At 44.5% G+C, this 139,182-nt stretch overlaps 1 protein-coding gene and 1 pseudogene across 1 annotated transcript; both read right to left on the minus strand.

Annotated features, from left to right (window-relative positions):
• Positions 1-19,365: 19,365 nt before the first annotated feature.
• On the minus strand, positions 19,366-121,515 carry LOC137642793 (glutamate receptor ionotropic, kainate glr-3-like). The gene is made up of 9 exons (XM_068375649.1): positions 121,442-121,515; positions 120,399-120,590; positions 85,531-85,621; positions 73,888-74,194; positions 51,805-52,022; positions 42,620-42,800; positions 30,231-30,330; positions 26,052-26,181; positions 19,366-19,485 (listed from the first exon to the last, which is right to left on the minus strand). Exons 1-9 carry the CDS (start codon positions 121,513-121,515, stop codon positions 19,405-19,407), a joined length of 1,374 nt encoding a protein of 457 aa, XP_068231750.1. The 3' UTR covers positions 19,366-19,404.
• Positions 121,516-128,425: 6,910 nt separating this feature from the next.
• LOC137643330 (integumentary mucin C.1-like) lies at positions 128,426-137,797 on the minus strand (annotated as a pseudogene).
• Positions 137,798-139,182: the final 1,385 nt, after the last annotated feature.

Here is a 139,182-nt window from a genome sequence, read left to right on the forward strand (position 1 = left end):
AGATGGCGCTGTTGTTGTACACCCCCACCTGTATAGCGAACGCTGGCGTATCCCGCCCGTAGGTTTTTTCTGTCGGGCAGCAGAGCTGCAGCTACATGATCACCGGGTAAGTATATTCAAAAATTTATTTTACTAAGGAAAATAACATTTTTGGGTGAGATGGCCATGTCGTCCTGATGGAAGTTCCTAAAGGGTAGCTTCCTTGAGTATATATAACTACGGCGATATTCCCAGAGAATTTACCTTAAGGTACCCAGAATTCTAACTCCTGGAGCAAATACTGTATCCCTAATAAAAGAACCAGGGATATCGCGAAATATCAGAGGACGTATTCTTGACACGTCACATAGCAATCTGCACCCCGAACAGAGTTAACACTTCGAAGGGGTCAATTGGCAAGAAAACGAAAACGAGAAAGAAAGGAGAGCCGCTCGCAAGGTATCTCTCTTCTCCCGTTTCGTAAGCGTGCATTGGGCGCCATCTGTATTCCTTGTAGCGATACACGAGGTGCTACAGATACTGTATGTAGGGAGGGGACCTACAGCCCTTTAGAAGAAAGGGAAGGGTGGGTCCATCAGGACGACAAGGCCATCTCGCCCAAAAATAGATTTTTTGCTTCGCTCAAAATCCGTTTTTTGGGCTCAAGCCATGTCGTCCTGATGGAAGTATACCAGAGCATTACTGTATCTGTGGATTCTCAAAACTTGCCGTACTCCCCGAAGGTATTTCCCGGCCAACTAGACCTAGAGACCTAAGATGTTACCGTCATACATCTTTCAACTAACCATAGACCATGTTAGTGCTTCCTGCCCCCTACAGGGAAGAGTCATACTAGACTCTGGAAAAGTCTCGAAGAGTACATATACCTATGTATGAATAACAGACAAGCCAATATAGTGGTCTCACCCTATATCATGTAAAGCATAGTTTGTAAAGAACCACTGAATCAATATGAAATATCGACCAGTTCCCCGTTCAATACTGGATTGGACAAAGGTTTATATCCGAGTAGGAGGAAAACTTGCATATCCGCCACCGTCCCCTTAGGGCAAGGAGTCCCCCCGCCAAGGGAAAGCATAAACCAATGCAAAGAATGCTTGCATAAAGGAACAATCTATTAGAATTATCCCAGATAAATATACATAGAAACGTAATGCTAAATTATTTCAAATAAATTGACACAGGTGAAGGAGACGCAAGATTCACAAGAACTAGTTTATTGACAAACAATAAATAAAACAGGTTAAACAACCATTATATATATATATAAGAGGAGGATAACCAATAAATAAGCATAAGCATGATAGTAAACAGAAAACTTGTTTATCTGAAAGAAAAACATTAGCGCCACTTTTAACATACCGAGGTATCAAAATCATAAAAGTCTGTATTACTAATCAGTTACATTAGCGTTGGAAACGCTCGGCACACATCTCTGCACTTATGCTAGGTTCACCTTTGAATGTGGAACAGTCAATGTGGGCAACCCAGTGCCCTAACACTTAGTTTGTAGAACAGTTCGTAACTACACACTCACCCCGGAATTAATCATCCCAATTAAATCCACTGTTCCTCGCAGAGTTAAACAGCAGGGTTAACGACACTATCCACTGCTACCACAGACCTCTTTAGTTGCTCCACTTGCTTCGCATAGTGACGAAAGAACACTGGAATACTTCCAGCCAGTGTATGAACGAAGATGTTTGAAATCCATACAATTAAAAAATTTAAGGATGAGGCAACTTTCCTCGGATCGTGACCTGCGGGTGTACTGTCTGGATCCGCTCTGCGAATAAAATAGGTGATTTTCGCCCTAAGTTGTTTCAGTGATAAATTTGAGCCTGATGTTTCTTCCCTGAATAGTTGACCACCCCTGAAGTCTGAAGTTCTACGAAGATAGACCTTTAGGCATTCCACTGGACATAGAGATGCATCTTCTTTCAGAGGGCAGATTCTCCAGGGACCCCACCTGTTGGTGGGTAACTCGTTCTTGGCGAGAAACGTAGGATCCGGTTCAGTTCTCCCCCATCCAGGAACTGAACACGACCCTCCTCTCTTGAGAGGGCTACAATTTCACTAACCCTGGTCCCCGACGCGAGTGCAAACAGGAAAATAACTTTTTGGGTCCAATCCTTTAAAGCACACTCCTCATTGTTTAACAGCGAAGCGAAATGAAGAACTTTATCTAAAGACCATGAAATGGGCTTTGGAGGTGCTGATGGTCTGAGCCTAGCACAGGCTTTCGGAATTTTATTAAAAATATCGTTAGAGAGGTCGACCTGGAAGGCATATAAAATGGTTCTTGTCAAAGCAGATTTACTTGTTGATATTGTGTTGGCTGCTAACCCTTGACCATGGAGGTGGATGAAGAAAGATAAGCAGAAGTCCGTCGAGATCTTTTGCGGATTCTTCGCCTTGACAAAGGCCACCCATTTCCTCCATGATGACTCATATTGCCTTCTAGTAGATTTGCACTTATATTCCTCTAGGAAGTCTATACTGTCTTTCGAAATCCCGAAACGTTTTCTCACCGCTAGGGAGAGAAAATCATGAGCTGCAGGTTCCGGGTTTTCTGTGATGAAGCGCAGACAGTCGACTTCTGAACTCGCTGGGTCAGAACTGGATCTGGTAACGGTAGACACTTCAGCCGTAGTTCCAATGCCAGAGGGAACCACACGCTCTTCGGCCACTTGTGAGCCACTATTTCCGCCACTCCCTTGAAAGATCTCAGTTTGTTGAGGACCCTCAATAGAAGGTTGTGAGGAGGGAACAGGTAAATCTTGGACCATCTGTTCCAGTCGAGGGACATCGCGTCCACTGCTTCCACCAAGGGATCCTCGTACGGGGACACGTAAAGGGGTAATTTCTTGTTGTCTTTCGTCGCAAAGAGGTCTATCTGCAGTTCTGGGACTTGACTCAAGATGAAGGAGAATGATCCTGCGTCTAGGGACCATTCCGACTATCGGTGTGAACCTGGACAGAGCGTCCGCTGTCACATTGCGGACTCCTTGAAGGTGAACTGCCGACAGGTACCACTTCTTCTTTTCCGCCAGTCGAAAGATGGCCAACATCACCTGGTTGAGTGGTGGTGACCTCGATCCTTGTCGATTCAAGCATCTCACAATCACCTCGCTGTCCAGCACCAACCTTATGTGGATCGAGCGACGAGGGGAGACTTTCTTCAAGGTAAGGAGTACTGCCATAGCTTCCAGAAAGTTTATGTGAAATGTCTTGAATAGATTGGACCAAGTCCCTTGGGCCTTCTTCCGATGAGAATGACCTCCCCACCCCTCCTTCGAGGCGTCTGTGTGAATAGTCAACGAGGGGGGAGGTGGCTGAAGAAGTACCGACTTCTTTAGTTGCCTGACTTGGGACCAAGGCCTGAGAAGCGTACGTAGACGAAGCGGAACTGGTCTTATCAGATCTCTTCTCGCGTTTGATGCATAACTTCTCCGAACTCCGGTTGCATCCTTTAGCTGTGCTCTTAGCACCGGGTCTGATACTGAAGCAAACTGGAGAGAACCCAGCACTCTCTCCTGTTCGCGTCTTGATATCCTTTCGGAATCCAGAAGTCTCTTGACAGAACCAGCTACTGTATCTCCTTCCTCTTCTTCGCCGGGATGGAGAGTTGGTGTGACACTAGGTCCCAGTGGATTCCCAACCACTGGAACTTTTGAGATGGAGAAAGTCGAGACTTTTTTCTGTTGATCTTGAAGCCTAGATACTCTAGGAACTGGATCACCTGTAGGGAAGCTTGCAAACATTCTGTCTTGGATGCTGCCCACACCAGCCAGTCGTCCAGGTAGGCTACCACCTGGATTCCCTTTAGGCGTAATTGTTTGAGAGCTATGCTCGCAAGCTTCGTGAAGATCCTTGGGGCTATGTTTAGCCCAAATGGCATGGCTCTGAAGGCGTAGAGTCTTCGATGTAGCTTGAACCCTAGATAGGGGGAGAGTTGACTCTTAGCACCGGGTCTGTTACTGAAGCAAACTGGAGAGAACCCAGCACTCTCTCCTGTTCGCGTCTTGATATCCTTTCGGAATCCAGAAGTCTCTTGACAGAACCAGCTACTGTATCTCCTTCCTCTTCTTCGCCGGGATGGAGAGTTGGTGTGACACTAGGTCCCAGTGGATTCCCAACCACTGGAACTTTTGAGATGGAGAAAGTCGAGACTTTTTTCTGTTGATCTTGAAGCCTAGATACTCTAGGAACTGGATCACCTGTAGGGAAGCTTGCAAACATTCTGTCTTGGATGCTGCCCACACCAGCCAGTCGTCCAGGTAGGCTACCACCTGGATTCCCTTTAGGCGTAATTGTTTGAGAGCTATGCTCGCAAGCTTCGTGAAGATCCTTGGGGCTATGTTTAGCCCAAATGGCATGGCTCTGAAGGCGTAGAGTCTTCGATGTAGCTTGAACCCTAGATAGGGGGAGAGTTGACGATTGATTGGAACGTGCCAATAGGCGTCTGACAAATCTATGGAGACAGTAAATGCCCTCTTGGGCAGTAAGGTCCTTATGTGTTGCAGTGTTAGCATCTTGAACTTGCAGTTCACTATGAACTTGTTGAGTGGCGACAAGTCCAGAATGACTCTGAGTTTTTCTGAGTCCTTCTTGGGAACACAAAACAGCCTCCCTTGGAATTTGATAGACTTTACCCTTCGGATTACTCTTTTCTCCAACAGTTCTTGAATGTACTCCTCCAGAACGGGGGTGGAGTGTTGGAAAAATCGAGGGCACGGGGGTGGAGTGCTGTACCAGCTCCAACCCAGTCCATTCTTGAGTAGGCTGTGGGCCCAGGGATCGAAGGTCCACCGATCCCGAAAATTCTGAAGTGTCCCTCCTACCGGTATCATCTCACTTTGACTGCTGTTGCCCTGAGGCCTTGCCTCCTTGACTGCGACCACCCCTGAATCCCCTTCCCCTTGAGGGGCGTCTAGACGAACATCTAGCTGCTCCTCTAGGCTTCGCTCGAAAGGTAGTTGACTGCCCTTCGAACGCTGGGTTAAATGCCGGAGACTGCGTCGACAGGGCTTGGGGTACCCACTGGTACGTGGTCGGGGTTTGTGCCACCATCTGGGGCACTGTAGGCATAGGAAGTTGCTGTTGCTGCTGCTGTCTGAATGGCTTGGCTGGCCGAGAGGGTAGCATAGTCTTCTTAGTCTTCCTCTTTGGTTGGGGACCCTCATCCGGGGAAGACTTTCTCTTGAGAGATAGGCCCCACTTCTGGAGAAGGTTTCTATTCTCCGTGGCGGCCTTATCTACAACCTCCTTGACCGCTTCACTAGGGAAGAGGTCTTTGCCCCAAATGTTGGAGGAGATTAGCTTCCTTGGCTCGTGCCTCACCGCAGCCAAGGCGAACACGAACTCCCTACAAGCCCTCCTAGCTTTGACGAAGCTATAAAGGTCCTTCGTCACTGTGACTAGGTGTGTCTTAGCCACTACCATGAACATTTCATGGACCTTGGGGTCACTTGCCATTGTCTCTAGAGTCGTTTGATGAGACATTGAGGCAGCAAGTCTTTCTTTTGTCTCAAGCTCCCTTCGCAAAAGAAAGTCAGACAGCTTGGGGAGGTTCTCACCGAACTGACGTCCGGCAATATCAGCCTCCAACTTCCTGACTGAGAAGGTAAGATGGACGTCCTTCCAGTCCTTGTGGTCCATGGGTAGGGCCAAAGACAGAGGTTTACACTCCTCCAAGGAGGGGCATGGCTTACTTGCCTCGACTGCTTTCAGCACAGCCGTAAACCCTTTCTGCATAAAGGGGAAGGCTCTAGAAGGAGAGGACACAAAGGAAGGGTGCTTCTTACTCAAAGCAGGTACCTTTGAGTTTGTGAAGCCCCTCTCTTTCATCGAACTTGACAGTAAAGCTTGAGCCTTAGCGTGGTCCAAAACTATGACCTCCTTCGGCTCCGTTTCTTCCTTTGAGGCTGGTTCCTTCCTTAGACGGACATAACAGTCCGGATACGACTCCTTGCTGGGCCAGAATTCCACCTCCTCAAGGGGGACTGAGCACAACTTCTCCGAAATAACGTTGTCATAGGCATGTGCTCAGCATACTTCCAAGGGTTGGCATCTGAGCACAAGGGAAGGTCTTTCACGCTGAGCTTCTTCTGGGGCCCACGTGATGCTGCAAGTCTCCGCATCTCCAGCTTCATTGCAGCAGCCTTCTCATTATTTTCCCTCTGCATCTGTTGGATCATTCCAACGATGGAGGAAAGGGTCTTTCCCAGCTCATCTGGGAGAGAGGACGATGTTGAGGGAATAGGTTCAGGGGTCTGAACCGAAGTAGCCGACACCTCGTCGACCTCTTCCTCTTCATTGTCTGGAGCCTGCTCTTCATCCTGTCTTCTGCCAGAAGGTCATCTTCCAGACGCTCGGACACCTCCGACATCCTATCGTCCAATTGGATGTCGTGCAGGGCGTCCGCGACTTCAGCATCCACGGGGATCTGAACCACTGGTATCTCCACTTGAGGCTGGGGAATCACTGCCTCAGCTGACGCCCTGGGGAAAAGGTAAGCCCTCATCTTCTCACTTGGAAGATAGGGCCCAGAAGTGTTCTGAAAGCCCCTTACCCAGGTACGAAGCTTCTCCCTTGCTGCGTCCCTTGACTCCGCCGTCTTAGGGGAATCAAAAGCCTCATTAATCAGGTTTGTGCACACGGTACATACCTGCGGGTCCCAATACCGGAGATCACCTTTGGAGACTGCGCATGCTGCGTGCCTCCTACACAAATCATGTCCGCAGAAGTTCTTGCTGCGGACGTTGCAGAAAACGCTTCCACACTTCGGATGGTCCTCCTGTAAAGAGAAGAAAATTCCATGAGTATCAAGTGAACTACGTATCACTGGATATACATAGCTTAGCATAACTAAACGAGAAAGGAAAGACACACACTTGTATTTCCCATACAGTCAATTGCTGCAACCTTCCAGATAATAAAATCGTATGGTTAATCTATTCTTGAGCAACCAATAAATAATTTCCAGAGGAAACAGGTGTAGCTCACACCCAAAAAGTGATTTTAAAATGCTGGATAGTAGACAAGAAAGAACTCACTTTCTTTATCTGTAAGGTTACACCAAAGGGCTGTACAAGACAACACAAAAGTGTTAGAAAAACTTAGTGTTGTAACAAATACTATACTATAGTTTTCTCCCTACAGTATATACTATACTGAAAAATACTGGCTACAGTATAGAAGGTAATGTGCCGGCCGGCACACACCTAACTAGTTCCAAAATATAATACTTATAAACTATAAGGTGGAAGAATGCTGGTTCAAATGCGTGTGCCTGCCGGCCGGCAACTACACAAGATAGCACCCGGTTGCCGGCCACTAATCGTAGCGGCCGGCAGACAATGGTGTGATATATAGCCGGCCGGCAACGGTATACAACCAATGCCGGCCGGCAGCAAAAGAACCAAAGAACTCCGACTGCCCGGCTGCCGGCCACTCAGGCCGGCAGCCGGGCTAGGGTACAACACTAGAAGAAAAACAGAATGGATGCCGGGATAAGAGACTGTACTACCTCATAACCCGGCAACCCGAAAGAGGGCACATAAGGAAGGGGAGAATACAACTTCAGGCTTCCTGACCAATGCCATCTGGCTCTTCAGACAAACATGGATGAGACACCAAGGGAGGTCCAGGCAGCACTCAAAGCAGAAGACCCTTGCCGGCCGGCAAGGGACTGAGTCAACCCCACATCCTAACCTATGCTAGGTACAAACGTAGAATGACGGACAGGAATGCAATGGCTAGGCCATCACAAAGGAAAGAGGGGGAAAGGGAGAAGAGGGTCCTGCCAACCTTGCTCTAATAATGAATCACCCGCAGCCAAGAAAACTCATATTAGCCTAGGGGAGATCCGAGGAGGGAGGCCAGCAATACTTGCCAACTCCCTCGGAACCAAAGCAAGGAAGGCGTTGTTATTCACAGAAAAGAGGATCTCATCCTCCACACCGAGAACAACAACACTGGACTAGTCTGCTAGATCACAAAAAGAAGGAATCATCTCGTACAGAAACCTTCGAAAGTGAACTAAGGAGGCTAAGCCTCCTATGTCTGTTGTCAGTCTAGCAAGGGAATCTCAACCACAAGCTAGACAGAAACAGACTCAGACTAAGAACTCTGATGTCCTGCCCCTCTCCTGAAGCCAGACTTACTGGAAACAGGAAAGAACAGAAACACCCTAATATAGTTGTATCTAAAGTCAAATCAGATAAACCATTAGGGTTAAGCCCAAGGCTTAAACAGAGGGAAAGGGATTGCACACCTTCTCCAAAGAGAAGAGAGCAACCGGGGAGTGTGAGAAAGTATACTATGGCCCCATAGACAACTAGCCTAGGCGCAAAGAGAATCGATTACCTAAATCACCGAAACTCACTCGTATACTATCTTGGAAGAAAATCAACATAATCTTAAATGTATAAAACTGCCTAAAACTTCAATAAAATTTTAAAACACTCTGAAATCTGAATATCATGCAGGAAAGTACTAGGGCCAAACGACTAGGCTACAAGGTCTAGCGTAGGCCAGAATCGGCAAATCCTTCGCCAAAACAGAAATACTAAAAGCATCATATAAAGAAATCCTATGTAATGCTGAACAGCTAAAATTATTAAAGCGAAACAGCCGGGAACGTCGCTCTGGCTAACTAAATAACTCATACCTAGCAAGCGACAGCGTCCAGGACGCCTCCGGTAGGCAACAGCTCTTGTAACAACGATATCACTATCCAAACACTTTTAAAATTACCAAGAGCTTACATTTATACATATAAGAAATAATACTCAACTTATCAGAAGCAGTGGTTTTAGAAGAGGTAGGGGTTGTATGAATCAGATTTTTACAGTTAGGCAGACATGCGAGAAATATTTAGCAAAAGGTAAGGAGGTGTATGTTGCGTTTATGGATCTGGAGAAAGCATATGATAGAGTTGATAGGGAAGCAATGTGGAATGTGATGAGGTTATATGGAGTTGGTGGAAGGTTGTTGCAAGCAGTGAAAAGTTTCTACAAAGGTAGTAAAGCATGTGTTAGAATAGGAAATGAAGTGAGTGATTGGTTTCCGGTGTGAGTGGGGCTGAGACAGGGATGTGTGATGTCGCCGTGGTTGTTTAACTTGTATGTTGATGGAGTGGTGAGAGAGGTGAATGCTCGAGTGCTTGGACGAGGATTAAAACTGGTAGGCGAGAATGACCAAGAATGGGAGGTAAATCAGTTGTTGTTTGCGGATGATACTGTACTGGTAGCAGACACAGAAGAGAAGCTTGACCGACTAGTGACAGAATTTGGAAGGGTGTGTGAGAGAAGGAAGTTGAGAGTTAATGTGGGTAAGAGTAAGGTTATGAGATGTACGAGAAGGGAAGGTGGTGCAAGGTTGAATGTCATGTTGAATGGAGAGTTACTTGAGGAGGTGGATCAGTTTAAGTACTTGGGGTCTGTTGTTGCAGCAAATGGTGGAGTGGAAGCAGATGTACGTCAGAGAGTGAATGAAGGTTGCAAAGTGTTGGGGGCAGTTAAGGGAGTAGTAAAAAATAGAGGGTTGGGCATGAATGTAGAGTTCTATATGAGAAAGTGATTGTACCAACTGTGATGTATGGATCGGAGTTGTGGGGAATGAAAGTGACGGAGAGACAGAAATTGAATGTGTTTGAGATGAAGTGTCTGAGGAGTATGGCTGGTGTATCTCGAGTAGATAGGGTTAGGAACGAAGTGGTGAGGGAGAGAACGGGTGTAAGAAATGAGTTAGCGGCTAGAGTGGATATGAATGTGTTGAGGTGGTTTGGCCATGTTGAGAGAATGGAAAATGGTTGTCTGCTAAAGAAGGTGATGAATGCAAGAGTTGATGGGAGAAGTACAAGAGGAAGGCCAAGGTTTGGGTGGATGGATGGTGTGAAGAAAGCTCTGGGTGATAGGAGGATAGATGTGAGAGAGGCAAGAGAGCGTGCTAGAAATAGGAATGAATGGCGAGCGATTGTGACGCAGTTCCAGTAGGCCCTGCTGCTTCCTCCGGTGCCTTAGATGACTGCGAGGTAGCAGCAGTAGGGGATTCAGCATTATGAAGCTTCATCTGTGGTGGATAATGTGGGAGGTTGGGCTGTGGCACCCTAGCAGTACCAGCTGAACTCGGTTGAGTCCCTGGTTAGACTGAAGGAACGTAGAGAGTAGAGGTCCCCTTTTTGTTTTGTTTCATTGTTGGTGTCGGCTACCCCCCAAAATTGGGGGAAGTGCCTTGGTATATGTATGTATGTATCAGAAGCAGAAGTTGGAGAAAGCATCATAAAGTTGAAATAATCCAAGAATTGCAAGAAACACAGGGAAAAAACACCGAGTTGTTGAGCTACGCAAAAAGGAATACAGATGGCGCCGAGAGCGGCGCAATGCACGCTTACGAAATGGGAGAGGAGAGATACCTTGCGAGCGGCTCTCCTTTCTTTCTCGTTTTCGTTTTCTTGCCAATTGACCCCTTCGAAGTGTTAACTCTGTTCGGGGTGCAGATTGCTATGTGGCGTGTCAAGAGTACGTCCTCTGATATTTCGCGATATCCCTGGTTCTTTTATTAGGGATATTCGCTCCACGAGTTAGAATTCTGGGTACCTTAAGGTAAATTCTCTGGGAATATCGCCGTAGTTATATATACTCAAGGAAGCTACCCTTTAGAAACTTCCATCAGGACGACATGGCTTGAGCCCAAAAATATTTGTTTCCAAATGAATCGATTATGAAATGCTAAATATGACAAATTCGAAGATAATTTGTATTTTTCCTAACCATACAAACCTTAGCTATTTACAATAGGGTTACCTTTTAGCGTAGCTGAAATGGCGAGCCATTAGAATTTAACGAGGGTGTATTACCCCCGCGCTAGTTAGCGGGGGGGGGGGGGGGGGGTAGGGGAGTGGTAGCTAGCTACCCCTCCTCCCCCTCACACACAGGTGAATACTCACTTTCACTTAGAGGTAGGACTTGTCTTGGGGGACAGGGCTGGCAGGCAAATATGTGTAAATAGCTAAGGTTTGTATGGTTAGGAAAAATACAAATTATCTTCGAATTTGTCATTTGTTCCGTAACCGGAATACAAACCACGCTATTTACAATAGGGTGACTTACCCCTTAGGAAGGGTGGAAAGTCCCCAGCCATACTGGCTTTGGCTTTACCCGGGGACTCAGAATCCGAGTGAGTCGCACTCGAGAAAAGGAGTCCCTGCACCTCACAAGTTCCTTGCTCCGCAAGGAACCATGTGGCCTACGTAAGCTTGTGTGTGAAGGAAGAAGTGTGACCCGTCCTAGGCAGTTGACCTGGAGTTCCAGAAGGAACTCTGGGTTAGGACGTTCCCAATACCACCTCGTCAGGGTATGGGGGACGCGACAGTATTGACTCAATACTCGGAACACAAGGAAGCATGGTTTACCTGCAGAGGTTCGAGGTCAGCTATGCAGAGACCAGGATGCTGCTTCCCCGTAGAGGGGATGATGAAGAAAGAAGTAAGGGCCAGACATACTTCTTTCGTTCATGCAGACTAAAACCTGATAACAATGCCCTCAACCTTCTGCTACCTGTCCAAAAAGGAGCCTGAGGTTAGACCAGCTGTTGTGTAGCCACCACAGAGCGATAGAAAACGTATCGAGACTCCTGTGGGTCACGCCCTGCAGGAAGCGGGCTGCGAAGGTCATTAGACGCTTCCAGACTCCAGCTTGTAGCACCTGCGTCACAGAGTAGTATTACTCGAAGGCGAAGGACGTTGCGATGTATCCAACATCGTGCTGTAGGGCGACGTGACGGGGGAGGGTCTGGAGACAGGTCGAGATGAATGTCCTTGAGTCCGGGCTGAAGAGGTATACTGGTGACTCTCCCCCCATGTCCTCCTTGTGCTCCCAAATCGGCTGCAACTGAGGACAAACTGCAGCTGTTCCCAGCGCTAACCTCTCGATTCCTTTACTGGCAAGAAAGAGAAGGTCTTGGGACATCAGACACAGAGTGGAGACTCGAAATCTTGAATGAATCGGACCGAAGGGCCGGGACCCTCAGATTCTGAGTCTAGCCAACAACTCAGGAGCGAGCCTGAATGTTGCCTTCCCCTCTTCCTTAGAAAGGGGGGAGTAGTAAGAGACCAAGAAGATTGCTTACACACTGGCCATGGCCAGAGTGAGCAGAAGACCCAAGGCGGAATACAATCCGAGGCCTGTCGTAAAAGGGTCTTGAGAAGATCTCTTAAAGGACTAAAAGTCCGAGCCATGCTCCAAGTTGGAGGTCTTCCTCCGACTAGGGCAGGGACGATCGTAGCTTCGCATGAGCGAGGATAGATTCAGCGGGCAGGAAAAAGTTATTCCTTTAGGCCTGAAGGTCAGGGAAAGGCTGAGCGACAGGCTTCATTGCCGAGAGCGGAAAGGAGTTTCCTCCCGCCGAAAGACAATAAGACCGTTATTGCTGGAGAAGAGGCCTCAAGGGAAGAGGTATATCTCCCACGGCACCAACCACCTTAGACTCTTCACTTTGCCTGGGAGACCCCTGTGGATGACTATCGCAGATGACGCGACCTCCGTACCGCGACTGTACCGGGTTGTCTCTTCTTGAGGAGGAAGCGTAGTGTCTCCAGGCATGAAGCCGAAGCGACGCCCCGGTTCGGGAGAGATGTCGCAGTGTGGTTGCTTGAGTAGTCTGCGCCGTGGGAGAAGCTCTCCCGCGAGTTCCGTCAGGGGAAGCAGAGGGTCCAGAAACCGTTCTGCGCATAGTCCCAGTGGAGCTCTCCCATTGAAAGGTTGACAGACAACCTGGTCTTGTTGAGACCCATTGTCCACAGACAAAAAGGAGGGAGGACGCAGGCGTCGAAGTTGTCCCACCATCACCGGAATGCATCTTGCCAGAGTCTCGGGGTCTGAGACTGGGGGGAAGAATAGCGGAAGCTTGAGGTTCCAAGCTGTCGCGATCAGGTCCCCCAGACCAGCACTTGCTGGTTACCCAAGGTCAAAGACCCCCAGGTACTCTCTCTCTACGAGGCTCTGCTCGGATAGTCTGAGAGAAACATTCCTCTGCCTGGAATGAGAGAGCCGAAGGTGGTATTGAGAGAATCTCAATCATCCCGGTATCTCTACTGCAAGATGTGAAGGTGTGAAAATGCGTCCCCTGCTGGTTAGAATGAAGTCGACGCGCAACGGGGCGACTCGGCAGGAGCTGTAGGATCTGAAGAGGGCCAGACTAAGGCCCCTAAGCGTGCCTGAATGATGGAGAGGTATCCTTCAGGTCTTGACCATAGGCCTGGACCGGAACATGCCCCCCCCCCCCCCCTTTCCTTTGACGAGTCCGAGAACCGCATCAAGAAAGTGGGGAAAGGACGAGAATATCCACTACCATCAAGAGGCTCCATAGGTCAACACCCATTGCAGGTCTAATAGTTCCGCTGGTTCCATAGGGCCAGGGAGTCCGGTTAAACATTGCCTGAAGCCACCGGAACTTGGATCGCCCCACATGGAACTTATCCTGAGGCGACCGTTCGGACTATAGACGGGTCAAAGAGGAAAGGAGAACTAGGAAACGTTCCAAGGTAGGGCTGAAAGCTCTGCTTGACTGAGAACAGGTACTGCGACTCTCCTCAGTCTTGCCACAGTCAACCGAAAGGAAGGCTCGGAGGATGTGGTAACAGAATCTGGCGTCCCCAGGTAGTCACCCATCCAAGTACCGACGTTGCTTAACCTCGCTGGACGGACGAGGAGCGGGGTTTCCAACGTGGTAAGGCCGTTGACTCAATATCATGGCCAGATACTCCAGATGTTGAGGCAGAGGAAGAGAAGGCTCCAAGCAAAATACCATGAGCCCACACTCATGGTAAGCATCTGGAAGCTTGTCCCGGCGCTGAAGAAGGTCGAAACCCGAGCCTACCGGAGTTGACCAGCCCTCCAAACAGCAGAGGAGGCGGAAGCCTGCACCTGAGCGGCCAAGAGGAAGGCAGGGAGAGTTCTCTGGGGAAACAAACCTGCTATGCCACGGCGGGATAGCCACACTGCATCATAAGCAGGAATACTTGCAGTCTAGGCTGAATCCGACGAACACCCTGGAAGATGGATGGAATGGAAACTGAAAGTACCCGTATTCCGATCCAGGGTTTAAGGAGTCCTGTCGCCTCGTTACCAGTCTGATCGATTCTGCTGGTCTACGCTGGCCGAAGTTTGTTCGACAAACTTGATCAGGGCTGAGAGGTCGACTATGGACATCCCCTCTCAGATCCTTCCTTACAAGAAAGGATCGACTGAGGGGGCCGAGGGTGAAGCCGTCGATGATCCTAAGGAAGACCTTCGCCTAAGGTATGGATCATTCTGCCCAACCGGGCAACTCTGCTGACGCTATGGCATAGAGGTTCAGAGACACTGAATTCGCTGACAGAGACGGCAGGCGCGATATCCTTGGCTAATCACAGAGATTGTGCGGGAATGGGCATCGGGAAGCTGTCATTCGGATGAGTAACCTTAAGCATCCTCCCAGCGAAAAACCTGCAATCCTAGAATTCGTGAACTCCTTTTAGGACTATGCCCCCCCGGGGGAGTCTCCCGTGCCATCTGTTCCTGACAGGAGGAAACTGCAATTGGACACCTTGTCCCAGTTGTCGTAGCCGATAACTTAGGCCGACGTGGTTGCAAGAAAAGCGCGCTGGAGCCCTGCAGAGTCTGGAAGAAAGCGCCTTGGAGGAGTGAAACCGGAAGTCGATTTACTCCGCACAGCAGCTGTCTAAGTCTCTGTCCTTGGGCACAAACAAACTCTTCTCAAGGATGGAAGGGTGTCAGAAGTCGTCGACCTCCACAGATGAGACACCCGAAGGAAGCCCTCAGTCAGCGCGTCCAGATGGTACAACATCGAGCTTGTCCGCAAGTTAGATACTTAACGACGAAAGGCCAAGGTGCCTGAGCTCGAGAGGAGGAAAGTACCCTTGATCTTCCTGTAGCTTCCTTGAACCAAACCTCGGGCCGTAACCGAGGAGGGAAAGAACCTGGTAAGCTCCCAGAGGAAGAGGTAAGCAGTCACCCCTTGTCCGATGGAGAAATCTCGAACGGAAAGCCCCCCGCCAAAAATCCTTCCAGGGAATGACGGGGAGGGGCTAACCCAGGTTCAGGAATAGAGGAGTGTTGCTCAGATCTCCCTTAAGTTTCTCCTATTCTTGCAAGTGCCATGCTCTGTGTTTACGGGGTGAGGCCGTGTTCTGGAAATACGCTCCAGAAGAACTCGCCAGGATGGTCATGCAGCGAAAACCCCATTGGGAATCGTGGTCGCAATTGCCCTGGAGCTCGCGCGACGGAAATTCCTGGTGGTCGGCGAGCGATAACCCATAGACGAGCAATGGATACTGCAAGAAATAAGCCGACATTTGTGCGAAGAAACACTATAGGTTCGCGCGACGGAACACCATCCGTCCGCGCGATGGAAAAACCGTTGGTTCGCGCGTGGGCGAACATTGGAAAGCATGAGCGTAGACGTGCAGGCACGTGGGCGTGTGGGCGCACAGGCGAGTGGTCGCGCGGTTGCACGGGCGAGCGGTCGTGAGGGTGGGCAGGTGGATGAGAGCGAGTCCGAGGCGGCGAACGCAAGCGTTAGCGCGATGGCGAGGAAACGCGCTGCCGCGTGGGCGAGGAGGACCGCTGGCGATATGGATCAACAAGCGATCGGTGGTGAGCTGGTGAGCGCTAACACGCAGGTTGGCGATGGCGCGTTGTGTTATGCCGACGCGATGGTCGAGCAGTATGCGCAGGTGAGCGATCATGCGTTGGCGAGCAGTATGCGAAGGTGAGCGATCGCGAGCAGTGATCAGCATGCGCCGGGTTGCGCGATGGTGATCAGTATGCGCAGGGTCGCGTGATGGTGATCAGCATGCCAGGGTCGCGCGATGGCGATCAGCAGGCGCAGGTAGGCGGTCGCGTGATGGCGAACAGCATCTACAGGTGGGCGATCGCGCGATGGCGAACAGCATACGCAGTTGAGGGTCGCGCGATGGTGATCAGCATGCGCAGGGTCGAGCGATGTTGATCAGCATCCGCAGGTGTGCGGTCGCGCGATGGCGATCAGCATCCGCAGTTGAGGGTCGCGCGATGGCGATCAGCATCCGCAGTTGAGGGTCGCGCGATGGCGATCAGCATCCGCAGTTGAGGGTCGCGCGATGGCGATCAGCATCCGCAGTTGAGGGTCGCGCGATGGCGATCAGCATCCGCAGTTGAGGGTCGCGCGATGGCGATCAGCATCCGCAGTTGAGGGTCGCGCGATGGCGATCAGCATCCGCAGTTGAGGGTCGCGCGATGGCGATCAGCATCCGCAGTTGAGGGTCGCGCGATGGCGATCAGCATCCGAAGTTTGAGGGTCGCGCGATGGCGATCAGCATCCGCAGTTTGAGGGTCGCGCGATGGCGATCAGCATGCGCAGGTGAGCTAGTAGCTGGCGAACCATGTTCCTTCAGAAGTGTTGGAGAACGTTGGCGTGCCGGCTGTAACACACGTGGGCGATCCGGAGATCGCTGGCGAGCTGATGATCGCTGGCGAGTTGATGATCGCTGGCGAGCTGATGATCGCTGGCGAGCTGATGATCGCTGACGAGCAGAAGGCTACGCGTGGAAGCCTGCTCAAAGAAGAAGAGTCCTTGACCCCGACCTGAACCGAAGTTCTAGATCGCGAGGGCGAACGTGGGCGCACAGGGCGCGTAACAGGAACCAACAGGAACCGCAGGGATGATCATCTTGAAAGCGCTGACGAACAGGAGAGCGCTGATGAGCAGAAGAGCGCCTGTGTGCTCACACTGAGCAGGAGCAGGAGAGAACACAGCAGAAGGGCGTGCAGGGAAACCCTGACACGCAAGGGAAGAACCCCCGTGGGGGCAACCCTTTGCCCCGAAGGGATCGTTGTCCGCCGGGAGACTGATGTCCGTCGGAAGACCGCTGTCCGTCGGAAGACCGTTGTCTGTCGGGAAGACCGTTGCCCGTCGGAAGACGAGATCAGACTGCTGTCCATCTGCACCAAGGCGGAAGATCAAGAAAAAGGAGTTGTAGGCTGCAAACGGAGATCCAAAAAGGCGCCTCAAGCACCCTTATAGGGAGATGAGAGGCCCTTACGACGAGGCGGACGGTGGGCCTTACGGCGAGGGAGGCCAACACCAACAGCAACAGAAGAAACCTCCGAAGAGGAGTCTCTATGAGTGTACTCTCTCGCGAACGAAAGAGAAACACTTCATGGAAGAGACTGGTCAGCCAGTGACCTAAAAGGAGCAATCCTCCGAAGAGGAGCTCCTGCAGTTGCCCAGCCCCTTGAGCGAAACTGCAGGTGCGACCGCTCAGCACCAAGAGCATAGTCGCACGAAAAAAAGGCAAGAGAAGAACCCCCCAAAAGGGGAAAAACTCAAGCCTGGACAGGAAAAACTTCCCTCGGAAGGAAAGTTACCCGCCCAAGGAGGCAAGCCTCCTGAGAGTTCTAAAATGAACTGGAGAGCTGTCCGTCGTCACGGGAGTACTACCAGTAGAAGGAGACACGCCCCTGACGAAAAAACAAGAGGGGGAGGCAGCAACAGCCGAATCCCCAGGACTCAACCAGACAGCTCACACCGTTGCTATATTACAGAAACGAACTAGATCGGTAACTGTAAAAAAATAAAACAAATAATATTAGTACACATTCATTCCCTCGGGAAGGCTCCGAAGAGGAATCCCGAGGGAAAGGAACAAGAATTACACAACAGGCACGTGCCCTCACAACCACTTACACTCGCGGAAGGAGAGCTGTAACCAAAACAGAATTATAACAATTATAATTATGTAACTATGTAATTATGTAATTTAAAAATGAATGAACACTAAAGAAAGAACGAAAACCCCGAAAGAAATCGTTCTACAAGCTGAAAAACAAAAAACAACTACAATTAGATTCATAACTAATTGAGACAAACGTACGGCGTAGCAACCCCCCACACGGAAAGGAAGCTAGGCTACAAGGGCGTAGTAACACGTAGTAAAAGGGTGAACGACCTCAAGAGAGAGAGAGAAAGACATAAGTCAAACTCGATCGCCACCCATAAAATACGCCGTGGTGGCCTAACTGCCGAGGCCTCCACGTAGATATCGTACACTACACACACAAATCTGAAAAGGAAACTTACTTATTTCTATACGCAAATATATATACAAACATGAAAACATGTTTACATATATATTGAGTAAATGAAAAGTAAGCGATTAAGTAAAGACAAAACAAACAAACAATGGCTGCCAAGAGAGGACCAAGACAGAGACGTCTGTCACAGTCCGAGCCAAAAGTGAAAGTGAGTATTCACCTGTGTGTGAGGGGGAGGAGGGGTAGCTAGCTACCACTCCCCTACCCCCCCGCTAACTAGCGCGGGGGTAATACACCCTCGTTAAATTCTAATGGCTCGCCATTTCAGCTACGCTAAAAGGTAACCCTATTGTAAATAGCGTGGTTTGTATTCCGGTTACGGAACAAATAAAAATTACAATAAAAATGGAACTTGAAAGGAACTTACACACTGAAAAGAAAAATTAAAATGGAATTTTTTTTTATTTCAGTTGACTTACTATATTCTAAATAAATCCATATAGAAATTCCATCCATAAAATCTTCCATGGAATATTAATGGGTTCAAGAAGCAGAAACATCTACAGGAGATATACTTTTGACTGGGTAGATTATCATCAGTTTGGAATATGCCTACATAACAAAATCTGTTCCCTTGGAATATGCCTACATAACAAAATCTGTTCCCTCAATAGGCAAGTACTTACTCCCTATGCTGTTCCTCAATAGGCAAGTACTTACTCCCTATGCTGTTCCCTTAGTAGGCACATTCTTACTACCTAAGCTGTTCCCTCAATAGGTAAGTACTTACTCCCTATGCTGTTCCCTTAGTAGGCACGTTCTTACTCCCTAAGCTGTTCCCTCAATAGGCAAGTACTTACTCCCTAAGCTGTTCCCTCAATAGGCAAGTACTTACTCCCTAAGCTGTTCCCTCAACAGGCAAGTACTTACTCCCTAAGCTGTTCCCTCAATAGGCAAGTACTTACTCCCTAAGCTGTTCCCTCAATAGGCAAGTACTTTTTACTCCCTAAGCTATTCATTCAATGGGCAAGTACTTTTTACTCCCTAAGCTATTCATTCAATGAGCAAGTACTTAATCCCTACGCTGTTTATTCAGTAGGCAAGTACTTACTCCCTAAGCTGTTCATTCAATGGGCAAGTACTATATCCCTATGCTGTTCATTCAGTAGGCAAGTACTTACTCCCTACGCTGTTCATTCAATAGGTAAATACTGACTCCCTATGTTCATCTTCCATTTCTTTAGATATTTCAATGTAAATGTTCCTTTACAACTTTCACATACACTGACCTGTAAATTGCAGAATTACATGTGGTGCTCCTTACCTAATAATTCCCCAAAAGTCTTTCAAACAAGAAGGCTATAAATGCTGGAATATAAAAGATGCCAATCAAAGCAAAGAGTCCCTGAAAGAAAAGAAACAATTTTCATTTGTGTAAATATGAAAATAGAATTTTATTAATTTTTTTATCTTTATACTCTCCTAGTGTTCATATTGCTGCATTTTCAGAAGCTTAGTTTAATGGACACTTACCCCCAGAAAATACAGACATACATATACCACAGCTTTTCCCCCACTTTTGGGGGTATCCGACATCGAACAAATGAAAAAAAAGGGGACCTTTCCTCTCTACGTTCCAGCCTGACGAGGGACTCAACCGAGTTTGGCTAGTACTGCTAGGGTGCCCCAGCCCACCCTCCCCATTATCCACCACAGATGAAGCTTCATAACACTGAACTGTTACTGCTACTACCTCCGCAGGGCCTACTGGAACTGCGTCACAATCGCTCGCCATTCATTCCTATCTCTAGCATGCTCTCTTGCCTCTCTCACATCTATCCCCTATCACCCAGAGCTTTCTTCACCCAAACCTTGGCCATCCTATTGTACTTCTCCCATCAACTCTTGCATTCATCACCTTCTTTAACAGACAGTCAGATAATGTTAAAATTTAAAGATGCACAGTACTACCATTGCAGATACTCTCTCTAACTCTAAATTATTCTGACCCCCATAATACCATGAGTCAGTTTGTTTATTTCTGTGAACCTCCCCTGGAGTTCATATTGTTGACTACCACACTCACTATGTTGGAGGTGGGGAGTAATTGAAGGAAAGGGGGTGTGATAATTTCAAGTAAAAGTAATGTAAGCATGTTAAAGATGAGGTAACCTTGTCTAGATTACTTGTCCGACAAACTTCAAAATATGGTTTGAACGACAGTATTCCAGATTGTTTATTAAAGATATCTAAAATACAGACCGTAAAGTCTCTACTTTTAATATAGCTGATCCTCTTGATTGATTCTAAACTGAATATAAAATACATTTAATTTTCTCATAGGTAAGAGCCTAGTAAATTAACTGAACAAGAAATTACTTAGTCATTGTCCCTGCCTCCATTATGGGGCCTAGAACCCCATTGGCTTCATAAGCAAACAATGCTTTTTTTACAATAATTTTTGAAAAAAAAAAAAAATTGGCACGCCATAGAGCTGCTGCTAAAACTCTTTCCAAAGAAAGTTTTTTCATAAGTTAGGGGAAGAATCTGTACTCCAAATATCATATATCTTAATTTTCAAGCCTTTTATTATGTATGGATCTAATTCCTTCTGAGATTCTGTGACCAAATTTTCAACTAGGAATGACAGCATTTCTAGTCATAGGGCAATTAGGGACCCTAATCACACAGTATAAATTAGAAATGCTACCTAAAATACCTTTCATTTTGTGCAAATACAAAGAAAACTATTTTATGCTGATCTGCCTTCATCCATTGCTAGTGAAGGGTAGTGAAAGAATTGAAGCTGACTCTTATCCTTAAATAAATTTTTGGCTCTGAAGGGAGGTTACAAAGAGAAAACCATATGTTCCCGAAATCTTATTAAGACAGACGATGCCTGGAGTTCAGTAATGCATTTAGCTAAAGCTAATTAGTAAAACAATTAATAATTATAGTAAACAGTATACTTGTGAACAGTGATTACTGATATGGTACACTCCCTTTAATTATATAAGGGATTTCTGTCTTTTAGCACACATATTGATGAAATATGATTACCCTTACAACTAAAATGTATAAAACAGGATATATAAAATTGTCATCCATTTCTGGTTTGCCTGTACAGTAATTGGATTGAAGTTCTCTAGGTGAAATAGTACTGTACTCTAACAACAGCTCTACCAGGCCTAATGTAAGTCCTAGACCTGTTTGGTTAACCTGTTTGGGACTATCATAACACTAGTATCCTTTTGCTAAACTACATAACCATTGGCATTGACATAATACTGGAGGAACAACGAACTAGTAGATCTGGAACATAAATGTCCCCTGGGAGAAGTTGAAGGCATAAGAGAAAACATAGATTGATGTTAAGACTGAAAAAGCTTGCGCATGCATGTCAAAATGGTAACTCAAAAGCTGCTTGATAATTTGAGTGATCCTATCACCATTCTAGTTAAGAGTCTAGAATAGAAGAAATTGCTAAATGAATTCCTTGGGAAATCTAACAATTATTATTTTTAAAAAGACAACAAACCTGTTCCCTTCTTTTAAGAACAAAATCAGAAAACCATAGAAAACAGAGAGCCCACCTTGACTGGGGAACAACCTGAGAGCCTTTGAGAAAGTGTGAAAAGCTAGCACTGAATCACAAAGTAAAATTAGATTCTTAATCAGATCCTCTAAGAAAGGTTTTACTCAAGTTATGATGGTTCTTTCTTTACAGTATTTTTAATCTGAAATCTTCCTTACTGCTTGGCAATAGACAGAAACCTTCATAAGAATTACTAAGGAAGAGGGTCCTGCACTATAATCATCAGGAATACTTACCAAAAAGGGACATGTGCCACTACTGACAGATAATCCAGACATTCCATCATTTGATGCTAACAACATAGTTGATGCCAACACCAAAACTATTAACGTACAATCCAGCACTATTGGCCTTATGCCAGCACTATTTGTAATTAGGCCAGGCCTATTCACTTCATCATCAGAGCTGTTGACGGGGTTGTCAGGTTTGATAACATCTACAGTATACAATGGGGTGCAACACCATAGAGATTTACTTCACCAAAACTGAACATTCCAAGCATTTCAGGGTCTAAGATAGAAACACATTACCAGAAGCAATAAATACAGTATAAGGCAATAAGTTATACATCGACAAACGTTTGGAGTGTCTGCCTCCACGGTGGCATCTAGGGGTGGATGCTGAAGGAAAAACATCTGTGGGCTTCATCCCAGACTACTTTGGACTCCACAGCAGAATGAGTAAGTAAAGGAGTCACAGTCGCCATTATAAACACTAACAAATGTTAAAGGTAGGAAACAATTGTGTTTAACTACACCATTTTTTTTTCTTATAATCAGAAGTCTCAGGGTGAGAGAGGGGACTTTGGCTCTGGGAGAATGGATAGTAATCTATCTCTGGAAATAGGTTTCTTTAGTTTTTGTGCCAACTTTCTCAATTTATGGGAGGACTGTGTATAACTGACTTCCCCTGTATAATATTCCCATTCAGTAAAAATTGCTGAACCATGAAAAAAATGAACCTGAGCTTGGTGCATCCGCTGAGAAGTAGGGCAGACTGTACATCATGTTTCTAGAGGATGACGTCATCATTTAAAGAACTATATCTTCATTACTTGTAAAAATAATTGGCTGAAACTTCTGGAGAGCATGTACGATATGTTTATGCATACACAGAAGCAATAAAACTATTTTTTATTTCTGAAAAAAGGTATGTCAAAACACCATGGCAGACGGTCCCCTCAAGATGTAATCTATTTTTCTTTGTAATTTGTTTTGAGTTGGGATAATCTTTCATTTTTAAGTAACGTACATTACCGTACAAAGTAGGACGTGCATAATACAGTGTAGACATTAGGAGTTGGCTAAATATGATAGGCCGAATTTTGTCTGTGGTTGATTTAAATCAAGGCCCAACCACACAGTCTGATTTGGATAAGGACTGTGTGCTGTATAAGCGACTATCCAACCCTAAAACAGTGCTTAATATTGCTACGTACAATGTAAAAACCCTCTCTGAAGAAATACACCTGAGTAGGCTGGAAACAGAGATTATGAACATCAGTTGGGATATTATCGGAATCTCCGAGATGAGAAGACCAGGTGAGAAAATCCTAATGCTTAAAAGCAGACACTTGCTTTACAACAGTGGCAAGGAAAGCAAGCAAAACGGTGTTGGATTTCTCATAAACAAAAAATTACACAGCAACATTGAAAAGTTCACAGCCACATCAGACAGAGTTGCTAGTGTCACTCTTAGAATTTCAAAGCGGTACAGACTAACTATCATACAGGTATATGCTCCCACATCATTGTCATCCCAAGAGGAACTGGATAACTTTTATGATGACCTATGTACCACTCTAAATAACAACAAAGCCCATTACAACATCATAATGGGGGATTTCAATGCTAAAATTGGAAAAGGGAATGAGGATTGCGTTGGCAAATTCGGATATGGGGAGAGAAATGAAAGGGGAGATGACTTGATAAATTTTGCTGTAGCACATAACTTCAAGATCATGAACACATTCTTTCAAAAGAGTGAAAACAAGAGATGGACATGGCGAAGCCCAAACCATGAAACACGTAATGAAATAGACTACATACTGGTAGACAAACATAATATAGTTAAAAATGTTGATGTCCTGAACCAAGTCAATGTAGGCAGTGATCACAGGATGATAAGATGCAAAGTCCAAATCAACACCAAACAAAAAAGGTAAAAACTATTCTTCTTAAGACTAGAACATATCAAAGTACCTGAAGCTCTCAAATCTACATTTCAGATAGAGTTAAAAAACCGCTACGAGATTCTTGGAAATTTAGAAGACCAAAACAGTAATGAAACTGATCTTGAAAACTTGAATAATAACATCATTATTCCTCTGAAGGAAGTAGCAAAGAAGTTCCAGGACACAAAACCCTCTGACAACAGCAAATTCTCGGAAGACACAAAGAACCTCATGGAAAAACGGAGAAATCTCAAGCCCCCATCAACAGTGCGGGAGAAAATTGAAGCAGCAGAACTAAACAAAACTACACAGAAAAAGCAACGAGAAGACCTTTGCAATAGAACGACAAAAATAATTGAAGATCTCATCAAACAAGGCAGAGGGTTTAAAACAGCAAAAAGAAAACTCGGCCAAGGGAAGCTGCAATTAACTGGGGTGCTAGAAGAAGACGGATCCCTTACAATCAACCGTGATGGAATAGCTAAGAGAGCAAGAGAGTAATACCAAAAGCTTTACTCCTCAGAAAGACCTCGTTACCATCTTCGTGAAAGAGCAAATCAACACCCATCTCATCACTTTCCAGAGATCACAGCAGGCGAGGTGCGACTAGCTGTCAAGCAAATGAATAAGGGGAAAGCACCGGGACCAGATAACATCACGTTAGACCTAATAGCAGATGCTGATGAGCCAATTCACGTCAGACTGGCGCGACTATTCAATGAATGTCTGAAGAGGAGCAAAGCGCCAGAAGAGTGGAATAAAGCTATCCTCATTCTACTCTACAAAAAAGGCGACCCTAGGGACATAAACAATCAACGGCCAATCAGCCTCCTTAATGTTATTTATAAAATTTTCACCAAAGTTATCACCAACCGAATTGTAGGAAAGCTTGATGAAAATCAGCCAAGGGAACAAGCGGGCTTTAGAAGAGGCTACTCCACAATTGACCATCTACAAACAGTAAACCAAATCACTGAGAAAACAAATGAATATAAGATACCACTAGTAGTAGCACTTGTAGATTACAACAAAGCATTTGACTCGGTTGAAACTGAGGTGGTCATGTCAGCGCTGGAAGAACCGGGAGTTGACTCAGTTTACATTAATGTACTCTGTCACATCTATGACCATGCAACATCATTTATTCGCCTCCACAAGGACTCTGAACCATTCCAACTCATGAGAGGTGTCAGACAAGGTGACACTAGCTCACCCAAACTGTTTACTGCCTGCCTGGAGAGAGCTTTCCGACAACTCAACTGGCAAGAAAAAGGAATAAAAATAGATGGAGAATATCTAAGTCACCTAAGATTTGCTGATGACATCATTATCATTGCTCACACCAAAGAAGAGCTTCAACATATGCTCACCGAGCTAAATGAAGCAAGCAAATCATTTGGCCTCCACATGAACTTCCAAAAGACCAAAGTCATGAGCAATAAATATACTGAAAATGCAGATGACATACTTGAAATTGAAAACCAACAAATTGAGGAAGTGGACCACATCTACCTAGGACAACGAATATCTCTACATGACGCCTGTAAAGAGAGCGAAATAAAAAGAAGAATAACCCTCGGTTGGCAAGCGTTTGGAAGAGCCAGTACAGTGTTAAAAAATAAGAAGATTCCTATCATCTTAAAAAGGAAAGTCTATGATCAGTGCATCCTCCCCACTGTCACCTATGGGGCCGAAACTTGGAATCTAACAAAAAAGCTTTCCCTTAAATTACGAACAATGCAGAGGGCACATGAGAGAATTATGTTAAATCTAACATGGAAGGATAGAAAAACAGCTAAATGGATACGTCAAAAAACTAAAGAAATGGATATCCTTGAAACCATTAGCAAGCTCAAATGGAACTGGGCAGGGCACATTGCCAGGATGACAGACAACTGATGGACATCACGAACAACCTTCTGGACACCCCGAGGATACACAAGAAACCAAGGAAGACAAAAAACCCGCTGGCGAGATGACTTAGACCAACATAAGCAACAGTGGCACAGAATAGCTTGCGATAGAAGTCTGTGGAGAAACCTGGGGAAGGCTTACATCCAACAAAGGACTTTTGAAGGCTGAAATAATGATGATGATGATGATGAAATATGATAGGAGGGATTTAAAATACAGATTGTTTTGTTGGAGTAAAACACCTATTCCGATAATTCTACAGCACAGTACATAAAAAGTCATAACTTACCCAAAGGTTTGAAAGAGCCAATGGTTCTTTAATAGTGATTTTAGAAGGGAATGTCTTGCAGGCATCAGCAAAAGGAATTGTGTTTTTCAGCCAGTAAACGTACAAACCTGATTCAACGACCTGAGAAATCCTGCATTAGAAGAATGAGGTAAATTATTTATATTAAATGAACCCTAATGAATTAGTAGATTAAATTATTTTATCTTAATTTTCTTGTAACAAGTTCAGCTGTACTGTAAATTAAAGTGCATTTTTTCATAAAACTTATGGTACTTATGGCTTGAGGGTGCATGCGGGCACACTATTCTAACATGTTTCTCTTCCTCTTCTTATTTTCAAGTTTTTATAGTAAATATATGAAGGATTTATTTTAATGTTATCATTGTTCTTAAACTTCTCTTGTAATTTATTTCCTTATTTTCTTTCCTCACTGGGCTTTTCCAACTAGGGTTGTAGCTTAGCAAGTAGTAACAATAATAATAATAAAAATAATAATAATAATAATAATAATAATAATAATAACACAGAATGTCCTCATCTTACAAACTTAATAGGTTCCAAGATGTTTGTAAGATGAATTTGGTTAAATTTTGGCAAGGGTAAGCTTCACCTAATTCACATGCCAACGATTTTCAGCTGTAAAAGGCAACAAATAGTCCCATTTCATATTGTAAATGCTGTCTTGCTTGCTGCATTAATTTATATGATATTTAATTACAGTATTTCATTATGAATTTTTGATACAATATCCAAGATTTATGATTTCAGTTGAATTTGTGTTTGTATCTCCAGATGTTTATAAGTTAAGGACCTATACAGCATAAGAAATATAATTTCAATAAATTTCTTATTTCAATACTCTGCTATTGTTGACTTTGCTTCCTTTGTAAAGGAATCTCTTCCGATGTCTATCATTGAAGTTTTAAAATAATTCCTTCTCTCCAACTGCCTTGAGCTTAAAAAAATCACTTGACCTCACTAATCAGTGGAACTGGTATGTGAGGGAAAGAGCCTAAAGAAAATATCCTAAAACTAACACTTTAGGAACAGCCTCACAGGTATCACATTTAAACGTAATCAGCATTCCATGAATATATACTATTAAACCAAGTTCGTCTTTTCATTTTTTAATACAGTGAGACAAAACTAAAACCACAACCATGAGGGTAAAAAAAAAAGGATTAAATCTCCAACTCTTGGGTAGTTAAAATTTCCTTTTTCATCTCCCTTAGAGGCACAGAACAGTATCAAGAAAATAATTGCTTTTCATGAGTGCACATACAAAAAAATATTTGCTTTTTAATCTCACTTAGAGGTAGAGTATCAAGAAAAAATCAGAAATTTCAAAAGTAATTTGAATTTTTCCTAACTTCACAAACCTGAGTCTTTACATGGGCTAATGTTCAGTGGATGGTGGCTGCCACTATTTCGTGGCAAAAAATGAAACGCATGTTTCTAAGGATGCCTGCACATGAGCCAATTTTTACTGGCGAGGTGTTCACAGCTTCGCTCTTCACATTTTTGTGGAACCACGAAACAGCGACAGCCACCATTCACTGAAAAACTGGCCCATGTGTGGGAGCCCTTCCCAAAAAGTCTTGTATGGGGCAAACATAAGAAACTTGAGAAAATGGGTCACATACTACTTCAGGGCCTTGGGCCCCAGCTTGGACGAAAATGCTTGAAGATCCTCATGAGCATAGAAGACTCGCATAAGGAAATGGGGTCTAAGTCTTTCAATAGGAAAATTATATTCAAGGCTGAGCAGTAGCCTTTCACTGGAATAACTGAGAGGTGCTTCTCTTGGCAAAAAGACAAGGAATGACGCATTCTGTGCTAGATATGCTCTGACTGGAGAAGTACCCATTCTATGACATCAATCACAGAAAATGGCGCACACTCCCTGGTAGACAGCTGCAGAGGACCACAGTAGGTACCCAAGCTTTTATTATTATTATTATTATTATTATTATTATTATTATTATTAGTTGCTAAGCTACCACCCTCATTGGATAAGCACGATGCTAGAAGCCCAGGGACTCTAACAGGGAAAATAGCCCAGTGAGGATTGGAAAAAAGGAAAAATAAAATATTTTAAGAAGAGTAACAACATTAAAATAAATATCTCCTATATAAACTATGTAAACTTGAACAAAACAATAGGCAGAGAAATTAGATAGAATAGTGTGGCCGAGTGTACCCTCAAGCAAGAGAACTCTAGCCCAAAACGGTGGAAGACCATGGTACAGAGGCTATGGCACTACCCAAGACTAGAGAACAAAGGTTTGATTTTGAAGCGTCTTTCTCCTTAGCAAGGGAAAAGTGGCCACTGAACAATTACAGTGCAGTAACCCCTTGGGTGAAGAAGAATTGTTTGGTAATCTCAATGTTGTCAGGTGTATGAGGACAGAAGAGAATATGTAAAGAATAGGGCAGATTATTCGGTGTATGTGTAGACAAAGGGAAAATTAAACGTAACAAGAGAGAAGGATCCAATGTAGTAGTCTGGCCAGTCAAAAGACACCATAACTCTCTAGTGGTAGTATCTCAATGGGTGGCTGGTGCCCTGGCCAACCTACTACCCTATTCTTGATGAACGGGACCATAACGGTTTTGTGATTTATTGATCTGTCCCAATACTGGTTGAGATGAGAATGAAAAGGTCTTCTTCTGAGTTGTCCATGTGGAATGAGTTTCATCATAGGTCAGCTTTAGTCCCTAATAGACTCACCTACTTGTGAGCCAACAGAGAACTTTTGTCCTTTGTTTTCTTGAAATCTTTGACCATAAGGAAAAAACGTAATACTTTTCTTCAATGGAGAAGCCTGAAAAGGTACTGAGAATATTATCATTCCCAAATGAACTTCTTGAAATTGATTAAAACTCCCTGACTTGATAGCAACTTCAAAGAGCTTTCTGGTCTTGAAGAAGGGCTTCTTGATTGTTTTTTGAAGACTAACTAATGGTTCAGGTACACAAGTCATGCTAAATCTGAAACACCGGCAATTGAACTGATAGACCTTGCCCTGAAATAGTACAAATCTGAGGTATTTTCATGAATCCTGGTGGACTGGAAAATGAAGTTAAGCATCTACCAGATCAATAAAAAAAAAAAAAAAAACTGCCACTAGAAATGATGAAGAGGTCTTCATGGAGAACTTGGTTAGAACTAGGAAATTTCAATTAGGAAAGTGTAGAACCGGTATCCAACGGCCTGTTGTTTTGGGTAATAGAAACGTGAGATTGTAAAACCCTGGAGAAGAAACAAAACTACTTCTATCGCTTCCCTCACAACCAACACACAAATTTCCTGCTTTCTCTTGATTGCATAAGTAAAAAGGAAAGAATCTTGGTACAATGGATGAAGGGAAATATAATCTGAAAGGCAGTTAGTAGCTTTTTGTTAACAATACTACTACCCTACCAACAGGTAACTAGTGTACTACACTCCTTACACTAAAAAACAACCAAATCCTCAGAAATAAACACACCTTGAATGTGGATATACTTTCACTGATATTAGCCTACTCACTTTGAATTCCTAGTAACTGAATCTTGCTATTATCATAACATGAGAGGACAGAAACAAGAGGCAATCTTGTAGCTGCAGAAAAACCAGGCTCATACAGGACCACGAAGATAAATGAGCAGCCAACATGGCAGTGGCTGGGGGAAGGTATTTTTACACAAACTGCTCCATTCCTCACCACATTTTCCAGGGAATCAAAGGGTAGAACACACATCTTTTAAAAATTTTTAAGGTTGTTTTTATTTTGGTCAAACTTTTTATATGAAGAATGAATAGCATATGAATTGTAGGGAAGTTTTAGTATTATTTTGAAATCACATTTAAGGTCAGCAGAAGTTTACAGGTGAGTGGAAAAACTAGATTATGTACTGAAATTGTGTGGTCTGTCATTTGATTGTTCCTTTAATGCAGAAGAATTCTCATCACAGTTGATGATGCAGCTCTGTGGTTGTTATTTTTCAAGAAGGAAAACACAGTAACGTGGCTAAATTAGAATATTTGGAGATTCATTATACGAGATCATCATTATAAGAAAGAATATGAAAAAATCAAATACCTGTAAAATACTTTACAATATAAAAGTCTTTACAGAAGGTAATATGGCTGAAATACATATTCATAATATTGTTGAATAATAAAAACATACTTACTTTTGGTTTATGAGGGGCACCAAAGGACTACCTTTCTGCCCAATCATGGTATGGACTGTTCCAAGAAATTTTTGTTTGGACTTGTAAAAATCACATCTCCCTGAGGGAAAAGTAACATAAATCATTATACAGTACTACTTGAATTTTATTTAAAAAGTATACTGACATTACACAGTGAAAGAATATTATTAAAGTACTGTAGATGTATAAAGGGATTTTGACGACAGAAAATTCTATTTCGGGGCGAGGGACCTGTGTCGCCCAGTGAAATGCTCCTTATAGCACCATTTCTAAGGTATAAATACTGCTAAATATACCAGAGAAAAAAGTTGCATGGAATGCCAGGAATAAACCCAGCTCGCTCACCCTTATAGGGTGTCGATATAGAAACTGGGGTGCGTTAGAATCACTACCAGAGGTTCCTTACCAATTAGTCTTCTCTTTCCTCAATATCCCCAGATACTACGAGGTGCCGTTCTACATCAGACTACTGCCGGCTACTACAGCCACTGGCCCTCCCCACCCCTACCACTACCCACGCTTCTTCCCTCATTCCTTTTCTAGCACCGTGATGACCTCACACGTTTGTTTTCATAGCTTTTTTGTGTCTGTGTTTTGAAGATCTGACGTTTTGGAGATCCCTACTCCCAAGTTAAGTATTGTAATTATCTGTTTTGATAATTCTAGGTAGCGACACACGCTAAATTAACAATATTGTTAATTTTAGCCTTATCGGCATTGTTATTCTAATATACATAACACTCTCATATCTATAAGATTGAATGAAAACAGAAACAAATAGAATTGGCCTCAAAATACAGCCGATGGTTGCCGATGTGGAAACATCCCTGACAGGTGAACGCCAGACTGGGGTTCGAGTCCTGCTCAAACTCATTAGTTCCTTTGGTTGCTGCAACCTTGCCAACCTTGTGAGCTAAGGATGAGGGGTTTGGGGGAGTCTATAGGTCTATCTGCTGAGTAATCAGCAGCCATTGCCTGACCCTCCTTGGTCCTAGCTAGTGTAGAGAGGGGGCTTGGGTGCTGATCATATGTATCTATGGTCAGTCTCTAGGGCATTGTCCTGTTCGATAGGGTAGTATCACTATCCCTTACCATTGCCATTCATCCATCCATATACCAATGCACTTCCCCTAATTTTGGGGGGTAGCCGACACCAACAATGAAACCAAACAAAAAGGGGACCTCTACTCTCTATGTTCCTTCAGCCTAATCAGGGACTCGACTGAGTTCAGCTGGTACTGCTAAGGTGCCACAGCCCAACCTCCCCCATTTCCACCACAGATGAAGCTTCATAATGCTGACTCCCCTACTGCTGCTACCTCCGCGGTCATCTAAGGCACCGGAGGAAGCAGCAGGGCCTACTGGAACTGCGTCACAATCGCTCGCCATTCATTCCTATTTCTAGCACGCTCTCTTGCCTCTCTCACATCTATCCTCCTATCACCCAGAGCTTTCTTCACACCATCCATCCACCCAAACCTTGGCCTTCCTCTTGTACTTCTCCCATCAACTCTTGCATTCATCACCTTCTTTAGCAGACAACCATTTTCCATTCTCTCAACATGGCCAAACCACCTCAACACATTCATATCCACTCTAGCCGCTAACTCATTTCTTACACCCGTTCTCTCCCTCACCACTTCGTTCCTAACCCTATCTACTCGAGATACACCAGCCATACTCCTTAGACACTTCATCTCAAACACATTCAATTTCTGTCTCTCCATCACTTTCATTCCCCACAACTCCGATCCATACATCACAGTTGGTACAATCACTTTCTCATATAGAACTCTCTTTACATTCATGCCCAACCCTCTATTTTTTACTACTCCCTTAACTGCCCCCAACTCTTTGCAACCTTCATTCACTCTCTGACGTACATCTGCTTCCACTCCACCATTTGCTGCAACAATAGACCCCAAGTACTTAAACTGATCCACCTCCTCAAGTAACTCTCCATTCAACATGACATTCAACCTTGCACCACCTTCCCTTCTCGTACATCTCATAACCTTACTCTTACCCACATTAACTCTCAACTTCCTTCTCTCACACACCTTTCCAAATTCTGTCACTAGTCGGTCAAGCTTCTCTTCTGTGTCTGCTACCAGTACAGTATCATCCGCAAACAACAACTGATTTACCTCCCATTCATGGTCATTCTCATCTACCAGTTTTAATCCTCGCCCAAGCACTCGAGCATTCACCTCTCTCACCACTCCATCAACATACAAGTTAAACAACCACGGCGACATCACACATCCCTGTCTCAGCCCCACTCTCACCGGAAACCAATCACTCACTTCATTTCCTATTCTAACACATGCTTTACTACCTTTGTAGAAACTTTTCACTGCTTGCAACAACCTTCCACCAACTCCATATAACCTCATCACATTCCACATTGCTTCCCTATCAACTCTATCATATTCTTTCTCCAGATCCATAAACGCAACATACACCTCCTTACCTTTTGCTAAATATTTCTCGCATATCTGCCTAACTGTAAAAATCTGATTCATACAACCCCTACCTCTTCTAAAACCACCCTGTACTTCCAAGATTGCATTCTCTGTTTTATCCTTAATCCTATTGATCAATACTCTACCATACACTTTTCCAACTACACTCAACAAACTAATACCTCTTGAATTACAACACTCATGCACATCTCCCTTACCCTTATATAGTGGTACAATACATGCACAAACCCAATCTACTGGTACCATTGACAACACAAAACACATATTAAACAATCTCACCAACCATTCAAGTACAGTCACACCCCCTTCCTTCAACATCTCAGCTTTCACACCATCCATACCAGATGCTTTTCCTACTCTCGTTTCATCTAGTGCTCTCCTCACTTCATCTATTGTAATCTCTCTCTCATTCTCATCTCCCATCACTGGCACCTCAACACCTGGAACAGCAATTATATCTGCCTCCCTATTATCCTCAACATTCAGCAAACTTTCAAAATATTCCGCCCACCTTTTCCTTGCCTCCTCTCCTTTTAACAACCTTCCATTTCCATCTTTCACTGTCTCTTCAATTCTTGCGCCAGCCTTCCTTAATCTCTTCACTTCTTTCCAAAACTTCTTCTTATTCTCTTCATATGACTGACCCAATCCCTGACCCCACCTCAGGTCAGCTGCCCTCTTTGCCTCACGTACCTTGCGCTTTACTTCCACATTTTTCTCTCTATATTTTTCATACTTCTCTATACTATTACTCTGCAGCCATTCTTCAAAAGCCCTCTTTTTCTCTTCCACTTTTACCTTCACTCCTTCATTCCACCATTCACTGCCCTTCCTCATGCTGCCTCCAACAACCTTCTTGCCACACACATCACTTGCAATCCCAACAAAATTTTCTTTTACTAACTTCCACTCCTCCTCTAAATTACCAGTTTCTCTTACTCTCACCTCGTCATATGCCATTTTCAACCTTTCCTGATATTTACTTTTTACCCCCGGGTTTTATTAGCTCTTCAATCCTCACTACCTCCCTTTCACATCCACCTACTCTATTCCCCCACTCTTTTGCTACAACTAATTTTCCTTCCACCAAAAAATGATCAGACATACCGTTAGCCATACCCCTAAACACGTGCACGTCTTTCAATCTTCCAAACATTCTTTTAATTATCAACACATAATCCATTAATGCCCTTTCTACTACTCTTCCATTTGCCACTCTTACCCATGTATACTTATTTTTATCTTTCTTTTTAAAGAAGCTCGCACTTTTTACCATCTCTTGTTCAACACACATGTCTACCAGTCTCTCACCACTCTCATTTTCACCTGGTACGCCATACTTCCCAATGACACCTTCTACCTCTCCAGCGCCCACTCTAGCATTTAAGTCACCCATAACAACTACATAATTCCTTCTACCCAGTCATTCTACACACCTAGTTAATTCATTCCAGAACTCATTCCGCTCTTCTTCACTTTTCTCACTACCTGGCCCATACGCACTGACAAACGCCCAACATTCCCTACCCAACCTAACCCTTACCCACATTAACCTAGATGATATCTCCTTCCATTCCACTACTTTACCTGTCATCCATTCACTCAGCAATAACGCCACACCCTCTCTCGCTCTTCCCCTTTCAATCCCAGACACTCTACCAGACATTTCACCAAACATCGCTTCACCTTTTCCTTTCATCTTTGTCTCACACAAGGCCAATACATCCATCCTTCTACTTCTAAACATACTTCCAATCTCACATCTTTTACTCTCTATCGTACTACATCCACGCACATTCAAACACCCCAAAACTAGAGTGCGGGGAGCAGTCACTCTCCCCCAGCTCCATCTCCTAGTTTATGCTGTAGGTTTATTATAAGATTTAATGTGGTGTTTTGTAGGGTTTGGAACGAATTAGGAAATTTTCATGTGAAATGTGACTCACAACACCATAAAATCCCTTTACGAAACCTACTCCGGAATGAATCAATTTACTGTTGTGCAGCATTACTTACATATACTGTATTACATTCAATAATAACTTGAATGGTTATGAAAATATCTCAAAAGGCAATACAATACAATCAATCCCAATTAGGAAACTTATCTTCAATTACAATAGGTTCTGCAAAGAATGTGCTTTAAGGCAAAGGTAACACCAACTTCAGGTTAATAGCCTCTTTATAGCACATTGGCCCAATCCACTCAATGCAATAGTATTTTATCAGATTTTTATATACGATTTCAACCCTCAGCATTAATACCACTAGTAGTCAAAGAGGATCAATCATCTCCACACACTACCCGGTGAAATTCCAGACAAGAAAAAGTCTAATTTCACTGAAAATACTATTATCATCAACCATGCTGATAATTACTTATCATCATTATTACTTGTTAAGGTACAACCCTGGTTGGAAAAGCAGGATGCTATGAGCCCTGGGGCTCCAACAGGGAAAATAGCCCAGTGAGGAAAGGAAACAAGGTAAAATGAAATATTTTAAGAACAGTAACATTAAAATAAACATTTCTTACATAAACTATAAAAAATTTAACAAAACAAAAGGAAGAGAAATAAGATAGAATAGTGTGCCTGAGTGTACCATCAAGCAAGAGAACTCTAACTCAAAACAGTGGAAGGCCATGGTACAGAGGCTATGGCACTACCCAAGACTAGAGAACAATGGTTTGATTTAGGAGTGTCCTTCTCCTAGAAGAGCTGCTTACCGTAGCTAAAGAGTCTCTTCTACCCTTACCAAGAGGAAAGTGGCCACTGAACAGTTACAGTGCAGTAGTTAACCCCTTGAGAGAAGAACTATTTGATAATCTCAGTGTTGTCAGGTGTATGAGGACAGGTTGAATGAATTGAGTTGAATTGAATATAGGATTTAGGCATTCAGCCAAGCACTGGGGCATCAAAGGCCATTCAGCGCTATATAACAAAAATCATTCAATCATATCTGTATACTCACACCATTTAGTATCATTTTAACCTTTAATACAAATCGCAACACTTTCATACAATAAAATCTAGATATGAAATAAATAGGGATTAAAAGGATAAAATAAATAAATAAATCAATAAAATCAATTATAGCTCGTAATATAACCCAATACTTTGTATAAATTTTCTCAAGTTCAGGGTACTGTATTACAGTTTTCCCCCAGTATATCTCTTAAAGGTTTGTCCTGGAGTAAATGTGTCCTCCTATGAAGATTAAAAACAGGACAATCGACTAAAATATGTTTAACATCCATTGTCACTTGACAGGTATTACAAAGAGGGGCCTGTCTCCCTTCCCCACTCTTCATTAAATAATTGTGCGTTACATGTGTATGGCCAATACGCAGCCTAGTTAAAATAATGGTATCCCTCCTACTTGTAGAATTACAAGATGACCATTTATCCACCAATGGGTGAATTTGTTTCAATTTTGTATTGGTGGTCAGTTCAGACCATCGAGCTTGCCACTTATTTTTACAGTAAAGATGAATCTCACTTTTAAGATCTTTGTAAGGAATACTCAACGGGGATGGATTACTTAGCCCTGAAGCTTCCTTTGCTGCCTTATCTACTTGTTCATTTCCATCCACCCCAACATGGGCAGGGACCCAACAGAAGTGAACACTGATACTCTTCCTAGACTGCAGAAGTACTAACCAGTCCTGCACCTCTTGTACTAGATGATGGACTGGCATAATTTGTTTTAATGAGAGTAAAACACTATTGGAATCCGTAAAAATTGTATAAAAACTATTTTGGTTGCCATTTTTAAAAATATGTTGGACTGCGAGAATTATTGTGTATAGCTCAGCAGTAAATATTGAACAAGAGGATGGGAGTTTCCTTCTAATAACAATATCCCCCACCACAGCTGCACTTCCAACTCCTGCAGCCGATTTGGAGCCATCTGTAAAAACATGTTTCCCATGATGTTGAGCAGCATGATTTAAAAACTCACTTTTCATTACCCTACTAGGTAAGGTATTTTTCCCTCCTGCCGTAAAACATACTTTAACAGGTGGATTACACCAAGGAGGAGACTTGGGATATCCTACCTCTGCTATCTGTGCTGTTAACAAGCCTACTTCTCTAGCATCATTTTTCAGCTGTACTTCCAAAGGATTAGACACTCTAGATCTGTTAGGAGCCCGATCTAAAGGCGCCCTAACATATTTACAGTTAGGATTGTTTCTCACAGCAAGGGACTTAGCTAAAAACCTCAAACTCAACTCCTCTCTGCGAATGGAAAGGGGAGGTATGCCAGAATCAACATAGAGACTGTCAATGGGAGATGTTCTGTAAGCACCTGTGCAGATGCGAAGCCCAGCATTGTGAACAATATCAAGTTTTCCAAGTAAAGTCTTTGTAGCTGACCCATATATTTGGCATGCATAGTCTAACTTGCTCAGACACAAAGATGTATAAATTCTAAGCAAAGTTGTTCTATCAGCACCCCAATCAAAATGCGATACCACTTTCAGAATGTTCAGTGACTTCTTAACCCTGATAGATAGGTCATTTATATGGGGACCAAATGTCATTTTCTTGTCGAAAATGGCTCCAAGAAATTTGATATTATCCTCATATGGCAAAATGCAATCATTTAAGAAAAGGGTGGGGATCTCTTCCCTTTTACGAGTACGAGTAAAGCGAATGGCTTTGGTCTTCTGAGGAGAAAACATGAATCCACGAGAATTTGCCCATGCGGAAGCAGCATTTATTGCAATTTGAAGATTTTGGCATGCTTGTAGTGCAGATGATCCACTACAATATATTGCAAAGTCATCGACAAATAGTGATCCTTGTATGCCAGGAGGTATGTGACTAATGAGACTATTAATAGCAACAGCAAACAAGGTCACACTCAATACGCTGCCTTGGGGGACACCTTCTTCTTGCATGTAGGATGAAGATAGTTCTGACCCTACTCTCACTTTAATTGAGCAGTTTGATAAGAATTCTTCAATAAAAGAGAACATATGTCCTCCTATACCCCACGAGGCCAATTGCTTTAAAATACCACCCCTCCAGGTGGTGTCATATGCCTTTTCGAGGTCAAAAAAGACACCCACCACCAGGTTTTGGTTAGAAAAGGCATTTGAAATTTCCCTTGATAACATAAGAAAAGGGTCTAGAGTACTTTGGTTCTTCCTAAAACCAAAATGCCTGTTAGATAAAAGATTTTTTTATTCTAGATACCACACAAGTCTGTTGTTGATCATTCTCTCAAATAGTTTGCATATGCAACTGGTCAAGGATATGGGCCTATAACTAGATGGCAGTTCTGGGTCTTTACCAGGCTTGTGGCCTGGAATTACAATTGAAGTATGCCAGGAATCAGGAGATGTATGGGAAGCCCATAGACCATTAAAGGTTTCTAATAAAAATTCCTTGGTATTCACTGGAAGATGTGATATCATTTCATACCAGATGCCATCCTCACCTGGGGCAGTTAAAGAAGAGCTAGAGATAGCATTTTGCATCTCCTCCATACTAAAAGCAGGTTAAAAGCTTCAGTATTTGAAGAAGCAGGAGGAACAACAGATGTTGATGCTCTAATTTGTTGAAACGCTGGGGAATAGTTGTCAGCACTTGATACATGGGCAAAGTGCTTAGCAAGAACCTCTGCTACATCTTTGGGGTCAGATATATATCTATTATTTTCCCTTAATATTGGTAGAGGCTTAGGGACAAATTTACCTTGAAGTTTTCTAATCTTGTCCCATATTTCCTTTGAAGGAGTTTTGGTATTAATATTAGATATATATTTCTTCCAAGATGCTCTCTTTGCTTTTTTAAAAGTTCTTTTTTGTTTGGCACAGGCTCTGAGGTACGCTATTCTATCTGCTACATAGTTTGTTCTCAAGTATCTTCTGAAGCAAGTTCGGGTCACTTTTCTTGCGTTGGCACATTCTTTACTCCACCAAGGAACTACAGAGCGATGAGGTAAACCGCATGTTTTAGGTATAAACTTGCTAGCATTATCATCAATAATATTTTCAAGATGTTGATAGGCATGCACTGGAGATGTAAATTCATCATACTCTTTATCGGTCTGTGAACAGTTTCCATAAGCTGCCCAGTCTGCCTCGTCTATCTTCCATTTTGGTGGACACTGAGAAGGGAGATTATGGACATAATTTAACATTATTGGCCAATGGTCACTGCCATGTAGGTGTTCATTTACTGACCAAAGGTAGTCCAATCGAATGGATGAGGAACAGATTGACAAATCAATGGCTGATGTAGAGTTGTGGAATACATCATACCTAGTTGGAGAACCATCATTCATTAATATTAAATCATTGTTGTCGATTAATTCTTCAACAAGATTACCCCATTTATCGCACACATTTCCACCCCATAAAGTATGCTTTGCATTAAAATCACCCATTAAAATAAAAGGGGCAGGAAGCTGATTGATCAGGTCTTAGAGGTCAGAAAGTCTAAGCTGTCTTGGATTACCAGCATGATCTAAGAGGAAAAGTTCTAAGGATGGTTCAATATATAGCGAGCATAAAGTAATTTTTTTCCCGATATGCGTTCTAACTGCACATGCCTGTAGTGGTGTATTGAGTAAGATTGTTTAAAATTTTACAGATTTGTGAATAATAAAACCTGTACCACCTTGAGCTCTTGCAGCTTGCAAAGGAGGGGATCTACAAAAATGATAATTGAGTCCAGGATTAAATGGTTTGTCACTGATCTTGGTTTCCTGTAGACAAATTACCTTCGTGTCTGAGTCCCTGGTTAAAGTTTTTATTTGCTCAATGCTAGTACTTAGACCTCTGCAATTCCACTGGATGATAGACATTATCTTTTGTTATTATTTTTCTTTGTCTCATTTGTCTTTTGGGACTTTTCAGATGAAGCCATGTAAGGCCTGGAGATGGAAGGCTTTACTAGGCCACCACTCTTCTTTTCTTTCTTTCTAGGATCTTTATACAAGTCAACCTTAGGATCATGAGCAGTAGGGCACTTACCTGACTTAGATGAAGGTGAGGATGATGGGGACCTTTTCCTCTTTGGAAGATCTTGTTTTCCAATCTCCATCAAATCAGGTAGAGATTCTGCCTGAGATAATACATTTAAGGTGGTGGAAGCCACACTGGCTTCCTTGGAGGATTGTGCTAGAACTTCAACAGTTCGAGCACTTAACCCAGAAGGCTGGGCTACTACCTCTAGGGGAGATGCTCCTATCGGTGACATTACTTTTGGTGTGTTGGAAACCATATTGACCTCTTTGGAGGTTTGTGCTCTGGCTTTTATAGGCTGAGCACTTGACCCAGATGGCTGGGCTACTACCACTAAGGGAGATGCACCTGACGGGCCAGGTGCTACCACTGGTCCCCCTGTGGTAGTAAGGGGTAGTGGATTATAATCTTTTGGTGGCATCTTAACCGCACAAGCAAAATTAAGTTGCTGATTGAGTAAATGCTTTGCATAACCTACACTTATATGTTCAGCATTTGCTTTCAAGATTGCAGCTTCTTCTTTCTTGTATTCTCTACATCTTTTATCATTTGATTTATGATGATCTTTACAGTTTGCACAGGTTGTATCTCTGTTGCATTGGCCATGTTCTAACAAAGAACAGTCAATAGAGATCTTCGTATTATTGCAGTGCCGGGAAGGGTGACCGTACTTGAAACAATTAAAGCATTGTAAAGGCCTAGGTTTATATTCTCGAATACGTACTCTTTCATTCTCAATAATTATATGATCTGGTATAGCAGGGGTTTCAAATGTTAAAACTACCATGCTTGTTTGAGGGATCTTACTTACTTTCCAAACATTAGCAGGGCACATGTCCAGAATTTCTGGTTCTGAAAATTCATATAGATCTTTATCAAAAACTACTCCTTTACCATAGCTGAAGCTCATATGTGGTTTAATATCCTTAATAGGATCAATTTCTGCAATCTTCATGCCACAAAGCATGTGAGCTTGAGTATCTGATTTTGCATTAATCAAAACAGATTGCTTACTGTATATGCTAATATCCTTACTTTTAATTAAACCAACTTTTTTTTGTATAAATTTACTAATTTTATAATAGTTATAATTACCTATCTTCCCGGATGCAATTATCCATGTTGGGGGCTTGGGGGTTCTTACTTCTGGAAGTCTATGCTCTATTTCTTTTTCCATCCATTCTTCTGGTTTATATACCTCTAGGTGTCTTGGTGTTTTATCACATAGAGCCCCAGAAATCAAACAATTGTCAATTTTTATGCTCTCTAAATTTTTATTTGCTTCTAAAGCAATCTCAAAACTTGAAAATGATACCCAAGCTTCCCAAAAGCCTTTATTACCATTAAGCTCCATTAAAATTTCTTTGATTGCCCCAAATCTACAGAAGGCTTCATGAATTATGTCATAGCTACAACCAATTGGTATGTTTTTAAGTGGAGAATTTTCAGATTTTTTGTTGGATCTAGTACTAAGCCAGAACCAGAGAGTAAAGTATTACTGTTATTACAAGAATTATTTTCCACCAGTGCCGATAAATTGTCTTTAACTACACAGGTCAGAGAAGTATTGTTGGAGGAATCCTTTTTATTGCCGAGGTTGTCAACAGAGCTTTCCTTACTTAAACAAGCAGAAGTCGTCAACGGTGTCTGGGGTTTGCCATTTGATCCAGGGATACGGGGAACATTAAGTTTACTCATTAATTATTTTTTGGGGGAGGGAAGGGGTCATAATAACAATGAAAAAAACAATGAAAAAAAATAAAGTTTAAGGGAGAGAAAATATTAAGACTGTCTGAAATTCCAAAGAAGACACCGTTAGCCTTTCCTGGAATTAATTTCTCCACCAATGACACCTGCGAAAGCTGCTTACCAAATGTCCACTCCCTACCCTACCACAAAGGGATGGTACCACTATGATTAGAGTGGCTCAAGTGTATGCCAAACCCGCTTGATGGGACTGAGAGCATTTCAAGAATACAATCATCCCCACTCTAATCATAGTGGCAGGCAAACCGGACAGAATGCCGAGAGTCCTATCTCTATGAAATCGCCAACCCCTGGAATCCGAAGGCCAAATTTTCCTACGAGATAGTTCCGCGTGCCAGTATGGGAACACTGACACTCCTAGGTGTCCAAACATTTTCGGGCAGTTGGCAAGACCACCACAGCTCCCACAATTGATTTTGAAATAAAAACCGATCCTGGATACAATGTCCCCTCTAAAAAACCTGGACAGTGAAATGGGTAAGAGAGTTTTGACAGCAAGGTTGGAGACAGCTGATAATAATGAAGGAGGAATAAGCAATAAGAAGTAATAGAAAAAGAATGAGAGAAATTTAGAGTCAAACTGAGGAAAAGAAATTCCCCAGTTCGAGAGCCTTCTTGCCCGTCACAAGCCTTCAGCACGGGAATGATATGCCGTGCTGAAGCCCGATGACTTCATCAAAGCATTCTCTCGTTAAGAGGGTGTATGAGGACAGGGAATATGTAAAGAATGGGCCAGATTATTCGGTATATGTGTAAGCAAAGGGAAAATGAACCGTAACCAGAGATAAGTATCCAATGTAGTACTGTCTGGCCAGTCAAAGGACCTCATAACTCTCTAGCGGTAGTATCTCAACGGGTGGCTGGTTCCTTGGCCAACCTACTACCTATAAATTGATATAAAGTCTAAAAGAGACTGTCTCATGGTACACCAAATCAAAGACACCACTATATTGCATAATACATCTCAAGTCATATATCACATATATGCTGAAGTGAAAAATGACTTGAAATAAATTTTTTTATTATTCATCGCTTTATATATAATGTAATTAAAAAGCTGGTATCATTAATAAATCAGACTAGAAATTAGGCATTGAAGTCATGCAGTTTCTTTTCAACAAAAAATAAAACTTTACCTGTTTTTGCAAAGTCCTTGGCCATCAACAAGCTAGATTCCAGACTGGTGATAAGTAACACGTGATCTCCCCTCCTTACTAAAGTGTCTAGTTTCTTGGGAAATTCTAAAGCAGAGCTATACTTGTAAAGTCCATAATCATGCAGTCGATTGAGTTCTGCCAACTCGCCTGATTCTGCGTTCTATAAGAACAAAAAAATCATAGTAATATATGTATACGAGTATTTTGGCAGAAGACGTTTCAGACAGAAACCACAGAAGTAAACAGGTATCCCATGCACATTACAATAAAAAGCTTCCCAAATTCTTAAAAACAATATCAATACACTATACACAAAATAGGTCTTACAAACATGTTAATTAAATCTGATATAAATTTACATAGTGTAATTTAGTTTCTTGGAGTTCTGCTTCCTGATATATGAGCTGCAACATGACAAATTTGGAGATAATTTGTATTTTTCCTAACCATACAAACCTTAGCTATTTTCATTGGGTTTACCTTTTAGCGTAGCTGAAATGTCGAGCCAATAGTTTTTAACGAGGGTTAATTACCCCCGCACTAGTTAGCGGGGGTAGGGGAAGGGATAGCTTGCTACCCCTTCCCCCCCACACACCGGTGATTTGCTTCACTTCACTTAGAGGTAGGACTTGACTTGGGGGCCAGGGTTGGCGGGCAAATATGAGTAAATAGCTAAGGTTTGTATGGTTAGGAAAAATACAAATTATCTCCGAATTTGTCATTTGTTCCGTAACCGAAATACAAACCACGCTATTTACATTGGGTGACTTACCCCTCAGGAAGGGTGGAAAGTCCCCAGCCTTACTGACTTCGGCTTTGCCCGGGGACTCCATCCCTCAGTGAGTAGCACTTGAGAGAAGGAGCCCCTGCACCTCACAAGTTCCTTGCTTCGCCAGGAACGAGTGGCCTACATAAGTTGTGTGTGGAGGAAAGTGTGACTCGTCTTATGAAGTTGACCTTGAGACCTTTAGATAGGAATCTAGGATAGGACGTTCCCAATACCACCTCGTCGGGGTATGGGGGACGCAACAGTATTAAGCTTAATACTAGGAGCACAAGGAAGCATGGGTTACCTGCAGAGGTCGAGGTCAGCTATGCGAGGACCAGGATGCTGCTTCCCCAAGAGAGGGGAGAATGAAGAAAGAAGTAAGGGTCACACATACTCTTTCATTCACGCAGACTAAAACCGGGTAACAACGCCCTCAACCTACTGCTATTTGTCCATAAAGGAGCCTGAGGTTAGACCAGCTGTTGCGTAGCTACCACAGGGCCGATAGAAAACGTATCGAGGCTCCTGTGGGTCACGTCCTGCAGGTAGTGGGCTGTGAAGGTCGTCTGACGCTTCCAGACCCCAGCTTGAAGCACCTGCGTCACAGAGAAGTTTCTCTTGAAGGCCAGGGACGTAGCAATACCCCTGACATCGTATGCCCTAGGGCGACGTGACGGAGGAGGGTCTGGATTCAAGGCGTGGTGGATAACCCTTCGAATCCAAGCTGAGATGGTGTTCCTGGTGACCCTCCTCTTCGTCCTGTCTGTGCTCACAAACAATGCTCGCACTTGAGGACGGACTGCAGCCGTTCTCTTCAAGTAGTACCTCAGACACCTCACTGGACATAGTAGCAGCTGGTCTGGGTCGCTTGTTACAGAGCGGAGACTCGCGATCCTGAAAGTCGAACCGAGGAGCCGGCACTCCAGGATTCTGAGTCTTGGCCACAAACTCAGAGACGAACCTGAACGTTACCTCCCCCCATCCCCTTGAATGGGCAATGTCGTACGAGAGACCATGAAGTTCACTAACCCGCTTGGCCGAAGCCAAAGCGAGCAGGAAAGCCGTCTTCCAAGACAGGTGGCGATCGGAGGCCTGGCGTAATGGTTCGAAGGGAGATCTCTTAAGAGCCCTGAGGACCCAAACCACATTCCAAGGAGGAGGTCTCACTTCCGACTGGGGGCAGGTAAGCTCATAGCTACGTATGAGTAGAGAGAGTTCTAGCGAGGAAGAAATGTCCACACCTTTCAGCCTGAAAGCCAAGCTTAAGGCTGAGCGATAGCCTTTCACCGCCGAGACAGAAACGCGCATTTCCTCCCGCATATATACGAGGAAGTCCGCTATTGCTGGAATAGTGGCATCGAGTGGAGAGATACCCCTTCCATGACACCAACCACAAAAGACTCCCCACTTCGCCTGGCAGACTCCCTCAGAGGACCTTCGCAGGTGCCGAGACATTCTCTCCGCAACCTGTTGCAAAAAGCCTCTCTCCGTGAGGAGACGCTGGATAGTCTCCAGGCGTGAAGCCGAAGCGAGGCCACGGCCTTGTGAGGGACGTTGGAGTGGGGTTGTCTGAGAAGCTCGTGTCGTGGAGGAAGTTCCCTCGGGAGCTCCGTCAGGAGCTGCAGAAGGTCCGGGAACCATTCCACGTGATGCCATAGCGGAGCTACCAGTCATCAAACAGTTGACCGATAGTCTGGTCCTGTTGAGCACCCTTCTCATCAGACAGAACGGTGGGAAGGCGTACACGTCCATGTTGTCCCACCGTTGCTGGAAAGCATCTTGCCAGAGAGCCTTGGGGTCCAGGACTGGGGAGCAGCATAGAGGCAGCTTGAAATTCAACGCTGTCGCGAACAGGTCCACGGTCGGGGAACCCCACAAAGTCAGGACTTTGTTGGCTATCTGAGGATCCAAAGACCACTCGGTACTCACTATCTGCGAGGCCCTGCTCAGACTGTCGGTGAGCACATTCCTCTTGCCAGGAATGAAGCGAGCTGATAGTGTTATCGAATGGACTTTGGTCCACCTCAGAACCTCTACTGCAAGATGGGATAGCTGCTGCGAAAAAGTGCCTCCCTGCTTGTTGATATAAGCCACTACCGTGGTGTTGTCGCTCATCACCACCACGGAATGACCCGCCAGGGTCCGTTGGAACTGTTGAAGAGCCAGAAAGACGGCCTTCAACTCTAGCAGGTTGATGTGCAGGCACTTTTCTGATTCTGACCAAAGGCCTGAGGTCCTCTGGTTCAGAACGTGCGCCCCCCACACTTCTTTTGACGCGTCCGAAAACAGTGTCAATTCTGGGGGGAGGACGAGAAGACTCACTCCCTTCCGCAGGTTCTCGTCGACCAGCCACCACCGCAAGTCCGTCCGTTCCAAAGATCCTATCAGGACCTGAACGTCCGGGGAATCGGATCCTTGATTGCACCGGTACTTGAGCCGCCACTGCAGGGATCTCATCCTGAGGCGGCTGTTTGGAACCAGACGAGCCAGGGAGGACAGGTGACCTAAGAGACGCAACCACGATTGGGCGGGAAGCTCTTCTCGCCTGAGGAAGGGTTCCGCCACCCTCCTCAGCCTTGCTATCCTGTCGTCTGATGGGAAGGCTTTGTGGAGATTGGTGTCTATCAGCATGCCTAGATAAACCAGTCGTTGGGACGGCTGCAGAGAGGACTTCTCGAGGTTTACCACGATCCACAGATCCTGGCAAAGACCTAGAAGCCTGTCTCGGTGCCGAAGAAGGGTCGACTCCGAGTCTGCTAGGATCAGCCAGTCGTCCAGATAGCGAAGGAGACGAATGCCGTTCCTGTGCGCCCAAGATGAAATCAGGGTGAACACTCTGGTGAACACCTGAGGAGCTGTGGAGAGACCGAAACACAGCACCTTGAACTGGTAGATCTTGTCGTCTAGGCAGAATCTCAAGTACTTCCTGGAAGACGGATGGATTGGGATCTGGAAGTACGCGTCCTTCAGATCCAGTGTGCACATGAAGTCTAGAGGTCTCACCGCAAGTCTGACCGTGTCCGCTGTCTCCATGCTGAACCGAGTTTGCTTGACAAACCCGTTCAGAGCTGAGAGGTCGATGACAGGTCTCCAGCCTCCAGACGCCTTCTTTACAAGAAAGAGTCGACTGAAGAAGCCTGGGGAGCCGTCGACGACCTCCTGGAGAGCACCCTTCTTGAGCATGGTCTCGACTTCCGCCTGAAGGGCCAGCCCCTTTGCCGATCCCGTGGCATAGGAGCACAACGACACTAGATTCGCTGTCAGGGGAGGTTGAGATGTTATGAACGGGACGCGATAGCCTTGGCCGATCACTGAAACCGACCAAGCATTGGCCCCGTGTTGCTGCCACCTGTGCACGCAACGTTGAAGGCATCCCCCCACAGGTGGACACGCAGGGGGACTGCCACTCCTAGGGTTTGCAGCCGCGGCCGCTCCCTCTAGGAGTCTTGCCTCCCCTGGAGGACTTACCGCCCCACTTGACCTTGGCTGGAAAGGGCTGGGCTTAGACACCACTTTCTTAGCTGCCGGTGCCTGCTTCGGTGCCTTACGAGGCTGCTGCTGCTGTTGCTGCGGAGCTGGAGGCTTATAGGGCAGAGCTGTAAGGGCCCTATGGAGGAGGGAGTCCGTGCTAGATTTCCTCCACCTCTCAGCCGTTCGCTCCATATCCTGTGGCTCGAACAGATTCTCCCCAAGGAGGGAAGCATGTCTGAGCCTACAGACATCCACGGCGGGGACCTTTGGGTGGAACCTCTCAGTCACTGCATCGCGCCGCTTCATCACCGAGTTGGCCCACAGGGTGGTAACCTGGTGCGCCAGGAACTCGATGGAGCGGGTGCCCGAGAGTAAGAAGGTCTCCAGGGTCTTCCTATTGGTCTCCTTAGACAAGTCCTTGGAGCGCAATAGGATGCCCAGAGTTCCTAGCCATATATCCAGCCACGAAGTGGCCTGCATGGCGCACTTCGCGACCTTCTCATGGCTAAGGATCTCCGACGCCGAGAACGACACCTGCCGGGCAGAGCTTCTTGAGGGGAACTCCCTTAGCCAGCTCTTCAACGGAGTGATGGAGAGGAAGAGCGAGACTAGACTCACCCAAGATCTCAAAATAACTCCTCTGCTGGAGACGAGGAGGTGGGATGAGCTTGTTCCCGGCAGAGGAACGACTGGAGGAGGCAAGAATCGCAAACTGGGCGTTGGCCCTGGCTCTGGCACTCTCCAATCCCAGAGACCAGGGCAGAGCCGCACTGGTCTTAGGGGCTTTCTGAACATCGAACACTTGGTCCAGGACCGTGTCCTTGCCTTCTCGGGGGGCGATCACGGGGTCCATGAACCCATTGAGTTGCCTCATCAGGCTCAGGACCTGCCAGAAGGCATATTCAGATTCCTGCTGGTCTCCTTGCGGGCTGGCAGCTAAGTCTCCCGTCCCCGGAATCTCTTCCTGAGGCGAAGCGTGGACGTTCCCCCGGGGAGCAGCGGGTTCCTGGCGAATCCTTGAAGACAATTTTGGGATGGTCTTGGAGTCCTTGGGTTCCCTCCTGGGAGGGATACAGGATCCCAACAAAGAGGTTCGGAGAGCCCCTTCCGCGCGAGACGATTCTCCTCCATGAAGAGAAGGCTCCCCCATTGGTGCTGAGGGGGAGACTATCACCTCACTGGACTCACCCGAGGACGGAAAAGCCTCGTCCACGGGAGAAGGAGAAAACGCCTGCGAAGGGGATGGGGCCTTCCCGACAGACCTCTTAGGAACCAACTTCTCCCTGGGGGAAGTCACCACGAAGTCCACTCCTCTCTCTCTTCAGCGTAGGTGAGGCAGCCGTTGGTTTGTTCCCCTGATCGGCGAGTGCTGGCTTTATAACCCTCACTAACGCCCGCATCAGAGGACCAAACCAAGTCTGTTGCTCCACGGACACAGAGTCCGAAATCCTCGCTGGAGGGAAAGGGATTGGGCGATTCTTCGGAGTGGACACCACTGGACCTGCCTGAAAAGGAAAGGGGGAAGAAAGACGCACTGACCTCTCTGAAGTGTCTTCCCTGTCCTGCACAATGGTCCTGCGCTTTGGCGGAGGCGATCCTGAGCGCGGTCTGGTGACACGCGTTCTTGCTGCTGTTGCTGGCTGTGAAATTCGGCGCGAACGGTGGTCGTGCGGGCGCGCAGGCGAGCTGTCGCGCGGGCGGGCGGGCGGGCAGGCGAACGAGCGCGAGGGCGTACAGGCGAACGAGCGCGTGGGCGTACAGGCGAACGAGCGCGTGGGCGAGCCGGTGAACGAATGCGTTGGCGCGTCAGCGAGGGAACACATTGTCGCGCGGGCGAGCGAGAACGCTCCGAAGATCGCTGGCAACGTTGGTCAGGAGACCTGTAGCGCGTGGGAGAGTGATTGTGAGCAGGCGATTGGTGGTGCGCTGGCGAACGCTGGCGCGCAGGCGAACGATGGCGCGTTGGCGCATGGTGACGCATTGGCGAGCGATAGCACGTAGATTGAGTAGGCGAACGCCCGCGCGAGGGCGAGCTAACAGAGGGCGACCCATGTCCTTCCAGATCCTCTGGGCGACGGCGCGTTGGAGAATGCATGCGCGCAGGCGACAGGTCACGCGGGCGGTCTGGAGATCGCCGATGTTCAGGTGATCGCTGATGCGTAGGAGAACGCTGACGAGCAGGCGATTGTTGCATCGTCTGTGATCGCTGGCGAGCAAGAGGGCGACGCGTGGAATCCTGTGAAGGAACAGTCGGCGCGGCGCGTTCACGAACAGGAACAGGAAGCGCGTAGGCGCATGGGCGAACATGTGTTTTAGAAACAAGCGCTGGCGAACGCAAGCGATGTTGTGCAGGAACAAGCTGAGGATCACGAGGGCGCTCAGGAGACTGATGGCGCGCTGGGCGCACAACAGGAACTGCAGGATATTCGGAGACCACAGGGGAGCGCTGGTGAGCAGAAGGGCGATGATCCTCAGAAGAGCGCTGACGAACAGGAGAGCGCTGACGAGCAGGAGAGCGCTGACGAGCAGGAGAGCGCTGACGAGCAGGAGAGCGCTGACGAGCAGGAGAGCGCCTGTGCGCTAACACTGCAGAAGGGAGAGCAGGGGAACGCTGGCGCTGGGCGCTCTTCAGGAACAACAGGTTGAAGGATGACCTCAGGAGAGCGCTGGCGAGAAGAGGGGCGATCATCAGGAGAGCGCTGGCGAACAGAAGAGCGCTGACGAGCAGGAGAGCGCCTGTGCGCTAACACTGCACGCGTAAGGGAAGAATCCCTTTGCCCCGAAGGGACCGTTGCCCTTTGGGTGACGAGGTCAGGTTGCTGAACATCTGCCCCAGAAGTTGAAGGTCTGGAAGGCGTAGGAGACCGATCCCAGAGAGGTCTAATGAAGCTGGAGCTGCAGGCTGTTTACGGCGAGGAAAGTCCCCTTCGGAGGAAGAAGATCCAAAAAGGCGCCTCTTATCACCCTCATAAGGAGACGGGAGGCCCTTGCGACGCAGGGGACGGCGAGCCTTACGGCGAAGGCGGCCATCAGTCCGAAGGGGAGTCTCAGTCAAAGCACTCCCCTTAGAGGGAAGCTGGACAGCAAAAGAGCCCGTAGGGGTTCTTCCCCCTTCGAAGGATGTACAGAAGGGGGAGGAGAGCAGGAGAGCGCCTGTGCGCTAACACTGTAGAAGGGAGAGCAGGGGAACGCTGGCGCGCTGGGCGCTCTTCAGGAACAACAGGTTGAAGGATGACCTCAGGAGAGCGCTGGCGAGAAGAGGGGCGATCATCAGGAGAGCGCTGGCGAACAGAAGAGCGCTGACGAGCAGGAGAGCGCCTGTGCGCTAACACTGCACGCGTAAGGGAAGAATCCCTTTGCCCCGAAGGGACCGTTGCCCTTCGGGTGACGAGGTCAGGTTGCTGAACATCTGCCCCAGAAGTTGAAGGTCTGGAAGGCGTAGGAGACCGATCCCCAGAGAGGTCTAATGAAGCTGGAGCTGCAGGCTGTTTACGGCGAGGAAAGTCCCCTTCGGAGGAAGAAGGAGAAGATCCAAAAAGGCGCCCCTTAGCACCCTTATAAGGAGACGGGAGGCCCTTGCGACGCAGGGGACGGCGAGCCTTACGGCGAAGGCGGCCATCAGTCCGAAGGGGAGTCTCAGTCAAAGCACTCCCCTTAGAGGGAAGCTGGACAGCAAAAGAGCCCGTAGGACTCCCTTCCCCCTTCGAAGGATGTACAGAAGGGGGAGGAGAGCCGTCAGCACCAACACCCCAACTGCACCTGCAGAGGATTGCCCCGCCCCGTCGGAGGCCTCTGCCACCACGACGTCGACGATAGACAGAGGATCTACCTCTGCTATCACCAGCGACTGCTTAACAGCGGCCCCCAACTGGACAAGGTCAATCAGGGCAACCCTGGAGGGCAAGCCCTTAAGCCCCAGGGAAGCCCAAATCTGTAAAAGATCATCGTTAGACAAAGAATTATCAATAACCTCCCCCGGGGGAGGAGGAGGAACCGCCCCACTATGGGAGGCGACGCCCTCTAACCCAACCCAAGGTCAGGAAACAGAACTAGGGCCTGCGCTCCCACTCGGCTGACTCTCCTTAGGAGCCGAACGAGGGGCAGCTTCGGAGGAGGTTTGTGTGGCGGAAGAAGAGTCCCGAGAACCTTTCTCCTTCAAGGCAAACCCGGAAGGAGAACGATCTCTCTTGGACTTCTTCTTACGCCGTCGGCCAAACCTCTCCCACTGGGAGGCAGACCACTCCCTGCACTCACTGCACTTATTTTCCTGATCACACCGTCGGCCTCGACACTGCGGGCAAAGGGTGTGAGGATCAGTGTCCACGGCCGATATAAAAGTACCATAAGGGCGGCCGGCAATTCCAGGGCACATATGCATAGTAATCATAAAGGTGGTCAACTTCTAACACACACACACAAACTGAAGGAGAAAGCAGAAAAAGATTAAAGGCTGTCAACGAGGACGATGGACAAACACGTCTGTTCATCGCCGGAGCCAAAAGTGAAGTGAAGCAAATCACCGGTGTGTGGGGGGGGAGGGGTAGCAAGCTATCCCTTCCCCTACCCCCGCTAACTAGCGCGGGGGTAATTAACCCTCGTTAAGAATTATTGGCTCGTCATTTCAGCTACGCTAAAAGGTAAACCCAATGTAAATAGCGTGGTTTGTATTTCGGTTACGGAACAATTAAGATTCAGCTTATAACATTATATTAAATTTTTGTATTTCCATGTCATCAGTAACAAAGTCAGTTTTTATTTCTTAACATTCCTCATCTTTGAAGATAATTTGACATATTTATCCCAATGTGTACAATAATTAATATTCTTCACACAGATATTACAACAAAATTCATGTAAATATTTACAAGTACAGTATTCTGACCCAATTCATAAACTTGAGAAATAAAGAGGGAATTCTAATTACCGTGATAGCAGTCGTAACAATGGTATTTGGCTGCATGATAATGCCATTTCTACTACTGATAAGTTTCTTGATGCTCTGAATGGGTTGTGGAATGTATCTCAGAGCCAGGAGGGAGACAAGGTTCCCAGTGTAGCTAAACAGCACCATCAGCACGACTAACATCCAGCTGCCAAAAATCAGACGCTGATAACCACGACGGGCGAATCTCTTGGGTATACCTGTGGGTGAAAATCGTATACTTTTGAAGTAAAGTACAGTAGAACCTCAGAGGTTGTTGAAAAACAATTTCTTAGCCATACAAAGCTGATTCCTTTAAATAGATGACTTCAGTCCGAGCTGGAAGACCATTGAATTGTTAACAAGGAAATTGGTTAATTACCCACCTGCCTAAGTCAAGACACTTCTGACCTTATGCCTAAGGAGTGGTTGAGGGAGGGAAGTATAACACGAAGGGCTAAGGTTTGCATAACTAGAGAAAATACAAATTACTTTTAAAATCTTATACAGTATTTACTTGTACACAAATACTGTATGAATCTTTCATCCATTAAGATGATACTTACTCTGTTGGGAGGCAGTTCTCTATAACCAAACAAGGAGGTTTTTCTTTGTCCCTGTAGATGTCATCCTTCCTGATCCAATATAGGTGCAAGGAATGTGCTTTTAACAGCCTCCTAACCATTAGCATATAGAAGCTGTTAGGGCCTCAGCCAGTACTGGCTTTAAAGGAAGCCAGTTCTAGGTCACAAAAAACCTATCTCCCTTACAAGGAAATGATATCTGCAGGGACAAACCCGCATGAGAAATGTTTGGCATACACCAACCCATCCTCAACCTTGTAAGGAGGATGGGAGAGTTGCTTCTTGGGAGATGTCCAACCAGTGTGTAATAATTGAGGATGCTGCATCCTCTCATGAGAGGGGAACAAGAAAGAGGTATAAAAGTAAGTCAATCTACCCTTTCTCAAGAGTTACGCTGAATACAATACATTAGATGAGTTGGATACTTGTCCATGAGGGAGCAGGGAGTGTTACACAAATATTGAGCAGCCACTGCTGGACCCAAGAAAAGAAGTACAAGAGCCTGTGGGGAGGTGGGCAATGTCCGTAAATTACAAAAAGGTGACGAGGGTTCAAAATCTTCAGCTCCAAGTAAATATACCAACAGATAAACTTGAAGGCTACTAGTAATCTTAATTTAAAGGACTCAGGTTTGTGTAAATAGGAAAAATGCACATTACTTACTTTTAAAGTTTGTTATTTGTTCTTACAAGTATACATATCTTTCAACCTTTAAAACAGACTCACTTACTGATGGGAGGAAGACCGTTAGAACCAAACTGGAGGATTATTTCTATTCCTGGTCATGTCATATTTCCTAGTCCCATACAGGAGTGAGAAAAGTGATGCCAACACTCTCCTAATAGCTAATCATCGGGATATAAAAGATGTTAGGTACTCAGCCAGTACTGGCATAAAAGGAAGCTAATACTAGGAAACAGAAAACCAATCTCCATAAAAGGAAGATATCGGCAGTATCAAACCAGGCACATCAAGAGAAATGTTTGGTAAGACACTGACACACACCTCCCATTTACCAGGAGGATGGAGGAGTTGCCTGCAAGAAATTTCATCATGTAATTCACCAACATCTGATGTCCAACTAGCTTGTAACGGTTACAACTGCTGCCTCCTATTGAGAAAGGAACTAGGAGGAGGTGGAAGAGACTTATGTAAAAACATGACAAATTCGAAGATAATTTGTATTTTTCCTAACCATACAAACCTTAGCTATTTACAAAGGGTATTACTTTTAGCGTAGCTGAAATGGCGAGCCATTAGAATTTAACGAGGGTGTATTACCCCCGAGCTAGTTATCGGGGGGGTAGGGGAGTGGTAGCTAGCTACCCCTCCTCCCCCTCACACACAGGTGAATACTCACTTTCACTTAGAGGTAGGACTTGTCTTGGGGGACAGGGCTGGCGGGCAAATATGTGTAAATAGCTAAGGTTTGTATGGTTAGGAAAAATACAAATTATCTTCGAATTTGTCATTTGTTCCGTAACCGAAATACAAACCACGCTATTTACAAAGGGTGACTTATCCCTTAGGAAGGGTGGAAAGTCCCCAGCCATACTGGCTTTGGCTTTACCCGGGGACTCAGAATCCGAGTGAGTCGCACTCGAGAAAAGGAGTCCCTGCACCTCACAAGTTCCTTGCTCCGCAAGGAACCATGTGGCCTACGTAAGCTTGTGTGTGAAGGAAGAAGTGTGACCCGTCCTGGGCAGTTGACCTGGAGTTCCAGAAGGAACTCTGGGTTAGGACGTTCCCAATACCACCTCGTCAGGGTATGGGGGACGCGACAGTATTGACTCAATACTCGGAACACAAGGAAGCATGGTTTACCTGCAGAGGTTCGAGGTCAGCTATGCAGAGACCAGGATGCTGCTTCCCCGTAGAGGGGATGATGAAGAAAGAAGTAAGGGCCAGACATACTTCTTTCGTTCATGCAGACTAAAACCTGATAACAATGCCCTCAACCTTCTGCTACCTGTCCAAAAAGGAGCCTGAGGTTAGACCAGCTGTTGTGTAGCCACCACAGAGCAATAGAAAACGTATCGAGACTCCTGTGGGTCACGCCCTGCAGGAAGCGGGCTGCGAAGGTCATCAGACGCTTCCAGACTCCAGCTTGTAGCACCTGCGTCACAGAGTAGTATTACTCGAAGGCGAGGGATGTTGCGATGTATCCAACATCGTGCTGTAGGGCGACGTGACGGGGGAGGGTCTGAAGACAGGTCGAGATGAATGTCCTTGAGTCCGGGCTGAAGAGGTATACTGGTGACTCTCCCCCCATGTCCTCCTTGTGTTCCCAAATCGGCTGCAACTGAGGACAAACTGCAGCTGTTCCCAGCGCTAACCTCTCGATTCCTTACTGGCAAGAAAGAGAAGGTCTTGGGACATCAGACACAGAATGGAGACTCAAAATCTTGAATGAATCGGACCGAAGGGCCGGGACCCTCAGATTCTGAGTCTAGCCAACAACTCAGGAGCGAGCCTGAATGTTGCCTTCCCCTCTTCCTTAGAAAGGGGGGAGTAGTAAGAGACCAAGAAGATTGCTTACACACTGGCCGTGGCCAGAGTGAGCAGAAGACCCAAGGCGGAATACAATCCGAGGCCTGTCGTAAAAGGGTCTTGAGAAGATCTCTTAAAGGACTAAAAGTCCGAGCCATGCTCCAAGTTGGAGGTCTTCCTCCGACTAGGGCAGGGACGATCGTAGCTTCGCATGAGCGAGGATAGATCCAGCGGGCAGGAAAAAGTTATTCCTTTAAGCCTGAAGGTCAGGGAAAGGCTGAGCGACAGGCTTCATTGCCGAGAGCGGAAAGGAGTTTCCTCCCGCCGAAAGGCAATAAGACCGTTATTGCTGGAGAAGAGGCCTCAAGGGAAGAGGTATATCTCCCACGGCACCAACCACCTTAGACTCTTCACTTTGCCTGGGAGACCCCTGTGGATGACTATCGCAGATGACGCGACCTCCGTACCGCGACTGTAGCGGGTTGTCTCTTCTAGAGGAGGAAGCGTAGTGTCTCCAGGCATGAAGCCGAAGCGACGCCCCGGTTCGGGAGAGATGTCGCAGTGTGGTTGCTTGAGTAGTCTGCGCCGTGGGAGAAGCTCTCCCGGGAGTTCCGTCAGGGGAAGCAGAGGGTCCAGAAACCGTTCTGCGCATAGTCCCAGTGGAGCTCTCCCATTGAAAGGTTGACAGACAACCTGGTCTTGTTGAGACCCATTGTCCGCAGACAAAAAGGAGGGAAGACGCAGGCGTCGAAGTTGTCCCACCATCACCGAAATGCATCTTGCCAGAGTCTCGGGGTCTGAGACTGGGGGAAGACTAGCGGAAGCTTGAGGTTCCAAGCTGTCGCGATCAGGTCCCCCAGACCAGCACTTGCTGGTTACCCAAGGTCAAAGACCCCTAGGTACACTCTCTCTATGAGGCTCTGCTCGGATAGTCTGAGAGAAACATTCCCCTGCCTGGAATGAGAGAGCCGATGGTGGTATTGAGAGAATCTCAATCATCCCGGTATCTCTACTGCAAGATGTGAAGGTGTGAAAATGCGTCCCCTGTTGGTTAGAATGAAGTCGAAGCGCAACGGGGCGACTCGGCAGGAGCTGTAGGATCTGAAGAGGGGCCAGACTAAGGCCCCTAAGCCTGCCTGAATGATGGAGAGGTATCCTTCAGGTCTTGACCATAGGCCTGGACCGGAACATGCCCCCCCCCCCCCCCTTTCCTTTGACGAGTCCGAGAACCGCATCAAGAATGTGGGGAAAGGACGAGAATATCCACTACCATCAAGAGGCTTCATAGGTCAACACCCATTGCAGGTCTAATAGTTCCGCTGGTCCCATAGGGCCAGGGAGTCCGGTTAAACATTGCCTGAAGCCACCGGAACTTGGATCGCCCCACATGGAACTTATCCTGAGGCGACCGTTCGGACTATAGACGGGTCAATGAGGAAAGAAGAACTAGGAAACGTTCCAAGGTAGGGCTGAAAACTCTGCTTGACTGAGAACAGGTACTGCGACTCTCCTCAGTCTTGCCACAGTCAACCGAAAGGAAGGCTCGGAGGATGTGGTAACAGAATCTGGCGTCCCCAGGTGGTCACCCATCCAAGTACCGACGTTGCTTAACCTCGCTGGACGGACGAGAAGCGGGGTTTCCAATGTGGTAAGGCGGTTGACTCAATATCATGGCCAGATACTCCAGATGTTGAGGCAGAGGAAGAGAAGGCTCCAAGCAAAATACCATGAGCCCACACTCATGGTAAGCATCCGGAAGCTTGTCCCGGCGCTGAAGAAGGTCGAAACCCGAGCCTACCGGAGTTGACCAGCCCTCCAAACAGCAGAGGAGGCAGAAGCCTGCACCTGAGCGGCCAAGAGGAAGGCAGGGAGAGTTCTCTGGGGAAACAAACCTGCTATGCCACGGCGGGATAGCCACGCTGCGAATTTTACATGACTACTGAGCAGCCACCTCATGATACAAAGAAAGGGGCCCCAAGGACCTGTGGGGCCATGAAGTATTGAGAAGCAAAGGTGGTAGAAAGACTGCTCAGAAGACTCTCTCTGAGCATTGACCCTTCCCCCTAGAAGGAGGGATAGAAACTACGAAGAGATTCTTCAGCAGAGGCAGGCAAGGAAGTCACCTATTTGCTGACAGGTGCTTTGGCTGGAGACATGTTCTCTACAGACCCCATTGTAAAGAGCGCCTTTCTTGGGCTATGCCTGATATCTAACTGAATGGGACACCACTCAACTTGAGGGGGAATCTTTACCAGCTGCTGGTATGGCATAGCCATATTGGACTCATGGTCTGGCAGACTGAATTAATGGGGTAAATTATCACCGGGTGAGGTACGTCACTTCCTCCCAGAGGAGGCGGGTGGCTTTCAAGGGCAGCTATTCCACGCCCTTACTTGGCCTATGATGCTGGTGATTGGTTTGTGCGGGAGCGCTGTTACACTAAGCTCCCGTTCCACTTGATGGGCCCCACAGAACTTGGTCAGCGGGTGACTCCATTTCTTCCTTCTCATACACCACTGGGGCTCCCTACAGGCTAGGATCATCTATTTATGTTGCAACAGGAACGGAGAACATGGGCGAACATCTTACTTTAACTTGGCTGTTCAAGTGAATCTAGTCTAAGTAGAAAACCGATATTTTAGGTTCACAAACACCCTGTCCGACACAGAAGGTACCAATCACAGGGTGAGACCCAATTATTATTATTATTATTATTATTACTTGCTAGTTACAACCCAAGCTGGAAAAGCAGGATGCTGTAAGCCAGGGGCTCCAGCAGGGAAAATAGCCCAGTGAGGAAAGGAAACAAGAAAAATGACAAATTCGTAGGTAATTTTGTATTTTTCCTAACTATACAAACCTTAGCTATTTAATATGGGTTATTACATTTGGCGTAGCTGAAATGATGAGCCATTAGAATTTTAACGAGGGTTTACTACCCCACAGCTAATTAGCGGGGGGTAAAGAGGGTAGCTTGCTACCCCGCCCCCTCCCACACACCTGTGCTTGAGCTCACTTTGCTTAGAGGTAGGACTTCAAGGGGGATAGGGCTGGCGGGCAAGTTTGATTAAATAGCTAAGGTTTGTATAGTTAGGAAAAATACAAATTACCTACGAATTTGTCATTTGTTCCGTAACTGACATACAAACCACGCTTTTTAATATGGGTAACTCACCAGTTAGGAAGGGTGAAAAGTCCCAGCCAGTACTGGCTTTTGGCTTTGCCTGGGGACTCAGTATCTGAGTATGTCCGCACTCAACAATAAGGAGTCCCTGCACCTCGCTAGAACCTTGCTACGCAAGGGCTGCGGCCTACATAAGCTGTGTGTGAGGGTATGAAGTGTGACTTGTCCTAGGAAGTTGACCTGTAGTCCTTTAGATGGAAACTTTAGGCTAGGACTCTCCCAATACCACCTCGTCAGGGTATGGGGACGTGACAGTATTAGCTTAATACTAGGAACACAAGGAAGCATGGTTTACCTGCAGTGGTTCAAGGTCAGCTGTGCAGAGAACCCAGGATGCTGCTTTCCCCAAGAGAGGGGAGGATGAAGAAAAGAATAAGGGCCAGACATACCCTTTCATTCATTCAGACTAAGACTGGGTAACAATGCCCTCAACCTTCTGCTACTTGTCCATTAAGGAGCCTGAAGTTTTAAACCAGCTGTTGTGCAGCCACCACAGGGCCGATAGAAAACGTATAGAGCCTCCTGTGGGTAACGTCTTGCAGGTAGTGGGCTGTGAAGGTCGTCTGACGCTTCCACACCCCAGCTTGGAGCACCTGCGTCACTGAGAAGTTTTTCTTGAAGGCCAGGGACGTAGCTACGCCCCTGACGTCATGTGCTCTAGGACGACGTGATGGAGGAGGGTCTGGATTCAGGGACAGATGGATCACCATACGAATCCATACCGAAATGGTGTTCTTGGTGGCCGTCCTCTTAGTCCTCCCAGTGCTCACAAACAATGCCGGCACCTGGCGACGCACTGCAGCCGTTCTTTTAAGATATAGCCTCAAACTCCTTACTGGACACAGTAGGATATGGTCTGGGTCATCTGTTACAGAACGAAGACTCGAAATCTGGAAGGAGTCGAACCGAGGGTCCGGCACCCCTGGGTTCTGAGTCTTAGCAATAAACTCAGGGACGAATTTGAACTTTACCTCACCCCATCCCCTTGAATGGGCGATGTCATAAGAGAGACCATGAAGTTCACTGTCTCGCTTGGCCGAGGCCAAAGCTAGTAGGAACACCGTCTTCCAAGTTAGGTGGCAATCTGAAGCCTGGCGTAATGGTTCGTAGGGAGGTCTATTAAGAGACCTGAGAACTCGAACCACGTTCCATGGAGGTGGTCTGACTTCCGACTGAGGGCAAGTATGTTCATAACTCCGTATGAGTAGGGAAAGTTCCAGCGAGGAAGAAATGTCCACTCCTTTGAGCCTGAAGGCTAGACTTAAGGCTGAGCGATAGCCTTTCACCGCCAAGACTGAAAGGCGCATTTCTTCCCGCAAATACACGAAGAACTTCGCTATTGCTGGAATACTGGCATCGAGTGGAGAGATACCCCTTCAAAGACACCAACCACAGAAGACTCTCCACTTTGCCTGGTAGACAGATGCGAATGACTTTCGCAGGTGTCCAGACATCCTAATAGCAACTTGTTGCGAAAATCCTCTCTCAGCGAGGAGATGCTGGATAGTCTCCAGGTGTGAAGTCGCGCTACGGCTTTGTGGAAGATGTTGGCGTGTGGTTGTTTGAGTAGCGGAGGGAGTTCTCTTGGAAGTTCCGTTAGGAGTTGCAGAAGGTCCGGAAACCATTCCGCGTGATGCCATAGCGGAGCTATAAGGGTCATCGAAAGATTGACCGATATTCTGGTCTTGTTGAGCACCCTCCTCATCAGACAGAACGGGGGAAAGGCGTACACGTCGATGTTGTCCCACCATTGTTGGAAGGCCTCTTGCCAGAGCGCCTTGGGATCCGGGACTGGGGAGCAGTACAGCGGAAGCTTGAAGTTCAGCGCTGTAGCGAACAGATCCACAGTCGGGGAACCCCACAAAGCCAGGACTTTGTTGGCAACTAGATGATCCAAAGACCACTCGGTACTCACTATCTGAGACGCTCTGTTCAGACTGTCGGAGAGCACATTCCTCTTGCCTGGAAGGAAGCGTGCCGATAGTGGAATCGAGTGGGCTTCGGTCCATCTCAGTATCTCTACTGCGAGATGGGATAGCTGCTTTGAAAAGGTATCTCCTTGCTTGTTGATGTAAGCCACTACTTTGGTGTTGTCGCTCATCACCACCACAGAGTGACCCGCCAGATATTGTTGGAACTATTGAAGGGTCAGGAATACGGACTTCATTACTAGCAGATTTATATGGAGGCACTTTTCTGATTCTGACCACAGGCCTGAGGTCCTGTGTTGCAGAACGTGGGCCCCCCACCCTTTCTTTGAGGCATCCGAAAACAGCATCAAATCCGGGGGGGAGGACGAGAAGATCCACTCCCCTTCGGAAGGTTCTCGTCTGTCACCCACCACTGAAGGTCCGTCTGTTCCGCAGGACCCATAGGGATGAAGAGGTCCGGGGAATCGTAACCCTGATTCCACCGAGACTTGAGTCACCATTGGAGGGATCTCATCCTGAGGCGACCGTTGGGAACTAGACGAGCCAAGGATGAGAGGTGACCGAGGAGACGTAACCACGATTGGGCTGGAAGTTCTTCTTGTCTGAGGAAAGGGCTTGCGACCTTCCTCAGCCTTGCTATCCTGTCGTCTGATGGGAAGGCTTTGTGGAGATTGGTGTCTATGATCATGCCTAGATATACCAGTCTTTGAGTGGGAAGCAGAGAGGACTTCTCGAGATTTACCATGATCCCCAGATCTTGGCAAAGTCCCAGAAGTTTGTCTCGGTGTCGAAGGGCTGACTCCGAGTCTGCTAGGATCAGCCAGTCGTCCAGATAACGGAGGAGACGGATGCCGATCCTGTGTGCCCATGACGTTATTAGGGTGAACACTCTGGTGAAAACCTGTGGTGCTGTGGAGAGACCGAAACACAGCACCTTGAACTGGTAGATCTTGTGGTCTAGGCTGAATCTTAAGTACTTCCTTGAAGACGGATGGACTGGGATCTGGAAGTAAGCGTCCTTTAAGTCCAGTGTACACATGAAGTCTTGCGGTCTCACTGCAAGTCTGACTGTGTCTGCGGTCTCCATGCTGAACGGAGTTTGCTTGACAAACTTGTTCAGAGCTGAGAGGTCGATGACTGGTCTCCAGCCTCCAGACGCCTTCTTTACAAAAAAGAGAGTCGACCGAAGAAGCCTGGGGACCCGTCGAGGACCTCTTGGAGAGCCCCCTTCTTCAACATGGTCTGGACTTCTGCCCGAAGGGCTTGCCCCCTTGCCGATCCCATGGCAAGGGACCTCAACGACACTGGATCCGCTGTCAGTGGAGGTAGAGATGTTGTGGACAGGACGCGATATCCCTGACTGATTACGGAAATCGTCCAGGAATAGGCCACGAGTTGCTGCCACCTGTTCGCGCAACTTTGTAGGCATCCCCCCACTGGTGGACATGCAGGGGGACTACCAATCCTAGCGTTTGCGGCCTCAGCCGCTCCCTCTAGGATTCTTACCTCCACTGGAGGACTTTTTGCCTTTCTTGTCCTTGGCAGGAAAGGGCTTAGACACCGTCATCTTCGCTGCAGCTGCCGGTTTCGTGGTCTTGGTAGGACGTGGTTGCTGGGGTGCTGGAGGTTTATAGGGCTTCAATGTTAGAGCCCTATGTAGGAGAGAGTCCTGGTTGGACTTCCTCCACCTCTCAGCCGCCTGCTCCACGTCCTTAGGCTCAAACAAGTTCTTCCCCATAACGGAAGAATGCCTGAGCCTGCTGATCGTGGTATTGGGGACCATTTGATGGAACCTCTAAGACACCACATCTCGACGTTTCAAGATGGTGTTAGCCCACAAGTTCAAGGCTTGGAGGGCTAGAAACTCGATTGTGCGAGTGCCGAGAGTAAAAAGGTCTCGATAGCCTTCCTGGTACTTTCTTTGGACAAATCCTCTGAACGTAACAGGATGCCTAGGGACCCTAGCCAGATATCCAGCCACGAAGTGGCCAGTATGGTACACTTCGCTACCTTCTCCTGGCTAAGGATCTCCGTAGCCGAGAGCGAGACCTGCCGGTTGGAGTCTCTCTCAAGAGGGACTCCCCTGGTAAGCTCTTTGAAGAGTGGTATAGGGGAAGAGCTAAACAAATCTCCTCAACGATGTCAAAGTACCTCCTCTGTTGGACACGAGGAGGTGGGAGGAGTTTGTTGCCGGCGCTGGATCAGCTGGAAGAGGCAAGCACAGAGAGTTGGCCTTCGACCTTGCCTCTGGCACTCTTGACCCCTTAAGACCAGGGCAAAGCTGCAGTGGCCTTCGAGGGTTTTTGAGTCCCAAAGACTCGGTCCAAGACCATGTCTTTGCCCTCACGAGGGGGAATCTCTGGATCAGCAAACCCATTGAGATTCCTCATAAGGGTAAGAACCTGCCAGAACGCATGTTCTGATTCCTGCAGCTCTCCTCCTGAAGGGCTAGCAGCGAAGTCTTCTGTCCCCAAAGGCTCTTCTTGGGGGGACTCGTGGACGTTTTCCGAGTGCTTGGCTAGCTCCGGTCTAAGCCTTGAAGATGACTTCGGCACAGTCTTGGAGTCCTTCGACTCCCTCCTGGGAGGGATGCAAGACTCCAACAACAATGGTGGGAGACTCTTCTCCACCCCTACACGAGAAGACTTTCCAGCGCGAGGTGGGGTTTCCCTCATTGGTGCGATGGGGGAACGCCTCACCTCACGTGACTCCCCAGAGGACGGGAAATCTTCGTCCAAAGGGGAGGGAGAGAAAGTCTGGGGGGGTGAGGAGGCCTTCCTCAAGGACTTACGAGGAGTCAGCTTTGCCCTCGGAGAAGTTACCCCGTTTGAAACTCCTCTCTTCCTCTTCAGGGGAGTATTAGCTGCCAATGATTTGTGGCCCAGCTCAGAGAGAACAGGCTTAAAGGCCTGCATTACCGCTCTGACCAGGGTCCCAAACCAAGGCTGCTGGCTGACGGCTGCACTGTCAGAAACTCCCTCTGAAGGGAAGGGGATCGACCGATCCCTAAGAGGAGTTACCAAAGGGGAGTTCGCCTGAAAAGATGATGAAGGAGAAGAAAAGTCCCTGGACCTTTCCGGAACCTTCCCGCCTGCTGGCGAGGGGGGGGGGGGGGCACAACGATGATGACCTGGCCGCGCGTTGTCCTGCAGCCTCGCGCGTGGGGCGGTGGGGGGGGGGTTTGATGATCGCGCGATGGGAAATGCCCTGAGTCGCGAGCGGGAGACTGTTGGTGTGTCCGCGGGCGAATGTTGGCGCTCGGGCGCACGATGGCGAGGGTGCGCGCGAGGGCGATGGCGAGGGTGCGCGCGAGGGCGATGGCGAGGGTGCGCGCGAGGGTGCGCGCGAGGGCGATGGCGAGGGTGCACACGAGGGCGATGGCGAGGGTGCGCGCGAGGGCGATGGCGAGGGTGCGCGCGAGGGCAATGGCGAGGGTGCGCGTGAGGGCTATGGCGAGGGTGCGCGCGAGGGCGATGGCGAGGGTGCGCGCGGGCGAGCGATGGCGCGCAGGGGCACAAGCTGGAGAAAGCAGAGGGTGCGCCGAAGGAAGGTTAAGCACTCGCGCACAGGATCCGGCCGAAGAGCCCGTGCGGGCGATGATATCCTTCGGCGCGCACGCACGAGACACATCTCTTGCGCGCGGGTCCGCATGAGTGCCCACATCAGGCTGTGGAGATGAGCGTGGGCGCGCAACCTCGTGGGCGCGCATTGGAGACTCAGGGGGAGAACGATGGCGCGTTGGTGAACGCTGACGCATTGGCGAGTGCTGGCGAGCAGGGGGAGAATTTAACTTCCCTACTGCGCCCAGATCAGAAGATTGTGGGCGCGCAGGAGATCGTTGGCGCGCAGGTGAGCGTTGGCGCACAGGAGAGCGCTGGCTCGTAGGTGAGCTCTGGCGCGCAGGAGAACGATGGCGCACATGGCACGCAGCAGGTTGAAGGCGCGCAGTAGTGCACTGGCACGCAGGTGAGCGCTGACACACAGGTGAGCGCTGACGTGCAGGTGAGCGCTAGCGTGCTTCAACAGGAACTTCCTCTGTCGAAGAGCGCTTGCGCGCAGGTGAGCGTTGGCGCGCAGGTGAGCGCTGGCGCGTAAGGGACGTATGCACCAACTTGCGCATACGCCCTTGATGCCCCGAAGGGACCGTTGCCGGATGCATTGGTGCCCACAGCGCGTCAGCAGCCAGGAACGGCGACGGCAGGTCAGCAGATCTGACGGGAGGAAGGTCGGCGTGTCATTTGTAAGGATGACCTTCCACTGAAGGAGATCGCGGAGATCTGCAGAGAGGTTCAGGGTTGTAGCTGGGAGAGTCGGAGAACGATGGCGAGGTTCCTCTGCGGCGGACTGCGGAGACGATGAACCGAAGAGGCGCCTCCTCACACCCTTGTGAGGTGAAGGAAGGCCTCTACGGCGAAGAGGAAGGCGGGCTTTACGTCTTATGCGCCCTCTGGGGGCCGTGGGGTCAGCGGGCTGACCATCAGCAGTCCTCCGAAGAGGACTCTCTGTGAGTGAACTCCCCCGAGGGTGAGAATCATCGGCAGGAGAGACCGTTGGACTTAGTTCCTCCCTCGAAAGATGAGCAGAGGGAGGAACTAAGCCTTCAGCTACAACAGGTTGATCACGAGCAGAGGTCTGAGATACCGGATCGGAAGCCTCTGCCACCACAACATCGACGATAGACAGAGGATCAACCTCTGCCAAAGTCGGCGATTGTTTGACAGCGGCCCCCAACCGAACCCTCAAGCCCCAACGAAGCCCAAAGCTGAAACAAATCATCATTAGACATGTAAAGATTTAAATCCTCCCCCGGGGGGGGGGAGGAGGAGGAGCTGACTCGCTATAGGAGGCAACTCCCTCTCCCGAACCCCGAGATCGGGCAACAGAACTATGGTCTACACTACCACTCGACAGTTTTTCGGAAGAAACCGATCGAGCGGGAGTTTCGGAGGAGGTTTGTGCCACGGAAGAAGAGCCCTTGGGATTTTCTCCTTTCAAAGAGACCTTCAAAGGAGAAATATCCAGTCTGGACTACTTCTTCCGTCGCCAAGCAAACCTCTCCCACTGGGAGGTAAACCACTCCCTACACTCACCACACACTTTATTTCTATCACACCGCTGGCCCCCCACAGTAAGGACTAAGGGTGTGAGGGTCCGTATCGACCGCCGACATAAACGTGCCACAAGGGCGGTCGGGTAATCCAGGACACTTTCGCATAGCAGAGGCCAACTTCACGCACACCTGTCAAAGGAAAAGCAAAAAGCATTAAATGGCTGTCAGGAAGGCGAGGGTGAAAGCGGACATGTCAGACTACCACCCGAGCCGAGAACAAAAGTGAGCTCAAGCACAGGTGTGTGTGAGGGGGAGGGGGGTAGCAAGCTACCCTCCCTACCCCCCGCTAACTAACGGTGGGGTAGTAAACCCTTGTTAAAATTCTAATGGCTTGTCATTTCAGCTACGCCGAAAGTAATAACCCATATTAAATAGCGTGGTGTGTATGTCAGTTACGGAACAAATAAAAAATTTTAAGAACAGTAACAACATTAAATTAAATATTTCGTATATAAACTATAAATACTTTAACAAAACAAGTGGAAGAGAAATATGACAAAATAGTTTGCCAGAGTGTACCCTCAAGCAATTCTATCAGGAAGAGGGAGCGTGACTTCCTAAGGGCCACAGCATTCCTCCTATATCAACAGTAGTGATGAAGGTAGGAGCAAAGATCACTCTCACTCTCACATGGCCTATAGATCCATCTGACCAAAACCTAAGGTAACAGTCAGTAGGTGGGATCTATCACTCTTCCCTGAAGGAGTAAAGCAAATGCTAATAATCCCAAGAATCTTCATGCAAGAAGCCTTGCATGACTACTACTCTTCATTCTTTATTCTGTGAAGTGTCTGAAGAAAAGAATTGGAAGAAGGAGTTGAGTGAGGAAAGAGAAGAGTGAACTTATATCTCCCCTTGCCAAACATTCTTCCTTGCTACCACGAGTGATTCAGTAGTTCTTACTGATCAAGAACAGGTGAGCAACCTTTCCGAGTTTGATGATGCAAGTACCAAGGAAAAACTCCCAGTTAAAAACCATTCTTAGGTATTTCATCCTGTGCTTAGGTGTGAGATCAGATTTTCTTTAATCATAATCCTCAGATCTGTAAGAATAAAGACTCTGAAGAGATCATTCTGAACAAACTAAGCTTGACACTTGGATGGACACTTGTGCGACGGACTGCATTTACCAGAAGCCTGAAGTCTTCCTCTCAAGAGGCTGAGTACTGTATAGAGCAAAGGTTCCCTTTAAACGAGTTTGGGCTCTATCCCAGAGAAGACACGGGAAGAGCTGACGGGATGGGACTGGAGAAAATCGTACACGAATTCCAGTTCATAAATTGAAAACTGTTCCACACCTGTCGCATGTCCAGAGATGAAACCTGGAAGGTGCATCTCAAACAAAATTATATTAAAGAGGGTCAGCAAATGTGCAAGGCAAGGTGACGCATGCTCATAATGATACAGGAGACATACCTCTGTGTTGCTCTAAAACTTATATGCCTCCTAGTACCTTCCCTGGCCTGAGCCTGGGGAGGGTAAAGATGGGTGGAGTACGATCTAACCTGCTTTGGAGAAAGAAGCTGGTGGTGATCATTACAGGGATTTAGAGAAGGCCGGGACCTTTCTCTAACTTCAGCCAGATGGCATGGCTGACCCTAAAGACTTGGCCATGGTTTCCCTTGAAAGGCTTAAGTCCTTGAGGAATACTGCATGGCAGACGAAGTTCTGATACACAGCTGCCTAAATATCACTCTCTTGGAAGATACACATAGTCTATCAGTTTGTTAAAATTACCTCAGGCTAGAGACGATATGCTACTAACCCGCTCTGGGAATTGTTTTCTCCCCTTCGAATACAACTACTCAAATCCGAAACGGATCAAGGAATGTATAATTGGGAGGTAGATGATCACATGACATTAATGGTCTTGTTCCATGTCCACAAAATGATCCCTGGTGTCATAGCCAGGGAGGTACAGTATTCCTCACTATGTTGACCAAGTGCGGTAAAATGCTCAGCTAGGATCAGTGCTTGGAAATACGGAACGGGCACTGGTCACTGACCAGCTCAGCTCAATCCACAGCATGCTACCTCGCAGGCCCTGAACTGAGCAGTGACATCTCCTCTTTTGGAGGTATCGAAGTACATTGAGAAAGAAACTAAACCATAACAATAACCCATCATCCATGTAAAAGGTGAGAGAGAGCACTCAAGCACCTCGATTAGTATTTGGTTGTTAGTAAGGCTGTACCAGTCTAAGGTGAGCAGCCGTGCTCACCTTAGACCGACACAGCTGCGAGTTGAGGCCTACCGAGCCCATAGGCTGATGCACTGATCTGCATGGGTTCAAGTACTGCACTGGGTGGGGACTGTCTCAAACACCCTGTGAAACTTCTTGTTATTAGCTTTCCTGTGCTTCTTCAACTTCTTCTGAGAAGAATTGCTATGATGAAAAGGGGACGAGAAGGAGAACTGATTTACACAACAATGTATCCTCACCCTCAATAATAGGATTTCGTGCTCTGTCAAGGAATGCCGTTCACTTGGTACTGGTGCAAACAATGGCCGCTTTCACACTGGTCTCGCTGACCCCAAAGATACGAGTGATTGAGAAACTGTAGCAGTTTGAAAGTGAACAGCAGTAACTATAACATTAAGCTCGCAATCGCTTACTGACTCCAAAAGTGCCAATAGGCATGTGAGCTCCATTTAAGCTTGCTTGAGAAGGTGTGATTGTGCTTATCGGTTTGGCTCCATGACAGTGAAAGGAGGTGGTGTGAATGATACTCCATCAGCAGACCCTATGGTGCTGGAAATTGACCTGGGTAAGATGATTCACCTGCAACTGATGAGATGATAGTGGCTGTCACACCAGGCTCACAAACGAGTTAAAAAATTGGCAAGGAAAGACCTTAAACAGACGGGAGTGGAAGGATATATCTGAGACCTTTGTCCTACAATGAACTGAATGGGACACCACTCAACTTGAGGTTACCACTTAATTGCTGGGGGAGGGGGGAAGGGGGGATCATTACCAGCTGCTGGTATGGCAGAAGTATTAGCCATATTGGACTCATGGCCTGGCAGACTGAATTAATGGGGTAAATTATCACCGGGTGGGGTACGTCACTTCCTCCCAGAGGAGGCGGGTGGCTTTCAAAGGCAGCTATTCCACGCCCTTACTTGGCCTATGATGCTGGTGATTGGTTTGTGCGGGAGCGCTGTTACACTAAGCTCCCGTTCCACTTGATGGGCCCCACAGAAATTGGTCAGCGGGTGACTCCATTTCTTCCTTCTCATACAGCACTGGGGCTCTATACAGGCAAGGATACTCTATTTATGTTGCAACAGGAACGGAGAACATGGGCGAACATCTTACTTTCACTTGGCTGTTCAAGTGAATCTAGTCAAAGTAGAAAACCAATATTTCGTGTTCACAAACACCCTGTCCGACACAGAAGGTACCAATCACAGGGTGAGACCCAATTTTTATTATTATTATCATTATTACTTGCTAAGTTACAACCCTAGCTGGAAAAGCAGGATGCTATAGGCCAGGTGCTCCAGCAGGGAAAATAGCCCAGTGAGGAAAGGAAACAGGAAAAATAAAAAAGTTTAAGAACAGTAATAACATTAAATTATTTTTTATATAAACTATAAATACTTTAATAAAACAAGTGGAAGAGAAATATGACAAAATAGTGTGCCAGAGTGTACCCTCAAGCAATTCTATCAGGAAGAGGGAGCGTGACTTCCTAAGGGCCACGGAATTCCTCCTATATCAACAGTAGTGATGAAGGTAGGAGCAAAGATCAATCTCACTCTCACATGGCCTATAGATCCATCTGACCAAAACCTAAGGTAACAGTCAGTAGGTGGGATCTATCACTCTTCCCTGAAGGAGTAAAGCAAATGCTAATAATCCCAAGAATCTTCATGCAAGAAGCCTTGCATGACTACTACTCTTCATTCTTTATTCTGTGAAGTGTCTGAAGAAAAGAATTGGAAGAAGGAGTTGAGTGAGGAAAGAGAAGAGTGAACTTATATCTCCCCTTGCCAAACATTCTTCCTTGCTACCACGAGTGATTCAGTAGTTCTTACTGATCAAGAACAGGTGAGCAACCTTTCCGAGTTTGATGATGCAAGTACCAAGAAAAAACTCCCAGTTAAAAACCATTCTTAGGTATTTCATCCTGTGCTTGGGGTTGAGATCAGATTTTCTTTAATCATTATCCTCAGATCTTAAAGAATAAAGACTCTGAAGAGATCATTCTGAACAAACTAAGCTTGACACTCGGATGGACACGTGCAACGGACTGCATTTACCAGAAGCCTGAAGTCTTCCTCTCAAGAGGCTGAGTATAGAGCAAAGGTTCCCCTTAAACGAGTTTGGGCTCTATCCCAGAGAAGACACAGGAAGAGCTGACGGGATGGGACTGGAGAAAATCGTACACGAATTCCAGTTCATAAATTGAAAACTGTTCCACACCAGTCGCATGTCCAGAGATGAAACCTGGAAGGTGCATCTCAAACAAAATTATATTGAAGATGGTAAGCAAATGTGCAAGGCAAGGTGACGCATGCTCATAATGGCACAGGAGACATACCTCTGTGTTGCTCCAAAACTTATATGCCTCCTAGTACCTTCCCTGGCCTGAGCCTGGGGAGGGTAAAAATGGGTGGAGTAGGATCTAACCTGCTTTGGAGAAGCTAACGGTGATCATTACAGGAATTTGGAGAAGGCCGGGACCTTTCTCCAACTTGAGCTAGATGGCATGGCTGACCCTAAAGACTTGGCCATGGTTTCCCTTGAAAGGCTTAAGTCCTTGAGGAATACTGCATGGCAGATGAAGTTCTGATACACAGCTACCTAAATATCACTCTCTTGGAAGATACACAAGTAGTTCAGCACTTATACGATCCGTAGAAAAACTATCCTCTCTATGCCCAAAATGAGCTATTGTAATAGTCTATCAGTTTGTTAAAATTACCTCAGGCTAGAGACGATATGCTACTAACCCGCTCTGGGAATTGTTTTCTCCCTTTCGAATACAACTGCTCAAATCCGAAACGGATCAAGGAATGTATAATTGGGAGGTAGATGATCAAACGACATTAATGGTCTTGTTCCATGTCCACAAAATGATCCCTGGTGTCATAGCCAGGGAGGTACAGTATTCCTCACTATGTTGACCAAGTGCGGTAAAATGCTCAGCTAGGATCAGTGCTTGGAAATACGGAACGGGCACTGGTCACTGACCAGCTCAGCTCAATCCACAGCATGCTACCTCGCAGGCCCTGAACTGAGCAGTGACATCTCCTCTTTTGGAGGTATCTAAGTACATTGAGAAAGAAACTAAACCATAACAATAACCCATCATCCATGTAAAAGGTGAGAGAGAGCACTCAAGCACCTCGATTAGTATTTGGTTGTTAGTAAGGCTGTACCGGTCTAAGGTGAGCAGCCGTGCTCACCTTAGACCGACACAGCTGCGAGTTGAGGCCTACCGAGCCCATAGGCTGATGCACTGATCTGCATGGGTTCAAGTACTGCACTGGGTGGGGACTGTCTCAAACACCCTGTGAAACTTCTTGTTATTAGCTTTCCTGTGCTTCTTCAACTTCTTCTGAGAAGAATTGCTATGATGAAAAGGGGACGAGAAGGAGAACTGATTTACACAACAACGTATCCTCACCCTCAATAATAGGATTTCGTGCTCTGTCAAGGAATGTCGTTCACTTGGTACTGGTGCAAACAATGGCCGCTTTCACACCGGTCTCGCTGACCCCAAAGATACGAGTGATTGAGAAACTGTAGCAGTTTGAAAGTGAACAGCAGTAACTATAACATTAAGCTCTCAATTTCTTACTAACTCCAAAAGTGCCAATAGGCATGTGAGCTCCATTTAAGCTTGCTTGAGGTGTGATTGTGCTTATCAGCTTGGCTCCATGACAGTGAAAGGAGGTAGTGTGAATGATACTCCATCAGCAGACCCTATGGTGCTGGAAATTGACCTGGGTAAGATGGTTCATCTGCAACTGATGAGATGACAGTGGCTGTCACACCAGGCTCACAAACGAGTTAAAAAATCGGCAAGGAAAGACCTTAAACAGACGGGAATGGAAGGACATATCTGAGACCTTTGTTCTGCAATGAACTAGTTACAGCTGTTCAACAATAATAACAAATTATTTTTATCATTATTACCAGCTAAGCTACAACCCTAGTTGGAAAAGCAAGATGCTATAAGCCCAAGGGCTCCAACAGGGAAAAATAGCCCAGTGAGGAAAGGAAATAAGGAAATAAACGATATAAGAAGTAATTAACAATTTAAATGAAATATTCCAAAAACCTTAACAACATTAAAACAAATATTTCATATATAAACTATTAAAAGACATATGTCAGCCTGTTCAACATAAAAACATTTGCTGCAAGTTTGAACTTTTGAAGTTCTACTGATACAACTACAAGATTAGGAAGATCGTTCCACAACTTGGTCACAGTTAGAATAAAACTTCTAGAGTACTGTGTCGTATTGAGACTCATGATGGAGAAGGCCCGACTATTAGAATTAATGCAGACATTTCTAATCCACTGCAAGACAGGTCTCAGTCATGTCCTTATTCATGTCTAGGTTTGCCCAGTTTTCATCACCACACTAGCCAACTGCAGATTGGTGATGGTGGGAGACTTATGTCTGATAGCTCACAGCAAACCAACCTAGTATTGGGTAGCCCTGACTAATACAGCTTTGCTGATTATGGCAATACATAAACCTTTTTACCATGTTAAGGTATCCCGTATGCCCACTCAGTAGACAACAAAGGTACCAGTCGATGCACGTGTTCTGTATTAGCAAGAAATGTGAACGATAACCCTATTGGCCTACCATATAGTGCTGGATATCAGTCCAGGTACGACTGTTTACCCTCAACTGATGAAATAATGGTGGCTGTCGCACCAGGCTAATGATTGCTAACCGACCCCGAAGGCCTCGGTCGATGCATGAAGTCCGTAATAGCAAGATAGGTTTGCATGAACGATACCCCAATCAGCCAACCATACAGGGCTGCATATCAGTCCAGGCAAGATCATTTTTATTACTACAAGAAGTGGGTGCTTACACCTCAACCTCCCTTGGCCTACGTTGTTGGTGTTTGGTCCGAGTAGGACCACTTACCTGTACGCAAAACAACAATGATGATTACCATACAATATTGATTGACATTCAGTTTGGCTGATCCAAAAAGTACAAGTTAGCAGAATAGTACTGTAGCTCCCTCCCAAAGGAGAAGAGCAATTCCTATAAGCCATAAGTGAAAGGCCTTCCACACAACTTATTTCTTTGGCAGAGGAGGCTATGACAGAGTGAACTACCTTCATAACCTGTTTCCAACCATTCTTCCATGCTGTCATAGAGAAGTTATGACCTTAGTGACTGATAATAACTATATTCCTTCGAATAAGAAGAAGGAAGTTACAAGAGCTTCCTCCACAGCAACACAAATCACTACACAAAAGGTTTTTGTCACAATGGGGACACTTGGAACACTGCGCTACTTTTAGACAGGGGTAACCACAAGGGGGCACACTGGCAGTCCTAGATACTCGCCAACATGAAATGATTTTCACTACAGCATTGGACACAGTAGTTAAACATCTTCCTAATTGCAAGAATGTGAATAATACACTTAAGTGGGGAAACTACATACAATCACCCACTCCTAAAGGTTCGCAATTATTCTATTAGAAACAAGATTAGCTTTACCACATAATCCTCTTTTGGTGCACTTCTGTTGTGACAGTGAGAGCACTTGCAAATGAAAACAAATTCCTATTACAAACAAAAGAAAGAAAAGATCCAACAGTTGAAAATAAGCACGCAACAGTGTGTGTGTACTGGTTGCAACCAAAGAAAAAAGTAGCTAGTCTGTGACAGGCAGGTGGATGAGAGTTCTGTCTTGCACCACCATTTATTAACCACTTGCCTTATTAAAAATTCAATGGCTGCCCCAGCTCTGCTGAAGACATATCTCTAAACTAAAGGATGAAAAGTCTATATAGGTGTCGGAACAAATAAGCAATTGAAAAAACTGAAATGCAGCTTCTCTCAACAGAATTTTATAACTTGAAGTTGAAAAAATGCTGTACAGTATACAATATTTTATCATTGCTATGATGATGGGAGCAGGCATGAGTTTTACATTGGCCTGGTTATGGCTCTTTTTTATTTTCTAAATTTTTTATTTTCTAAAGTCTTAAAATTATTGATATTTTACAAGAGTACAGGGCTTCTGTCACAATCATCACAGTTGCTTATTTTCTTACTTATTTTCATTTTCATTGGGTGCCATGAAATCTAACAATCTTGTTTTCATAATGGTGTGCTTGATAAGTGAATTACAATACAGATTATTTACCTTTTCTATTATTGTATATATACTGCATAGTATACTAAAAACTAGAGGGGCACTCAGTAGAGCGCAGACCTCCACCGTGGCAGCTTATTTCTCGACCTTGACCTTGACATGTATTAATTGGCGTGAATTTTCATACACTCAAATATAAACCAAGTTTGAAGTCTCTATGACAACAATGTCCAAACTTATGGCTGATTATGTGAACTGGACATTTTGCTTGACTGTGACCTTGACCTTCAAAAATTTAATAATTTCCAGCTTTTTACATAAAAGTTAATCCCTGCAAGTTTCATTAATCTTCGATCAAAATTGTGGCCAGGAAGCTGTTTACAAACAAACACACATACAGGGGGTAAAACATAACCTCCTTCCAACTTCATTGGCGGAGGTAACAATCAATATCCTGAACATATCCCTAACCTTGATTTAGAAGAATCCTTACATGCTGGAAGAAGAGAGTGGGAGCCAAATTAGTTTTCCTCCTAAAACTTGTAGCCAATGGCATGCTGGTAGAAAATAGCATAGCGGCCCATCCTAAAACCAACGCCCCAGCAAATCCTGCCCAGACTGTTGGCGAGAGCGGCAGGAGAAATCCCCAGGGGTCGATAACAGGGAGGCCCTTTCTTGCAGTGATGCATCGTTCATCGTAGTAGAAAGACATGCTGAAGTCAACCACCTGGAATCGGCTCCAGGTAAGGCCAAAGGATCCCAGTGCCATATCAGCTTCCTGTGTTTATAGATGTATACGTTTTATATCAGTTTAATTCTAATCAATATGCTACATTAATGTTATTTTTTTATACTGTGTATGTAGTATAAGAGCCAATATATAAATAAAATATTGAAAAACTCAACACATAACAAAAACTAAACTGAAATAAAGCAAAAACTTGAAATAACAAATTCGGAGATAATTTGTATTTTTCCTAACCATACAAACCTTAGCTATTTACATTGGGTTTACCTTTTAGCGTAGCTGAAATGACAAGCCAATAGTTTTTAACGAGGGTTAATTACCCCCGCGCTAGTTAGCGGAGGTAGGGGAAGGGATAGCTTGCTACCCCTCCCCCCCCCACACCGGTAATTTGCTTCACTTCACTTAGAGGTAGGACTTGACTTGGGGGTCAGGGATGGCGGGCAAATATGTGTAAATAGCTAAGGTTTGTATGGTTAGGAAAAATAAAAATTATCTCCGAATTTGTCATTTGTTTCGTAACCGAAATACAAACCACGCTATTTACATTGGGTGACTTACCCCTTAGGAAGGGCGGAAAGTCCCCAGCCTTACTGACTTCGGCTTTGCCCGGGGGCTCCATCCCTCAGTGAGTAGCACTTGAGAGAAGGAGCCCCTGCACCTCACCAGTTCCTTGCTGCGCTAAGAACGAGTGGCCTACGTAAGTTGTGTGTGGAGGAAAATGTGACTCGTCCTATGAAGTTGACCTTGAGACCTTTAGATAGGAATCTAGGATAGGACGTTCCCAATACCACCTCGTCAGGGTATGGGGGACGCAACAGTATTAGCTTAATACTAGGAGCACAAGGAAGCATGGGTTACCTGCAGAGGTCGAGGTCAGCTATGCGAGGACCAGGATGCTGCTTCCCCAAGAGAGGGGAGAATGAAGAAAGAAGTAAGGGTCAGACATACTCTTTCATTCACGCAGACTAAAAACCGGGTAACAACGCCCTCAACCTACTGCTACTTGTCCATAAAGGAGCCTGAGGTTAGACCAGCTGTTGCGCAGCCACCACAGGGCCGATAGAAAACGTATCTAGGCTACTGTGGGTCACGTCCTGCAGGTAGTAGGCTGTGAAGGTCGTCTGACGCTTCCAGACCCCAGCTTGAAGCACCTGCGTCACAGAGAAGTTTCTCTTGAAGGCCAGGGACGTAGCAACACCCCTGACATCGTGTGCCCTAGGGCGACGTGACGGAGGAGGGTCTGGATTCAAGGCGTGGTGGATAACCCTTCGAATCCAAGCTGAGATGGTGTTCCTGGTGACCCTCCTCTTCGTCCTGCCTGTGCTCACAAACAATGCTCGCACTTGAGGACGGACTGCAGCCGTTCTCTTCAAGTAGTACCTCAGACACCTCACTGGACATAGTAGCAGTTGGTCTGGGTCGCTTGTTACAGAGCGGAGACTCACGATCCTGAAAGAGTCAAACCGAAGATCCGGCACTCCAGGATTCTGAGTCTTGGCCACAAACTCAGGGACGAACCTGAATGTTACCTCCCCCCATCCCCTTGAATGGGCGATGTCGTACGAGAGACCATGAAGTTTGCTAACCCGCTTGGCCGAATCCAAAGCGAGCAGGAAAGCCGTCTTCCAAGACAGGTGGCGATCGGAGGCCTGGCGTAATGGTTCGAAGGGAGGTCTCTTAAGAGCCCTGAGGACCCAAACCACATTCCAAGGAGGAGGTCTCACTTCCGACTGGGGGCAGGTAAGCTCATAGCTACGTATGAGTAAAGAGAATTCTAGCGAGGAAGAAATGTCCACGCCTTTCAGCCTGAAAGCCAAGCTTAAGGCTGAGCGATAGCCTTTCACTGCCGAGACCGAAAGGCGCATTTCCTCCAGCAGATATACGAGGAAGTCCGCTATTGCTGGAATAGTGGTATCGAGTGGAGAGATACCCCTCCCACGACACCAACCACAAAAGACTCTCCACTTCGCCTGGTAGACTCCCTCAGAGGACTTTCGCAGGTGCCGAGACATTCTCTCCGCAACCTGTTGCGAAAAGCCTCTCTCCGTGAGGAGACGCTGGACATTCTCCAGGCGTGAAGCCAAAGCGAGGCCACGGCCTTGTGAGGGACGTTGGAGTGGGGTTGTCTGAGAAGCTCGTGTCGTGGAGGAAGTTCCCTCGGAAGCTCCGTCAAGAGCTGCAGAAGGTCAGGGAACCATTCCGCGTGATGCCATAGCGGAGCTATCAGAGTTATCGAACAGTTGACCGATAGTCTGGTCCTGTTGAGCACCCTTCTCATCAGACAGAACGGTGGGAAGGCGTACACGTCCATGTTGTCCCACCGTTGCTGGAAAGCATCTTGCCAGAGAGCCTTGGGGTCTGGGACTGGGGAGCAGTATAAAGGCAGCTTGAAATTCAACGCTGTCGCCAACAGGTCCACGGTCGGGGAACCCCACAAAGTCAGGACTTTGTTGGCTATCTGAGGATCCAAAGACCACTCGGTACTCACTATCTGCGAGGCCCTGCTCAGACTGTCGGCGAGCACATTCCTCGTGCCAGGAATGAAGCGAGCTGATAGTGTTATCGAGTGGACTTCGGTCCACCTCAGAATTTCTACTGGAAGATGGGATAGCTGCTGCGAAAAAGTGCCTCCCTGCTTGTTGATATAAGCCACTACCGTGGTGTTGTCGCTCATCACCACCACAGAATGACCCGCCAGGGTCTGTTGGAACTGTTGAAGAGCCAGAAAGACAGCCTTCAACTCTAGCAGGTTGATGTGCAGGCACTTTTCTGATTCTGACCAAAGGCCTGAGGTCCTCTGGTTCAGAACGTGCGCCCCCCACCCTTCTTTTGACGCGTCCGAAAACAGAGTCAATTCCGGTGGGAGGACGAGAAGACTCACACCCTTTCGCAGGTTCTCGTCGATCAGCCACCACCGCAGGTCCGTCCGTTCCATAGATCCTATCGGGACCAGAAAGCCCGGGGAATCGGATCCTTGATTCCACCGGGACTTGAGCCGCCACTGTAGGGATCTCGTCCTGAGGCGGCCGTTGGGAACCAGACGAGCCAGGGAGGACAGGTGACCTAAGAGACGCAACCACGATTGGGCGGGAAGCTCTTCTCGCCTGAGGAAGGGTTCCGCCACCCTCCTCAGCCTTGCTATCCTGTCGTCTGATGGAAAGGCTTTGTGGAGATTGGTGTCTATCAGCATGCCTAGATAAACCAGTAGATGGGACGGCTGCAGAGAGGACTTCTCGAGGTTTACCACGATCCCCAGATCCTGGCAAAGACCTAGAAGCCTGTCTCGGTGCCGAAGAAGGGTCGACTCCGAGTCTGCTAGGATCAGCCAGTCGTCCAGATAGCGAAGGAGACGAATGCCGTTCCTGTGCGCCCAAGATGAAATCAGGGTGAACAATCTAGTGAACACCTCAGGAGCTGTGGAGAGACCAAAACACAGCACCTTGAACTGGTAGATCTTGTCGTCTAGGCAGAATCTCAAGTACTTCCTGGAAGACGGATGGATTGGGATCTGGAAGTACGCGTCCTTTAGATCCAGTGTGCACATGAAGTCTAGAGGTCTCACCGCAAGTCTGACTGTGTCCGCTGTCTCCATGCTGAACGGAGTTTGCTTGACAAACTTGTTCAGAGCTGAGAGGTCGATGACAGGTCTCCAGCCTCCAGACGCCTTCTTTACAAGAAAGAGTTAACTGAAGAAGCCTGGGGAGCCGTCGACGACCTCCTGGAGAGCACCCTTCTTGAGCATGGTCTCGACTTCCGCCCGAAGGGCCAGCCCCTTTGCCGATCCCGTGGCATAGGAGCTCAACGACACTGGATTCGCTGTCAGGGGAGGTTGAGATGTTATGAACGGGACGCGATAGCCTTGGCCGATCACTGAGACCGTCCAAGCATCGGCCCCGTGTTGCTGCCACCTGTGCACGCAACGTTGAAGGCATCCCCCCACAGGTGGACACGCAGGGGGACTGCCACTCCTAGTGTTTGCGGCCGCGACCGCTCCCTCTAGGAGTCTTGCCTCCCCTGGAGGACTTACCACCCCTCTTGACCTTGGCTGGAATGGGCTGGGGCTTAGACACCACTTTCTTAGCTGCCGGTGCCTGCTTCGGTGCCTTACGAGGCTGCTGCTGCTGTTGCTGCGGAGCTGGAGGCTTATAGGGCAGAGCTGTAAGGGCCCTATGGAGGAGGGAGTCCGTGCTAGATTTCCTCCACCTCGCAGCCGTTCGCTCCATATCCTGTGGCTCCAACAGATTCTACCCAAGGAGGGAAGCATGTCTGAGCCTACAGACATCCACGGCGGGGACCTTCGGGTGGAACCTCTAGGTCACCGCATCGCGCCGCTTCAACACCGAGTTGGCCCACAGGGTGGTGACCTGGTGCGCCAGGAACTCGATGGAGCGGGTGCCCGAGAGTAAGAAGGTCTCCAGGGCCTTCCTATTGGTCTCCTTAGACAAGTCCTCGGAGCGCAATAGGATGCCCAGAGTTCCTAGCCATATATCCAGCCACGAAGTGGCCTGCATGGCACACTTCGCGACCTTCTCATGGCTCAGGATCTCCGACGCCGAGAACGACACCTGCCGAGCAGAGAGCTTCCCGAGGGGAACTCCCTTAGCCAGCTCTTCCACAGAGTGATGGAGAGGAAGAGCGAGACTAGACTCACCCAAGATCTCGAAATACCTCCTCTGCTGGAGACGAGGAGGAGGGATGAGTTTGTGACCGGCAGAGGAACGACTGGAGGAGGCAAGAATCGCAAGCTGAGCATTGGCCCTGGCTCTGGCACTCTTCAATCCCCGAGACCAGGGCAGAGCCGCACTGGTCTTAGGGGCCTTCTGAACGTCGACAACTTGGTCCAGGACCGTGTCCTTGCCTTCTCGGGGGGCGATCACGGGGTCCATGAACCCGTTGAGTTGCCTTATCAGGCTCAGGACCTGCCAGAAGGCATGTTCAGATTCCTGTTGGTCTCCTCCTTGCGGGCTGGCAGCTAAGTCTCCCGTCCCCGGAATCTCTTCCTGGGGCGAAGCGTAGACGTTCCCCCGGGGAGCAGCGGGTTCCTGGCGAATCCATAAAGACGATTTCGGGATGGTCTTGGAGTCCTTGGGTTCCCTCCTGGGAGGGATACAGGATCCCAACAAAGAGGTTCGGAGAGCCCCTTCCGGGCGAGACGATTCTCCTCCATGAAGAGAAGGCTCCCCCTTGGTTCCGAGGGGAAGACTATAGCCTCACTGAACTCACCCGAGGACGGAAAAGCCTCGTCCACGGAAGAAGGAGAAAACGCCTGCAAAGGGGATGGGGCCTTCCCGACAGACCTCTTAGGAACCAACTTCTCCCTGGGGGAAGTCACCACGAAGTCCACTCCTCTCTTTCTCTTTAGCGGAGGTGAGGGAGCCGTTGGTTTTTTCCCTGATCGGCGAGTGCTGGCTTCATAACCCTCACTAACGCTCGCATCAGAGGACCAAACCAAGTCTGTTGTTCCACGGACACAGAGTCCGAAATCCTCGCTGGAGGGAAAGGGATCGGGCGATCCTTCGGAGTGGACACTACTGGACCTGCCTGAAAAGGAAAGGGGGAAGAAAGACACACTGACCTCTCTGAAGTGTCTTCCCTGTCCTGCACAACAATCCTGCGTTTTGATGGAGGCGATCCAGAGCGCGGTCTGGTAACACGCGTTCCTGCTGCTGTCACTGGCTGTGAAATTCGGCACGAACGGTGGTCGCACGAAGGCGAACGGTCGCGCGGGCGCGCAGGCGAGCGGTCGCGAGGGCGTACAGGCGAACGAGCGCGTGGGCGAGCCGGTGAACGAATGCGTTGGCGCGACGGCGAGGGAACGCGTTGCCGCGTGGGCGAGTGAGAACGTTCCGAAGATCGCTTGCGACGTTGGTCAGGAGACCTGTAGCGCGTGGGAGAGTGATTGGCGCATGGTGACGTGTTGGCGAGCGATAGCGCGTAGGTCGCGCAGGCGAACGATCGCGCGAGGGCGAGCTAACAGAGGGCGAACCATGTCCTTCCAGAACCTCTGGGCGACAGCGCGTTGGAGAACGCATGCGCGCAGGCAATAGGTCACGCGGGCGGTCCGGAGATCGCTGATGTTCAGGTGATCACTGACGCGTAGGAGAACGCTGACGAGCAGGTGATTGTTGAATCGTTTGTGATCGCTAGCGAGCAAGAGGGCGACGCGTGGAATCCTGTGAAGGAACAGTCGGCGCGGCGCGTTCACGAACAGGAACAGGAAGCGCGTAGGCGCGTGGGCGAACATGTGTTTTAGAAACACGCGCTGGAGAACGCGGGCGATGTTGTGCAGGAACAAGCTGAGGATCGCGAGAGCGCTCAGGAGACTGATGGCGCGCAGGGCGCACAACAGGAACTGCAGGATATTCGGAGACCACAGGGGAGCGCTGGCGAGCAGAAGGGCGATGGTCCTCAGAAGAGCGCTGACGAACAGGAGAGCGCTGACGAGCAGGAGAGCGCCTGTGCGCTAACACTGCACAAGGGCGAACAGGGGAACGCTGGCGCGCTGGGCGCTCTTCAGGAACAACAGGTTGAAGGATGTCCTCAGGAGAGCGCTGGCGAGAAGAAGGGCGAACATCAGGAGAGCGCTGGCGAACAGGAGATCGCTGACGAACAGGAGAGCGCTGACGAGCAGGAGAGCGCCTGTGCGCTAACACTGCACGTGTAAGGGAAGAATCCCTTTGCCCCGAAGGGACCGTTGCCCCCGTCGCGTGACGAGGTCAGGTTACTGAACATCTGCCCCAGAAGGTGAAGGTCTGGAAGGCGTAGGAGACCGATCCCCAGAGAGGTCTAATGAAGCTGGAGCTGCAGGCTGTTTACGGCGAGGAGAGTCCCCTTCGGAGGAAGAAGATCCAAAAAGGCGCCTCTTATCACCCTCATAAGGAGACGGGAGGCCCTTGCGACGCAGCGGACGGTGAGCCTTACGGCGAAGGCGGCCACGAGGAAGATCGTCAGGACCATCAGTCCTCCGAAGGGGAGTCTCAGTCAAAGCACTCCCCTTAGAGGGAAGCTGGACAGCAGAAGAGCCCGTAGGACTCCCTTCCCCCTTCGAAGGATGTACGGAAGGGGGAGGAGAGCCGTCAGCACCAACATCCCCAACTGCACCTGCAGAGGATTGCCCCGCCCCGTCGAAGGCCTTTGCCACCACGACGTCGACAATAGACAGAGGATCTACCTCTGCTATCACCGGCGACTGCTTAACGGCGGCCCCCAACTGGACAAGGTCAATCAGGGCAACCCTGGAGGGCAAGCCCTTAAGCCCCAGGGAAGCCCAAATCTGAAAAAGATCATCATTAGACAGAGGTTCATCAATAACCTCCCCCGGAGGAGGAGGAGGAACCGCCCCGCTATGGGAGGCAACGCCCTCTCCCTCAACCCAAGGTCGGGAAACAGAACTAGGGCCTGCGCTCCCACTCGGCCGACTCTCCTTAGGAGCCGAACGAGGGGGAGCTTCGGAGGAGGTTTGGGCGGCGAAAGAAGTCCCGAGAACCTTCTTCCTTCGAGGCAACCCCGGAAGGAGAACGGTCTCTCTTGGACTTCTTCTTACGCCGGCGGCCAAACCTCTCCCACTGGGAGGCAGACCACTCCCTGCACTCACTACACTTATTTTCCTGATCATACCATCGGCCTCGACACTGCGGGCAAAGGGTGTGAGGATCCGTGTCCATGGCCGACAATTCCAGGGCATGTACGCATAGTAATAATAAAGGTGGTCAACTTCTAACACACACACACAACTGAAAGAAAAAGCAGAAAAAAGATTAAAGGCTGTCAATGAGGACGATGGACAGACACGTCTGTTCATCGCCGGAGCCAAAAGTGAAGTGAAGCAAATCACCGGTGTGTGGGGGGGTGGGGGGGTGGGGGGGGGGGGGGTGGAGGGGTAGCAAGCTATCCCTTCCCCTACCCCCGCTAACTAGCGCGGGGGTAATTAACCCTCGTTAAAAACTATTGGCTCGTCATTTCAGCTACGCTAAAAGGTAAACCCAATGTAAATAGCGTGGTTTTTATTTCGGTTACGGAACAAATTACATTTAAGAACTGAAAAAAAAACAGTACAGTTCATACACAGTTACCTAAATAAAGCTATAACACCAATGACAACTAAAATTACTCAATGAAATTATGAAATGCAATTGACAAATATATGAGGCCTGAAAGATGAACTAAAAGAGATGAGTAAGCTGATAGTACCTGGTCAGTACTTGATATGAACCTGGTACTGTACGCAGTTAATGAAGGAGTTATTTCTTCCCCCTCCCCCCCTACATAAAAGGGGAGACGCTCTCTGGAATCAAATAACTGACGTATGATAACCAATGTGTTTAGTATTCATTCCACCATTCTCTCCCTTAACTCTAAAGATTTTTATATTAATCCCATCTTAATGCATTTGAACATATTTCGTTCTGCCACTATCTTCCGTGTTCTTAACTTTGCCATCTACCATTTCATAACTACTGTATAATCCTTTCTGTTTCCTTGGCTATCTTATCCTTTATCTCCTTTTTAAGGAAATAAAGAAATGGGAATAGAGGGTCACATGCCTGGCCTAAGGTGCTGGTGTTTGGTTCGAGTAGGACTGCTCACCTACACCCTGTGCAACAACAGTAACTGTCACAGTAGCGAGCACTCAATTTGCCTGACCCCCAAAGGCACCAGTTAGCTGGGGTGTACCATCCCTCCGTCCTGAAGGAAAAGTGAGATCGCTAAATCCCAAGGAGCTTTTAGTGGAAAGCTTTCTCATGCGACTACAGTATCTTTTTTGTCTTCTTGGTCTCGCGGAAGAAGTGACTAACAAAGAGAGGAGGCTGGGGAAGAGGTTAGCAGAGGAGGAAGAAAGTGAACTTCTTTTACTTCTCCTCGACAAACATTCTTCCTCATTGTCAACGAGGAGTCATACTCTGGACTGATAATGACTCTGCTCCCCTGAAAGCAGAGGCTGTAAGGGCTTCCTCTGCTACAACTCAAACCTACACTGGGGTTTTTGTTACACAGGGAGGAATCACCAACACTGACAACACACTATACTGCTTTAACACTGGAGTAACTAAACCTGGACACACTGGCAGCAACAGATAGCTGTCCGCATGAAATGATCTTCACAATCGGACACACTGGAATTCTTCGTCTACCTAAGGCAACATGCTGCAATGTCTGTCCTCATCATGAATACGTCCGTTCCATCACTAGGACAGAAAGTGGGATGTAATCGGGGGTAGATGAAGGCCTAGGCAAGACCAGGTATGAGGGAAGAGATCTCCTGGTAGGAGATCAAGTGGCACTCAACGAGGCACATCGTGTCCCTGGTGCCACGGGTTGGGGCAGAGGGTCAACCATGTTTTCCACATTTTCTGCCCACTAGAGAATGCATGTCCTCTTGTACAGCATTAAATGGTACCATTCCCTGTAACAAGAGAAAGTCCATGAAAGAGGGAGATATTGCTTTCGAACCCCCAGACCAGAAGGGAGATGGAGGATGCAACAGCTCTTACATCATCCCCAAATCAGACTGTGTGCTATGCACATGTCTGTCCTGATCAGCTATTGGAGTAGCTGAAGCTACCAGGCCGAGCCCAACCAACGGGGTAGGCGAGACCAACCGGGACACGAGCTGGAACACGAAGGTCCCAGCCTCAACACGGGTCCTGTCCCCCTTCCCAAAAGGAGAGGTGATGTTGCAGAGAACCCTGTCCCTGAAACTACGGCTGGCCTTCCGGGACTTTTTCAACCCCTCCCTCCTCTTCCTCTGGTGAAAAAAAGTCTGAACCGGAGTCAGAAGACAAAGAAAAGGAGGAGGAAAAGGAATAGCTTATACACTTTCTAGCTCTTGCTTCTGGCTCTGCCTGCAGAACAGTCAAGATCGGAGAGACTGTCTATGACGACACTCCCCCAGGTGGAGAAACCACACAGGTTGCTCCGACTAAAGCTGCATCACTGGGGCACACTGTCAAAGGGGAAGGCACACTCACACGGTAGCAACCCGTCAACATGAGGGGATAAAGGCACAACCACTAACAGAGGTAGGAAGCACAGACCCCGGATCCCCTGGCACAAGGGTTGGGGCAAAAGACACAGGGGAAGGAGAGGAAAGCACTGGCACTGGGTCAGGGATAGGGGTCACACCAGTAACAGGGGTCACTTGCTTAGATTTACCACTTACCCTGACATTTCTCTATTACTGTCTCCGCCCCCTACACTTTGACCTCTGAGCCAGAGGCAACCAAACCAAGGGGCACCACCACTTCCTTCACACCTAGTGCCACAGAGGGATCACAAACCTGCATAAGCTGTACTGGGGGAGGGGTAACCTTGGTTACAACCTCCCTCAAAATACTCATAAGAGGTCTATCTGAAAGACCTAAGGAGGCTCAAGCCTTCCTTAGGTGAAACTCGCCTTCCTTAGGTGAAACTCATCGTCCTTCGTCAACAACCTGCACAGTCACCCTTGAAGTCTCATCAACCTCCACAGGGGAGCAGCGAACACTCGGAGTTCCCAGTACACCAACAAAGCCTGAAAAAGATGCCAATGTCAATCCACGGTCTGCTGACCCCTGCATCGTACTCCCTGGGGATTGATCCAGGGGCATAAGCACAGATGCGTCCACAACAGACCTACCCTTTGATGACATAGCAATGGCGGAACCCTGCACTGGTGTTATTTTGGACGATGCCCAGCCAGATGCCAACGAACACCTAGCATGCTTTTTTCTCTTCATTGCATACACTTGGCACTGCACTGGAGTACACAATCGACACTCAGCACAAGGTGATACCCGCGCACAGACGTGCCCGCGACACGAAGCACACGGGAAGTGTGGCTTTACCTGTGACTTCGACCTGAGTCATATGTAGAGCCCGACCTTCCCCTAGCAAACACATATTTCCTGTTTCTATTCTGTAGTCAACAACCACAAAACCATAAGAAAAAGAATCTACAGCTTGAAGAGCATTACCACCCAGAAGTAAATACTGTAGAAACTGATAATGATGGGGGAGGGGCTTTGGCCCATTCTCTCACCAGTCAGATAACTGCCTGTTCACTTCAACGGTCGATTCCAGCTCGTGCCGAAGTAATCTCCCTAATTAAAGGCCAATGGTTTGTATGTCATGTAAGCATTACGAATATAGATAGTGTACTATTTTCATATGGTATACATGATTAATTACATCTTTATTATTCAAAATGAAAAAACACTCTCATAGAGCATGCATACTAGGAAACTGATTTCCAAAGCAAACATTCATATAATAGAGTAACCATTTGCAAAATAAAACCCAATACTTTTAACTTAAGAGGGTCATGGATCACCTTGCAACCTGATATAATTACTAAAAAATGGTGAAATGACATTTTCCCCTTTACCCACCTTTCTATGAACTTGTCCGACCATCCCTGACCAAGTACCATTATTGAATTTTGCACCCCATGAAAGGTCGCTGGGCTGAGTCAGAACATATCTGGAAAATGAAAAAGGAATAACATTAAATGAGGTGCCAAATATTCAGGAAGGCAAAATTTCTTGATGTCTTTTGAAACATCAATATGTCTCTCTTTCTCTCTCTATCAATATTGCACAGAACTGCATTTGAAAAATTAATAATGTCTCTCTCACAGTAGACTATAGTTGATGCTAAGAAATATAATTAAGAACACTAGATTATAGTTGCAGACAATAAATGTTCTTTGATTAACAAAAAACTTGTGGTAATACCAATACTACTACGACAAATATTTTGTTAATTAAAGTATCACAAAATTCCTCTTTCCAATGTTATATGAATTAACCCTCTTTATACGGTAATTTAAATAGCCATACTAAAATTCATTAGTCTATATTCCTAGTTTCCATATGTAGTACTGAACTTTTTTCATATTTCTAAAAAATATTTCTTGCAAATGCATTCGAACATTTCTACCAGTCTGTGTATATTTTTTACCTGTCAACACAGTATATGAAAAACATCAAAACATCTATTCACAACTCATTTTTTATTCTAAAAATCAGTAACTACATCCACCATCCTTTCTCTCCTTTTCTTTTTGAAAACAAAAATTTCCCTTTGTATGCACAATTTTTGTGGAAAAGTACAAACGACACTAGTAGTAAAAAAATGATATTTTCATAATAAAATAAATTTTTGAATATACTTGCCCGCTGGTTATATAAGAATGGCTAGCGTCCCTGACGCCCCGGTAGGAAATTCAAAACTCCCGCGTGGCTATCGCAGATATGCCAGGTGTACTCTAGTGCCCTCTCGGTACAACAGGTAGAACTATACCCACCTCTTCAGATTTTCCATGCCCCATGGTCTCTAGAGGGGAGGAGGGTGGGTTTTTAACTTATATAACCAGCAGGTAAGTATATTCAAAAATTTATTTTATTATGAAAATATCATTTTTAAATATAAAACTTACCCGCTGGTTATATAAGAATGGCTGATTGACACCCTTGGTGGTGGGTCAGACACAGCTACATAATTGGAAATTCACTTAAGCGTTACACAAACTACTTAAGAGGTTCTCACCTGATAAGGAAGCCGACAGTAATGCTCTGCCTCATTTTGTCTGCTATCCTTAGAAGATCCAGCGGTCCACCCAGGGGGCTGATGATCTCTAGGAGCTGTCAAACAGTTCAATAACCTATAACAAACATGACAGGACCTCAACCAATACCCTTGTTCCGGGCACTCTCTAGGAACAAAATGACCACCTGACCAGGTCAGAGATTACGGAGGATTGTCGACCAATCTTCACGTACAATCATAAAAACCTATAAAATAGTTACAAGAGAAGAACAGGGGTACTAGGAATATAGGGAAAAGTAGTGGTGAATGTCTCACCCACTACTTCACTCGTTATTACGAGTGAACTCAAAACGTAGACGTCCCCATAAAGAGACTGAATACGATCTAAGAAAAGCAAGGCGAATACAGGAATACCCCTTCACAAGGCTGTATACGCGATGCTTTGCAGAGAACAGATTAGTTTAAAAGTTACAGAAGCTCTTATAGCTCTAACTTCATGAGTCTTTACCCTTTCGACATGTTACGCTCTGCTACCCAACAGTCTGAAAGAACTCTTGTCATTAAAGTCTATACAAGACGATATAGAGCGTTTTAGACATAGATAGCCCAGGCTTCTTGACCGCGCACCAAAGAGTCATGAATAGGCTCTTAACCTCTTTGGTCCTGACCCGATAAAACTCCATCGTTTTAACCGGGTAAAATATTCTTCATAGCCCTTCACAAACCAAATCTGAGAGGATAAAGATCCCGAAAGATTTAGCCCATGGATGAGAAGGACGTTTGTTCATGATCAAGAATCCAGGATGCAAGGAGCCTATGGCTTAACCATTGTGAAGTCTATGTTCTTGCTAAAAGATTGAACTTCACTGGCTCTCAACTATAGTAGACTCATTTAGAAAGTCTCTAAAGTTAGGCTTTAAAATGAAACCAAGTGTAAAGGCTCGGATCTGTCGCTACCGCGAAATTCCAGAAACGAATCCTAAATTTCGGCTGGAGCATCTTGCTGACCCCTCTAAATTATCTTAATGACCTGAGAAGATCTATAAGGTCTTTATTTGATAGATGCAATCTTCTGCGTCTGCAGACAACTGTCCGCATACTCCCTTGATGGTCGAGGAGGAAAAAATGTGTTTTCCCTCCAAGGTCTGAGGAGAAACAGGCCACTTGTCTCAGAGTTACCAAATGAAGAGCCCTTTAGCTCTACACTACTCCATAAAACACCCTAATTGGGTTGTAAAACCTTGAGGCAACGGTCCTTGTACCAGAGATAGCCTCAGCTGTCTCTTTCGAACAGCCTCTTGATCATAGGGGTTTTCGAAAATATTGGAGGCAGCTATACCTAAAGCTTGATGGTTTAAAAAATAAAGCGTTCGTGATCCTGACACAGGAAAAAACGGAGTGATGACATGCTTCCAGCAAACACCCAGCATGAGCCCAGCCTGGGACCAGTATGGTTCCAGCCTGCAGTATATGCTCATCAAGTTGTGAGAGAGAGAGAGAGACAAGATTTAGACTTCCTCCCAACATGCATCCATATCAGTCGCAAGAAACCAATACTGAAGCTAGGCCTGCTGAAAAGGAGCATCAACCACATGAACCTCATGCTGTGAAGTTAAGACCTGATCATGTGTACCAACAAATGTTAAACACACGAAGTCAAAGTTTGACGCAAGAAAGCGTTAGCTGTGAGGTGAGAGCGACGTGAAGACAGGACGACAGTCTGTCCATACTGCTGTGAGCCAACGACTAGACTGTATACGTCTAATATGCGACTAAAATGTCGCCTGTGCTTGCATTCCCGTAGGGTGCTAGCGTGCTGTATGCGTTCACCTTGTCGAGTGGATACAGCGCTCTGTGTACGACTCGCCTGCTGTAAATCTACAGCGTGCTTCCCGGGGACAACAGTATCGTGTCCGGTCAGTGGCACACCGGAGCAACTGTTAGTCTAACATAATGCGGAAAAACCCGACTGACCTTATCCAGTATATGTCCAGGCTGGAACATGCGTCTAGGATGCTTAGAATCTCAGGTTGCCATGTTTGTCGAGAGATGCTTGCGTGTAGTATGCGTCTGCATGAGTGGAGACGCGTATCCCGCCGACCGCGAGGATGGGACAACTAGTTGAAAGGATCAACTTTGACTGTCAGCGTCTGAGCATGCATGTGCGTCTGAGCCGCTACAAGCGTCTGCTCTACCGCCTCCCGACACAAGAGCCTATCTTTGCGAGGAGACGCTGCTGAGCATCGGAGAACTATGCTATAGAATACTAAAGGAAAACCATACCTTTGATCTAGTGGTAGTCCTCACTCTTTTAGGAGAAAACATTTTTCCCCCCAGAAATCGTAAACGCTAAAAAAAGAGATGAAACTGACCTCCTTTAGCGCAGATCAACCCTACACTCGCGGGGCAGCTTGTGCGCCACTTCAAGCGTGAGCGAAGGTTAGAAGAGATCATCAACCGCAGCCCCGAGAGCGACCTGGGAGAGTCCCTATATCATTCCCAGTGAGCCTAGTGCGTGACCTGAACGTATCCCATGCTATGAGATATCATTAACAGTAGTCACCCGACCCCAGAAGAAAGTACTAAACAATTCCTCAAACTGGGGGTGGAGAGGAAGTGTAAACAGAAGCAACCTGAGCACCTCTTCTCTCGAAGAATTATACGTCTTGCGCGCTTTTGCCGCTAACACATCCCCTTTTTTCAACAGAAAAACTTTCAGTAAACATCAGTAACTGAGGGAAAAAATACTAGAAAACATATGACTCCTGAACGGTCTCGGACGTATTGATTGCTGATGACCCAGTCTAGGTTCTGCGACCTTCTAAGAGGACCAACTCTGTCTTCCCTGACTGTGCTTCAGATTCCAGAGGAAGAGCCAGGATTAAATATAACTCTTCTGACTTCCGCTCCTCTCATGGAAGAAAAAACACACTCGATTGCTTCCCATTTAAGAATCGCAATGCACCTGGTGGGAGAGCAAGTTCTGTTCCCGTGCCTACATGATGATTAACTTCCTAGTCTAGTAGACAGGAAGAACGTCAAACATCATCCGATTGAAGCTGCGCTCTGATCAAATAGACGACGTACGGACCAAGGGTCCGCTCTGTTCTTCTACCAGGGCTGCCAGAAGTTGTTTAGCCTGGCTCCCACTGCTGCTTGAAGGGGAGAGCAGTCAAACCCTGCCTCGACTGGGCTTGACTCCTCTTTACCTTTGCTTCCTTGCCTCTGGTTTGAAAGTACTTCAGCCTATTGGTTTACCTCGAAAAGGTTGGGCAGAATGAGAATATGATGTCCCCTCCTTAGTTCTACGAGAAGAGAAGGGCGTAGGCAAAACCTTACTGACTGTTTTAGTAACCAAAGTTTGAGTAGTCTTCTGAGCCCAATTTGCAGGCGCTCCCTTAACTAAATCCTGCGGAAAAGGAGCCGAAGTTAAGGGCGCAAAAGCAACTCCGATCTCTAACATGGAGTGATACCCTCAGAAAAGAAGGAACACAAAGTAGCTCTTTTCTATATAACCCCTGCAGTTAGTAAAGCAGCCAGCTCTTTTAGAACCATCCCTGACTGCCCTCTTCATACAAGACATAAGTTGGATAAGACTACTTGTGTCCGTGTCCTTTATCTCAGTTACTCTTCTGCTTAAGACTCCCAGTGACCACCCAAGTAAATTAAATAGTTCCACTCTCTGAACTATTCTTCCAAGAGCTGGTCAAACTTCGACATTGACCACTACAGTCTATTCCGTCTCATGGCCAGGAGACGGGAAGAATCTACCAGGTTTGAGAAGTCTCCCTGCGCAGACGCCGGCACTCCCAAGCCCAAGACCTCCCCCGTCTCATACCAAACGTTCGACTTAGAATTTAACTAGTCTGGTGGGAACGCGAAGCATGTCCTGCCCAGAGCTTTCCTTAAAACCATCCATGCTCTTATTAACTTCAATACTCTCTTAGAGCAGGAAATCACCTTTTATGTATAGAAGGAAGTCTCCACTGCCTTACTTAAGGTAAACTCATAAGGGGAAGATCGCGGAGTAACTGGTGTAAAACAGTCTGGAAAAAATTCCGAGAAGACTAGTTTTATATATGTCCACCGAATGTTGAGGTGGTTTCTCTTCTTTTCTCTCTGAGATATCCTCCAATTGATCCTTGAGAGAGAGAGAACCTCATCCGGGTCTACTTCTAACAAATCAGAGATTGAAGCTAAGCAGGCGCATCAGTGGTAACATGGACGCGCTTGCGCTGTTCCATATCCACATCAAATTGACAGCCACTTGCCTTGGTTTGCTGTCACAATTGATTTTATAACAGAATAAATCCAGCTGGCGCTGGCGCTTCGCCTCGTCCTGGTGCGCCGAGCACACGTGATATTAGCGCTACCGCCGCTGGTCGGGCTGGCGCTCTGCCCACTCATGACTCGACTGGCGTTGGTCGTCGCGCTGGCGCTTGTCGCCTGCCTGGCGCTAGCGCTTGGCGCTTGTCTGGCGCTGGCGCTTACACTCAGCGCCTTCATTAATTAACTTCTGAGCCTCGTCTCGCTTCCGCTCAGGCTCCGCTTGCGCCTCGCGCCTGCCATTTGGCGAACATCATCAAGCTTAAACTAACGACCGGCTGTCTGCCTATTTTAATAGTTGTAGTGATACAGAGCTGTGCCGAGACAAATCTACATCCACCTGCCGCTGAACAGTGAAACTGGGAAACCGCCTGTGCAATATCACGTCGGTCCCAGAGAAAACAGGCCACCTGTGTGACAACGGGTCTACCACTGAAGGCTAACGCCCAGGATCACCGTCAACAGCCGGACGATAAGACTTCATCATCGAGAGCTGTTGTTTGAAACGTAAATACGCAGAAGGAATCTAATATTGTTTCCAGCTCAGCGCCTGAAAAGCGCCTATAATATTTGACAACACTAATACCTCGCTTTATCTATAACGAGGGTGAGCGCTCTGCGCTCAAGAGTACTTCTGTTCGAGTCTAAAAAGACTGTAGCCCCTGGCTACTCTCTCGATTCCTTCCGTCGTTCGACTTAACTTCTCCCCTCCCGGGAGCTTGACAGAGGTCTAAGACTAGGATAACGACAGATCCGAACCGAAGCACTCTCCACTGAATAAAATTCACTGCGTAATTTAAAACCAAAAATGTTCATTCAATTGTTTACTAAAAATGTTATTTTCATTAGTAAAATAAATTTTTGAATATACTTACCCGATGATCATGTAGCTGTCAACTCCGTTGCCCGACAGAAATCTAAGGTCGGGATACGCCAGCGATCGCTATACAGGTGGGGGTGTACACAACAGCGCCATCTGTGAGCAGGTACTCAAGTACTTCTTGTCAACAAGAACTCAATTTTCTCCTCGGTCCACTGGTTCTCTATGGGGAGGAAGGGAGGGTCCTTAAATTCATGATCATCGGGTAAGTATATTCAAAAATTTATTTTACTAATGAAAATAACATTTTTCAATATTAATCTTACCCGATGATCATGTAGCTGATTCACACCCAGGGTGGTGGGTGGAGACCAGCATACATGTTAACATTAGAAGCTAAGTATCCCGTATTTCATTTTAGCAGTTATTCAAAATAACAAACATAAAATAAGTAAGTACCTGGTAAGGAAGTCGACTTGAACCATTACTCTGCCTTTTTTAAGTACGTCTTCCTTACTGAGCCTAGCGGTCCTCTTAGGATGCTGAACGACTCCTAGGTGCTGAAGTATGAAGGACTGCAACCCATACTAAAGGACCTCATCACAACCTCTAATCTAGGCGCTTCTCAAGAAAGAATTTGACCACCCGCCAAATCAACCAGGATGCAGAAGGCTTCTTAGCCTTCCGTACAACCCAAAAAACAACAATAAAAAGCATTTCAAGAGAAAGATTAAAAAAGGTTATGGGATTATGGGAATGTAGTGGCCGAGCCCTCACCTACTACTGCACTCGCTGCTACGAATGGTCCCAGGGTGTAGCAGTTCTCGTAAAGAGACTGGACATCTTTGAGATAGAATGATGCGAACACTGACTTGCTTCTCCAATAGGTTGCATCCATAACACTCTGCAGAGAACGGTTCTGTTTGAAGGCCACTGAAGTAGCGACAGCCCTAACTTCATGTGTCCTTACCTTCAGCAAAGCAAGGTCTTCTTCCTTCAGATGAGAATGTGCTTCTCTAATCAGAAGCCTGATGTAGTAAGAAACTGCGTTCTTAGACATCGGTAAAGCAGGCTTCTTGATAGAACACCATAAAGCTTCTGATTGTCCTCGTAATGGCTTTGTCCGTCTTAAATAGTACTTAAGAGCTCTTACTGGGCAAAGTACTCTCTCTAGTTCGTTCCCCACCAAGTTGGACAGGCTTGGGATCTCGAACGACTTGGGCCAAGGACGAGAAGGAAGCTCGTTTTTAGCCAAAAAACCGAGCTGCAAGGAACATGTAGCCGTTTCAGATGTAAAACCTATGTTCCTGCTGAAGGCGTGGATCTCACCGACTCTTTTAGCTGTTGCTAAGCAAACAAGGAAAAGAGTCTTTAACGTGAGATCCTTAAAAGAGGCTGATTGAAGCGGTTCGAATCTTGATGACATCAGGAACCTTAAAACCACGTCTAGGTTCCAGCCTGGTGTGGACAACCGACGTTCCTTTGAGGTCTCAAAAGACCTAAGAAGGTCCTGTAGATCTTTGTTGGTGGAAAGATCCAAGCCTCTGTGGCGGAAGACCGCTGCCAACATGCTTCTGTAACCCTTGATCGTAGGAGCTGATAGGGAACTTACATTCCTTAGATGTAACAGAAAGTCAGCTATCTGTGTTACATTCGCCTTGCACCAGCTTCGGAAGACTTCCCATTTTGACTGATAGACTCTGAGTGGATGTCCTCCTTGCTCTGGCAATCGCTCTGGCTGCCTCCTTCGAAAAGCCTCTAGCTCTTGAGAGTCTTTCGATAGTCTGAAGGCAGTCAGACGAAGAGCGTGGAGGCTTGGGTGTACCTTCTTTACGTGAGGCTGACGCAGAAGGTCCACTCTTAGAGGAAGAGTCCTGGGAACGTCCACTAGCCATTGCAGTACCTCGGTGAACCATTCTCTCGCGGGCCAGAGGGGAGCAACCAACGTCAACCGTGTCCCTTCGTGAGAGGCGAACTTCTGAAGTACCCTGTTGACAATCTTGAACGGAGGGAACGCATACAGGTCTAGATGGGACCAATCCAGCAGAAAGGCATCCACGTGAACTGCTGCTGGGTCTGGAATCGGAGAACAATACATCGGGAGCCTCTTGGTCATCGAGGTAGCGAATAGATCTATGGTGGGCTGACCCCACAGGGCCCATAGTCTGCTGCAAACATTCTTGTGAAGGGTCCACTCCGTGGGGATGACCTGACCCTTCCGGCTGAGGCGATCTGCCATGACATTCATGTCGCCCTGAATGAACCTCGTTACCAGCGAAATCTTTCGATCTTTTGACCAAATGAGGAGGTCCCTTGCGATCTCGAACAACTTCCTCGAATGAGTCCCTCCTTGCTTGGAGATGTAAGCCAAGGCTGTGGTGTTGTCGGAGTTCACCTCCACCACCTTGCTTAGCTGGAGGGACTTGAAGTTTATCAAGGCCAGATGAACTGCCAAAAGCTCCTTGCAGTTGATGTGAAGTGTCCTCTGCTCCTGATTCCATGTGCCCGAGCATTCCTGTCCGTCCAGTGTCGCACCCCAGCCCGTGTCCGATGCGTCCGAGAAGAGACGGTGGTCGGGGGTCTGAACAGCCAATGGTAGAACTTCCTTGAGAAGAATGCTGTTCTTCCACCACGTCAGTGTAGACCTCATCTCTTCGGAAACAGGCACTGAGACCGCCTCTAGCGTCATGTCCTTTCTCCAGTGAGCAGCTAGATGATACTGAAGGGGGCGGAGGTGGAGTCTCCCTAACTCGATGAACTGGGCCAGCGATGAAAGTGTCCCTGTTAGACTCATCCACTGCCTGACTGAACATCGGTTCCTTCTCAGCATGCTCTGGATGCATTCTAGGGCTTGATTGATCCTTGGGGCCGACGGAAAAGCCCGAAAAGCTCGACTCTGAATCTCCATACCTAGATAGACAATGGTCTGGGATGGGACGAGTTGGGACTTCTCTATATTGACCAGGAGGCCCAATTCCTTGGTCAGATCCATAGTCCATCTGAGATTCTCCAGACAGCGACGACTTGACGGAGCTCTTAAAAGCCAGTCGTCCAAATAGAGGGAGGCTCTGATGTTTGCCAAGTGAAGGAATTTGGCAATATTCCTCATCAGTCTGGTAAACACAAGAGGTGCCGTGCTTAGGCCAAAGCACAGGGCTTGGAACTGGTACACAACCTTTCCAAAGACGAACCTTAGGAAAGGTTGGGAGTCTGGATGGATGGGGACGTGAAAGTACGCGTCTTTCAGGTCTAACGAGACCATCCAGTCCTCCTTCCTGACCGCTGCTAGGACCGACTTCGTCGTCTCCATCGTGAACGTCTGCTTGGTGACAAAAGCATTGAGAGCACTGACGTCCAGCACCGGTCTCCAACCTCCTGTCTTCTTCGCTACCAGGAAGAGACGGTTGTAGAAGCCCGGGGATTGATGGTCCCGGACTATGACTACCGCTCCCTTTTGTAGCAAGAGCGACACCTCTTGTTGCAACGCTAGCCTCTTGTCCTTCTCCTTGTAGATGGGAGAGAGGTTGATGGGAGATGTAGCTAGAGGGGGACTGCGGCAGAACGGAATTCTGTACCCCTCCCTTAGCCACTTCACAGACTGAGCGTCTGCACCTCTGCTCTCCCAAGCTTGCCAGAAGTTCTTGAGCCTGGCACCCACTGCTGTCTGGAGAGGAAGGCAGTCAGATCCTGCCTTTTGCGGACTTGGAACCCTTCTTGGATTTGCCACGGGGACCTCCTCTGCTGGAGGTTCTGCCACGAAAGGGCGGGATGAACCTAGTTGCTGGTGTGTCCACTGCTGCAGGACGGAAAGGTCTAGGCACGGAAGGTAAAGCTTTAGCCTTACGTGCGGAAGATGCCATCAGATCATGGGTATCCTTCTGGATCAGCGAGGCAGCCATCCCCTTGATCAGCTCCTCCGGAAACAGGCACTTGGAGAGAGGAGCAAACAACAACTCGGACTTCTGGCAAGGAGTGATCCCAGACGACAAGAAGGAGCAAAGATGTTCTCTCTTCTTAAGCACTCCCGACACGTACGAAGCCGCAAGTTCACCAGACCCATCCCGAATGGCTTTGTCCATGCTAGACATGATAAGCATGGCAGAGTCCTTATCCGAAGGGGAAGTCTTTCTGCTTAACGCTCCCAAACACCAATCGAGGAAGTTGAAGATCTCAAAAGCACGAAAGACTCCCTTCAACAGATGATCCATGTCAGAAAAGGACCAGCAAATCTTAGATCGTCTCATAGCCAGCCTGCGGGGAGAGTCAACCAGACTTGAGAAGTCGCCCTGGGCAGAGGCAGGAACTCCCAAGCCGGGTTCCTCTCCCGTGGCATACCAGACGCTAGATTTGGAAGCAAGCTTGGTAGGCGGAAAGATAAACGCAGTCTTTCCCAGTTGCTTCTTGGACTGCAACCACTCTCCCATAACCCTCAAAGCTCTCTTGGATGAGCGTGCGAGGACAAGCTTGGTGAAGGCAGGAGCAGCAGACTGCATGCCCAGAGCAAACTCGGAGGGAGGAGAGCGAGGGGTTGCAGACACAAACTGTTCCGGATACAAGTCCCTGAACAAGGCAAGGACTTTACGAAAGTCTAAGGAGGGAGGCGTAGACTTGGGCCCTTCTAAGTCGGAGTGCGGTTCATCCAAATGTGCAGCTTCGTCATCCGATACTCCATCATCCGAAAGCTGAGTAGGAAGTGGCAAAGGCGGAGCAGAAAGCTGAACGGCTGAATCCGGCAGCACGGGTGCATGCGTAGCTGCTGCGGATCCAACATCATGCCGCTGCTGGTCAGTCTGCGAGCTGGCAACAACAAAAGCAGAGTGCTGGTGCGTGGGAGGGACTGCCGTGGGTTGCGGAGCATGCCGTATGGGTTGCGGAGTATGCCGCATGGGTTGCGGAGCATGCCGCATAGTGTCAAAACACGGCAGCTCTACCGCACCTTCCCACTGCTGATGCGGTAGCTCACGCATGTCAACGGATGGTGCAGCATGAACATGCGTCTGGCAGGGTGGACTGCGCATCGGTGGTGGAGCTCTCACAGGTGGAGTGTGGGAGCAGGCAGCCGCAGTATCTGCTGAGCGCACAACCGTGGCAGGTTGTAGGTTAACAGGTGCCGTGTCAACCTTCTCAGCATGATACTCTTGCATGAACGCAGCAAGCTGAGACTGCATAGTCTGCAGCATGGACCACTTAGGGTCTACCGTGGTTGGTGCAGCAACAGACGGAGTAGTAGCCTGTTGTGGAACCACTCTACCTCTCTTGGGAGGTGTGCAGTCTTCGGAAGACTGCGGCGAGTCCGAACTGACCCAGTGGCTACACCTGGGCCGTTGGACTCGCTCGGAAGGGACCTTACGCTTGAGAGGTCGTGAGACCTTGGTCCATCGTTTCCTCCTTGAAACTTCTTCCACAGACGAGGAATGATAGGGCTCATTCGTCTGTTTGTGGATGGGACGATCTCTGACAGATACGTCCGCAACCACTGAGGGTACATCCGTACGCTGATCAAGGCCTGCCGAACCCTTTGGTCCTTCGACATTGCTTCTCCCCTGGGCTTGGGAGCTTGCAAGAGGTCCCGGACTGGGAGGACGACTGGCACGAACAGATGTACCCTCATGCGCAACACTGACACTGACACTTTTCACTTCACTTGCACTAACAACACTTCCCACTGCACTTTTCGCTTTCAGCTCTTTGACATCTGCCAAAAGCTGATTACGGTCATTAGCCAATGACTCCACTCTGTCACCAAGAGCCTGAATGGCACGCATCATATCCGCCATGGATGGCTGAGCACTAGTAGCAGGGTCGGGAGTCACCACTACAGGGGAAGGAAAAGGTTGAGGGGCATGGGGAGAGGAAAAATCAACAGAGCGAGAAGAACTCCTCCTGATCCTATCCTTCTCTAGCCTACGTGCATCTTTAAGGAATTCGTTAAAATCGAATTCCGAAAGCCCAGCGCATTCCTCACATCGATCTTCCAATTGACAGGATTTACCCCTACAATTGGAACAAACGGTGTGAGGATCTATGGAGGCCTTCGGAAGACGCCTAGTACAAGCCCTAACACTACACTGCCTGTACTTAGGGACTTGAGACTGGTCAGACATCTTGAATTGTAGAAATATTCAAGGGGGAATTCCAAAATCTAGCAAAGTTCGTTAACAATTAATCCAAATTAAATCAAAAAGCTTGCTAAGCTAATGATAAAGCTTCCTGAATAGCGAAGGCTAAAATCTAGAGCGAATACATCACCAAAATCGTGAAAAACAACTCCAGAATCAACAGCGTATCCAAGTAGGTCTTGCCGGTGGCACGACAGAGGAAAAATTGAGTTCTTGTTGACAAGAAGTACTTGAGTACCTGCTCACAGATGGCGCTGTTGTGTACACCCCCACCTGTATAGCGATCGCTGGCGTATCCCGACCTTAGATTTCTGTCGGGCAACGGAGTTGACAGCTACATGATCATCGGGTAAGATTAATATTGAAAAAGAAAGCTTCACAATCATTTGAAAATCATAGTATACGTTCTCTCAAACGAAATGAACTCATTTAAAGAGAGACTTACCATTCCCTCAATCGTTCGAATGGCAATGAAAAATACTGAATACAATATAAATGCAGTGAACAATTAAATAAGTAATAAATATTACCTTAATAGCTATAATATTTATAACATAAAATAAACCCTTAAATTAAGGAATTCCAATAAGAGATGAATCATCACTCGTATTTATTGGAACATTTACACTTAAAATAAAAATAATTTCAGTATTCCAATAAGGAGACAACGATACATAGAATCGTGAACATTGATTCGTATAAACATTAAGTGAAATTTAACTTCCTTTAATTTCTGACTAAGGAAAAGTACTGACAGGATCAATTACTTTCAAAATAAAATGTTCCTTTTATATAGTACAACTAAAAAACTTGAGAAGTAGGAAGAATGTACTATTCATAAAAATATCTACGAAATATTGTAGTATTATAACGTTACTGATAACTGCGTAACATGAACGCTAGTTAATCTTTGCAAACAGATTGAAGATTACCTCAAGAAAAACTATTAAAATGATATTTTGATTATAAAATAAATTTTTGAATATACTTACCCGGTGAATATATAATAGCTGACGTCTCCGACGGCTCGACAGATTCCCAAAAACTCGCGAGCGATTGCCGTGAAGGTTGCGGGTGTGACCACCAGCACCGACTATCGGCCAGATACCGCATATACTTGTCAACATCTCCAGTTCTTCTCAGTCCCCTAGGTCTCTATCGGGGAGGAAGGGAGGGCCTTTAATTTATATATTCACCGGGTAAGTATATTCAAAAATTTATTTTATAATCAAAATATCATTTTTAAATATTAAACTTAGCCGGTGAATATATAATAGCTGATTCACACCCATGGTGGTGGGTAGAGACCAGTATTAATACAATAAAGGCGTATATGCTCAAGAGTTTTTGACAACTACAGTATTCAAAAAACAGACTTAAGTCTAGGTACCTGGTAAGGAAGCAGACTCTGAATATTACTCTGCCTCATTAGTCTGCTTTCCTCCCGAAGCCCAGCCATCCTCTCAGGATGCTGAAAGACTCCCAGGAGCTGTTATATCCAGGGCGAACACCCCTATAACAGGACCTCATCAATACCCTTAATCTGGGCGCTCTCAAGAAACAACATTTTGACCACCCGCCAAATCAAAAAGATTGCGAAAGACTTCTTAGTCTCCCGTACAACCCAAAATAAGAATAAAAACTTCAAGAGTAGATTAAAAGGATATTGGGATTAAGGGAATGTAGTGGTAGAGCCTTCACCCACTACTGCACTCGCTGCTACGAATGGTCCCAGTGTGTAGCAGTCCTCATAAAGAGTCTGGACATCTTTCAAGTAATATGAAGCGAATACCGACTTGTCTCTCCAAAAGGTCGCGTCCATAATACTTTTAATGGATCTATTTTGCTTAAACGCTACTGAAGTTGCTATCACTCTGACTTCATGAGCCTTGACTTTAAGTAAATTACGATCCTTCTCACTTAAATGAGTGTGTGCCTCCCGAATCAAAAGTCTAATAAAATAAGACCACGCATTCTTAGACATGGGCAAAGAGGGCTTTTTAACGGAGCACCATAAAGCCTCTGAACAACCTCGCAGCGGTTTAGCTCTGGATAAATGAAATTTAAGAGCTCTAACGGGGCACAGCACTCTTTCAACTTCATTCCCCACAATCTCGGAAAGACTGGGGATATCAAATGATTTAGGCCAAGGACGAGACGGAAGTCCATTCTTGGCCAAACAACCAAGTTGAAGAGCGCATACTGCTTTATTAGTGGAGAAGCCGATGTTCTTGCTAAAAGCATGTATCTCACTAACCCTTTAAGCCGAAGCCAAGCACACCAAAAAAAAAAAAAAAAGTGTCTTGAGGGTAAGATCCTTCAGGGTGGCTGAATTTAATGGTTCAAACCTGTTTGACATAAGGAACCGTAGGGCCACGTCCAAGTTCCAAGCAGGAGTCGAAATATGACGTTCCTTGGAAGTCTCGAAAGACTTAAGCAGGTCTTGGAGATCTTTGTTATTAGAAAGATCCAAACCCCTATGCCTGAAAACAGAAGCTAACATGCTTCTGTAGCCTTTAATGGTGGATGCAGAGAGGGAGCGACCGTTTCTCAGATAAAGCAGAAAATCTGCAATCTGCGCTACAGAGGCACTTGGAAGAGGAAATAGAGGAGGACTTGCACCAGTCTCTAAATACCTCCCATTTCGACTGATAGATCCTGAAGGTAGAGGATCTTCTAGCCCTCGCGATCGCTCTAGCTGCCTCCTTCAAAAACCCTCGAGCTCAAGAGAGTCTTTCGATAGTCTGAAGGCAGTTAGACGAAGCGTGGGGAGGCTTTGATGAAATCTCTTTACGTGAGGCTGTCGCAAGAGATCCATCCGCAACGGCAGACTTCTTGGAACGTCTACCAGCCATAGAAGTACCTCTGTGAACCACTCTCTCGCGGGCCAGCGTGGAGCAACCAACATCAACCTGGTCCCTTCGTGAGAGGTGAACTTCTGCAGCACCTTGTTTAGGATCTTGAAAGGTGGAAAGGCATAAACGTCCAGGTGAGACCAGTCCAGCAGGAAAGCGTCTATGTGGGCTGCCTCTGGATCCGGAACTGGAAAGCAGTAAGTCGAGAGCCTCTTTGTCAGTGAAGTCGCAAAAAGATCTATGGTGGGTTGACCCCATGTCATCCATAGCTTCTCGCACACAGTCTAGTGCAACGTCCACTCCACGGAGATGACTTGTCCTCTTCTGCTGAGGCAGTCCGCCAAGACATTCATTTTTCCTTGCACAAATCTCGCCAAAGGAGGGATGTTACTTGCCTTAAATGGAGTTCCTTCTGATCCGTGGACCAAAGACCCGAGCATTCCAGACTGTCCAGTGGAGCTCCCTAACCCAAATCCGATGCATCTGAATACAACACATGGTTTGGGTTCTTGATCGCAAGAGAAAGACCTTCTCGAAGTCTGATGTTGCTGTCCCACCAAGTCAGACATGTCTAGACTGAGTTGGAGATTGGGAAAGAGATACTCTAAGCCCTTCTCCTTGTTCCAATGGTTTAGGTGAAATTGGAGAGGGCAAAGGTTGAGTCTCCCCAGAGAGATAAACTACTCCAGCGATGAAAGAGTTCCCACGAGGCTAGTTCAAACTCTTACAGAGCAACTGTTTTTCTCTTGCAAGTGAAGGACTTTTAACAGAGCTTGTTCCATTCTTGTGGGAGACGAAAAGGCCCGAAAAATCAGACACTGTATCTCCATTCCCAAATAAAGAATAGTCTGGGATGGGGTACTGTAAGTTACGACTTCTCTACGTTCACTATGAGACCTAGCTCCTTGGTTAGGTCTAATGTCCATTAGAGGCTCTCCAGACAGCGATATAATGACGACGCCCTGATTAGCCAGTCGTCAAAATAAAGGGAGGCTCTGAATCCTCAAAAAATGTAGAAAGCTTGCTACATTTTGCAAGGGCCTTGTAAAAACAAGAGGAGCAGGAATGAGGCCGAAGTACAGTGCTCGAAATTGGTACATTACTTTCCCGTCCACAAACCTCAGATGTTGTTGAAAGTTTGGATGAATCGGGATGTGGAAGTATGCATCCTGAAGGTCGAGAGAGACCATCCAGTCGCCTTCCCTTACTGCTGCCAAGACAGATTTGGTAGTCTTCATCGTGAAGTTTGTCTTGGCAATGAACACATTGAGCGCACTTACATCTTAAGTACTCCTGCAGTGAACGTGGCTGCCAGATAATTGGAGCCATCCCTGATAGCCTTGTTCCTGCAGTGAACGTGGCTGTCAGATCATTGGAGCCATCCCTGATAGCCTTGTTCATGCATGACATAATTGTACAGCAATACATTGACAGCTGGAGAGACCTTCTTACTTAAGGCTCCCAGGGACCAATCCAACAAATAAAAACTTCAAACGCTCGAAAAAGCTCCTAACAGGAGATGGTCTAGCTCTGAAGCCGACCATAAAATCTTGGAGCGTCTCATGGCCAGGCGACGGGGAGAGTCTACGAGGCTTGAGAAGTCTCCCTGGGCAGAGACAGAACTCCCAAGCCGAGAACTTCTCCCTTGTCATACCAGACGCTCGCTCTAGAAGCCAGTTTAAAAGGAGGGAAAGCAAAGGCTGTCTTCCCCAAACTCCTCCTGGTGATCAACCAGTCGCCTAGCAAACGTAAAGCTCTCTTAGAAGAGCGAGAGAGCACTAGCTTAGTAAACGAAGGCTTCGAAGTAGCTAGGCCTAGCGTAAACTCTGACGGAGGCGAACGAGGAGCAGCAGTTACAAAATGGTCCGGAAAAAGATCCTTAAAAATCAACATGATTTTTTAAAGTCCATAGAGGGCTGAGAAGCTTTAGGCTCCCCTCTGTCTGACAAAGTCCCCAAAGGAATATCAGTTGGAGGGGGATCAGCAACTTCCTCATCTGAAGGAACCTCGTCCGACAATTGCCGAGTCTCATGAAAAGGAGAGACCTGCCGCGGCGGCAACGCTTGACAGGCAATGTCAACAAGCAAAAGAGCAGCAGTAGCAGTAGAGGAAGCGACGTCACGCCGCTGCTCAAAGGACTGAAATCCTTGTGACTGACCAACAACAACAACTGAAGTTGATTGACGCTCGACGTCACGTCGGAACTGCCTTGACTGCATAGACAAAGCAGGCAAAACAACCTCCGACTGCGGTGATTGACGCTCAACGTCACGTCGAGGCAACGGAGCCGGTCGGCGAACGTCAGGTCGGGGCTGCGGCGGCAGCGGCTGAACGTCAACACGAGACTGCGGCAGCGGCTGAACGTCAACACGAGACTGCGGCAGCGGCTGAAAGTCAACACGAGACTGCAGCGAGGGAGGATCCATGTCACGTGACTGACGTGAAAAACTACTGACATCACGTTTCAAAGTACAAGAAACGTCAGCACTAACGTCAAACGGACGAGTAAATACTCGTTTGGGCGGCTGACGACCAGAGTCTCGTTCAGCGCAACGGCGACTCGAAAGCGAAGGATCATCGTGAACCTGCTCAACGTCATACTCCTCCATAAGGGAGGCAAGCTTAGTCTGCATGTCCCGCAGGACAACCCATTTAGGATCAACGGGAGTCGGAACGGGCCGAGACGACGGTAACGTCTGTGTTGGCAAAACATTGCCTTTACCGCGACCCTCGGACCCCGAGTTACGCTTGCGTTTAATAGGCGAACAGTCTTCCGACGACTGCAAAGGGTCAGAGCTGTCCCAATGGCTACAGCCAGGACGCTGGACCTGTCCTGAGGGGACTGACTTTTGCTTCAAGGGTCTAGAAACCTTGCGCCAAGGTTTCTTTTGCGAAAAGTCTTCGGATGACGAGGAGAACACAGTCTCACCCGTCTTCTGGTAAGGGCGATCTTGACGAGAAACGTCCGATACCAAAGAGGGAACGTCTGTACGTTGGTTAAAGCCTCTCGTCCCCTTAAGTCCTACGACATTACTTCTCCCTGGTGCAGGGGAGCCTGAAAGAGGTCTCGGACTAGGGGAGCAACAAGCACGAACAGACGAACCCTCGGTCGCAACACAGAACATGTTTTTTGCACTTACTTCACTGATATCGTATTTTTCAATAATTTCACATTAGGCATGAATAAAACTGATTTCTACCTGAAGCACGCAATTCTCCCTTACATCAAAAGGTTAGAATTGCGAAATGAGTCGTATAATGTAAGCACATTAGTACAAAATGAAACACACATGCAAAAAATAATAAACATATACATATATATCGAATAAAACGGAAATATATAAAGTTAAAAAGATCAGTGACTGGGAAGAAGACTAAACACTAGTTCACCAAGGACTACGTTTTCAATCTCTCACCGTACAGTGCCTTGGGACGAGAATAAAAACTAAAACGTTTTATCCTCTCTCCCCGTACAGAGACTTGGGACGAGAGTAAAAAACTGAATCGAGAACAACGTTACTCGCTCCCAAACTCCTTGTACAGAGACTTGGAGCGAGAATAAAGATCGGATCGTTCTCTCTTTCTCTCTCTCTCTCTCTCTCTTGTCACACACAAGAGAATGGCCCACTCACCCTTCGTCAATAAACAGGTTATTTGACCAAAGGAAAAAAAAAAAAAACTGAAAGGACTAAGAAATTGAAAATTAACAAGTTCCTTTAAATTAGTATCTAAAACCCTTCAGTTTGAAAGAAGAATGAACAAAACGTCAAAATCGATTTACTCTTTCTGCAAAGTGAAACCGTGATTCTCTCTTTCTCTATCGTAACGATAGAGCGCAACTGCGTAGCATAAATAAACCAAACGTTAGTTCATCTTTGAAAAAACAGCACGAAGACTATTCAAAGAATATATTTCTTAAAATATTTTCTAAAAAATATTCATTTCATAACTCTAACAGAGCAATTGATTTAAACTTAACAAAAATAAAAGTTGAATGGGCTCAACGTTGTTTAACTTCGTTTTCCAAGTTAGGACCGCCTACAAGGAATAGGTAAAGGCCGCATATAAACAAAACATAAAATTTATCTTGATGTTAAATGGAAAGCTAATCGAAGAGGCCTAATAAAGGCAGGTGAGATAAAAAATATATAGAGGAAAATCTATAAATATCAACAATAATTTATAAAGTGATAAAATAATTACTAAAAGCCTTAAACACACTTCCGTACACTGAGGGAAGGGTCGGCCATCTTTACTCAATGGAAAAAACCAGAGATAAAAAAAAAAGCAAGGGCAAAACACTTTTCCTCTCCTTTCAAATGCATTTCTTTTGAAGATAGAATCGAATAATCCAACACGGCGAAAGCAATAAAACCAAAACCAAGTACTTCACCAATTCGGTAGAAAACTCGAGGTCATAAAGCGAGTGGAACCAACTTGTCGACAAGACCGACAGAGAAGAACTGAAGATGTTGACAAGTATATGGGGTACCTGGCCGATAGTCGGCGCTGGTGGTCACACCCGCAACCTTCACGGCGATCGCTCGCGAGTTTTTGGGAATCTGTCGAGCCATCGGAGACGTCAGCTATTATATATTCACCGGTTAAGTTTAATATTTAAAAAGGATAAAATTATCTTAGATTAATAATCCTTTAATTAAATTTATAACTTAAAATTTCAAAAGAAAGTATTCACTTATAATTATTTGTAAAAGCAAGTCGACTTATAGCCTACGACATAAGGCTGTGACGTCATCAATGGACGAAATGTTTACCTTTCGTCCTATGCTTTAGTGAGGTTTAAAAAAGGTCGATAAACCTTTTAATCTTACCTTTTAAGCTATAAATACGTGAACACAGTTCAAATAAAAGAAAAAGGCGAAAGCCTAAACTCAAAAAACGTTAATACATCACCAAATAACGTCCAAACAGAGTAAAATGCGAGAGCGAATTTCCAACAGAACCGACGGCCAAGCCGGCAGGGAAAATCTGAAGAGGTGGGTATAGTTCTACCTGTTGTACCGAGAGGGCACTAGAGTACACCTGGCATATCTGCGATAGCCACGCGGGAGTTTTGAATTTCCTACCGGGGCGTCAGGGACGCTAGCCATTCTTATATAACCAGCGGGTAAGTTTTATATTTAAAAAAAGCAGTTACATAATGCCCATACGTCAAATGCATTACAGTATTCATGACAGGATAATGTCAGTTTTACCACCATTATCATATCATTAAAAACAAGCAAACAGTCATCTCTAGATAGGTTGTTTATCAAAACTGAAAGTTAGTGCACAGTAAAACAAAAAAAATTATAGTTTGCAAAAATAGTAAAAAGAATAAATTTGGAAGTAATTTGTATTTTTCCTACCTATATAAACCAGAGTCCTTTACAGTTAAGATAACAATGCAGCTAGAGTAAACGGCTGTTAAAATTTTATAACAAGATGTTAACAACTGACCGGTAGTTACCAGTCGGTAGAAGGGAAGCACCGTGAAGTGAATCACATACCAAACCATATTCTCGGGGAAAAGACATTTCCGGTAAGTAACCTCTTGTGGCAAGAACATACTAGGTGTCCAACTCACTCAGGTTGGGCACCACTTTTGGTATGTACAGCTTCTCTTGGTACATACCTCTTCTCTATGTACATTGATCAGAACTTTTTATGAGAGCAGCATTCACTGCAAGAACGACTACAGTTTCAAAACTGCATCTACCAATGTCTGTTGACGAAGGGATAACTCTCTGTATGCCCTCTCTCTATGCTTGTTTTCCCTCTCGCAATAGCGAGAGAAGGATCTACCAAGAAGGAAAGGAAACGGCAAAGCCCTTGTTCCTAGTAGCAGTGCACACTCTCGTCCTTTTGAGAAGAGAGGACAGGTAGCCAGTATTCCAGCACCTATACGCATACCGATACACATTTCTATGCAAAGTACATATATCTCCCATCACAAAAAGTTCTAGTGAACGTAGACCTCATAGGTGAGGTGAGGGGAGAGGGGTGAGGGGAGAGGGGTGAGGGGAGAGGGGAGAGGGGAGAGGGGAGAGGGGAGAGGGGGAGAAGGGAATGATAAGAGGAGGGGGAAGTGGTAATAAGAGGGGGACTAGGGAGAGGGAGAGGGAGAGAGAGAGAGAGAGACTTAGGAATAGGAAAGGTAAGGGGTTTTACAAGTAGAAAGGATTGTCACAGGGAGTTAAGGAGTATGACAGGGGGAAATAGGAGTCACAGGGAGGGAAGGTTCAAGTTTAAAGGCCGCTCATGAATGGCAGAAACAAGGGACAGTGACATTGCCCTATCAAGCAGGACAATACCCTAGAAACTGACCATATATACATATGATCAGCATCCAAGCCCAACTCTCCACCCAAGATAGGACCAAGGAGGGCCAGGCAATGGCTACTGATGACTCAGCAGGTAGACCTATAGGCTCCCCAAACACCCCATCCTTAGCTCACAGGGACGGTGAGGTTGCAGCAACCTGAGGAACTAGAGTTTGAGTGGGACTCAAACCGCAGTCTGGTGATCACCAGGCAAGGACGTTACCAACAGGGCACCATGACCGTAAAGGAGAAGGGGGTGTCAGAGGTGGGTAAATAGTGCCATAGGAGGGAAAGGGGTGCCACAGGAGTGAAGGGAGGTCAAACGGGTGCCTAGGACCTAAGTTAGGTTAGGTGGCTATGGTTAGTTTGGGACAGAGGCTAGCTTGCCTTAAATCTGGTTTCGCCCCATGGAAAAATGTTATTTTTATAATAAAATAAATTTTTGAATATACTTACCCGGTGATTATATAAGCTGCAACTCTGTTGCTCGACAGAAAACTCTACGTAAAAAATACGCTAGCGATCGCTATGCAGGTAGGGGGTGTACTTCAACAGCGCCATCTGTCGTGCAGGTACTCAGTACTCAATGTAAACACAGAACTCAATTTTCTCCTCGGTCCACTGGGTCTCTATTGGGGAGGAAGGGAGGGTCCTTTAATATATAATCACCGGGTAAGTATATTCAAAAATTTATTTTATTATAAAAATAACATTTTTCAATATTAAACTTAGCCGGTGATTATATAAGCTGAATCACACCCAGGGGGGTGGGTAGAGACCAGCAATATTTGTTTACATTATTATGAGCTAAGGATTTTTTATTTCATTTTAGCAGTTATTCAAAATAACAAACATAAAATAAATAAGTACCTGGTAAGGAAGTCGACTTAAACAATTACTCTGCCTTTTTAAGTACGTCTTCCTTACGGAGCCTCGCGATCCTCTTAGGATGCTGAGCGACCCCTAGAAGCTGAAGTATCAAGGGTTGCAACCCATACAACAGGACCTCATCAAAACCTCTAATCTAGGCGCTTCTCAAGAAATGACTTTGACCACCCGCCAAATCAAGTAGGATGTGAAAGGCTTCTTAGCCTTCCGGACAACCCAAAAACAATAATAAAACATTTCAAGAGAAAGATTAAAAAGGTTATGGAATTAGGGAATTGTAGTGGTTGAGCCCTCACCCACTACTGCACTCGTTGCTACGAATGGTCCCAGAGTGTAGCAGTTCTCGTAAAGAGACTGGACATTCTTAAGATAAAAAAGACGCGAACACTGACTTGCTTTTCCAATAGGTTGCGTCGATTATACTTTGCAGAGATCTATTTTGTTTAAAGGCCACGGAAGTTGCGACAGCTCTAACTTCGTGTGTCCTTACCTTCAGCAAAGCTTGGTCTTCCTCATTCAGATGGGATTGAGCTTCTCGTATTAACAGTCTGATAAAATAGGATAAAGCATTCTTTGACATAGGCAAAGATGGTTTCTTAACTGAACACCATAAAGCTTCAGACGGGCCTCGTAAAGGTTTAGTTCGTTTTAAATAGAACTTAAGAGCTCTTACAGGGCATAAGACTCTTTCTAGTTCATTTCCAACCATACGATAAGTTTGGAATATCGAACGATATTGGCCAAGGCCGAGAAGGCAGCTCGTTTTTGGCTAGAAAACCAAGTTGTAGAACATGTAGCCGTTTCGGATGAGAATCCGATGTTCTTGCTGAAGGCATGAATCTCACTGACTCTTTTAGCTGTGGCTAAGCATACCAGGAAAAGAGTCTTTAAGGTGAGATCTTTCAGGGAGGCTGATTGTAGAGGTTCGAACCTGTCTGACATAAGGAATCTTAGTACCACGTCTAAATTCCAACCAGGTGTAACCAAACGACGCTCCTTCGTGGTCTCAAAAGACTTAAGGAGGTCCTGTAGATCTTTATTGTTGGAAAGATCTAAGCCTCTGTGACGGAAGACTGATGCCAACATGCTTCTGTAACCCTTGATAGTGGGAGCTGAAAGAGATCGTTCTTTCCTCAGATATAAGAGGAAGTCAGCTATTTGAGTTACAGAGGTACTGGTCGAGGAAACGGATACTGACTTGCACCAGTTTCGGAAGATTTCCCACTTCGATTGGTAGACTCTAAGGGTGGATGTTCTCCTTGCTCTAGCAATCGCTCTGGCTGCCTCCTTCGAAAAGCCTCTAGCTCTCGAGAGTCTTTCGATAGTCTGAAGGCAGTCAGACGAAGAGCGTGGAGGCCTTGGTGTACCTTCTTTACGTGTGGCTGACGTAGAAGGTCCACCCTTAGGGGAAGTGTTCTGGGAACGTCTACTAGCCATCGAAGTACCTCGGTGAACCATTCTCTCGCGGGCCAGAGGGAAGCAACTAGCGTCAACCTTGTCCCTTCGTGAGAGGCGAACTTCTGCAGTACCTTGTTGACAATCTTGAACGGAGGGAATGCATATAGATCTAGATGTGACCAATCTAGGAGAAAGGCATCTATATGAACTGCTACTGGGTCCGGGATTGGTGAGCAAAATATTGGGAGCCTCTTGGTCATCGAGGTTGCAAAGAGATCTATGGTTGGCTGGCCTCAGGTGGCCCAAAGTCTCTTGCATACATCCTTGTGGATGGAGGGTCCATTCTGTTGGAATTATTTGTCCCTTCCGACTGAGACAATCTGCCATGACATTCAAGTTGCCTTGGATGAACCTCGTTACTAGTGATATGTCTAGACCTTTTGACCAGGTGAGGAGGTCCCTTGCGATCTCGTACAACGTCAGAGAGTAGGTCCCTCCTTGCTTGGAGATGTACGCCAAAGCCGTGGTGTTGTCCGAGTTCACCTCCACCACTTTGCCTTGAAGGAGAGACCTGAAGCTTTTCCAGGCCAGACGTACTGCCAGTAGCTCCTTGCAGTTGAAATGCATTGTCCTTTGACTCGAGTTCCATAATCCCGAGCATTCCCGACCGTCTAATGTCGCACCCCAGCCTACGTCCGATGCGTCCGAGAAGAGAACGTGGTTGGGAGTCTGAACAGTCAGGGGAAGACCCTCTCTTAGGTTGATATAGTCCTTTCACCAAGTCAGACAAGACTTTATCTTTTCGGAAACCGGGATCGAGACCGCTTCTAGCGTCTTGTCCTTTTCCAGTGAAAAGCTAGATGGTATAGAAGAGGACGGAGGTGTAGTCTTCCTAGTGACACAAATTGATCCACGGATGACAGCGTCCCTACCAGACTCATCCACAGCCTGACTGAGCAGCGTTCTTTCTTCAGCATCTTCTGGATGGATAGCAGGGCTGGGGGCTGATCGTCTTGTTCAGCAACGTCCTCATCAGAGGGTTCCTCATCCGAAACTGATGAGGAAACGGCAACGGAGTGGGCAACGTCTGACTCGCTGAATCCCGTCGCACTGGTGGATGCGTGACGGAGCCGGACGCAATATCATGGAACTGCTGCACAGTCTGTGAACTGTCAACAACCATGGGTGCGCGAGGAAGTACAGCGTCAACCCGAAACTGTCTAGACCGTCTGGGTTGTGCAGTCAACACCCTACCGGGTTGCTGAGGTTGACGCACAGCGTCACAACAAGTCACCTCTGCTGGTTGTTGAACGTCCTGAACGTCAACAACCACCTCCGAGCGTCGCTTAACGTCAACGTGCGGCTGGCAACCCACACTGGGTCGCATCGGTGGAGGAACCACCTCAACTGGCAGACGCGAGTAGGTTACCTCAGCGTCAACAGGGCGCACAACCGACCGGTTGGAAGGTTGTTGGCCAGAAGGAGGAACCACCTCAACTGGCAGACGCGAGTAGGTTACCTCAGCGTCAACAGGGCGCACAACCGACCAGTTGGCAGGTTGTTGGCCAGAAGGTTCTTCTCCGCATTTAAGTCCTCTATCAAGGACGCAAGCTTGGACTGCATGTCTTGCAGTAAAGCCCATTTAGGGTCTACGGGAGTAGGTGTGGCAACAGACGGGGTTAGCGACTGAGGCGGAACCGTTTACCATCCCTGAAAGCCTTGTTATGTGTGACATAATAGTACAGCAAAACTTCAAAGGCTCGACAAAAGCTGAGAAGTTGACCTGTAAACAACTTGGAGCGTCTCCTGGCTAGGCGCCAGGGAGAGTCTACCAGAATTGAGAAGTCTATCTGGGCAGAGGCATGAACTCCCAAGCCGAGAACTTCTCTCGTGTCATATCAGACTCTCGCTCTATAAGCCAGTTTAAAAGAAGGGAAATCAAAGGCTGTATCCCCCAAACTCCTCCTGGTAAAAAAACCAGTCGCCTAGCCAACGTAACGCTCTCTAGGAGAGCGAAAGAGCACTAGCTTAAAAACAACGGCTTCGAAGTAGCTAGGCCTAGTGTAAGTTCTGAGGTTTAGGCGAACGAGGAGCAGCAGTTACAAGATCCGGACGAAGATCCTTAAAAAAATCATCATGATTTAATTAAAGTCCATAGGAGGCTAAGCAGCTTAAGGCTCCTCTCCATCTGACAGAGTCCTCAAGGGAATATCAGTAGGAGGGAGAATAGCAACTTCCTCATCTACAGGAACCTTGTCCGATAAAAGCTGAGTCTCTCACTGGTGCATTAGTGGCGGACCAGAACGCAACGTCATGTAACAGCTTGACAGTCTGTGAACTGTCAACAACTGAACTGTCAACCACAACAGGTGCGTGAGGACGTACAGTGTCCACTCGAGACTGCTTTGACTGTCTAGACTGAGTAGTCAAAACAACTCTAGAATGCGGAGGTTGACGCACCGCGTCAAAACAAAACAACTTAGACTGTTGTTGTACCTCGCGAACGTCAACGGAAGGTTCCGTGCGTCGCTGAACGTCAACATGCGGCTGGCAGGGTACACTGGAACGCATGGGTAGCGGGACTCTCTCAGCTGGAGTGCGGTAGAAGGTCGCCTCAGCGTCCACAGGACGCACAACCGTGGTTGGTTGTAGGCTAGAGGTTGGTGCAGTGTCAACCTTCTCCGCACGAAAGTCCTGCATCAATGACGTTAACTGAGACTGTATGGTCTGCAGCAAAGACCACTTAGGGTCTACAGGAGCAGGTGCGGCAACAGACGGTGTGACTGCCTGATGCGGTACCGCTTTGCCTCTCTTAGGAGGTGAGCAGTCGTCCGAAGACTGCAGCGAGTCCGAACTGACCCAGTGGCTACAACTGGGCCGTTGGACTTGCGCGGAAGGGACCGACTTGCGCTTAATAAGCCGCGAGACCTTGGTCCATGGTTTCTTATGAGAAACCTCTTCCGCAGACGAGGAATAAATGGGCTCTCTCGTCTTTGTGTGGGTGGGGCGATCTTGGGTAGATACGCCCGAAACCACGGAGGGAAACGTCTGTTCGTTGATCAAGGCCTCTCGAACCCATAAGTCGTTCGACATTACTTCTCCCCTGGGCTTGGGAGCTTGCAAGAGGTCCCGGACTAGGTGAACGACAGGCACGAACAGACGAACCCTCGGACGCAACACTGTAACACTTTGCGCATATAACTTTATCGATTTTCTGTTTTGCACTTATTTCACTGAAATCGAAACTTTTACTGATTTCTACCTGAAACACGCAATTCTACCCTTCATTAAAAGGTAGTAATTGCGAAATCAGTCGTATAATGCAGCTCATTAATACCAGCAAAAAACAGAAAACATATATTAAGATAAAAAATTCAGTGGCTGGGAAAGAGACTAAACACTAGTTCATATAAACTACGTTTTCAATCTCTCACCGCACATAGCCTGGGGACGAGAATAAAAACCTAAAAACGTTTTACCTTCCTCCCCGTACAGAGACTAGGGACGAGAGTAACACGAGAACAACGTTACCCGCTTGAACGGAACGTTTTCTCTCCTCTCTCTCCCTCCGTCTCTATCTCTCTCTCTCTTTCTCTCTTGATTTCGCACCTAAGAGAAGAGCCCAATTATATATCGTCAAAAAAAAAACATGTTATTTGACTAAAGGAAAAAACTGAAAGGTTTTCCAAATAAAAAGTTCCTTTAAATTAGAATTTAAAACATTTAAGCTAAGAAAGAATGAACAAAACGTCAGAATCGATTTACTCTTACTGCAAAGTGAAACCGTGATACACTCTCTCTCTATCGTAACGATAGAGCGCATGTTGAACGTCCTGAACGTCAACAACTGCGTAGCCTAAAAAACTAAACGTTAGTTCATCTTTGAAAACAGTACGAAGACTATCAAAGAAATTCTTTCATAAAACATTACATTTAAAAAGTTTTAAATTCTTTAAAGGCTTAATACGATATAACGGGCTCAACGTTGATTAACTTCGGTTCCAAGTTAGGACCGCCTACTATCAGGAAAGGTCGCATATAAACAAAACATAAAAATTTATTTTTATATGTTTATAATAAATGGAAAGTTAATCGAAGAGGCCTAATAAAGGCGGAGAGATATAAAATATATAGATCTATAACGTGATAAGAAAAATTACTAAAAACCTAAACACACTTCCGTCTAAGGGAAGGGTCGGCCATTTAAAAGTGAAAGAGAGTCCATACTCTCTTTGTCACCATAATTAAATCTATCCAAAACGATTTCAAGTTTTGAGATGAAGATAAAACACCTGCATAGCGAAAGCTCAAAACTAGAATAGTGTACTTCACCAAATAGTTGTGAAAACAAATCCAGTTAGTAACAGCGAATTAGTAGGTCTTGCCGGTAGCCCGACAGAGAGAAAATTGAGTTCTGTGTTTACATTGAGTACTGAGTACCTGCACGACAGATGGCGCTGTTGAAGTACACCCCCTACCTGCATAGCGATCGCTGGCGGATTTTTTATGTAGAGTTTTCTGTCGAGCAACAGAGTTGCAGCTTATATAATCACCGGCTAAGTTTAATATTGAAAAAGACTGGTTTCTCATGGATCCAACATGAACTATATTTTTTACAATTAGTTTTGGTTTAGTTCTGAAAACTTAAATAAATATTAATAGTGCATGGTGTGTCATACTCATGTTTTTCCCCTACGTAAAAATTCTGATTCTATTTAGGATATGCCATAACCGTTTTTGGTTAATATATGATACTCTAATTTCTAGCGGAACCGAAATTTGCTATAAGAAATGGACGAGTGCTGGCTAGTTTGGTATTTTTCTCTATATGTTTAATAGGGGCTGGGGCATATTAACTTACGTATCGGTCGATTAAAATGTGAAGTCTATTGTTTACATCTGAGAGACTGAAGGGAACTTATTGCGCATGCTTTTTTCCCATGGTTTGGGGAGCTTACTATGTATTTACAATGACGTATTTGTCAAGTGGTTTTTTAAACCAATTAACAGCTTACAATTACTTCTTCATAAGTTCAAGGATGTTGTTCTGCAAAGGCCATTTTTTTCCAACCTTCGCCTTCAGTTTCCACTTAACCACCATCTCGTAAAGACGACTCCAAGAGGGAACTTTAAGGAAGCACATCAATATACTTCGAAATTTAGTGTAATTTCGACTATGTCGGCAATTGATTATGATGGAAATGCTCTCCGTCTAGTGAAAAGCTTTTGTTACTCATGTGAAATTAAAAAATAACAGCGAAATAATGCCTCAAAGGTCTGATTCTGACTTAATTTTCAGGGAAGGCAAGCACATTTTCTACTGAAAAGTTTTTGTAAAAAAAAAAGAGGCAACGGTGTCAATCATAAGGTGAGGAATGAATTATTTGTGATTTACTTTTTCATAATGGAAGAATTTATCTGTGATTTACTTTATCATAATATAAGGATTATTTTGTGATTTACTTTTAATTTGTGACCTGGCTAGTGGTTGAGACCTGGGAAGGTTTGTGACCTGGGAAGGGGAGTCCGGCGGGCTTGAATCCCGGCTAGGGGGTTGTGACCTGGGAAGGGGGGTCCAGAGGGCTTGTCCCCCGGCTAGGGTTTGTGACCTGGTAACTACTAGGTTAGGTTAGGTGGGTTTGTTAGGGTCTGTACCCTTTTACAAATCTCGTAAGTGTTACATAAATCACGTTTTGGCCTATTTTCAACCATTTACACAAACCATGTATTTTTCCAACTGGTTTATCTTGGGCTTATTTTGCATTTCTGACCAATATTATTGCTGTAGATCACTCGTTTATGACATTTCCAAATCCAAAAAAAAAAAAAACAAACAAACTCGGTTTCCCACTGGGTTCTCCCATAATTGTCTTCATATAAGGGGGTCCAAAATCTCATGAACGGGTGGTTTGCCCCAATAATCATGGTCAGAAATGGATATAACACAAGAAAGCGAATAGGAAAAATATAGGGTTCAGGTACTTGGCTAGAAATTAAAGTATCATATATCTACCATTTTTTTCCAACTAGTTTTTGTGTAGTTCGGAAACAATAAATAAATGTTATTTGTGTTACGTATGGTGTTTTTCCCTACGTGAAAATCACCGTTTTCATATGGGTGGTAAGCACACTCATAAACTGTTTTTTATTTATCAATAATCATGACCAGAAATGTAAAGACACAAGGCAATTTATGAGACAACTATGTTTCACATATTAATTAAGAAATGTAAGTATATAATTGCCATTTTTAATTTATAGCACTTACCATACTTATCGTTGCCCACAATTCACAATTCTTCCATTTTCTCTTTATGTGCTCTTGTCATTTCTTTCTAAGTTAACTCACTATGCTTAATTGTGGTAATTACTTACACAAACACGTTTTTCAGCTTGAAAATGAATAACTTCACATTTTGCAACAAATATTTTGCAAACAAAAGCGTAACACACACAAACGTTGAGAGTTTAACATTTCAGTGTTGCCAATTTACCGATGACAAAATGTTTCACGTGAGATTAAAATACTTTTAAGATCATTTATTAATATATAAAAGTGTATTAAAATTTATATCATAAAGTTCATAGCCAATTTAAATCCATAAAACTAATCCATAAAAAATAATTTGACATTCATATACATTTATCAGTGTTGCCAACTTGGCGTTGACAAACTGTTTCACATGAGATCAAAATACTTTTAAGATCATATATTAACATATAAAAGTGTATGGAAGGCTATATTATAAATTTGATAGGCATTTTAAAACAATAGAACAGTCCATGAAAAATAATATCCTAATTTCATCCGTAGAAAACTTGACATTCATCAGTGTTGCCAGCTTGGCGTTGACAAACTGTTGCACATGAGATCAAAATACTGTTAAGATCATAATATTAACATATAAAAGTGTATGAAAGTATATAATATAAAGTTGATATGCAATTTAAATAAATGAAAATAATCCATATTAGTAAGATAATAATTTCATGCTGACATATTTACCACTTGCATTGTTACCAGCTACGACCTGTCAACATTGTTAAATGGTGGATACCTAAATTTAGCAATTTATTTGTAATGTCAATATAATAAAGTATTTTGAGTAAATATTGTGTTATGTTTACAATATCCTTTAACTTATTATTTGTTATATAAGTAGAGTCTATCCAGTCTGTCTGCGTGCATTGCCAATCTAGAAAAAAATGCGCAATTATAAAATGTGCGCATTTCTTTAATATCCACTTAAAATGACAGTTTTGCCCATATATTTTTTCTTTGTGTTATTCTATTTTTTAAGAATTTTAATAAGTTTTGGACTAATGTTTCGGTCAGTAGAGATATCTCTATAATTTCCATGGAAATTAGGTATAGGCTTATAAGCCTGTTATAACTTCAAATTAATGAAATAATCTACTTTGACTGAAAATTGATTCTGTACAATCGAGATAATGGCATTTTTGAGTCATTGATACAATTATGTCTTATATTCTCGTTATTGAATAATGATTTGTACAAAATTACTAAAATTGCCTCGTATAAGATGAAATAACCAACGGCGGTAAATTAAAGAAAACGTACTTGAGCTTTATGGAATAATAGAAAACGAAGCTAGCTGTATTATATGGGATACTTATCTATTATGATTTGTATGCTTCAATATTCCGTTAGGGATTTAAAAACAAAATATTATATATTTTACCCATGCAAATGTGTAATCATTGTTAAATTTCAATGAAAAAAACAACATATAATATTATAAGTGTGATATCAGTATAACGTTCCATAATATATTTTTTTTTGTTAAATACGAACTTACTTACTTTGGTAAAATTATATATATTGACGGGACAATATATCGAATTTCGAGGATAACGTGCGTTTTTTTATAAAGAAAAAACTGTTTTTAGTAGGAAAGCTTTTTCCCGTCCGTACCTATAATAAAACCCTTACTTTAAGGGCTGGTTATCTGGTCCTGTGCAGCAGGGGAACCCTACTCTCTACAGGACCTCCACGGTTGTTCTATGATGTTCTTTCGGGAGCATTTAACATTTCACAATACGTATTGCTTGACCTTTATTTAATTTGTAGGCTTACACTGTGTACCAATTGCCCATAATCTTTATTTTAGTTTATTTTTGTTTGTGTTTTCACTACCGATTTCCTTGTTCCATCACGCAGGGGAACACCGCTCAGTACAGGAAATACAATACTAGTTTGTCGTATATATTCTGAGGTATTTTGAGTACCACACTGCATAATATGTTAATTTTCAAATCCACATTATTGAAGTACTTATAGAACAAGAAAGTATATAATGTTATGGTCTTAGTAATTGAAAGAGTTGGTGAAACTTCACAATTAGAGAAATACGAAAACATAAAAGAGAGAATGTTAAAAATATATGGCTAATATCTCTAATTGATTCAAATAGAAAGTAATGAATGAAAGGTGGTATGTAGACAGGCTAGTTGAGTTATTTCTATCTTTGAAAGAATGAGAGCTTTTAGTGACATTAGTTTTGCTTTATTTTAAAAAGTAGCATTTTGGATTGGAAAAAAAAATCACTATATACATGTCCCATATGTAATTCTGGATAGAGGATATTGTTATTTTTCTAGATGGCATCAGTGATGATAATTTAAAGCAAGTGCCATGACTATGTCCTGAATGTAGCAATGAAATTCAGTTAACGAAGGAAGACTAGGAAAAAATAGATGGCGAGACAATGCAAAGGATGATATGAAGAGGAGAGTTTTGGTGGCAGAGGATACCTTTGATAGATGACATCAGAGAGGGAGCATCAGGCAACCGACCCCTTAATGTAGGGATAACGGTGGGGAAGGAGAATATGAGAAAAAAGTGAAGATGGTTAATGAAATGGGATTATTCGATTGCTGAATACGAAGCTACGATTGCTGAACATGATGCTAAAATTGCTGAGCTAAAAAATTTGCAAGAGGACCAGTTGGTGACTTAGCAGATTTGTCAGGAATCGCCAACCTAGAGTTAAATAATCATACAATGAAATTTGGTTCATTCGAAAAATACATAATGGATATTCTTGCGAAAAAAACACCTAATCATTGGATAAAGCCATAGGCCTAAAGAAAATAACACCAACAATGATGAGTAAAAAAATCACTCCTATAATAATTAATTCACACTGGCTGCGTTTTAAAGCAAGAATCAAGTTTAAAATGTGTACAATAATCCATTAAGTTATTAAAAACGGACATAAAACAATAGCTAAGAGAATTGCTACTTATCGTGCAGCCAACAAATCGTGTAGACACGAGAATAGTTGCAAATGGTTTTACATTATTGGAACAGAGACATATATCTACTGTAGGTTCTAGACTCTACAGTAGAGCTTTCAAATATGCGGCTCCAAGATTACACAACAATTTTCCAATAGACATCCGAAAGACTAAAGATATTAAGGCTTTCAAGAGGAAACTGAAAACTTTCTTGTTTTTAAGCGTTTCGATAATGTGGATTTGGCAATAAACGAGCAATAGGCTATGCGGTGTGAAATATTGAATGCCTTTGAATATATGCGATAAAATGAATTACGAAACCTCCTATAGAGAGTATGCTTCCCCTACAGTATGTGATCAGAAAAGCAGCCCTGAAAGTAAGTGCAATAGGGAGCCTATGACAATTATAGATAAATAATATTAATTTGTTTAGAGATGTCGTCACATTGAGAAGGAATTAAAGTTCAAGGAAGATAGAAAATTAAGTCTGCGGAAATTATACGTGTGATCTTGAAACGAAATGTTGTTCTTTGAGTTTCGTTACTTAACTTACTTTAAAGGCTGGTTTCATGGTTCTATTATGCAGGGGAACCCTACGCACTACAGGAATTACAAGATCAGTTTATCGTATACATTCTTATATATTTATGGTATCCCATCGCGAAGGTTGTGTTTACTGTCAAATCCACATTATCGAAGCACATGTAAAACAAGAAAAAAACAAATGGTGACCATGGAGTGAATTCGAGACGCAGGCGAAGCTTTAGATGTGGAATTAAAGAGAGTAAAGTCATATATGGATCATCGATGGGAGACAACACATGGTTGATCAGGTTCACTTAATGAATAAAATGTAATTGTATTTTTATAATAAAAGAAAACAAATTATATGAGAGCTGTAGGAAGATATCTAAATGTTGTCACATTTACATCTACAAACTATCTAAAAGACATCTCATGAGACGGTTCCTTATCTCTGGCATTCTATTTTACTTCCATATTGGAAACGTCCTTGACTGGTGATCTGTTGGCCGGCGGTTCGAAACCCGTTCAGGCTCAATAGTTTCTTGTAGCAAGTGCAGCCTCAGCAACTTTGTGAGGTAAGGATGGGTGGGTTTAGGGGAACCTATGGTCATCAGCAGCCATTACCCGGCCTTCCCTGATCCTAGCTTGGTTGGAGAGGGGGCTTGGGCGCTGATTATATGTACATATGGTCAATTTCTAGGCCACTGTCACTGTTCCTTACCTCTACCATCCATGAGTGAGTTCTAAATCTTGTATGAAGAATTCATCATCATCATCTCCTCCTACGCCTATTGACGCAAAGGGCCTCGGTTAGATTTTGCCAGTTGTCTCTATCTTGAGCTTTTAATTCAATACTTCTCCATTTATCATCTCCTATATTGAAGCTTCATCTGTGGTGGATAACGGGGGAGGGTGGGCTGTGGCACCCTAGCAGTACCAGCTGAACTCGGTTGAGTCCCTTGTCAGGCTGGGAAGAACGTAGAGAGTAGAGGTCCCCTTTTTGTTTTGTTTCATTTGTTGATGTCGGCTACCCCCCAAAATTGGGGGAAGTGCCTTGGTAAATGTATGTATATTGCACTTCATAGTCCTCAGTCATGTAGGCCTGAGTCTTCCAACTCTAGTAGTCCCTTGTGGAGCCCAGCCGAATGAAGAATTAGGTTTAATAATTTAAACGAAACATGGCCTGCAACTTACGTGAAATTGTATCCCTCAGCTAAGATATTGAGTATGTTTCCAATGGGTCCTGAAACGTAGAATTTATCGCCCACGTCCTTATCTCCTCCGTAAGTGCCGGTTGTATCAGTGACCCCTGGAATCCTCTCTTGCAACGTTACGTGGGGCGGCCAATGAACAGCACCAACCATCAGTTTTGGAGCTTCCTTGAACCTGTGGATAATTCAAAAGTTTTGATAAATTTTGAATAATTACAGAAATTCATTTTTTTTGATAAATATTGAACAATGACAGAAATGTATAATTTTGGATAAATTGATAAAGTGTAAAAGTTTTGATAAATTGTTTAAATTCCACTCATGAATGGCAGAAGCAAGGGATAGTGACATTGCCCTATCGAGCAAGACAATGCCCTAACAATGACCTATGATTAAGGAAGTTAGAAACACCAATCAAAGAAGTTGCCAGATATATTTGATAGGTTCTGGAAGTTAGATTTAAAAGTATGCAAGCATGTCTGTGTAGGATATAACTAATGGCAATGAACTTTCTGCAGATTGCAGTGGAGAGAACAAGGAGGAACTTGGAACCTGGAACCTAAAATGATATCCTTATTTATCTATATAATAAAAGACCCAAAGCTCAAATAGGGGTCAAATATCTATAAAAGAGGGGTCGAATATCTATAAAAGAGAAACACAAATAGCACCGCAATCTATTCTTACATTGCAAAAGTTTTGACGTATATATACTTAAAGATTAAAGGCGTCTGATTTCAGTTCCAGTTTCATCAGAATTGATGCTCACCAGAACGTCAACCGGGCAAGCCCAACCCCCACTGTGGTGCCCAACCACAGCAATGGCCTTCCCAGTAAAAAGCTTAAACTCGCGGTCCAGGGGAGGATCGATCTGCTGCTATGCCAATGCTAGGCGAACACGCTACCACTGTACTACCCCAGCCAACTTAGTATCGTTTTAAACTTGCATAGAAGAAACATACCTGTTCATGACATAAGTATATGGAAATTTAACACAAATGAAGAATATAACTATGATATAAATACCTGAACTTATTAATCTGCTTTTTCATTGCTTCAATAACACCAGGCTCTTCGAGTGCTTCAGTCAATGTCTTCATTATCTGAAAAAAAATATATTCAATAAGTGATAAATGATGAATACCTTAATGGTCAAGTTAAGTTACGTAAGTCAAGAGATATTGTATCTTAAAGCTTTCTTAAAAAAAGGCTAGTTAAATAAAAGAAAATAATCCTACGTCATTCTACCCTATATACTAAAGAAAAAGTGAGGTCTTTCTTGTTGCGCTGAGTGGCAGGGAAGAGAGGGAGTAGTCAAACCCTGATGAGAGGGGTTATCCTAGCAGATACACTTGGAAACTATACTCTCCCATAAATTGCCAAACAAATGGGTTGCAGTTAATACAGGGGAAGGGGGTGGGAAGGGTGAAATCTGTGTGTGCATATCTAAATACGAAGTCATTTTTGACAAGTCGCATACACTATTGGATGATAAAGTCTCAGACACACCAACTCACAAGCAACTCTCAATTCTCCGATAGAATTTAACGCGTGAATCAGTGATACAAAAAATGCGTAGATTTCGAGTTAATTTACAAACATAAATACAAAGTTAGGTTAGATTAGGTTAGGTAAAACTATGTTAGGTTAGACTAGGTTAGATTGTTGATTTCGAGTCAAATCACAAACGCAAATTCAAAGTTAGGTTAGGTTAGGTAAGGCTATGTTATGTTAGACTAGGTTAGATTCCCTTTTTTTTACAAAGTGAAATATTTCCCAAACAACTCTCAGCGTTGACTGATACCAAGTTCAAAATGATGTTTTAATTCATTTACTCTTGGTTTTGAATAGGTAAATTTAACATTAATAGAAACACCCAAGAGAAGGGAAGATTTCATAAAAGTAGCATCAACATTCCTCGTAAAGTAAATAACGGTAGGTCTACATTGCTAAACGGAGACACTAGAACGTTAATAGCTAACCAAAAAAAAAAAAAAATAAAAGGGACCCAATAGTAGTAGTGTCATAAGAAATTGCTTCAAAGCAGTATAATCAAGATAAGTTTATTGCAATAAGGATAGTTAATTAATGACATGAATATGACAATATGCATGTACAATACCAATAAATTGCCAACCTCTTAGCAATATGTGCTTTTTAATATATACATTATATGTATACATACATACTGTATACATACATACATATATATATATATATATATATATATATATATATATATATATATATATATACATACATATATATATATATATATATATATATATATATATATATATATATATATATATATATATATATATATATATATATATATATATATATATATATATATATATATATATATATATATATATATATATATATATAATATATATATATATATATATATTAGTCACAAAACTGCACGTGGCAAATATTCAAATGTAAAATTTGGCAGGAAAGTGAAATACCAAGTACCAAGTGCTTTCGTGTATCCCAAGACACTTCTTCAGGGTATATATATATATATATATATATATATATATATTAAACTGTTTTACTGGCGTGAATATTCTTATTTCTGGTACCATAAGGTAAAATATACAAATATACTCGTGTTACCGCATTAGCGTACAGCAACCGATAGCAATTTAAAGATATGCAGGCCTAACTCATACTTGGACTCACTAAGTCATCAGTGACTTACAGAAGTCACTTACAAAAGACTTAACTCTTCTTCCTGAGAACGGAGTTACTTCGAGAATGTTGTGTTCTTTGGTGACGACGGTGGTGATGGATTACGAGTGCCTGATTTGGATGAACTGGCTCTTTTAAAAGTGTTTGATATTGTGGGAGGTAAGCGATCTGCGCCTGCTCCTACGACCTGGCTAACCTTTCCTTTCACCTCCTCTCCCAGACTCCCAACGACACTCAAGGTGATGCAGTTCTTTTAGCGTTCATTAATTATTATTATTATTGGCTAAGCCACAACCCTAGTTGGAAAATCAAGATGCTATAAGCACAAGGGCTCAAACAGGGTAAAATAGCTCAGCTAGGAAAGGAAATAAGGAAATAACTACAAGGGAAGTAAATTAATTGCTAAGCTACAACCCTAGTTGGAATATCAGGATGTTATAAGCACAAGGGCTCCAACAGAGAAAAATAGCCCATTGAGGAAAGGAAATAAGGAAATGAATAAACTACTTGAGAACTCAAATAACATAACTCCATAAGCTTACTTAAACTGGCCTCCTCATTTATTTTGTGAAGGGAGCGGTATTCCAACTGGAGATTTAACAGTCTCTTCTCTTCTTAAGGATCTCAAAATAATCCTGCCATCTACTGTGAGGGTCAAACCATGTTTCATTATCAAGAGATGGTCGAAAATTTCTTCTTATCTCCCAAGGAGGCTTGAGCTATATGTATCCTTAATCCCTGTAGGATTCAAACCTCTTCGAATACCTCTCTAGGTCTATAGTTTCTTGTTGTGTCTGCAACCTCACCATCCTTGTGAGCTAAGCATGGGAGGTTTGTGGGAGCCTATAGGTCTATCTGCTGAGTCATCAGCAGCCATTGCCTGGCCCTCCCTGGTCCTAGCCTGATGGAGAAGGGGTTTGTGTACTGATCATATGTATATCTGGCCAGTCTCTAGGGCATTCTCACTAACTCACTCTGCCATTCATGAGTAACCTTTAAAGCCTTTAAACCTAATCACTATAAATGGCTGGGAATAATAATAATAATAATAATAATAATAATAATAATAATAATAATAATAATAATAATAATAATAACAATAATAATAATAATGTTTATAGGACAAAAATATTTACATACAAAAGATTTACAAAAAGACTCTGCCCATGTGGAGCAGAGCTCTTCGGGCAATAATACAACTAAAATAATATAATCAATTAAGAAAAAAAAATAAAAAGTAAATATTGATGTAGATAAACAAAATGTACACATACATATACATAAGCATATACATATATATATATATATATATATATATATATATATATATATATATATATGAGATTCTTAGCCTAAAAACAAATGGAAATGTATATCTATATAATAAAGAAGGGTGGTATATGAAACTAACGGTATATACATTGAAAAATTGTAGATATTAAGCAAATATTCAGGAATCAAAGCTCTGCACCATTAATTTAATCAAATGAGATTTAATTACAAAGACAGACGTTACTGTAATTTTTATCATTCTATTTAGCACATTTTAGTAATTCGGTTATAAGGACCTTGGAATTTCAACCATTTGCTTTAAAGTCCATCATCAACATTAAATGAGATCAGTTAATTAAATATCATTAATAATTTAATTGTCTCTTCTTATAGGCTACTCATTTAGGCTTTTGTTTTTAAGAAATTGGCTTTTGTTATATCACTTAAATCAATATATCTGTGGCGTTCTGAATTAAACTTTTTTCAGTAAAGTGCAACGTGTTTTTTTAGTTCATTTGGCGTTAAGGAAATAAAAAGATCTCTCTCTCTCTCTCTCTCTCTCTCTCTCTCTCTCTCTCTCTCTCTCTCGAATTAAAGTTTCTCATTACTGTATAGTACACTGTCTTTTCAGTTAATTTGGCGTTACTAAAATCTCTCTCTCTCTCTCTCTCTCTCTCTCTCTCTCTCTCTCTAATTAAATTTTCTCAGTACTGTATAGTACACCGTTTTTACAGTTATTCTCGCGTTACTAAAATCTCTCTCTCTCTCTCTCTCTCTCTCTCTCTCTCTCTCTCTCTCTCCCTAGAATACGATTCACGATGTATTTATAATGAAATACATGATTTACATCTAATTAGAAGACAGTTCTCGAAGTGACACTAGATTTGTTCGATCGCCAAAGCACTAAAGTTAATTAAAATTAATAAGTTAACCTGATTTAATTACCTGTCAGTCACGGAGTCAGCCAGATTAATAGAAGATTATTCTACCTGTTACAAAACGTATACTGAACCTCATTGATTTTATTTCGTGGAACAGGGTGACATAAGTCTCTTTATAGTTTATAGCATCTTGCTTCTCCAACTAGGGTTGTAGCTTGGCTAGTAATAATAACAATAATGATATATATATATATATATATATATATATATATATATATATATATATATATATATAAAACACATATCTGTTTTGATGTTGTTACTGTTTTTTAAATAATTTATTGTTCATTTTTTCTCATCGTTTATTTATGTCCTTATTTTCTTTCCTCACCGGGCTATTTTTTCCTGTTGCAGCCCTTGGGCTTATAGCATCTTGCTTTTCTAACTAGGGTTGTAGCTTGGCTAGTAATAATAATAAAAATTAAATTTTCGAATTCATGGTTTATAAATATTCGATATTTCTGGAATAAAACTTTCGTATTAAAGATTTAAAGGTCGCTCATGAATGGCAGAGGCAAAGGACAGTGACTAGGCCCTAGCAGGACAATGACCCAGAGACTGGCCATATATACATATGATCAGCGCCCAAGACCCCTCTCCACGCAATCTAAGACCAGGGAGGGTCAGGCGATGACTGCTGATGACTCAGCTGATAGGCCTATAGGCTTTCCTAAACCACCCCTTTCTTAGCTCACAAGGATGGTAAGTTTGCAGACAGTAAAGAAACTATTGAGCGTGAGCGACTCTCGAACGCCAGTCCTGCAGACGTCAGGTAGGGATGTCTGAAATCATATTATGGTTATTCTTGGCCTGTCTAAATTATTCAAGGAAAAAAAAAGTATTTCATGCAATATCATATATTCTAAAACAACAACAACAACAACAAAAACAACAACAACAACAACAGGCGTTTCTAGTCTACTGCAGGACAAAGGCTTCAGTTTGGTCAGTTTTCATCAACACGCGTGCCAGTTTGGATTAGTGACTGTGGGAGACTTGTCTGATCGCTTGCAGCAAACCAAACTAGTATGGGTGGCACTGACTGGTATATCTTTGCTGATCATGGAGATACAAAATCCCTTTCATCGCTTTAAGGTATCCCCACTCAGAAAGGAATTTTCCCTGTATATATATGTATATATATGATATATATATATATATATATATATATATATATATATATATATATATATATTCCGGTCACGCTCAGCTCTTCCTGTTTCTCGGGTATGGGGGAGAGTAGTCATACCCTGGTGAGAGTGGGTTGCAAGTGTGCATCTCTATCTAAATATTTAACTGTCATTTTTGACGGGTCACTCACACTAGTATATTCATACTTACATAAATCCATGGCAAATTTCGGGATATTTCATTATTATAATATTTGCGTTAGGTTAGGTTCAACTGCGTTCATCTGGTCATTGACGAAGCGCTATGGCGTATATGACAAGTACAGTCGGACACAGGAATTCCCGGCACACTTTGCTCTGAGGAATGCACCCTGTCGCACCCTGACTGCGTGGCTAGTAACCAAACTGATACTGTAAAGAGGGATGGCAGATGAGGTGGGCGGGGCTAAACTTAGGAACTCACCGAGCAGTCAGTGTGTGACAGGGTGCATTTCCTCATGGCTAGCTTCAAGAAGCCTATTGGAAAAAGCCTTGACTTACAGCGCGTGGGTCAGGAGTTCGAGCCCACACAAGCTTGATAGTGTCAGTACTGTCCAAAACATAATCGTTTTGAGAGCTAGGGATGGAGAGTGTGAGAGCCTATAAGTTTACCTGCTGAGTCATAAAAAGGCTATTACCTGGCCCTCCATGGTTCTAGCTTGGGTGGGAAACGGAGCTGGGCACTGGTCGCACAGGTCATAATATTGTATACAAGGTCACTTTCCTCTGCCGCTCATGAGTTAACTTAAATCCAATATTTATACTAAGTGAACCACTGTGGCAACAAAAAAGACAAACCTTTATACTTATAGTATATTGATGTTTCCACGAAGTTCTTGTTGTATGAAGGAGCCTTGAAGTAAGAGAACTAATTAATTACACTGTTTTAGCTTCTTAGTGTTCTTGGATCAACTATACTTACTCATAGGCTGCGCTAGAGCTTCGAATTGCTCCACGCAAATGTTCCAACAATGCAAGCGGTACTTTAAACTACTAACTACAGTCTACAGTAGTTGTCACTGTCGTGGGGGTTATATTAACCTCTTTGATTAAACCTTATAATCATTCTTGAGTATAACATGATACGTAATTAGCTGCGATTTTATAATGACCCAAGTAACTTGTGCTTTTGTGAATTTATAGATTGATTTTAAGACTCACAAAACTGCAAACATAAAGTTGGTGAAACTTCAAAAGTTCAAACTTGCATCGAATCTTTTTATGTTGAATAGGCTGACACAAGTCTCTCTTTATAATTCTATATGAAAAGATCTATTTTAATGTTGTTACTGTTCTTAAAATATTTTATTTCAATTGTTCAATATTTCTCTTATAGTTTGTTTATTTCTTCATTTCCTTTCCTCACTCGGTAATTTTCAATGTTGGAGCGCTTGTCCTTATAGCATCCTGTTTTTCATATTAGGGTTGTAGATTAGCTGATAATAATAATAATAATAATAATAATAATAATAATAATAATAGTAATAATATGTTCTTCCTTCATTGCATCATCTTCAAACACAAGTGACAGAAATAACTTCTTCTGTTGACACTGAGTCATGTACTAATGAAATGAAACAAGTCAGAATTCAGAATTGCATATTTATTCACACAGCAAAATACATAGTTTCCAAAATCTCAAACACATTTAATATTCTTTCCCACTTTTCAAGAAGTGTCAATGAGGTGAGGTTGCTAACCACACACCTTGTCTCACGGATATAAGGAGCTCATGCACCGACTGAGTCTGAAAATTTCTGGGGGTCACGCAACGAATTCTGACCAAATGGTACGTTGCCAAATCTCACTTAACTGATCGGGGGTACAGTGACTGTACTACGTTGTTTGCAGTGCAGTGTGTGTATGTGTGTGTGTGTGTATGTGTGTGTGTGTATGTGTGTGTGTATGGTGTGTGTGTTTGTTTGTTAATTTACCATAACAAGACGGAAAGAATACTCTTGATCTAAAAGCTCCCATGTTCTGCAAGTGTCATTTTCTGTACTGCACTTTAGTTTACAAGTGTTAGCCATTTGCCACACTAGAGCGCTGTCAGCTGCTGATAATCATTATATAGCTTTTCCTTATAGAAATTAGATGAGGTCCTCCACCGAAGAAGATCAAAAAAGAAGCAAACACACGAACAAACTCAAAAAGGATTTTTCTTCAGGAAATGGGGGAACTTGGATTCGCATTATCTCTCTCAAGTTACTGCTGCTGTTGTTGTGGAAGTTGTGGGGGCTTTTGTGGTTGTAGTTGTGGTTGGTGCATTTGTCGTGGTAGTTGTAGGTACAGGCGTTGTTGTAACAGTTGTAGTCTGTGGGATGGTCGTGGTTGTGGTAGGAGCAGGCGTAGTTGTTGTTGTTGGAGAGAGTGTTGTCGTTGTTGGAGGCATGGTTGTTGTTGTTGTTATTGTTGTTTGGGGCATGGTACTTGTTGTTGGAGAGGGGGTTGTCGTTGTTGGAGAAAGTGTTGTCGTTGTTGGAGAAAGTGTTGTTGTTGTTGGAGAGAGCGTTGTCGTTGTTTGGGGCATGGTAGTTGTTGTTGGAGAGAGCGTTGTCGTCGTTTGTGGCATGCTAGTTGTTGTTGAAGAGAGCGTTGTCGTTGTTGAAGAGAGAGTTGTCGTTGTTGGAGAGAGCGTTGTCGTTGTTGAAGAAAGCGTTGTCGTTGTGGGAGAGAGCGTTGTCGTTGTTGAAGAGAGCGTTGTCGTTGTTGGAGAGAGCGTTGTCGTTGTTGAAGAAAGCGTTGTCGTTGTGGGAGAGAGCGTTGTCGTTGTTTGTGGCATGGTAGTTGTTGTTGAAGAGAGCGTGGTCGTTGTTGAAGAGAGCGTTGTCGTTGTTGGAGAAAGCGTTGTCGTTGTTGAAGAGAGCGTTGTCGTTGTTGGCGAGAGCGTTGTCGTTGTTTTTGGCATGGTAGTTGTTGTTGAAGAGAGCGTTGTCGTTGTTGGAGAGAGTGTTGTCGTTGTTGGAGAGAGCGTTGTCGTTGTGGGAGAGAGCGTTGTCGTTGTTGGAGGCTTGGTTGTTGTTGGAGTCTTTGTTGTGGTTGTAGTTCGCGACCCTGGAGTTTTAGTTTTACCTGGAGAAGTTCACAACGAAATGAGTTACAGAAAGATTTGAGAGAAGTTTGTAAATTTATATTTTTGGAAACCATGCTAGTTTGTGAGTATTATTGAAGGCTGCAGCCCTTTTGAAATAATATATCTATATCAATATAACTTACGAACAAGTATAAATGTTAAGTTTAAGTTTTGTCTTTCATTATCAGAGCAGGCAGAATGTATTTTCAAAAAGCAGCATTTTATATTCAAGGAATAGGTTGATGAAGAGTGGAGTATTCAGTGACCTAGGGAAACGAAAGAGGATGCTGAGTTGAAAGTGTAGAAGGAATGTTAATTTAAAAAGGGGTTCAATATGCAAGAATTGTGAGAGGGTTCAATATGCTGTTGAGGAGATTTCTCTGAAACGACTACGAGGCTTTAAACAGGGGTCTCATTCATGATTAACATTTAGAGAACAAATATTGACCGCGACTGTTAGACATCAATTGAAATGGAATAAAATAAAATATGGGAAGATGAATGATATACATAACTCTATTTTCTGATGCATTTGTTTATAGAAGTCATCAAAATCGATAAATTAATACATATTTGTAATTGTGCAAATGGGCCATTGCCTAAATGTATAAATATATATATATATATATATATATATGCACGCGTTTAGACAATGGCCCGTTTTATTATATATATATATATATATATTATACTCCTCCAAATATCTTGACTCTCTTTACCTCGGGATCAGAGACCCAAAGGGGAAATCAACTCAAAGATAATAGCTTCTAGTTGATATGGGAATCGAATCCTGGCCCAAGAAACTGAGGTTCCATTGACTTAGCAACTCAGCCACAAACAGAGATGAAAGTTGATGACAATTCTCCCATATTTATATTCTAACAACACGCAAGAAAAAGAAATAGACAAGAGCAGGACATGTAATGAGAATGATAGACAGTAGATGGACATAATAACTGAATGGGTCACTAGAGATTAGAAAAAGAAACAGGGGAATGAAGTGAAGACAGTGGATTGACGAGCTAAGAAAATATGTGTATAGAATGACATGGTGGAAGGACATGTGTTGTGTAAAGTCTTTGACTTGCAGTGGACTAGCAAAGCGTGATGATGATGATGATGATAATATATATATATATATATATATATGTATATATATGTGTATATATATATATATATATATACATGTATGTATGTATTCAACTTACTGATGCAGCAGACGCAATGGCGGCTTCCTTTAGACCACTTGCTCTTCTTCTTCCCCTTGCATTTATCCCATTTGAACTGGGCTTTACCTTTATGCTTCTTACACTTCTTCTTTGATTTACATTTTTGCTCTGCGGAAGTAGAAAATAATAATATCATTACTAATGAGGTAGAAGACGTCTAGAGATTAATAATCATCATAGTGCAGAGGTTTTTAAAGGTTTAAAGGTCGCTCGTGAATGACAGAGGCAAGAGACAGTGACAAGGCCCAAGAGAATGACCATGTACACTATGATCAACGCCTAAACCCCTCTCCACCCTAGATAGATCAGGGAGGGCCAGGCAGTGGCTGCTGATGACTAAGAATGTAGACATCTGTTATACATAAACTACAAAAAGAGACTTATATCAGCCTGTTCAACATAAAAATAATTCGCTTTGGAATGCTATATTCTAAGTGTCTACTATACTCACTCTTTGGTATGCAACATTGACAACTCTTGCCCTTGCAGTATCCCTTCTTCTTCTTGATTTTAAATCCTTCTTCTGGCAACCGGTCTCTTCTTTCTGACATTTCCCTTTCAACTTGGCGCATTTAGTCTTCGTCTTGCACACTGTGAAGAAGAGTCATTAGTAAAGCTCAGTGTAAACGATTGGGTCTGCCCAAACCCTTTCCCTCTCTCTTTTTTTAACTTTCTCTCTAACTTGATATTCGAGTTATTATTATTATTATTATTATTATTATTATTATTACTTTCTTAGCTACAACCCTAGTTGGAAAATCAGTATGCTATAAGCCAGGGGCCTCCATCAGGGAAAAAGCGCCCAGTTAGGAAAGGAAACAAGGAAAAATAGAATATTTTAAGAAGAGCAACAACATTAAAAATAAACATTTCCTATATAAACTATAACAAACTTTAACAAAACAAGAGGAAGAGAAACTAGATAGAATAGAGTGTCCAAGGGTACTCTCAAGCAAGAGAACTCTAACCAAAGACAGGGGAAGACCATGGTACAGAGGTTATGGCACTACCCAAGACTAGAGAACAGTGGTTTGATTTTGGAGTGTCCTTCTCCTAGAAGAGCTGCTTACGATAGCTAATGAGGACTCTTCTACCCTTACCAAGAGGAAAGTAGCCACTAGAACAATTACAGTGTAGTAGTTTACCCCCCTTGGGTGAAGAGAAATTGTTTGGTAATCTCAGTGTTGTCAGGTGTATGAGGGCAGAAGAGAATCTGTAAAGACTATGCTAGACCATTCGGTGTATGTGTAGGCAAAGGGAAAGTGAACCGTAACCGGAGGAGAAGGATGCAATGCAGTATTGTCTGACCAGAAAAAGGACCCCCGCAACTCTCCTACGGCGTAGTATCTCAACGGGTGGCTAGTGCCCTAGCCAACCTACTACATACAATTTTTTTTTTCTGTTCAACTTAAATCTGATCTAAGGTCAACTAAGATTGGAAATCAAACCGATTACTCAGAGAGAGTTTGAAGTTCAAACAAGAAATATTAGATTTTAATAAGAAATTGTGATCATAGTTTCAGTAACAATTAATCGTTAATTAATTAATTAATTCCAGAGATTTTTCCTTTATGTTTGAAGATCTTTGAAGATCATTCGTCTGAATTCAAACAAGCAAGAAGAATATAAATCAAACATATTGATTGTTTTCAGAATATCTCGCTTCAAAGACTAACTAAGAAGACAACACAAGCAAGCTTTCATTATTATTATTATTATTATTATATATCATTATTATTATTATTATTATTATTATTATTATTATTATAATAATTTTATTATATTATTATTATTCATCATCAATATTATTATTATTATATTATTATTATTATTATTGTTATTATTATTATTATTATTATTATTAATGATAATAAGCACTTTGTATACTATATCTAATATCGACTTCAATTTCACAAAATGAAAGTATCGCAAAGTAATATGAACAATGAACAAATAGTATTTAAAGAAAGTATAAACTCAAAAAGTTAACAAACTTACCACGCTTTACCCCTACATTGCTGCCTTTTTCGTTCCTGTGGTTTACCTGGAAAAGAATAATAATGATAATAATGATAATAATGATAGTAATATTTATTGGACAAAAACTATTTACATGAAATTTATTTTATGATAAAAATAGTACGTTTATATTTAATCTCTAAAATAGACAGTTAACTAAAAAGCAAGAGAGAGAGAGAGAGAGAGAGAGAGAGAGAGAGGGAGAGAGAGGAAACAATAAATGAATAAAATGTAATTGCATTTTTATAATAAAACAAAAACAAAAAAAATTATATAAGACTCGTGAAATAAAGTATTTTATACATTTTATGTATACACACACACACACACACACACACTATATATATATATATATATACATATGTGTGTATATATATACATATATATATATATATATATATAAAACTATACGTAATTGTACGTATATCTATGTATACATGTACATAAACATACACAGTGTATATATATATATATATAATTATAGTATATATATATATATATACTGTATATATACACACATATTTATATATATATATATATATGGGGTGTGTGTGTATCGGTGTCTGTGTATGTGTGTTTATATAATACTGTTCATACATATATGATAGCAAGAAGGAAAAATACAAAGTAATGGAAAGGTAAATCAGAAATCACTCATATATCAAGGAATACAGACATGGAGTAATGACACACACACACACAAAACACACACCACACCACACACACACATATATATATATATATATATACATACATACATATATATATGTATATATATATATATATATACATACATATATATATGTGTATATATATATATCATATATATATATTACTGCAATACGGCGTGGGGGAGTAGTAGTAGTAGAAATGTCTTGCAACCATTAATTGTAATTAAAAAAAGACTGGTAAGAATCATAAGCTCCAGTGATTACTTAGCTCATACATCGCCACTTTTCCGGTCTCTCTCGATATTGAAGCTGGAAGACAATTATAAGCTCTCCTTAATGAATATGATGTTCCAAACACTTATTTTGAATAAATTTCCAGATTTAAGACGAAAAATAATTCAGTAACAATCAGTTCATCCATACGGAACAAGAAATTCAAACTTAACTCTTCCTTTCATACGTATTAATAGATGCGAGCAATCGTATCTATACCAAGGTATTAAACTTTGGAATACTCTGCCCCGCTTATCTAAAGGCACTGCTAGCGTTCGGTCTTTTAGAAATCATATACAAATCTCCTGTTACTCTGGGTATTAAGCTTTATTAATAAATATTTATACTTGCCTACCTAACCACAACGCAAGTATGTTTCATTGTTTAGAATATTTTTTTTATTTGTAAAACTAGTTCTTTTACTGAGTTTTTTGCTTAATATCTACAATTTTTTCAATGTATATACCATTAGCTTTCATATACCATCTTTCCTTATCATATAAATATGCATTTTCCATTTCGTTTTTAGGCTAAGATTCTCATTTATATGTATCTATTTGTATACATATGATTATGTATATGTATGCGTACATTTTGTATATCTATATCCATATTTACTTTTATTTTTTATTTTTACTTAATTGATGATATTATCTTGTTGTATTATTGCCCGAAGAGCTCTGCTCCACATGGGCTTGGACTGAGTCTTTTTTTCTTTTTGTAAATCTTTGAATGTAAATATCTTTTGTCCAATAAACATTATCATTATCATTATCATTATCATTATCATATGGGGTCATTTATTATAATTTTGAACAAGATAAAAATCATTGTGATGGGTCTAACTACATCGACTTGATTCTTATAATTTATATTTTTCTGTGAAGTGAAACTCTCAACAGTTCGACAGGTGTTTTGGCTATTTTCTTTGTCTATTAATGGGACGTCTATTCCCTAGGGACCATAAAAAGGGCAAGGGATGGCCCATTTACTGGGTGTCCCTTAGGATTCAGGGCTGGAGTCGTGGCCAATGCTTTTATTCAAGTGAAAAGAAAACAGAAAATGTTTTCCATTTTCGAGCTTCTCCTTAGGGTGTGATTTATTGATGTGAGAAAGAGAGAGAGAGAGAGAGAGAGAGAGAGAGAGAGAAGAGAGAGAGAGAGAGAGAGGAGAGAGAGAGAGAAAGAGAGAGAAGAGAGGAGAGAGAGAGAGAGAGAGTGGGGGGGGATGTTTCTTAGAATGGTAGAAGATTTTAGAAACAGATTTTGTAAATTATTTAGAATCTAAGGTATATACGAGTAACTCGTTTGGAGAGAGAGAGAGAGAGAGAGATGAGAGAGAGAGAGAGTGTCAAAGTCAAAGTAAAAAACTTTATTCCATTATAAAATGGCTATCTTAAGGCATTGCTTAGCATTCGATCTTTTAAAAAATCATATACTAATATGTTATTATCTGTATACTAAGTTTTATTAGTAGGCATTCCTTCATGACCTAACCATTAATGCACACTATAATGTTCTTAATTCTTATATTGTTTATTGCTTGTATACATTTGTAATTCTAGCATTTCTACCATATCAATGTTTAATTCAAAATGTGCACTGTTTATTATTCCGCCTTCTTTATTATATGAATATACATTTCCATTTATTTTTAGGCTAAAAATCTCATTTATATGTATCTCTGTGTATATGTGTATGTATATGTACATGTGTGTGTATAATTATGTAATGTATGTGTAAATGTATGCATATGTATATACTTATGTATATGTATGTGTACATTTAGTTTATCTATATCAATATTTACTTTTTATAATTTTTTTTTTTAATTGATGATATTATTTTATTTGTATAATTAACATAGGTGTTTATGCATGCTAAATTTATTGATGAGAGAGAGAGAGAGAGAGAGAGAGAGAGAGAGAGAATTCTCATACCGACCTCGGGATCAGTGCCCTAGGCGAAACTGCTTGAAGACAATAACCTCTGACAAGCCGGGAATCGAACCCTGGTCCACGAGAGTGAGAGAGAGAGAGAGAGAGAGAGAGAGAGAGAGAGTTTAGGAACAGATTTCTTAAACAAAAATACTCGTACGTAATATGTTATTATGTTAACTTTATGGTGTTTATGCGTGCTAAAGTGTGTGTGTGTGTGTGTGTGTGTGCGCGCGCGTGTGTGTTTATATAGCAGTAAGTGTTCAGAAATAAAGGCATTATTATTTCAGAATGTCTGAAAATTTCATAATCAACTGAATTCTCTGAAACATTGCAAATATTATCAGGATAGAAAGATGTTAATTATAGGAATAGTGCAAACTAACCTTTCGCTCCAAAAAGGACTCTTAGAAGGGCCTTTTCCTTTTCTTTTCTCTTCAATTCACCCTTTTTGCGACTCCTTCCGGACTTTAAAGCTTGGACTTTGGACTTTTTCCGGATTTCGAAGGCTTGGACTTCAGATTTTTTCTGGAATTCAAAGGCTTGGACTTAGGGCCATGTCCGGACTTCGAAGCCTTGGACCTCGGACCTTTTCCGGACTTCGAAGGCTTTGAGTTTGGACTTTTTCCGGAATTTAAAGGCTTGGACTTAGGGCCATTTCCGGACTTCAAAGGCTTGGTGTTTGGCCTTTTTCGGACTTCGAAGGCTTGGACTTGGGATCTTTTCCGAACTTAGAAAGCTTGGCGTTTGAACCCTTTCCGGACTTCAAAGGCCTCGAGAAGTTCTTCTTCCTTCCTTTGGGGCAACAGACGTCTCCATCCTTTTTACATGTCAGTCCTTTTATGGCCTTTCTCCTGCAGAAGGCGATGCAGTGTCCGCCCTTCTCAGCACATTTCTCGGACGAGTTCTGAGTGATTATTATTATTATTATTATTATTATTATTATTATTATTATTGTTATTATTATTATTATTATTATTATTATTATTATTATTTCTATTGAGTATAATAATCGCGGAAAAATAAGTAATTGATAATGATTTATTTAAGCCAACCTAACCTAACCTAACCTAACCTAACCCCAACTTCTTCTTCTACTCTCTCTCTCTCTCTCCTCTCTCTCTCTCTCTCTCTATATATATATCATATATATACATATATATATATATATACATATATATATATACAGTATATATATATATATATATATATATATTATACTCCTCCTGATAACTGGATTTTCTCTACTTCGGGATCTGAGACCCAAAGGAAAATCAACTCAAAGATAATAGCCAAGAAACTGAGGTTCCATTGACTTGCAACTCAGTCACAAAGAGAGATACATGTCAAAATGTGCAAAATTATCATATACATATCAAATAAGCCATATATTTTGATACATTAATATCTGGATTTTCTTACCAACCTCGGGATCAGAGTCGCAAGGCGGAACCACTCAAAAGACAATAGCATCTGACCGGCCAGGAATCGAACCCTGGTCTAGGGTACTGTATGACAGTGACAAGTATCCTGGACAGGTTTCGAATCCCGGCTGATCAGATGCTATTGTTTTTGAGTGGTTTCGCCTTGGGACTGAGTTCCCGAGGTCGGTTAAAGAATCCAGACATTAATGCATTAAAATATATGACTTATTTCAATGTGGAAAAAAACACGTCTATATGCGCCAAATTTATCATATATATATATATATATATATATCTATATATATATATATATATATATATATTTATATATATGTATGTATGTATATATATATACATATATATATATATATATATATATATGTATATTTAGACTAATTGTTTAATCGTTATCAATTAGCGTGATACTAATACACACTGAGATGATAATCCTAAAAAAATTACAATTTGTTAAATATCTTAAATTTCTAACACTACAATATTTCAGCAATATTTCACAAATAATGACAATAGATAAAAATGACTACAATATTTTATATCACTATATTGCAATATCAGAAGCTTCGAATTAAGATTACCTATAGGGACACTTACCCCAGATGAAGTCGTAATGGCCAATAAGCTTAGGAGAAGAGGAAGAGCTACGAAGTTCCGCATTGTCAACACTAAAGTGAAATTACCGTCAGTTTATGACTAATGATTTGAAACTGTTTGTAAGTAACGACACTTTGCGCTTGCTCAAGTAATTGTGCTCACGATTTAGATCTGTAGGAGCATTGAGGAGCCAGAAATTAAAAGCCAGGAACTAGGAGACAGGGACCAGGAGACAGGAATCAGGGATAGGAATCAGGAGACAGGAGACAGTTGGGAGGAACCAGAAGCCACGAACCAGGAGACAGGAATCAGGAACCAGGAGACAGGAATCAGGAACAAGGAGACAGGAACCAGGAGACAGGAATCAGGGACCAAGAGACAGGAACCAGGAGACAGGAATCAGGATACAGGAACCAGGAGTCAGGAACCAGGAACAAGAAGTCACGAACCAGGAGACAGGAACCAGACCCACGAACCAGGAGACAGGAACCAGTAACCGGAAGCCAGGAACCAGGAGACAGGACCCCAGATACCAGGAACCAGAAACCAGGAGACAGGAACCGCTTGTTAGGCTAAATTGAAAGCCTCTCCTGTCCCACTAATGGTGCAGTGTTCTTTTATACAAACGGTGTTCTAGGCCACGTGTTTGCCCTACTGAACACCTGTGCTGGGTGAGTGGGTGGTCCTATCTGGTTAGACCCTTAAATCAATTTTTAAATGTATATTTCTTAATAAAAGAAAAAAATATAATAATTTGGATTTTTTTAGAATACTTTATAAGTTCATATCGTTATTTTTGTAATAGAATAATTATGCAAATAATGTACATTGATAAAATATTTAACTATTTTTATAAGAGAATATAAAAAAAATAAACTTTTTCTTAAAAAAAAATATAATAATTTTGTTTTTAAAAATGCTTTATAAGTTCATACCTGTTATTTTTTGTAATAGAATAATTATACAAATAATGTACATTGAAAAAAATAACTATTTGTATAGTGAAATATAAGAAAATAAACTTTTCTTCATAAAAGAAAAAAAATATAATAATTTTGTTTTTTTAAAATACTTTATAAGTTTATATCTGTATTTTTGTAGAATAATTATGTTAAATAATGTACATTAATTAAATTTAACTGTATTCTCATAATAAAATATAATAGAATAGGCAGGTAAACTTTCCACATTTATTCACGTTTATAACGTATTACATGCTGTAAGATTTTAATTTACTTTGAATAGAATAGGAATTTTTTTTCATATCTTGCAAATATAAATGTAAAGCTTTCGTTGTTATGATATCCCAATAATAATAATAATAATAATAATAATAATAATAATAATAATAATAATAATAATAACAATAATAATAATAATAATAATATTAATAATAATAATCTCCCCTATATAATAAAGAGCAAGTGTCTGGGTATATATATATATAT

The sequence above is a fragment of the Palaemon carinicauda genome, chromosome 6, assembly GCF_036898095.1.
Source record: "Palaemon carinicauda isolate YSFRI2023 chromosome 6, ASM3689809v2, whole genome shotgun sequence".
In the NCBI taxonomy this organism is placed as follows: Eukaryota; Metazoa; Arthropoda; class Malacostraca; order Decapoda; family Palaemonidae; genus Palaemon; species Palaemon carinicauda.

Coding starts and splice junctions, on each gene's coding strand:
- LOC137642793 (XM_068375649.1), bottom strand. CDS start 121,515: ATGAAGACATTGACTGAAGCACTCGAAGAGCCTGGTGTTATTGAAGCA. Junction 42,801..51,804: donor TTGTTACGACTGCTATCACG/GTAATTAGAATT, acceptor TTGTTCTTATAG/AACGCAGAATCAGGCGAGTT. Junction 30,331..42,619: donor CAAGGACTTTGCAAAAACAG/GTAAAGTTTTAT, acceptor CTTTTCCCTCAG/GGAGATGTGATTTTTACAAG.